This window comes from Coffea arabica, chromosome 11e, assembly GCF_036785885.1.
Source record: "Coffea arabica cultivar ET-39 chromosome 11e, Coffea Arabica ET-39 HiFi, whole genome shotgun sequence".
Taxonomy (NCBI): Eukaryota; Viridiplantae; Streptophyta; class Magnoliopsida; order Gentianales; family Rubiaceae; genus Coffea; species Coffea arabica.
In genome coordinates, this window is record NC_092331.1 from 52690202 (window position 1) to 52830732 (window position 140531).

At 36.1% G+C, this 140531-nt stretch overlaps 6 protein-coding genes and 2 non-coding genes across 11 annotated transcripts; 1 reads left to right on the forward strand and 7 right to left on the reverse strand.

Annotated features, from left to right (window-relative positions):
• Window positions 1–4473: 4473 nt before the first annotated feature.
• LOC113719694 (probable RNA-dependent RNA polymerase 1) lies at window positions 4474–98287 on the reverse strand. Of its 2 annotated transcripts, XM_072071673.1 has the most exons (6): window positions 95802–98287; window positions 92341–94202; window positions 90082–90232; window positions 88921–89084; window positions 5244–5284; window positions 4474–4697 (listed from the first exon to the last, which is right to left on the reverse strand). In XM_072071673.1, the coding sequence occupies exons 1-5, from the start codon at window positions 96309–96311 to the stop codon at window positions 5278–5280; spliced, it is 2694 nt and encodes an 897-aa protein (XP_071927774.1). In that variant the 5' UTR covers window positions 96312–98287; the 3' UTR covers window positions 4474–4697; window positions 5244–5277. The 2 variants fall into 2 exon arrangements, with proteins under 2 accessions (XP_071927774.1, XP_071927773.1); XM_072071672.1 differs by lacking the exons at window positions 4474–4697; window positions 5244–5284 and having other exon boundaries at window positions 87984–89084; window positions 95802–96377; window positions 97798–98281.
• Window positions 10220–13836, reverse strand: LOC113719546 (RNA-dependent RNA polymerase 1-like). The gene is made up of 2 exons (XM_072071674.1): window positions 13489–13836; window positions 10220–11875 (listed from the first exon to the last, which is right to left on the reverse strand). The coding sequence occupies exon 2, from the start codon at window positions 11808–11810 to the stop codon at window positions 11283–11285; it is 528 nt and encodes a 175-aa protein (XP_071927775.1). The 5' UTR covers window positions 11811–11875; window positions 13489–13836; the 3' UTR covers window positions 10220–11282.
• LOC113719747 (small nucleolar RNA R71) lies at window positions 32290–32396 on the forward strand. The gene has a single exon (XR_003455005.1). It is a non-coding gene; the product is annotated as a small nucleolar RNA R71 (small nucleolar RNA).
• On the reverse strand, window positions 35568–50437 carry LOC140021598 (probable RNA-dependent RNA polymerase 1). 3 transcript variants are annotated; one of them, XM_072072826.1, is made up of 5 exons: window positions 50278–50437; window positions 48712–49274; window positions 43752–45598; window positions 40938–41088; window positions 35568–36579 (listed from the first exon to the last, which is right to left on the reverse strand). In XM_072072826.1, exons 2-5 carry the CDS (start codon window positions 49219–49221, stop codon window positions 35713–35715), a joined length of 3375 nt encoding a protein of 1124 aa, XP_071928927.1. In that variant the 5' UTR covers window positions 49222–49274; window positions 50278–50437; the 3' UTR covers window positions 35568–35712. The 3 variants fall into 3 exon arrangements, with proteins under 3 accessions (XP_071928927.1, XP_071928928.1, XP_071928929.1); XM_072072827.1 differs by having other exon boundaries at window positions 48712–50437; XM_072072828.1 differs by lacking the exon at window positions 50278–50437 and having other exon boundaries at window positions 43752–45561; window positions 48712–48906.
• On the reverse strand, window positions 71055–81698 carry LOC140021599 (probable RNA-dependent RNA polymerase 1). Its single transcript, XM_072072829.1, has 5 exons — window positions 81657–81698; window positions 79523–81278; window positions 75581–77439; window positions 72686–72836; window positions 71055–72015 (listed from the first exon to the last, which is right to left on the reverse strand). The coding sequence occupies exons 2-5, from the start codon at window positions 80030–80032 to the stop codon at window positions 71140–71142; spliced, it is 3396 nt and encodes a 1131-aa protein (XP_071928930.1). The 5' UTR covers window positions 80033–81278; window positions 81657–81698; the 3' UTR covers window positions 71055–71139.
• Window positions 98288–102352: 4065 nt separating the features above from the next.
• Window positions 102353–105804, reverse strand: LOC113719574 (uncharacterized). Its single transcript, XM_027244799.2, has 7 exons — window positions 105117–105804; window positions 103880–103966; window positions 103761–103805; window positions 103574–103669; window positions 103328–103429; window positions 102844–102998; window positions 102353–102768 (listed from the first exon to the last, which is right to left on the reverse strand). The coding sequence occupies exons 1-7, from the start codon at window positions 105714–105716 to the stop codon at window positions 102684–102686; spliced, it is 1170 nt and encodes a 389-aa protein (XP_027100600.1). The 5' UTR covers window positions 105717–105804; the 3' UTR covers window positions 102353–102683.
• A 2406-nt stretch (window positions 105805–108210) lies between these two features.
• LOC113718486 (uncharacterized) lies at window positions 108211–111449 on the reverse strand. Its single transcript, XM_027243387.1, has 4 exons — window positions 111134–111449; window positions 109082–110866; window positions 108681–108980; window positions 108211–108497 (listed from the first exon to the last, which is right to left on the reverse strand). Exons 1-4 carry the CDS (start codon window positions 111447–111449, stop codon window positions 108211–108213), a joined length of 2688 nt encoding a protein of 895 aa, XP_027099188.1.
• A 7476-nt stretch (window positions 111450–118925) lies between these two features.
• LOC140026313 (small nucleolar RNA snoR103) lies at window positions 118926–119028 on the reverse strand. The gene has a single exon (XR_011830258.1). It is a non-coding gene; the product is annotated as a small nucleolar RNA snoR103 (small nucleolar RNA).
• Between the last annotated feature and the right edge of the window lie 21503 nt (window positions 119029–140531).

Here is a 140531-nt window from a genome sequence, read left to right on the forward strand (position 1 = left end):
TCAAACGCCAGTCCCCGGCAACGGCGCCAAAAATTGACAGGTGCCGAATCTGTGCAATAATAATAAATAAAACCTAACTACCACCTAAAACAGTCAATAATCAATTCGAGTACTGGAGCAGAAATTCTAGGTATGCAATGGGTTACTTGATTCACCCTGTTACCGAAGAGTTTGCTTAATCCGATATACCTGAATCAATTATTTAACTGAGTTCACTAACTAGTAGCCAGTGGTAAGCAGGGTTGTCTCCTCAGGGACTGGAGAGAAATTTATTCCTTTTCGAATCAAGACAAATGGGGGTTTTCACGATTAAATGCTAAAAATAAATTAATTGCAGAAAATAATTAATTTAAAGAAATAATTGGAGAAACTCTAGCCAATGGTACACTTCAGAAATGGTTCATGCACTGATCATCGATTCACAGATAATTCCAACATTTATTAATAGATTAGTTATAGTTGTCATGCACGCGATAAACAACCAACCCTTCCTTAATTTCTTGATAGTTAAGGTACGACCGTTAGCTGTTTCTCTAACCCAAAAATAATCATAAGTACGACCGTAGGATTTAATTTATAGATTGCATTAATAATTAGAAAGATCCAATCCTAACCAACAAACACGCTACGAGGGTTCGTTTAAATTAGATCATATGTTCCCCTGACATAAACCCAATTATGCCAGATGCTACTAAGATAGAGATAACGAATAATTACGGATTCAATTACCCCTATTTAGCAAAATAGTCTATATAAATAATTAATCATTGCGCACTAATCAATCATACATAAGAGTTATAACAATTAAAAACAGGAAGCATATAAATATCAATAAATGAAGAAAATAATTAAAAATAATTTAGATCTCACAATAATTATTGAACCAATTCGTCAATTGCCCCTCGACTAGAATTAGAGAATTAGCCCTCCATTAATGGAGAATAAGCCGTGCGTGGAGAATTGAGAAAAGTCGCCGTATCGGACCTTTTTACTTTTGGTCAAGAACAGTAGACAAGAACGAGAGATTTCGATTTCTCGCAATTGTCTCCAAAAGCCCAAACGTACAAAAGTCAGATTGTTCACTTCAATTGTCTTCAGCAAAAGTAAAAACCAAAGCCAAGATAAGTCAACAACGGCGGCTCTTGTTTTCTTCTCCTGATTGCTAAGCAAAAGACATACGAGAGAAAAGGTTTCTCAATTGTTTCATTCCTCAATTCGGTCAAGGCTAATGAATAGCTCATACGAATCCCAAAGTCAACCACGATGGCTTTTTCTTCTCTGAGGGGTTCTTTCTTCTTAAAGCTGCGGCCCCCCTCCTCTTTAAAAGCAAGCCGCAAAGAGAACCTAAGCCAGGCGGCAAAATTAATTTTCTTCCCCCTCGGAATTTGTTATTTTACAGATTAAAACGAGACTCCTAAAATGAAATAAAATGAGGCCTATTACAATTTTAATTTCTTCAGCTTCTCACACGGGCTCCACGTACGATAAATCTTCTAAATTCTGATTTTAAGTACTTTTCAGCATCAAATCCTGTAATTGACACCAAAATCATATATGAGTAGAATCTACCCAATTAATAAAAATATTTAGCCAAATAATCGTACATTAATACCCAAAATACCTCACTAAGATGCACCCTATCAATCTTAATGCACGTTACAGGAAGGGAATCTTGTTCTTCATTGCTTTGAAGCGCAAATAAATCCATGAAGACAGTTTCCTTATCGAAGCATATATTTGTTGTTCCTTACATGCGTACCGTGTCTGTTTCCTTATATTTAATCAAGAGACAATTAGTATGAACTCAACCTGTTGAAATAATCTGGTATCTTCATGAGCTTTTACTATTGAGTTCTTGTCCTTGACAATTTTGTAAAAGAAAGAAGGTTCTAGGATTCAATTTGAAGATAGTGGTGGAGTAACAATGAGATCACCATTACCTTCAGTATGAGAGATTCAACAGCTCGCCTTTTTTTTTTTTTTTTTTTTAAGAGAGGCTTGCTATTTTAGTTACCTCATTTAGAGAACCTAAAAAATGAGTATGAAGAAACAGGGCAGTATTTATTAGCTTTGGAAACATTTCATCAAACAATTAATTCCTCTATTTACTCTATTAACCAGTTATTAATCCTAGCTATCCATACTATTATAAAAGCGCAGATGGGTTTATACGCTTTTGGATCTATAAAAAAAAAAAAAAAAAAAGGTTGTATTGTTAAGGGTATGTATGCCAGGATATAATGAACGTGTTCTCAGTTGATTACTTTAATTGATTATAGAATCTGATTTTGGATAATCAATTTTTTGTTTTTGTGATATTTTCGGCTATTCTTATTATAGATTTTTTTAATGATTAAAAAAACTAAATTATATAATCACCTAAAGAATAGTTTTTGCTAATTTTAATTATTCTTTATAATCGATTTCTGTAATCAAAATTTGTAAAATCTAAATCAACCGTGAATAAAAGCCAATATCTTTTACTCAAACCCAACTTCCTAATTACAACCGGTGGTATGTTACTAAATTTATCATTGTAAATAGAGCATCTATCGCTTCATGAATTATTAAATTGACTTCTGCATCATACGGCTGCAACTGCAATTGTGGAAAAATAGTCATGGGCACAAAGGGATCACAAGACAACTTCTTCGGAACTAAAATTATGTTGGGAGTTTGGAAACTCTTAAAAACTGGGCACAATGTTGCAGCGAGAGTTATCTAAGAAAGGATTAGAGAGGCAACATTTTAATTTAGGGTGAAAAAATGATTCATAACCTCTTTCATTGCCTGTCCTCAAAAGTTTTAATGTTGTATTATGAAGGCTGCATTACAAGTCCATCAATTAGTGGTATGATTGTATAATGAAGATTGTATTACACATCCATCAATTGTTGTTATGATTACCATTTAATTTGCTAAATATACGAAATTAATGACTTGAATAGTGTAATTGGTATTTTCCTTGCATGCATTACTTTTTCTTTTTTTTTCATGGGATATTGGATACATGCACATTACTTGGTCATGCATTTTAAACTTTTTAATGTCATAATTAGGCTCAAATTAATTTCCTTGTTTAGACATAAAATTATGAGATTAAATAAAGTATGAACAAGATACAATCCAATTACAAGGACGCTTGAGATGCTCTAATTATGAATAAACACATTCAACATTTTGAAGTCTCAAGTATTTCTTTTGTCAACATAACTACAAAATGTAGAATTTTATCCCTTATTTACATCTAATTATCTTGAAGATCTTAACTTTGTGAACCAGTATGTAGAAGATGAATGGCAACAACATAAGTTATATTTATGAAGATTTCACATACTACAATGGTAAGAGGGAACAGTGTGCTGCAATGGTAGCATTGCAAATCTGTCACAAAGATGTTACCTGGGAGAATAATGCCTTTATCCAGTTGGACTGCTTGCAATCATGCTTCCAACCTTCAAATGACGGTTCCAGTTGATTCTGTGATAGAAAACAGATCCTGGAGTAATCGTTTACCATTTCCTCCAACAACAAATACCTTTTGCAAACTAGATCAACAGAGGGTCAAAAGCAAAGAAATTTCAGAGAAGGACATCTAACTCCAGCCATCAGAGAAGCAGAATATGAAACAAGGCAAGTTTCCCAGTTCAAGACTGGGATGTACTTGTCATATTCCCTAAATATATTCACATGACAACAAGGAAGTACACGCTCAACAACTTGATTAATTTACAGCAGTAGATATAAATCAGTATTGTAGTAGATCCAAATGAAAGCCACACCTAAGTAGAGTCTCTAGTACTAGTAGAGCTGCCGAGTCTTCTCATTACCAAAAGCATTAAAGCTAATTCACACTTTCTTGATGCCAAATTATTCATTCAATACAATCTCAGTCTATGATTAAACTGCACCTCCAGTGAAGATGGTTGCTGAGCCCTTCTTGTCCTTGCTTTTTTGATTTGAATCAGCCTATCATAGATACACCATGGGAAACTAATGTAGTGAGCCCGGTTCAGTCCCTCGTTGTAGCAACCCCAGTATCTAGGATGATAAGTGACATAATACCATGCTGATGCTTTTGCAAATGCATCATCAGAGTGACCTCCATTCCTGTTGAACCACGTCCTAGCTTCCTTCCTTAAAGACCTCACAGCCATTCCAACAGCTTCTGCATCTTTTCTCCGATCGAAAGACCTTGACATCTTCATGATACCACCACTCAATATTTCTGCTTCAGTTTTGATGCCATAGTAGTCCATCAAATTGCCCAACTTATAATCATACTCACTTTTGTAATCAAAAGCTTCATCAACGTAATCCTCAAACCCATCTACTTCCATGCCAATGTCATATGATTTTCTTGCCACTTCCCTTGTAAATGATCTAATAGAACTTGTGTGCGGTGCAATCTCTTTTACCTCTCTGAAAAGCTTTCCAATCACATGCTGTGAATCATATGTAGTCTTGTCAGACTTTTCCATGAAATCAGGGTATTCTTTGACACGTAGATGAGATGGTATCTCAGCAGGAACACCAGTCTTTGGAAAGTCAACTGCAATTGAGAACAGCTGTGCAAGCTCCAGACATGGTTTACTCCTTGCCTTTAATAGTTCCCGATCAGCAAAGACAGTATGGGCATTCGCAATGATTCCCAAACTGTCATTTACGATATAATTAGTAAAATACTCCTCAACTTCCTGCAGCAGAGAAGCAAAAATCATTGTTTATCTAAAACATATGTTGCATAAGAATATTTGCTGCAATGATGCTAAATATGCATGAGAATGCAATGAAGCATCATATTTTTCTAAAACAGCACTTTGCCCGTGGTGAACACTGTTCCATGGTTTAAGAAGATCGAGGAGAAAACACATAATAGTTCCTGCCATTGTACGTACAGATATTAGATTGAGGAATAATAAAGGTTTTAGCATCCTTCAATGCGGATTAGGAACTTTTCCGCTTGTCCCAGTCATTATTTGCTAGAAGAAGTATGCAGAGGATAAAGGACAAAATCAGACAAGGAACACAGTCCCCTTGCTAAATCATCAAAGGTCCTTAATTCCACTGGCAGTTTTACGGGTGCTAAGAAAGGATATTGATAGGCTCCAACCATTTACCATCAATGGAAAAATAGTATCACTTATTTTTGGTCATGCATAAACATAAAGAATCTCTGTAACAATCTAAAGAGATCAAGCTGAGGAGACTGAGTAGAAACAAATCTAATAGGACAAAATTACATGGCTGCAATAGGTCAAAGGTAGTAGTGTCTACTCATACGCCACATGAACGTAGACAAGCATTTATTCAGTAACTTGCACTGTCAAACAAATTAGATTGAAGGAAGAACACAGCACAGATTTGCAAATAACTGGGTATGAATAAAGCAAGATGATGAAGGCCAGCATAACTAAAGAAAGTACTGCCATGCTCCGTACTAAAAATTATATGTCATATATATAGATGTTAACCATGTTTGTACATCATAAAACAGCACCACTGGGAATTTGCTAGAATGGCAAGACTACACTGCTCTGATAATTAGCCATCACTCATTAGAAAGAGATCAAAGTAAGAGAAAGGAGACAGAAGGTTTGTCTCCTACTCATTAAGCTGTGGGTTCAATAGTCCCACCTTCCGTCCCCAGTAGAAATAGCTACTAAAATTAACATCTGCTAAAGCATTAGTACCTCAATTGTAACTTCATGATCCAACTGCACAGTAGGTGCTGGAGTGTAATCCATAGGTTCGTCTTGCCGAGGTGGAATCAGGTCAGGGTCCCAACAAACAAAGTAAATGTCTCCATCCAAGTCGCTTCCAGAACACTCATTTGTATGAGGCCTGTAATTGACATCAGAATCAGAAAGAAACATTCATAAACCATGATATCAAGCACACTAGATATATCCTACACAAAATTCCAATTAGGGCCTTCAAAAGCTTAAAACCAGACAGACACATCTTTTTCTTTTGGGAGGGTACTCCGAGTAGTGGGTTAAAGGTCCCATAACAAGCAAGAAGTCCCTTGTTTGTCCAAATTGAGCTTTACTAAGCACATTAGATGTCATAATGAACCCTTAAGTTCAATCATTTACTTTTACAAAAGATATCCTAATCCATGTTACAGGAGTGGTTTTCAAGAAATATTTTGTCAGCAAAATAAGCCTTAATAATGCCTGTCCTTCAGCTCCCAGATTTCCTGTACTTACAAGCTTTCTAAATGCAGATTATCAGTCTTCTAGTTTTTCTACATACAGCCTTGACAAAGAAGTTTATTAAGGTGTTGTATTCACCTTATTTTAAACAGCATAAACTCACCAACAGAAACCATACTAGCCAACTCTTCCGAACCCTGAACCAACTGAACTAATTCTTCCTCGTGTTCTTAAGAAACTATTTCTTCCTTGTTCTTAAAGGTTCATTTCCTAATCCATTCTAGACCCTGTTTTTTATATTGTTACCCAATAATTTTCCTAAACAGCTACAAATAGTTCCTATATCAAAATCATCTTGCATCCATTCTTTTCTTTCCCAAGAATCATCATTAAACAGCTATTTAAGATTAGCAACAAGTAAGACCCAAGAGATGCACTAATATATCAGGCAAAAAGTAATAATACAGATTCCTTTATTTGTTTGATAGCAAAATTTGAAAAGAGAACCTCAATAGTGAAGCCAGATTTTTTTTTCCGGCCCTGAAACTGAGATCTTAATGCTCATTTGTTTAGTAATCCTTTCTTTTTTTTAACTCTAATTAATAGATTAGGACTGTGCTAAAAATCTTAAGAGGAAAGTCCACAAGTCTAGGATGCACTAATAAACAGCTCAAGATCCAGTCCAAGCACAACATTTTAAGATGTTTTGTATCTCTTAAGGCCCTAACCCAAGAAGTCATTCAACTTCACTTGCAACAAGCCAAGTGATTCAGCATGAAATCTCTTAGGCCTCTCTTGAATGTAGAAGATTGTAATGAAGGAATAGACACCTTAGGTCAGGACATGAGACATGCAACAATTAAATGAATCAAATAATCCCTGACTGCTTTTAAGATAAGTATACCAATTAGCCAAGAAAAGCTATCTACATGCCCATATTTTACTTTGGTTCTGAGATGAATGAACCCTTTTACCATAAAATTGATAAGCAAACAATGTAATGGTGAGAATGGAACACAAATAAATATTCATTTGTTAAGGTTCTTCATTACAAATGCTCTCTTAGGGATGTATATATATAACTGCACAAAACAGTAAGGAAAAGGTGAGAAGTGAATTTTCTAAGAGTCACTTTTAAAAAGCTGTTGGCATCACATGTGAGGCTGGATTGCATGAACAATCTAATGAAGGCTCCACAGACCTACAAAAAATATCATAAAGAAAAATCTATTCCCTTGACAGAAATGATTTATTTATGGAATTTGAGACATTCCCCTATTCAAATCAAGATGTTGTAAAAGAACTAAGATAAGATTCAAATACCAATGCAAAACAACCAATGGTTTCTAATTGAACTCAAAACCAAAAAACAGGAAATGCTTGGTTGAAGAAACCAAATCAAGTTATACTGCTCCGGTAAAATTACCACTATACTTATCAAGGGGAAAAAAACTGTATGTGTTTCTGTTTTCCTAGTATTCACTTAATATCTAAAGAAAACTTTGTTTAGTAGCATAAATAGCCACATCTCAACAAAGAAGATACTAGTCCGCCATTAAACAATGTACACAATTTAAAAGAAGATGTGACCATAATATGAAGGCCATAATGTCAGATGTGAACGATAATTCAGGATCACCTGCGAGTTATACAAGCTTTAACAAAATCACATTGTTTACGCACTCAAAAGTTTCTAAGGAATGTAGTCATGCGACCAAATCACACGTAAGAACAGCTATCTGCTATTTGCTTTTTGTGTGGAAAATGTAAATTGCTCTTTCGTACCTGTAACTAGGCAAAGCAAGAGAAGATTCTCTTTTACTTTTTGTTGGGGTTAAAATCTTTGAAAATCACAAGAGCCAACCTATTTGACTTAAATGGTATTAAAGAACAGTAGAAGAATACCAATTAACAGTTATCACAGAAACAAAAGAAACTAATGGATCTTAGCCTACCTACATATTTCCTATTCATCTTCAAGTAGCTACTTTCAATTCTAGAAACTTAAACATTCTCTCTATGAGTTACACATAAACCATAAAAAAGATCTCGACATAATATTTACCTCTTTCCTTTCTGGGGGAAAACAACACAGTCCACCATATGATGTAATGCTGGCAGATCTACAGCTTTTAGAATACGAATGTCACCAGGGTGCAAGCATGGATTTTTTGCAACAACCACCGTCCCCTTAAGAATATTCTTGTGCTCATAGTACGATATAGAATCATCATAAAACTGCCTACACCCAGCACTAGAGAACTGAACAAACACCTGGCCATATTCCAAGGTTCTGGTTTCATCCAGACATCCTATCATTGATCTTCCATCTGGTATAAATATCCTGGTTTTAGTCCGCAAGTCCAGCAACTTTGATGCCCTGAAAGTTTGCAGCATCATTGAAAGAAATGGTTCAGAATCAGGCTTATAGCCACATTTCAGCATCTCCTTGAGAACATTTGTATTCTCTCCAGGAGCCATTAATTCTAAAGCTTCACGAGCCCTCAATGGGTCAGTTAGAATAGTGTCCAACTGGGCAACTGCTTCTCTTTGCTTCTTTTCGAAGACAACATCCTTGACCCCTAGGGTAGACAAAAGAGTGATTAATTGGCGATTGAGGAAACAAGGCTGATACTTACTCCATGCTAAAACATCCAACTTGGTGTTATCGGATTCATATTTCATCATGCTCTGTCTCAGCGACAACTTCTTCGATGAAGTGGGATCAACAGCCACAACACCTTTAAAACCACCATACCGAATTTGAAAGGCAGATGGAGTAAAACTCAGGCCACATTTCGTGGCAACTTGCCTTGCAAATTGAGCAGACATTTTCCCAATACCATCAGAAAAGACATACTTGGATGTGCCGAAGTAACCACCCCTTACTTCTATGTCAGAAATCATTTCAATCTCATGCCTACCAACATTTAAAGTTTCCGTGGAAGAACTGAAGGACTGACCAAGCCTGGCAGCATATTTCGCCACGTTTCTTATCCTACTAAAATCACCCATCCATGTTCTTATATCAGCAGCAGTAAGCCCGGGCCTTGAAGCAAACATCCACACTGAATTATCCCTTAATTGACTTGAAGAAAAAGCAAGAAACTCAAACTTCTTATCCCCAATTACTATGCCATTTTTCAACGTTGACAGTATTCTCTCATAAATTTCGGTTCTTCCATTCTCATTTGCACCAATACGAGGCGACAAGTCTGTAGAAAACATTTTGTTCCACTCTTCATCAATAAAGGAAACACGAAGAAAATTGTCTATGTCCTCTGAAAAGTTGCGCAATACACGATTAGATACATTGACCTCTGGACCACAGAAATATACTTTGCATGGTGTAACTTGAACCCTCCGTACATATACCAACCCATCATCTAAAGTAAGAGTAGGTGATTTAGGGAGTTGCCGAAGCTTGTCATACTTATCGTACTGCTCTTTGAGCCACTGCACAGGCTCATAGCAGCACTCTTTCAACATGTATAGATTCTCCAAGGCATGTTCTATGTATCTAATCTTTATTCTTCGTGGATCAACCAACCTAAAGAAATTAGCATCTAGTGATGGCCCTGGAAGACATCCAGTCTGTACTAAACAACAGACCTTGAACAAGATTCCATATGGCAAATATAGTCCTTGGGGAGGTTGCAGAATAGGAGCTAAAACCAAATTGTATGAATAGGGGGAACCAGTTTCTAGAAAACATTGGCTGTCACTTTCTTTGAACCAAGCAAAATAATCACCCAAATTTGGCAGTTGAATGCCATGAGGAAGCTCCAAACATATACCAGACGATTGCCCGATACAGGATGAAGTGAAATCTGTCGTCCTGACCCACTGGTCATCTGGAGTTTCCTTAAAGTAGCTAAAGGTGGATTCTTCAAGTTTTTTGAAAACCCGAGGAGCACCAAATAACTAAGCCATAAGTGTATATGTCAATATTCAAACTCACAAACAATAATTCCACATCAGAAAGGGAACAGAAATTCATTTGTAAAACAAAACAAAGAGTGGAGAAATGCATGCTGGTTATGTACCAAATAACTTTCATATTTTGGATAGGTTTCAAAGTTCAAATCATGGTTAATACTGAAGCAATAAGGGATGATCCAAAAGGCCTTCAAAAGAAGTACTGAAGACATAACAATAAGTTCATGTGATGGTGAGTAGGAAAAGAAATCTGACTAAGGTCTTTGCAGACTTTAAATTATGTTCCAGATGATCCCCACAAATGTTCAATTTATGGACAACTGTATATTGCGAGAGAGAGAGAGAGAGAGAAAGAGAGAGAATACGTTACTGTATTGAAATATAATAACAGCACAGCTATGTTTCTCTACCAATACTAGAAGTTTATTCATATGCACCGTATCATCTGAGAGTATTTATTAGAAATAAGGAATCACATGCACGTTGATTCCCCTATAAGAAAGCTTGCTCAGAGTCAAGCACAGAGTACCCAAATAAATAAATAAATAAAAGCAAGAAAAGAATGATATGGTGCATGTATGTTGGTAAGACAGTTTAAAAACAGCAGTTAAATCAAATTCAAATTTGCAATGGCTATTTTAAGAATAATGATCATGCATTTCATTTTTACATCTTTATTACTTTAGAAGCCCCATCATTGACCTATATTTTCCAAGCGACATTATACTTTATATGAATTGCAATTAGCAACCTAAAGACCACAATGTTCCAGGCTTAAATGGACAGGTGATAGATGCTTGTCAGTTGCTCACACAAAGTAAAAACAGAATCCAGTTATTGATAAATACAATGACAAAGCAAGTCAAAAAGATTTCAACTGACAAGCATTTTTATTTAATTAGCGAGTGATCAGAGGAAAGAACCATTGTACCATAATGGAAAAAGACCTAAAACAATACAAATTTGACAGGTGAGATTGACAACAAAAGGAAACTGGAACAGATTACAGCCCGGTGTTTAGAACTTATATGCAAGGCCAGCTAGCTTTGATGTCACAGATTAAAGCCAAACTACCATATTGAGGCAGAAGGAGAATGTGCTAGAGTTGTGCAGTGAAACATAGACCAAAAATTAAGAAATCAAAAGTGATCAAAGATGTATAACCAACAGAAAACATCATATCTTTCATTTGAACAACCAAACCTGTATGAGGAGAAACTTTGGTGCTAGACTACGTCGATGTAGTACAATCTGCCATATGTTTTCATAGGATAATTCAAGCTTGTAGTCACAAGAGCGAAACCGCAAAATAAAATACATTTTCCTCATTCCAATCCCAAACCTGACGGAGACATTTGGAACATTCCGTAGCACTGAAAACCTATTCTTTGACACCTGACATCCAAAGTGTAAAACTATTTGCTCCATGTTATGCTCGAAAGATCTAGCTCTCGGAACCAAATCCACGTCCATTTCCCAAGCCCTCAAATATGAAGAACCATAATTAAGGCGTTTCTTTGCCAAGGTCATAATGTATTCAGCACTTCTATCGCTTGTGAATTGGACTTTAGCATATGCTCTATTTCCTCCTTTGGACTGCTTAACCTCTAAAGCATATACTGTTCCCTGACCTGTAAAGCATTCCAAAAACTTGGTGACTGTTTCTGCAGGCACAACAGAAGGGAAACCAAACACCTGAATTGTCTTTCCCATGCAGATGAACTTCAGCACTAATTCAGTTAACAGATTTTTTATCAGAATGCAACAGCTATATTCTCCTGTAAATATCAGAAATTAAAAGAGTCAGACAACTATTCACGGGCTATTAATAAGATTGTTGTTTTACAGCCTCACACATACATATACTGATATATATTCCATTGAAAGAAATGCAGCCAGAGAATATGTAATTGCACAAGAAGGATAAGAGATATGCAGATCCAGAATCCATTTTGACATTACCATCTCAATTTTTGTCAATATGAGAAGCTAAGGCAGTTCATTTTGGCAATATGCAGGCGTCTATTTTAATTTTTTTCCTTTTACCATTGACCATCCAATTTGCTTCGTATCATGTTTGGATACCCAAGGATCCAATCCACTAAGAGATCATACCAGCATAATAGACCTAATAGAACCTCAAACTTTCTAAGATAAAGCTTCCTGCTTCTTCCCCTCCAAGTCTAAAAGCCAACAAAAGAAAGCCTGCAATAGAAGCATAAACCAAGGAAGAAAAGAGACCTTTTGACTCATCACCATGCAGATGCCGCAAATTTGCAAATCCACTACACATTAGAACTGTGAACGAGATAAAAATTCACAGATCATGCCATCATACTATATGTAATTAAGGATTTTCCAGTTAAGACTCAAGACAGGGATCAATACTAATCCAATATGATGAACAATAAATCATTTTTTTTTTTTACAAACAAAATATCTAAAATGACAGAGGAATGATAAAATAGTAAAAGCAGGATTAAATAACAGGTCTTGTTTGCTTTCTTCATTTTTGCCAGATTCTGAGCTACACATACAAATGACAAAACCGCTTAAAAGATCCATCTTTTCAGATATTGCCACTCCGATTAAATGTTTACAACATTTCAGACAAACTGCCAAAAGGGATTTCAGACCAAAAAATAAAAGAAAGACAGAAGGAAAGACAAGAATCCCAGAAAAACACTCGTAACAACATTTCCAAATTATGCGTTAAAAATCAAACCAAAAGAATTCCAACAAAGGATGGTAAAGTTTACAGTTACCACCAAATGTTATCAAATATGGCAAGTAAAATACATCCCTGACAAGAAATAGTTAGAAATCAAAGTCAAATACTTTGCTTATCCCACAAGAGCGCTCTCTCAATTTAATAGCAAAATAATACGAAATCTAATACTTCAAGAAGGGATCTAATGTCGACTGAAAACAAAAAAGACCAAAGTGCAACGCCTCTGATTGTATAATGCCCACCTCAGAGCGTTCTGATTTCTCTTTCCTTCACTTGTCTTGTAGCTACAAAATAATTCTACAGCCAGCAAACAAGATAAAAAAGGCAAAAAAAATTTTCCCCAAATTCAAGTGAAACTGCTAATCCCCATCAACCAAAACACTAGAAAGATTCCATCTTTTTAAGATATCACCACTTAAATAACACCATATCCCACCAACTGGGAAAAAAGACTTTCAGGGGGAAAATAACATCCCATAAAAAAACTGATTATTTCCCAAAAATGCATTAAACATCAAACAGAAATGATCCACAAAAGAAACACCTCAGAATATAGACTCAGAATAAGGGGAAAAAAAAGCCTTGATCAAAGTAAATGCAAGAGGGTTACTTTCTATCTGTAATTCTGCATACCAAAGGGAAAGAGAAGGAGAAACTCACAAATCCAGGAGAAGTGATCACACAAATTTGCACACACTGGTTGAAGGCTTAAAAGAAACTGATGGTTGCATTTGATGAAAGCTCTCTGTGTAGTGTTTGCACTATATAGACTGCTAATATGCAAGTGAGTGTTCTGTGTGGAAGAAAGACTTCACGAGCACGATGGAGTCAATTCCAAGTCAACCTTTTTCCACAAACAGGATAAAGAAATTGTCGCTTTCTGCAATGCTTCGATCAGCCATGGTACACCCTACTATGAAGGCACAACACACTCTACACTAGCGTTCCTGTTGTTTGTCTTGTGGTGGTAAGGAAGTTGAGTGGAGCAAGCAAAGAATCTTCTGTACGAGGAACTTTCCATCCCCTGTCTGTCCAACCAGTTATTATATCACTAATATCTCCCTGATGAATATTCCGTTTTAATTTTAAAAGTAGTTGTAAACTCTACAAAATTAGTGAGGTGCAGTGCGAATTTAAAAGAAGATTTGAACTTGTCAAATGCACAGAAATTTTAAAACTAATTTACTACTTTTTTTTACAATAAATTGAATAAAAGTATATAATAAAAGATCATTTGAAATCCTTGTAATAAGATGTGATTTTAGTGAGGTGCAGTAAAAACATGTAATTATTAATGATTAAAATGTGTAAGCTATTTTCGCAGTAATTAATCTTTGTAGAGTTGGAAGCAATTAATTTGAAAAAAATATTAATTTCCTATAAAAGGATAAGATATACACAATATATATTTGCAGTGGTCAAGTTGATTGTTTTTTTGTATAATTCAAAAGCATTATATTCTTACTTAAACTCTTTATGATAAGATAATTAGTAAAACTCTTTATTTATATAACTGGGTTGAGGTAAAAAATTTACTCCTTTAATTTTATCTTTTTTTATCTTTATAAAGTAGTCACGTATTGATGCTTATCCGTTTGTTATATTATTTACTAATATATAAGGCATAAAACCCCCATGAACTATTACATTAGTTGCACTTTATACCCTAAAGTGTTTTAATAGGTACTTTACATCTTTAGTCAACTATAGAATGATATGAAAATTAATTTCATCTAAGTAATTAATGAAATGACAAATTTATCCTACATTAAAAACTTAAGTGACAAAAGTAACATTTTGCTGGGAAAGATTACTACTTTAAATAGACTATTTCCACTTTTTCACCAAAAGAACGAATTGTAAACACATAAAAAATGCTTGTTCATTTTGAATGAAAATTGAGACTATTGGGGTCAAAATGGGAGCAAAATATGGAAATATTGAGAGACCACAGTTGCAATTTTTTAATCTCATAATTTTCTTTAATGCATCATAATTTCATCTAATCTGCAAAATTTCATTAAAATATTTACAAGAATAAAATGGGAGTAGAATCCAAAAATTTTCGTATGAATTTAGCACAATAATTGCAATAAAATTTCAATGCTGAAATGAAATTAAAACCCACATATTAGTAAACAAAATATTGGACTAGGAAATTTCAATAAAAAACCTAAATTATTTACTTTTCGTTGATAATAATCTTTTCTAACCTAAGCTAACTTGAAATATGTAGTAAAATAGGATTGCTAAGATTCTCGAATTGAATTTATTCCCTATCTTCTTTGTTTGCCTACTTCTTTTGTTTTAATTGTCATTCAAAGTGCTCACATATTTTATTGTTACATGTTTTCAATTAGAATTTTATCATGAAGTGAAAATTAATCCATTTAAAGGGACAATTTTTCTACGAAAAACTTATTTTTGTGACTTACAAGCTTTCGGTAGAGGATAAATTGGTCATTTCATCAATGACTTTGATGGAGTTAATTTTCTTATTATTTTCAGATGTAAAGTGCCTATTAAAATAGTTTAGATGCAAAATGCAACTAATGCAATAGTTCGAGGAGATTTTCTGTATTTAACCCTAATTTATAATATCTTGTGTACAAAAACATATTGCAGATGACAATATGTGTTATTTGTCATTGCAGCTAAGGGAAACATATTATTGATGTTAAAAATTTTACCTCAGGTAAAATAATTGTCCCTTATCCCCCAAGTAGCTTATCTTTTCTCAGTATACGTGACAGAAGCACAAGACTCGCAACAGTAGATGCTTGGGAAAAAAGGGACAATTGTTTGGACCTTACATTGTAGATTTAAGAAATGGATAGAGATGAAAAAGAATGAAATGTTACATATGGTCCCATCCTGTACTTTCAGTTAGTCAAATTAGAATATACTTTTAAGAAATCAAAAGTAGTTTCTTTACCTTTTTCCATACAAGTATTATTATTAAACTACTACTTTGTTTCTAAAAAAAAAAATTGAGAAAAAGAAAAAAAAAGTGCACTTTGATGATGTATGAAGGATACATCGGATCACCATAGACTGTCCAATCACGAATGCCCGTCAGAGTCATGCCTGACGACCTTTTATATTTTTGCCACGTTTCAGTTGTTAATTGGCCTGGGAAATTTAAAAGACATTTAAGTTACGCTTGGATTGAAAGATTTGATAAAATATTTAAAATATTCCCAAATCCCTCTAATTACTTAAAATTTTTATAAGGTATTTAAATTTGTAAATCACTAATCATTTCACATTTACAATATATTTAGATAATTGGCGAATTACAAATTCAAAAACTTAGTAAGTAATTCAGACAATTCGAGCGCCTTGAGAGGGTTTCAAATTTTTCATCAAATTTCTTAATTCAAATGAAGCCTTTTGACTATACTATAAATAATCGTTCGAGCTTCTTTCATTTTATTTAGCTTTCACATTCATTTCAGTTTCTCTTTGAATTTGGCTTGTTCCTAGATGACATTTTTGAATTTTGTGGCCTTTTAATTTAACAAATGGCCGGGTATTTTCAAAAGGAGCAGTATCAAATATCAAAGTCACCATGTTAAAGTGTAGTTTCTTTATGAAGTTGAGGAAATGTAGATGTCCATTATTCATCCTTTCAAAACACATTGATGCATTTATTCCTCTTTGAATGCATTTTTACACTGATCTATTCCAATGAAACATGGGTACATTTATATATTTTATGGGATTCATTATTTTATTCATGTTACTCTAAATTCATGAGCTTATATGCATGATTACATGCATAAATCTATTTTTATATTACCTATAAATAGAACTTGAGAGGCTCATATGTACATGGTAAAAAAAAAAAAACTAAGATTAAGTGAAACAAAAATAACACTACTAGTATTTAGCCCATGACTTAATACTTTTTTTTTTCGCTCTACTTCTACTCTCACAAAAGAAAAGAATTTGAGAGAACCGTTCCAACAAGGTTAAACCCTATGTAATGAATACTACAGGCTTACACACATATGGTCCCCTGCAACCAATTTAATTCCTTGATGCTTAGCAAACTAGCTAGCTACTTAGTATATGTTTTCCCTTGTACTTAAATGTTGTTCTTTTTGTGAGTGGTTCAGTTTGTTTGAATCTCTGGGTTTGTTTGGATAGAGATTTATTAGCTAAAATTTATTTGCTTACATCATCATTACAATTTCCAACGCACCTTTTTATTTTCCTAATTACCTTTTTATCTCACAGACATCACATCACAAAAAGTGCTACAGTAAAAATATCTCAAATAATTTACAATCCAAACAGAGCTCTATCTCCAATTACTTTTTAGAAATTTCAAACACTTCTTTGATCTATCTCAAGATGTATATCTATACTACATATATTTAGGGAGAGCATTGAGTATGGAGTAAAATCCTTTTGACACTTTGTGAATTTTTAACTTTACCCTTACAATTACTAAATTATATATTTGCCATATTATCATATGTTTTTTATATTCCCAATTAATGTAACCATAACTAATTTTCACTCATAACCACTCACAAACATTTGTAACCACCAAGTTAATTAAAATTTTATTAAAAAAAACGTTTAAAAAATCAAAGTTTATTTTTTTGTTAATGAAAATTTTATATCAAATAAAATTCTTCCATATAAAAAGTGATTGTTTCTAAATTGCATATACATCGGGTGTGTCCTTATCAATAGTATCAGTAAAGTTACCACAGTAAATTTGTTTGGGGAAAGACTCCCAAAACACCCATATGACCAGAGTGATGCACAATTAGCCTCTATTAACCACAATCGAGGATCAAAAATAGGATGGTCTCCAAGCTCACAATGTACAGGGTTTGACAATAAATTAGACCAAATTAAATATTTTTTTAATCAATTAGCGTGATATGTAAGTATGCTTTTTCACAATAATTAGTATAAGGTTTTGTTTTGGTCTTGAATCAAAAAAACGTGTTGAAAAATATTTTTATAATGCAAGTAAATAATTTTTTAACAAATTATTTCTATCCAAACACAAAGTCACCATGCCAAAATGTATTTTCAAGTGGATTTGTTTTGGCTGGTACAATTTTCTCTTTGTTTAATTTACTTGCTCTTATTTTCAATTAGATGGTGATAAAGGCAGTTTTGGGCCAGACATGTTACATACTTACGTCTCTAACATCATGATTTTGACAAAATTAAAATTTCGTTCTGCTTGTTTGTTTGGACCTGTTTTCAAATATTTTTGGAAAATTTCAAAACACATTTTTCACCAGCCATTTTAAGCTCAAGATGTTTACACCAAAAAAAGCAGCTACAATAAATTTGTTTTTGTGAAAACACCCCAAAAATCAACCACACAAGCAGAATGACTAAAGAAATTACCACATAAAATAAACAACATGATGTGATCAAATAGTTGGATTTATTAACACTGGGCGTGGTCTTCCCACAACAGCAAAATGTTGTTTTAAAAAATTTTATATGCTTTCTGTAAACATATTTTTTAATCACCTTTTTATCTCACATATATCAAATTAATACAATACGTTTTTTAACAAAAATTTCTAGAAATTCATAGCATGTTTTGAACCCTTGTCATAACACCCTTTCATGACACCCCTAAAGAGGCGAATTTCTCAGAATATTGCTGAAATTAAAAATCATCACAAAATTGGTGCTGTTCGAGGCAGGATTCTTAATTAGGGGTCGCCGCAACTCCGACGTGCGGTTTCAAGTAAAAATAATTTTAATTTTTATTTATTTTGAGTTGCTTCAGTTTTCCTTTTTTTTTTAATTCCTTCAAACCATTGCCGCAAATATGATTTGCGGCGAAGGTTTTTTAAAAAAAATTTTTTTGCATCGCCTCTCATGAGATGAGCGGCAATAAGTTTTTTTTTTTTTTTTTTTTTTTTGCATCCCCGCTAATGAGATGAGCGGCGATGCAAAATCTTGTGCTATATATTTCTGGTATATATTTCATTTGCCAAAGGCCAAACAAAAGAAAGTACAAATTCAGGAACAGGACTTCTAGTGACATCAAACAGTAGCAAGTTAAACGCAGGTCATGCTGTCCCGCACAATGATGTGAAAAAATAAATGTTATATCTTGTTAATCATAAATTTGACCAGCTTATGTACCAGATAATTATAGTTAAGTGAACAGATAAACAAGAAAGATTTGCACTATACATATGATATTTTTTTTTGTAAAGATTTTTCTATGATATATAAATGCATTGTTAGTTACTTTTATGACTGTATTTTCATTTTTTATATATCACATCAGAAAAAGTGTCACATTTATGACTGTATTTTCGTCTTTCATATATCATATTTGAGAAAAGTATTACATATTAATTTCAAAAAAGGGTTTCTGAATAATCTTTTATCCAAATTACAAAACTCATTTATCGGTATATAAAACAGTAGATTTTTCAAAAGATTTCCAAGTTATGATAAATTCTGCATTTAACAATGCAGATTTCTTTTCATATTTATTATTTTTTTTTTAATCATGAAGAATTTTTTGACTAAGTTAAATTTTCATATTAAAATTTTTTTTTTTTGCATCGCCGCTCATGAGATGAGTGGCGATACCTTTTTTCTCCTTTTTTTTTTTTTTTATAAAACGCAAGCGGCATGCTAAGGAGTAAACCCAGCCTCGTAGGCAATGCTTAGTTTTGAGATCATTTCCAGGTTCCACAAGTGAATAAGATGAAGGCTGCATTGCTGCAATAAGTAAGACATAGCCTGAGATCCTCATTTCATATAATTCATTCAACGTGGCAAATCGGATATAACATAAATCAGAATGGAAAAAGCACCACGTCTTCAACCATCATGAATATATGTACACCAGATTTCCCCCTTCTCGGATTGCACTGTGGAACAATTATTTGGAACAACTCATTTCCTTACAGGAATAGGAATTGTTCCATCTGCCACAAGATTTTGCATCGCCGCTTATCTCATGAGCGGCGATGCAAACAAAAAATAAAAAATTTATTGCCGCTCATGCGATGCAAATAAAAATTTTAAAAAAACCTTTGCCGCAAATCAAATGAGCGGTGATGGTTTGAAGGAATTAAAAAGAAAAAGGGAAACTGAAGCAAACCAAAATAAATGAAAATTAAAATTATTTTTACTTGAAACTGCACATCGGAGTTGCGGCGACCCCTAACTAAGAACCCTCCATCGAACAGCACCAATTTTGTGACGATTTTTAATTTTAACAATATTATGAGAAATTCGCCCCCTAAAGAAGAAGACGATAACTGGTTGATGCTGGTCATGGGACCAAATATCGACAGATAGAACGAAACTACTTTAGAAAAAAAGCGCTGCATAAAGATACAAAGACAAGAAAAAGAAATGCAGGAAACTGCCATGGCTTTGATGCTTTTTGACCATATCGTTTTCGGAGCAAGACTTTCACTCCAAGCAACTAAAAGAGATTGGTGATCGTTCAATAAATTTCTTTTCATCAGTCAATTATTCACCATCACTTTCCTGGCTATAATTGCTTTAATTGGCCTTCATGAAATTTGACCAAAAATTGTAGGCCCGTGAAAGCCATTTTTTTTCCAACAATAGTACTAGTCGCTGGGACACTTTTGGAGTCAAGAAGTCTTGGTCTCTTTGGTTTTAGTTAGTGCAATTATACAGTTACATTCATTTTGATTATTTCCAATTTACCAATGAAATTTAGGCCTTGTTTGGATAGTAATTTTTTTTAAAAAAAATTGCTACGTTTTCCGTGAATATATTTTCCAATCACCTTTTTACCTCACATATATCAAATCGTTACAGTAATTTTTCTACAAAAAATCCAAAAAAATGCAATTCAAACAAATGAAGAGAATCTACCAATCAAAATTAATAACTGTATCCCTCCATAAATCATACTACTACACAACAAGGTATGAGAATATATATATATATTACAAATTTGTTCAAAAGATGCAATCCAAATTTAGGACAAATTCTCAACTGATTTTGATTTCTGTAAATTTTTTAAAAGCCAAATTTTGGATCCAAAAGGAAAGTAGTATATTTGGATCTTTGAAAACCCAAAAACTGAAATTTAAAGAACAATTGATAACACCATATTTAGATTTTCTAAAATCAAAAACCAAAATCAAGTTCAAAAAATCAATTGAGAACCAAGAACGAGCACTTAGAAGAGCATCTCAAAAATCATATGGGATTTTCAGTGCTATTTTTCCAATGGCAACTCAATGCCACTTTTATGTTTATGCAAAATGTTCTTTTCATTTAACTTGCCATCTGTTATTTATTTAAGTTTTTTCTATCCTTATATGATAAGTGAATTGTCATTGAATTTAATATTGAATAATGGTACAGAAGATCCTAACAGCTTAAAGGTAAAATCGTACCTTATACAAAGAAAAAGAAGCACGGGAAAGCACCATAAATTTGACGCGTTTGTACCATTTTTCTAAGCTGAAACCTTTCACTCCAAGCAATTAAAAGAGATTGGATCGTACAATAAATCACTATTGACTTGTCAATTATTCATTACCACTTCCATGCCTTTTAATTGGCCGTCATCAGAAGAATACAACACTTGACTAAAAATGAAAGACATATTCTCCAGCTAAATCATTACCAGCCTCTGAACTTTTGGAACCAAGAAGTTTGCAGCTTGCTTAGAGAGATTATACATGATAATTCCCAGTTTGCCAATCCATAATCGAAATTTTCCTTAACTTCATTTTCTTACGAGGGTATTGACAGGTGCCGAACCTGTGCAATAATAATAAATAAATCCTAACTACCACCTGAAACAGTCAGTAATCAATTCGAGTACTGGAGCAGGGACTCTAGGTGTGCAATGGGTTACTTGATTCACCCTGTTCCCGAAGAGTTTGCTTAATCCGATATACCTGAATTAATTATTTAACTGAATTCCCTAACTAGTAGACAGTGATAAGTAGGGTCGTCTCCTCAGGGACTGGAGAGATATTTGTTTCTTTTCAAATCAAGATTAATGGGGGGGTTTTGGTATCAAAGGCCAACTAAACAAAATAAATGCAGAAAGTAATTGATTAAAAACAATAATTGGAGAAGCTCTAGCCAAGGGTACACTTTAGGAATGGTTCACGCAACTGATCATCGATTCACAGATAATTCCAACTTTTATTAATAGATTGGTTATAGCTGTCTCGCACGCGCTAAACAACCAACCCTTCCTTAATTTCTCGATAGCCAAGGTACGACCGTTAGCTATTTCTCTAACCCAAAATTAACCCTAGGTACGACCGTAGGATTTCATTTCTAGATTGCAGTAATAACTAGAAAGGCCCAATCCTAACCAATAAACACGCTACGAGGGTTTATTTAAGCTAGATCGTATGCTCCCCTGACATAAACCTAATTACGCCAGTTGCTACAAAGACAGAGATAGCGAACAATTACGGATTCAGTTACCTCTATTTAGCAAAATAGCCTATATGAATAATTAAATATTGCGCATCTATTCAATCACTCACACGAGCTATAGCGGTTAAAAGCAGGAAACATATGAATACTAATAAATGCAGGAAACAATTAAAAGCGGTTTAGATCTCACAGTAGTGGTGAACCCATTCGTCAGTTGTCCCCTTGACTAGATGGAGGATTTAGCCACGCCGCATAATTAAATCACCACCCGAATTAATAGATTGCAAAAGCATTGCGTTTTCTATTAAGAAGCAGGGAATAAAAGGTGTTTTTCCCGTTGGGGAATATTGTCGAACACCTGGCGTGTGTCAGAGGCCAGTCGGGAGAAAAGAAAAGAGAGACTAAAGACTAGGCTAAAAACTAAACTAAAACTAGAGATCCCCTTTTGCTTCCTGTACGTTCCCTCTTTTAAGAGACAAAAGAAAGATAGACTAAAGCTATCTAGGTGGTCCCCACACATGTGGACAAAACCTCCTCAAGTACTTCCTCTTCCAAGTCCACTTCCGTAGCTTTCTTTGGAGAGTCCACATGACTTATGGCTTTGCGGTCCCCACCAATCCAAAGGCCCAAGGATTGAAGTCCTTAGAAGTCTCCATATTCTTCATAAAGTCCCTCTTTTTTTTGGTAGTTTGCTGCTTCCTCCTGAAATTAAGTCCATATACCAAATATGAGCAGATAACAGCAATTAACACAATATTTATCAGGGATAAAAGGGGAAATTAATAATAAAATGACTAACAAATTACACCCTATCAATTCCCCCCACACCTGAATCATGCTTGCCCTCAAGCATAATTAACTCAGAAGTACAATCGAGATGCTAAGCAAATCACAGCAGTTCATACCAAGAATGGCATTTCAAGCTCCCCAATAACCTTATCAAAATCAGAATATACCAAATCAACAATTCTCGCTGTTTAAAGTGCACTCATTCGCTCCAAAGTGTATATGAAATGTATATAAGATGGCTCTCAAAACAACACAGTAGAATGACACCACCATACGCTTGCTCATATATCATATCTCCACCACTTACTCATGAATTTAAATGCAGCAATCAAGGGACTTGCAAGGTTGTAGTGGGGCTAGGGTGAAAAGGTAGGATTGAAAGGGGTCAAAAGGGTGCATAAGTGTAAAGAAAGTGCCCAAAAATTCATTACATAGATTCTTGCACCTTTGAAATTTAAAGGCATCTCAACCATCACACAAGTGGAGTGAATTAGCACTTGCCACAACCTTCGCCTTTTCTCCTTTTTCATGCATCTATTTCCCCTCTTTTTCTTTTTTTTTTTCTTTTTTTTTCTCTTCCCCTTTTTTTTCCCCTTTTTTTTTTTTTTTTTTTTAATAGTCCCAACCAGCACCCTAAAGGTCAACTTTACTTGCTGGTTTCCTGCACTCTTGTTTTTTTTCTTTTCACATCCCCTTTTTTTCTGTTTTCTCTTTTTTTTCTTGTTTTATTAACAGATAGGTACGATGCCCCTCTAGAAATACTCCAAAATTCTGTATAATGAAATCAAAGCACTTCTTCACACAAGGTTCGAAAAGAAAGTCTAAAGAGAGGTTTTTCGGCTAGGAGCTGGGGTTTCAAGCAAAGAATAGGATGTAAAGCTCAACTTGGCTCCCTAATGGTAATATAATCCAAGGGTGAGTTTTGAGAAAGTCCAAAACGGCTCATTCCTAGGTGCCCTATCATTTCAATGCATTAAATTCATTTAAATGTGATTTTGACATGCACAACCGAGCAAGTTCTAGAATGACAAACCATGTGCACTAACCACTCAAAGAAACGAAAAATTAGGCTCAAAAATCGCACGAGTGGTCAAATTTATGTCAAGTTCAGCATATTTATCAATCAATTCGTTATCGAGGAAAATATAACACCCCATGGCATGAACTTGCTACGTACACTCATATCTTAATTGCATTCATCACAGTTTAAAGAAAAGGGACTACTAAGGCAAGGGAAAAATTTAAACAGACAACTAAAAACACAACCACAGCATAATTAACCCTCCCCCACACCTAAACCTGACATTGCCCTCAATGTAAGCAAAGTAAGACCAAATTAGAGGTATTGGGGCAACAACACTTCCCTTAAAACGGAGGAGGGCAGAAATGAATCACGGCTGCGGAGGAAAAGGCGGGCGGAAGCCCACGTGATGGAGATACTGCGCTATATTCTGGGCCACCCCGCCCATTTGCCGCTCCATCCGATCCATACGAGTGTCCATGTGCTGCATCTGGAACCGGAGGGCTGCAAGCTGGCTATCGACGGAGGAAGATGGTGGAGGTGCCGAAGAAGATGGCCCGGGGGCATCCGTGGACGGACCACCAGCCTCAGTCGCAGTGGATTTGGAAGCTTTGCGCCTCGGAGGAACGGAGATTGGCCCCGGCGGAGCAAACTGGAAAGCGCCATTCACCTGTCGCACAAGACCCATTTTCTCCAAACAAACCAAATCAAGGGGCTCCATAATACAAGCACGATGTAAGTTATGATTATTCAAGTCCAAAACCCCAAGGTTTACAGCTAACTGAGTAATAAAGGAGCCTAAGATTAATGGCTTATTTTTCTTACTTAGCACAGTTCGGAGGTGGAGGGCGAACCAGCTACCCAAATTGACCCTAGTCCGAGTGACCATGCACCATACGAAAAAGAACTCGGGCTTAGTCAGAGTACCCGAGCTATCCTTCCTACCTGAGAAACTATAGGCCATGAATCTATGTAAATAGCGGTAGGCGGCACTCTTAAGATAAGAAGCCTTAGACTGACTGGGGTCATAGCATTGCTGGTCAACTGACAAGCCACTCCAATAATCAAGGTAATGAGAGAAAAATGGCTCTATATACTCGCACGCACTGTGCATATACTCCTCACTCTGGGAGTAAGGAATATCAATAAACCCAAGAGCCAAATTAAACTCAGTGATAGATTGGTTGAACTCTCTACCCATTAATCGATACCTCACAACCCCAGGAGTGGTAACGGAGAATTGCTCAGAAATATTAAATTCAAAGGTAGCATAGAATTCCCACGTGAGTTCAGTAAAAGCAGGTTGATTTATAGAAGCATAGCGGGCCCAACCTACATTAGTCAAGTGCTGTGCGACCTCATCCCTCAGGTTTAGCAAATCTAGTGTAGGGCCATGGAGGTATTTACAAGGAATTATCTTCCTTGTGCAAGCCGAAGCATACCGCTCCTTGTCGGCAGCCCGGGTGAAGGTTAAATGACCGCCAAAATGGGCCGGAGAGGAGATATGAATCTCCCTATTCCGTCCAAGGCGGGTACGAGGCCCTCCAGGCCCAGTCGATGGGGCAGGTCCCTCTAAGGGGACCGTAGGCTGAGGAGATGAAGTGGAAGGCTTATTCTTACTTTTGGTTTTCGGTTTAGTCATTGGGGATTGGAAAAGAGGGCAAAGTCAAGGTGAAGTCGGATAAAACGGAGCGGTAGTTAATGAACAAAGCAAAGGGTCCCCAAACACAGCTCCAAACACCAACAAGTGAACAAATAGCAACCAAATAGCCCAAGAATCAATTAAGTAGATAAACAATAAAAATTGCACCCAAAAACTAATTAAACACGGAAACTACGAAAACTTCCCCAAATTCTACCAAACAACCTCAAAAATTCCTTAATTAAACAACCGCAGCAAAATTTCCCCAAAAACTATTAAATAAACAACCAGAGTGAAAACTTTCCACCAATATCTCTGATTGAGCACCAAATTTCACAAATAGACCACAATCAACCACAGATATATCACAGCACCCCAAATAACACACAGTTTCTGTCCTCAGCTAACAAATCAAAAATCTGGCCTCAGCTAAGAAATTAAAATCTGACATCAGCTAAGAAAGCTAGTAATCTGGCCTCAGCTACTTAGGGACAGAAAATTAAAGAAAGAATTTACCAGGAGGGATAGCCGGTAGTTGCTAAGGTTGGAAACGAAACTAAAAATCTTTCCGATCTTGGGCTGAAAACCTTCGATGCGGATTTGTCGGTTGCACCCCTGGTCGCGCGCGCGGACTGCAGCCTGCGACTGGCGCTGCTGGTTGCGGCTGACGCTGAAGAGGCTGCGCGCGATGGTCGCCCGAGGCGGATGCTGTGCGCGTCTGGGCTGGAGCTCGCGCGCGCTTGGCTGCTGCTGCTGTGCGGAGTGGCGCACGACTGGTGCTGAGGTTGCAGAGGAAGCTGCGCGCAGAGGAGCTGCTGGGCTGCGCGCGCGGTCTGGGCTCTCGGCCTGCGGTCCGCGACTGCGGCTGGATCTCGCGCTGGGGGCGGCAGCGCTGGGCGGCGCCGCGCGCAGGGAGCGCGCTTGGGCTGCTGGGGTGGATCTGGTGTGGCGCGCAGGGAGCGTCGCGCGGAGGAGGTGCAGCGCAGAGAGGCTCGCGGCTGGGCTGGGCGGCGCGCAGAGGAGGCTGCGCGATCCGGCGGCGTGCGGTTGGGCTAGGCGGCGCAGAGGAGCGGCGGCGGACCAAGCAAGAAGAGGAAAAGAAGAAAAGAAAGAAAAGGAAGAAGAAAGAAAGAAAAAGGAAGAAAGGAAGAAGGGCTACGGAGGTTTTTTTTTCTTTTTTTTTTTTTGTTTAATAATAATAAGGGCAATTTCGTCTTTTCGCCCTTTTTTTTTTTTTTTTTTTTTTTTTTACGTGGCCACCTAGCGTGGGCACGTTCAACTGTCCTAGAGTCCGCAGAACCTGATCGAAAATTTCCTCCGTCAAGCGTGACCATCTGGCGTGGGCACGTCTAACTGCTATGTAGTCCGCAGATTCTGAACGAAAATGTCCTCCGTCAGGCGCGACCATCTGGCGTGGGCACGTCTAACTACTATGGAGTTTGCAGAATCTGATCGAAAATTTTCTTCGTCAGGCGCGACCACCTGGCGTGGGCACGTCTAACTACTATGGAGTTCGCAGAACCCGAGCGAAAATTTCCTCCGTCAGGCGTGACCATCTGGCGTGGGCACGTCTAACTGCTATGTAGTCCGCAGATTCTGAACGAAAATTTCATCCGTCAGGCGCGACCATCTGGCGTGGGCACGTCTAACTACTAATCTCCTGCCACAAAACATCAAACCATCAATTGACACTAACACCTAACTAAAATTTCAAAATTGCATGAAAACTAAAACAAATAGTCTTGGGTTGCCTCCCAAGTAGCGCCTTTCTTTACTGTCTTTGGCTAGACATGGCCAAAACCCCTAAGCATGATGAAGTGGATTTTGGAGGTGTTCAACTTCTACTTCTTCAACATAGAAACCCTCATAATAAGGCTTGAGACGATGGCCATTCACCACGAACTTTTTCTCGGTTTTTAAACTTTGGATCTCCACTGCACCATAATGAAACACATTAGAAACGACAAATGGACCAATCCAACGAGAACGCAACTTACCGGGAAAAAGTTTAAGCCTTGAGTGGTACAAGAGAACTTTTTGCCCCACTACAAAAGTTTTCCTAGAAACCTGCTGATCGTGAAAGATTTTACTCTTCTCCTTATAGATCGTGGCATTTTCATACGCCTCATTTCGTATTTCTTCTAACTCTTGTAGCTGCAATTTCCTTTGGGCCCCTGCTTCATCTAATCCCATATTACACTGCTTCACTGCCCAAAACGCCTTGTGTTCGAACTCCACGGGAAGATGGCAAGCCTTACCGAAAACAAGTCTATAAGGGGACATCCCAATTGGCGTCTTATACGCGGTTCTATAAGCCCATAGTGCGTCTTCTAGCTTCAAACTCCAATCCTTCCTGTCCGGACGCACCATCTTCTCCAAGATCGACTTGATTTCCCTGTTTGACACTTCGGCCTGACCGTTCGCCTGCGGGTGATACGGTGTGGATACCTTGTGCAGTACACCGTATTTTCGAAACAAGGCAGTGATAGTCTTGTTGCAGAAATGTGTCCCTCTATCACTAACCACAGCTCTTGGCATTCCAAAACGGGCAAAGATATTAGATTTTAAGAAATCTGCAACCACTCTAGAATCATTAGTATGGGTGGCTTTTGCCTCCACCCATTTAGACACATAATCCACAGCAAGTAAAATGTATAGGAAACCAAAAGATGAGGGAAAAGGACCCATAAAATCTATCCCCCAAACATCAAAAATTTCAGCAAACAACACGGGGGTTTGAAGCATTTGGTCCCTACGAAAAATATTCCCCACCCTTTGACACCTATCACAGGATTTACAGAATAAATAAGCATCTTTGAACAGAGTAGGCCAGTAAAAACCACTCTCCAACACCTTGCGAGCTGTTCGTTTGGGCCCAAAATGCCCTCCACATGCAAACGAATGACAGAAATTCAAAATGGAGTGAAATTCGCCTGCACTTACACACCTTCTGAGCACTTGATCCGAACACTGTCTCCAAAGGTACGGGTCGTCCCAAATGTAATACTTGGCGTCACTCTTCAACTTGTCCCTCTTAGCCTTTGGCCACCCTGCAGGCAATTGATTAGTCACTAGAAAGTTTACCAAATCGGCATACCAGGGAGTAGACGAGTCAAAGGCCAATAGTTGCTCCTCTGGGAACGCCTCCCTCAATGGCGGCTCCTCCTTATGAGCAAGTAAGCGGCTCAAGTGATCAGCAACTAAATTTTCTGCCCCACTCTTATCCTTAATTTCCAAATTGAACTCCTGAAGGAGCAGGATCCATCTGATGAGCCTTGGTTTAGCATCCTTCTTCGTCATCAAGTACCTCAAGGCTGCATGATCAGAGAAAACTGTTATTTTTGCACCTAACAAATAAGGTCTAAATTTTTCTAATGCAAAAACCACAGCTAGCAATTCTTTTTCGGTTGTAGAGTAGTTGAGTTGGGCTCCGTTTAACGCCTTCGATGCATAGTAAATTGCATGAGCAGCTCTGCCAATCCGTTGCCCCAGCACCGCTCCCACTGCATAATCACTCGCGTCACACATTATCTCAAATGGGAGATTCCAGTCTGGAGGTTGGATAACCGGTGGTGACGTCAACGAGTCCCTCAACCTGTCAAATGCCACCTTGCACTCTTCGGTGAAGTCGAATGCCACGTCCTTCTGCAATAGCTTGAACAGGGCCGATCCAATTTTCGAGAAATCTTTGATGAATCTCCTGTAGAAACCTGCATGACCCAAAAAGGAGCGCACCTCCCGCACACTTGCGGGGTAAGGCAGAGCAGAAATAATATCGACTTTTGCCTTGTCTACCTCTATACCTCTGGCCGACACTACATGCCCTAGAACAATACCATGATCCACCATGAAATGACATTTCTCCCAATTCAGAACCAAATTTGTCTCAATGCATCTTTTCAAAATTAAAGCTAAATTATCAAGGCATTCATCAAAGCTATCCCCATACACACTAAAATCATCCATAAACACCTCAATAATCTTTTCTACATACTCAGAGAATATACTTACCATACACCTCTGAAAAGTTGCTGGGGCGTTGCAGAGGCCGAAAGGCATCCTCCGATATGCAAATGTACCGAAGGGGCAGGTGAAGGTAGTTTTCTCCTGATCCTCCGGTGCTATTGCAATCTGAAAATAACCAGAGAAACCATCAAGAAAACAATAATAGACACGGCCAACTAACCTTTCTATCATCTGATCAATAAAAGGCAGAGGGAAGTGGTCCTTCTTCGTCACAGCATTCAGACGCCGATAGTCAATGCACTGGCGCCATCCTGTGGGTTTCCTCATCGGGACCATCTCACCCTCTTGGTTCTCTTCAACTGTTACTCCCGCCTTTTTCGGGACTACTTGCACCGGGCTCACCCAGGGGCTATCTGAGATGGCGAAGATGATCCCCACTTCTAAGAGTTTAAGTATCTCCTTCTTGACCACTTCCATCATTAGTGGGTTCAATCTCCGTTGCCCTTGTCTAACTGGCTTCGCATCATTCTCAAGCCGGATTCGATGCATGCATAAGGAGGGGCTAATTCCCTTGATATCTGCTACACTCCACCCAATCGCCTCATTATGATCCCGAAGAAGACGAATTAGTCTGTCTTCTTGCCCTGGTGACAGGTGTGCAGATATGATGACCGGCAGTGTCTCATTGTCCCCGAGAAAAGCATACTTCAAATGCTTTGGGAGAGGTTTGAGCTCCAACTCAGGCGCCTGCACAATAGAAGGCAACAATTTTGCCTGAGTTTCTGGTACAAAAACAGAAGTAAGCTCATACCTTGGGGAAATTGGTGGGAGCGAATGTAGTGCTCCAACAGCGTGGTACAGCTCATCATTTATTTCTACATCAGGAGTTGCTCCCAACTCAAGATGTTTGGCCAATGCCACTGCCAGTGCATCAACCCCATCCAATTCAAATATTTCCTGTACAAGGGGCTCAACAACACTTAAAGCATAAACAGAGTTAGTCTCATCTGGGTACTTCATCGCCTCAAAAATATTAAAATTTACAATTTCCCCATCAAACTCCATCGACAAGGTACCCTCATTTACATCTATTTTCGTCCTAGCAGTGCTTAAAAATGGCCTACCTAACAGAATAGGAGACGGATTTAGTGCCCTTTCATCCCCCATGTCTAGGACATAGAAATCTGCAGGAAAAACTAACTCATTGACCTGTACCAAAACATCTTCAACTAACCCTTCCGGGTAAGCATTGGTACGGTCTGCAAGTTGAATTATGATGCCTGTGCCTTTTAACGGGCCAAGATTTAGAGATGCATAAATTGTCTTAGGCATAACATTAATTGACGCCCCCAAATCCAACATTGCTTTCCTAATTGGAGTACCTCCTATCTTGCAGGGAATGGTAAACATACCTGGGTCTCCACATTTTGGTGGGAGCTTCCTCTGGAGTATAGCTGACACGTTTTCTCCCACCGCCACTCGTTCATCTCCCCTTAGCTTCCTCTTGTGGGTGCACAGGTCCTTCAGAAATTTGGCATATTTCGGTATTTGCTTGATTGCATCCAGTAGGGGGATGTTAATCTCTACTTTCCTGAATACATCCAAAAGTTCCTTTTCCTTCTCTACTTTCCTTGTCTTTTCCAACCTGCAAGGAAAAGGGGGTAAGTTAGAGCTAATAGTGAGTGGAGAGGTGGGGGTTACCTTAGGATCTTCACGAATACGTCCTTCCTCCTCAATTTCCTTTTCTATCTCCTCCTCGCTTTTGCTTTTTGGATTCTTCATTTTAGGTCCTTCCAGCTCCTTGCCACTCCTCAGCGTCATGGCACTTACATTCCTGGGATTTACCTCGGGTTGCGATGGCAGTTTCCCATAAACGTGAGATTCCAAGCGGTTGATGGCAGTTGCCAGTTGACTTATTCGAACATCTTGGTCCTTCTTGTCAGCCTTGGTGTCCTGCTGGAGCTGCTCGGTTTTCGCGGCCAAGGATCTGATCTCCTGCTGAAGCTGTGTAGTAGTTGCAACCAGGTTGTTAGTGGTCGTGGCCAGGTTGTTAGTAGTCGTGGCCAGGTTCTTGACTAGGTCCTCCAAGGAGCTTCCTGTATTGGAGGATGAGGTTTGAGGTTTTGGTTGCCAAGGCTGGTAGAATCCTGGTGGACGATTCGGGAATGAACCTTGTTGCCTGTTCCCATAACTGAGATTAGGATGGTCTCTCCAACCGGGGTTGTATGTGTTGGAATACGGGTCATACTGCCTGCGGGCCGCGGGCACGCCTCCGGCCATATTTACCTGTTCTGCCCCGTCCTCTTGCAGAATGGGGCACGAATCCGTGCAGTGTTCCATGCTAGTACAGATTCCACACACATTCGCTCGCGGTGTGTCTCTCATGGCCAATTGCCTGACGACCGACGTCAACTCTGACAGTTGCTGCTGGACGGATGACGTCTCTGCCTCATTGACTCTACGGGTAGGATTACTCTCACGGAAGCCGAACTGCTGAGAATTTTCTGCCATGGCTTCAATAAGGTCCCACGCTTCCCTCGGTGTCTTGTTCGCCAGGGCTCCTCCACTCGCAGCGTCAATAATACTCCTGTCAGTTGACTGGAGTCCTTCATAGAAATACTGAATCAGCAGTTGTTCACTAATTTGATGCTGTGGGCATCTCTTGCACAACCTGTTGAACCTTTCCCAATAGTCATACAAGGACTCCCCGGAATACTGCTTGATGCTGCAAATCTCCTTTCTCAAACTCGCAGCCCGGGATGCAGGGAAAAATTTTTCTAGGAATTTCTTCTTCAATTGTGCCCACGTGGTGATACTACCTGCAGGTAGGTAGTATAACCAATCCTTCGCTGCATCCTTGAGAGAGAATGGGAAAGCTCTAAGTCTTATTTGCTCCTCAGTGACCGCAGGAGGTTTCATGCTGGAGCAAACTACTTCGAACTCCTTGACATGTTTGTGGGGTTCCTCGCCAGAAAGGCCATGGAACGATGGTAGGAGTTGAATCAATCCCGATTTCAGCTCGAAGGAGGTATTCTCAGCCAGAGTTGGGAACGTGATGCACAAGGGCTGATGAGTCAGCTCCGGGGTAGCCAGCTCCCTCAATGTCTGGGTGTTGGCCATGCTAAAATCGTCTCTTACTGACTCGTTTTCAGAAAATAAGTGCCCTTGTTTTCGTCTCTTGGTCTCTTGCCGTCGCCTACGCGCTGCCTTCTCAACCTCAGGATCGTATACCAAGTCACCTGTGCGAAAAGAACGGGGCATAAACTAGCAAAAATACCAAGAAAAAGAAGAATAAAATAAAACAAAATAAAAACTGAATTCGAAAAGAAGCAAATAATTCAAACGCCAAGTCCCCGGCAACGGCGCCAAAAATTGACAGATGCCGAACCTGTGCAATAATAATAAATAAATCCTAACTACCACCTGAAACAGTCAGTAATCAATTCGAGTACTGGAGCAGGGACTCTAGGTGTGCAATGGGTTACTTGATTCACCCTGTTCCCGAAGAGTTTGCTTAATCCGATATACCTGAATTAATTATTTAACTGAATTCCCTAACTAGTAGACAGTGATAAGCAGGGTCGTCTCCTCAGGGACTGGAGAGATATTTGTTTCTTTTCAAATCAAGATTAATGGGGGGGGTTTTGGTATCAAAGGCCAACTAAACAAAATAAATGCAGAAAGTAATTGATTAAAAACAATAATTGGAGAAGCTCTAGCCAAGGGTACACTTTAGGAATGGTTCACGCAACTGATCATCGATTCACAGATAATTCCAACTTTTATTAATAGATTGGTTATAGCTGTCTCGCACGCGCTAAACAACCAACCCTTCCTTAATTTCTCGATAGCCAAGGTACGACCGTTAGCTATTTTTCTAACCCAAAATTAACCCTAGGTACGACCGTAGGATTTCATTTCTAGATTGCAGTAATAACTAGAAAGGCCCAATCCTAACCAATAAACACGCTACGAGGGTTTATTTAAGCTAGATCGTATGCTCCCCTGACATAAACCCAATTACGCCAGTTGCTACAAAGACAGAGATAGCGAATAATTACGGATTCAGTTACCTCTATTTAGCAAAATAGCCTATATGAATAATTAAATATTGCGCATCTATTCAATCACTCACACGAGCTATAGCGGTTAAAAGCAGGAAACATATGAATACTAATAAATGCAGGAAACAATTAAAAGCGGTTTAGATCTCACAGTAGTGGTGAACCCATTCGTCAGTTGTCCCCTTGACTAGATGGAGGATTTAGCCACGCCGCATAATTAAATCACCACCCGAATTAATAGATTGCAAAAGCATTGCGTTTTCTATTAAGAAGCAGGGAATAAAAGGTGTTTTTCCCGTTGGGGAATATTGTCGAACACCTGGCGTGTGTCAGAGGCCAGTCGGGAGAAAAGAAAAGAGAGACTAAAGACTAGGCTAAAAACTAAACTAAAACTAGAGATCCCCTTTTGCTTCCTGTACGTTCCCTCTTTTAAGAGACAAAAGAAAGATAGACTAAAGCTATCTAGGTGGTCGCCACACATGTGGACAAAACCTCCTCAAGTACTTCCTCTTCCAAGTCCACTTCCGTAGCTTTCTTTGGAGAGTCCACATGACTTATGGCTTTGCGGTCCCCACCAATCCAAAGGCCCAAGGATTGAAGTCCTTAGAAGTCTCCATATTCTTCATAAAGTCCCTCTTTTTTTTGGTAGTTTGCTGCTTCCTCCTGAAATTAAGTCCATATACCAAATATGAGCAGATAACAGCAATTAACACAATATTTATCAGGGATAAAAGGGGAAATTAATAATAAAATGACTAACAAATTACACCCTATCAGGTATATATTTTGATAACTCTAAACACAATTATGTTATTTTAAAGAAGAAGATATAATTATTTTATATATTGATGATAAATTTTATATATTGAGAATGAGTTTTATATATTGATGAGAAATGTCTTAAACATTATATATTTTTTTCAATCACATTTCATTTCATGTATGTATTTTTTAGACATTGGTAGTAGTTTTTGAGATTTTGTTGATTTCTATTACTTTGTTAGAGTAACTCATCTAAATAATATGAAGAAATACGGAACAAAATACTCAAATTGATCATGATCTAGTGAAGTTTAGAATTAGTAGCATAAGACCTTGTTTGATAACCCAATTCAACAATTAAATTAATAGATTTAGATCTTAATATGTTCAGATGCATTTAATAATAAAAAAAATTGAATATCTGAATTAATTAAGTAACACTGAATTTTCGAGGCAAAATTTATTTCCAAAAATAAGTGATAAACTATTTACTTATCACTGAATGTGATATATACTCAAATATATTTGATTTAATACTTAATAATTTAATAACTTAATGGATTCAAATTTCATATTTCAATTTTATCGAATGCACCCTAAGTCTAAAGGTCTCCAACATTGCTGTTGGCCTTGTCTTTATATTTTGCTAAATCTGATTATGGAAAGTGATTATAGAGAATCAGCAAAAACTGATTTTTAGATGAGCATGGATTTTAGTTTTTTTTGGGTTATAGTAAAATCTATAATTTAAATATAAAAATAAATGAGAACATCTCAAAAATGAATTATTTTTTATAATTACAATCTATAATCAACTGAGAACAAGCGCTAATGGGGCTGAAGCTAACTTTTGTGGAGCATAAGTGGATACATTTAATCTACCCATACGTTACCAAGTCAAAAAACGCTGACAGAAAGCAATGGCTGCTTTAACATTGAGAGAATGAACACATTTTTCGCTAGAAAATTTGGGAACACATTTCTCAATTATCTTTTTATTTTATATACGTCAAATCGCTATCGTATATTTTTCTACAAAAACTCCAAAAATAACAGTCCAAACAAGGCCAAAGTTATTAGAACACGAACCAGATTTTGAGCCTATGAATGTTAATTTGTGTTTAATCAAGAGATGATGTGATGTCCTGTTGAACAATCTGCTTTGTTCTTGCATTCTAGATTACAACTCACTGTATAAGCATACAAGGGTGCACTCTCAACTGAATCTGCATACATACTTAATGGCTTAAAAAATAAAATGCGGTTAGGAATAAGAGAATGGCAGCTGCAATAGCAGTAGTCAGAGTTGGAAAGAGGGCACGTGGCGCTGCAATGAGCTGAGACCTTCTTCTGCTTCCCTTTTTAATCTGAATCAGCTTATCATGGACACACCATGGGAAACTAATGTAGTGAGCTCGGTTCGGTCCCACGCTGTAGCGACCCCAGTAATCTGGATGATAAGTGACATGGTACCATGCTGATGCTTTTGCGTATGCATCATCAGAGTGACCACCATCCCCGCCGAACCAGGACCTAGCTTCCTTCATTAAGGACGTCACGGCCATTCCAACAGCTTCTGCATCATTTCTCCGGTCCAAAGATTTTGACACCCACATCATACCACTACCCAACATTTCTGCTTCAGTTTTTCGGCCGTAGTAGTCCATCAAATTACCCAATTTATAATCATAGTCGCTTTTGTAATCAAAAGCTTTATCAACATAATCCTCAAATCCATCCACTTCCATATCAGTATCATATGATTTTCTTGCCACTTCCCTCGTAAATGGTTCAATGGAGGTTGTGAATGGTGCCTTTTCTTTGACCTCTCGGAAAAGCTTTCCGATCACATTCTGCGACTCATACGTTTGCCTTTCAGACTTTTCCATGAAATCAGGATATTTTCTGGCACGTAGATGAGATGGTACCTCAGCAGGAACACCAGTCTTTGGATAGTCAACTGCAATCGAGTGGAGCTTCGCAAGCTCTAGACATCGATTACTCCTGGCCTTTTGTGGTTCCAGATCAGCAAAGGCAATATGAGAATTTGAAATGATTCCCAAACTGTCATTCATGATATAGTCGGCGAAATACTCCTCAACTTCCTGCAACAGAGAAGCATATGGAGAAATTTCTAAAATTATGATGAATTTTAAAAAAATTCTATAAATGGGGCATTTTGAGTGTGGGGTTCTGTCCAAGGGATCTTCGCATTCAGCAAATGCGAGCTCCCTCGACTCGCATTTGCTGAATGCGAAGTCTCTTGAATTTTCCTCCAACGAAATCCAAAAAACAAAAGAAAAAAGAAAACCAGACCTCGCATTTATGAAATGCGAGGTGAGTTACCTCGCATCTCTTAAATGCGAGGTCACTGTGCTCAGACCGCAGACCGCAGAATGCAATCTCATCTCAAAGCTCAGACCGCAGAATTCTGGCGTGATGCCAGGAATACCGGAGATGGCACGGGCGTGTTACTAGTGCTGCTTACACCTCCCATGTCCTTGGTCTTGTGGAGAAGGAATGTTCCAGACAGGATAGTCACAAAGCCACATACTTCAGAGACAATTTGCGATGCACAGCCACGAATTTGAAAGCCATTTGCGAAGGGAAAAGAAAATGTGCAGCGCAAAGGGTCAGAAAATTGGTTGGGGATGACTGCTGAGGCAGAAATGGCAGCTGGTTGGGGTGCAAATGGCGTCTGGTGGAAGCTCAACAATGGCGGACAACAACCGACGAGAAAGAAAGAGATTGAGGGATTTTGGGCAATTTCCTCTTGGAAGCTTGGACTGCTGTCTAGCTACGCAAAAGACGAGAGAGTGAGCTGGGTGTGCAAAGTTTCGTTCCAATTTCTGCCCCTCTGCTTATGGATTTGAATGGCGAATGTTTGACGTAAAGAACGGAGCTCTGTTTTTGGGTTTAGGTGAAAGAGACAGAGAAATGCGAGGTACTTTTTTTTTTAAAAAAAAATGTATCCTAGCTCGCATTTGCCGAATGCGAGCTAAGTAAGTTCGCATTCAACAAATGCGAACAACCTCATTTTAGAAACGCCTCCACCAATAGCCTTACTTGTAGAAACTCTTTTTTTTTTCATCATAATTCAAGAATTTACTCAAGCATATGTTGCATAAGAATATTTGCTCCAAAAACACTGTATATGCATGGGAATGCAATGAAGCATCTTATTTTTCTAACACAGGGCTATACCCCTGGTGAACACGGTTTCATAGTTAAGCAGATTGAGGAGAAAACAGAAGAGTTCCTAGAATTGTACAGATAGTGGATAGAGGAATAACAAAGGTCTTAGCATCCTTCAATGCGGATTAGGAACTCTTCCACTTGTCCAAATGCTTCTTTGCTGGACGATATTTGCAGAGTATAAAAGGACAAAAACAAATAACAAATAACATGGGGTTTGTTTGGATATGAGGTTATTTGAGATATTTCTTTGAGATAATTAATATAACACTTTTTGTGATGTGGTATATGTGAGATAAAAAGACAGTTGAAAAGTATGTACATCATGCGAGCAAAACAAAATTTTAATTTTAATTTTTTTTTGAAAATCTTGTAATCCAATGCTAAATTCATCAAAGGTTCTTAATTTATGTGGCAGTTTTATGGGTGCTAACAGACGATGTTAATGGGCTTCAACCATTTACCTTCAATGAAAAAACAATATCGTTTATTTTTAGTCATCCATAAAGATAGAGAATCTCTGTAACCATCTAAACTTGACTGAGCAGAAAGAAATCTATTAGGACAAAATTACATGACTGCGATAGGTCAAAGGCAGTAGTAGCGACTCTTAAACTGCATGAACGTAGAAAATCATTTATTCTGTAACTTATGCTGTCAAATAAATTAGTTCGAAGGAAGATCAGAATACAGAATTGCAGATGTCTTGGGAATGAATAAAGCAAGATGATGAACGCTAGCATAGCCGAAAGAAATACTACCATGCTTCATCCTGAAAACGAAAGTGTCATGAACCACAACTAGGCGTCAATCATGCTTGTACGTTACAAAACAGCACCACTAGAAATTTGCTAGAATGGCAAGACAACACCACTGCTCTGATAATTAGTCACCAGACAGAGATTAAAAGTAGAAAGTAGAAGGCAGGTTCCTTTCCTACTCATCAAGCTGTGGGTTCAATAATCTACCTCCCCTTCCCAATAGAAATAGCTATTAAAAAAATAAGTTCTTCTACAGCATTTTTTAAGGAAATTAAACCAAACTATTTTAATATTTAATTTCTTAATTCTTTTTGATGTCTTGTTTGTTTGGTTTCCATATTATATTAGGAAATTTCAAATCAATTTCCAAATAAGTTTCGCTTTACAGTTGTATTTGTTTTAGGAAATTTTAGAGTTTATAAATACTACCAATCTAGTAGATTATTATTTGGAGAGTTGAGTTGAGTCGAGTTAAGTCTTGAGAGTGAGTTTGAGGGAAAGCTTCGTAGTTGAAAGTTGTGAGTTGTCGTGAACGAAAAATTACGACTTGATATTTGTTATTATTGGATTTTGAGATAGTAAATTATTGAGTATTTATTTATGTATTTATTCTCCTTTCCCTACATATTTTTATATGTGTCAAAATTGCTTACACTATGTACGCATAATTTTTCGTGCTAACAAGTGGTACCAAAACTCTAGATTCAAGAGTTTGATCCTACGATGTCTGTGGTGCTTGGAGAGAGTGCAAAAGTTTTGATAGATAAACCTATACCATAAAAAGGTACAGGGGTTGTGATAGAATACTCATATATTGAAAAATTGGACCATGAGAATTGGTCTTGGAGTACTCATTTGTTGACTGAAATTAGGGGAAAGTGACCTTAACTGAACAAAGGTCTAAAAAAAGGGGGACTCTGTTGAGATTGTTGGTGTTGTGCAGTGATTAGGAAAAAAAGGCCCTATTAAATTTGTTGATTCTTGAAGGTTGTCAGATTGAAAGATTTGATTGGTCAATCAACCAAAGAGATCAGGAAAACTTGACAGAAAGGAGAGAAAAATTTATTTAGGTATATAACTTGTTAAGTAAGTATAAGTGTAATACTAATTATTAAACATAATTAGCGAATCAGTGCACAGTGATAATATATATAAAAAACATTATTAGTAATTATAATTTAGACATTGGTTTATCATTCATGTTTGGATTATTAAATATTTGAATGTGTAATTTTTAACTTGCAAGTATTAATATACTCTATATTTATATTACATATACAATATGTGAATTTATATTCTTTAATCACTAATCTTGTTTAAACGTAGACAATAAGCACTATGGTTAAGTAGTTTAAGCAAATGTATATGAATTGCATGTCAACATATTAATATTTTAGTATTCACCATTGAAAGCAATCAAATTATTTGCAAATCAAGCATTTAAACTATATAAAAAAATAAGAATAAATGTAAGTGTAATGCAATACATCATTAGTAAATTATAAGTGACCAAATGACTAAGTGTATACAACTATATAAGTGAGTCCCATTTAGTTATGTGGAAATTACTATCCAATACGGTTATAACTGATTTCATGACTATTTTCGAAATCAATTCGGTAATTGAATGAATTCGGTTATTCCAAATTTGAATTTGAAAGCGATTTGGAGTTTTTCAAGTAAAATAACCAAAAAAATTGAATTCAAATAATCAAATAACCGAATTTGTACCGAATGCATACCCCTAGTGATAATTTTGGTAAAAAAGCTATCTATGATTTTGTATTTTTGGACACTTACGTTGGTAGTAAATATGGTGACTTTGGTGATGAATGGGTTTATATCAATGAGTATTTTGATTAAGAAATTGCTGAGAAATAATTTATAAAATACAAAGTGCGTCCACTGCTATGAGTAAAGATGAAGTTGATAATTGAAAACAAGATTGAGTTGCACATCGTTTATTCGTTGACTGAAATTTTCATGAAAATCCAAGCTCAATATGGCATTGGATGTGATCATAATAAAGAGTTTGATTTAAGAGAGTCAATGAAGGAAATTAAACAAATCTATTTTAGTATCTAATTTCCTAATTAATCTTTTGGTATGTTGTTTGTTTACTTTCCATAATAGATTAGGAAATCTCAAATCAATTTCCAAATAAGTTTCACTTTATAGTTGTATTTGTTTTCGAAAGTTTTAAGGTTTATAAATACTACCAGTTTAGTGGATTATTATTTCAAGAGTTGAGTTGAGTCGACTTCAATTTTGAAAGTGAGTTTGAGGGAAAGTTTCATAGCTGAGAGTTGTGAGTTGTCGTGAGCGAAAGCCTAGGACTTGATATTTGTTATTGTTGGATTTTGAGTGAGTAAATTATTAAGTATTTATTTGTGCATTTATTCTCTTTCTCTTCCCACATATTTTTATATTTTTATATGTGTCAAATTGCTTACGCTACGTCCACGTAATTTTTCGTGCCAACAATTTTTGTATTAAAGTATTAGTACCTCAATTGTAACTTCATGATCCAGCTGCATTGGAGGTGCAGGAGTGTAATCCATAGGTGGGTGTTGCTGAGGTGGAATCAGGTCACGGTCCCAACAAACAAAGTAAACGTCTCCATCCAAATCGCTTCCAGAGCATTCATTTGGATGAGGCCTGTGATTGACATCAGAATCAGAAAGAAACATTGAGAAACCATGATGTCAATCACACTAGCTATACCCTACATAATGATTTCCATTAGTTGGTCTTCAGAAGCTTAAAACATAGGAGTCCCTTGTTTATCCAAATTGAGCTTTACTAAGCACATTAGATATCATAGTGAACCCTTAAATTCAATCATTTGCTTCTAGTAAAGATATCCTGACCCATGTTACCGGAGTGGTTTTCAGGAAATATTTTGTCAGCAAATCATATTCAGGAAATATTCAGCTCCCAGATTTGCTGCAGTTTCAAGCTTTCTAAATGCAGATTAGCAGTCTTCTATTTTTCCTACATACAGCCTTGATTAATATTCACCTTATTTTAAACAACATCTGCACTACGCCTTCCTCGTGCTCCTAAGAAAACTAGTAACAACTCACATGCTTTGCACGAGAATATATATTTTTCCAAAATATAAAATCTTGAATATATTAAATTTCTGTGTAAAATTTTGATTAGCATAGTATAACTAAGAAACTATATAATGAACAAAATTAAACAATTGATAGTTGTACAAAATGTTTATTGTGTAAAGTTGTTCGTATAATATTAACTAAGAAACCATATAATAAACAAAATTAAGCAATTGTTAGTTGTCAAAAGTGTTTATTATATACAAAGCAATTAAAAGTTTTTTGGACTCTAAATGGTTGTCATATCTAAACTAAGTCATTGCATATTTTACTTGGATTGTGACAAATTTTTTATGTTGTGTCAATTCAGTGTATACAAAAAAACTCGAGCAAAATACATACTAAACACATTCTGATTTGGATACAACAAATTTTTATCAATTTCAGTAGCTGTAAACCTTTTTTGTTATATATATTTTTTATAATTATCGATAATTTTTTGAAGTTTTCTTAGTCAACATCACATAAAATAGTGAATTTAATCATCAACACAACCTTTTGTTTTCTCATTAATTGTTTATAACCTTTTGTCTTCTTATCAATAGTAATTTTCTTCTAAACCAATATGTATTAAAAATACAGTTAACTTTAATTATCACGCATAAGAATATAATGATTGAAAATAATTTTAACACATACAATAATTGGAGATGAAGAAATGATTGGTGAATACAGTTATAAATCGGTAGTTCTTAATTTTAATTACCAATACTTTTGAGATGTAACTTATTGAAAATTTTCATTTTTCTTATTAGTGTTATGATTGAGATGCAATAACTCTAATTAAAATACATGAGAATAATTTAGGCATAACAAAAATTAAGATCAAAATATGCTTACATTCTTATACCCCCTATTGCCAAAACTCATCATAATTTTTATGCTCTTAATAAAATTTTCTTCCTTGTGTTCTTACAGGTTCATTTCACAATCCATTCTAGACCCTGTTTTGTATATTTTTACCCAATAGTTTTCTTAAACTGCTAGAAATAGCCACTATGTCAAAATCATCTTGCATCCGCTCTTTTCTTTCCCAAGAATCATCATTAAACAGCTATTTAAGATTAGCAATAACGAAGACCCAACAGTACACAAATATATCAGGTAAAGAGTAATAATACTGATTCCTTTCTATTTAATAGCAAAATTTGGAAATAGAACCTCAATAGTGAAGCCAGATTTTTTCTGGCCATGAAACTGATACCTTAATGCTCATTTGCTAAGTAAGAAATCCTTTGCTAAAAACCATAAAAGGAAAGTCCCTAAGTCTAGGATGTATGATCTTAAAGACCTAATAAGCAGTTCAAGATCCAGTCCAAGCACAACATTTTATTTAAGGCCTTAACCCAAGAATTCATTCCACTTCACTTGCAACAAGCCAGGTGATGCAAAAAGAAATCTCTTAGGTCTCCCTTGAATGTAAAAGATTGAAATGAAGGAACAGACATCACAGGTCAGGACATGAGGTATGAAACAATTAAATGAATCTAACGTTCCCTGACTGCGTTTAGATAACTCTACCAATTAGCCAAGAAAAGCTATCTGCAGGCATACCCATTTTTTGCTTTGGTTCTAAGATTCCCCAAAGGAATGAATCCCTTTTGCCAATGAATTGATAACCAAACAGTGTAATGGTAGGAATGAAACACAAATAAGCATTCATTTTGTTAAGAATCTTCGTTACAAATGCTCTCTTAGGGCTTACACATTGTTTATGCTCTCTAAAGTTTCTAAGGAATGTTTGTTTATGCTCTCGAAAGTTTCTAAGGAATGTAGTCAAGCAACCAAATCACACCCAAGACAGCTATCTGCTATTTGCTTTTCATGCGAGAAAATGTAAATTGCTCTTTCGTACCAGTAATTAACAGTTTGACTTAAATAAGAGAAGAATCTCTTTTTACTTCCAATCCTGTTTGACTTAAATATTATTAAAGAACAGTAGGAGAATAGCAATTAACAGTTCTCACAGAAACAAAAGAAACTAATGGATCTTAGAATCCCTGTTTACTTCCAATCCTGTTTGACTTAAATATTATTAAAGAACAGTAGGAGAATAGCAATTAACAGTTCTCACAGAAACAAAAGAAACTAATGGATCTTAGCCTACCTGTATATTTTCAATTCATCTTCAAGAAGCTAATCTCAATTCCAGAAACTTCAACATTCTCTGAATGAGTTAAACATAAACCATATAATATTTACCTGTTTCCTTTCTGGGGGAAGACAATACAGTTCACCATATGATGTAATGCTGGCACATCAACAGCTTTTAGAATACGAATGTCTCCAGGGTGCAAGCATGGATTTTTTGCAACCGCCACCTTCCCCTCAAGAATACTATTGTGCTTAAAATACGAGATAGAATCATCATAAAACTGCCCACGCCCAGCAGTAGAGAACTGAACAAACACCTGGCCATATTCCAAGGTTCTGGTTTCATCCAGACATCCCATCATTGATCTTCCATCTGGTATAAATATCCTTGTTTTAGTCCGCAAGTCCAGCAGTTTTGATGCCCTGAAAGTTTGCAGCATCATTGAAAGAAATGGTTCAGAATCAGGCTTATAGCCGCATTTCAGCATCTCCTTGAGAACTTTTGCAATCTCTCCAGGAGCCATTAATTTTAAAGTCTCATGTGCCTTCACTGGATCAGTTAGAATAGTGTCCAACTGGGCAACTGCTTCTCTCTGCTTCTTTTCAAATACAACATCCTCGACCCCCAGGGTAGACAAAAGAGTAATTATCTGGCGATTGAGGAAACAAGGCTGGTATTTACTAAACTGTAAAACATCCAACTTGGTGTTATTGGATTCATATTTCTTCATGCTCTGTCTCAGCGACAACTTCTTTGATGAAGTGGGATCAACAGCCACAACACCTTTAAAGCCACCATACCGAATTTGAAAAGCAGAAGGAGTGTAGCTTAGGCCATATTTCGTGGCAACTTGCCTTGCAAATTGAGCAGAGATTTTCCCAATGCCATCAGAGAAGACATACTCGACTGTAGAGCGGTAAGCATCTCTTACCTTTATGTCAGGAATCATTTCGATCTCATGTCTACCAACATTTAGTGTTTCCCTGGAAGAACCGAAAGATTGACCAAGCCTGGCAGCATATTTCGCCACATTTCTTATCTCACTAAAATCACCCATCCATCTTCTTATATCAGCAGCAGTAAGATCGGGTCTTGAAGCAAACATCCATACTGAATTTTCCATTAATTGACTTGAAGAATAGGCAAGGAATTGAAACTCTTTATCCCCAATAACTATGCCATTTTTCAGTGTTGACAGTATTCTCTCATAAATTTCCGTCCTTCCATTCTCATTTGCAGCTTTACGAGGTGACAAGTCTGATGGAAACATCTTATTCCGCTCTTCATCAGTAAAGGAAACTCGAAGAAAATTGTCAATGTACTCTGAAAAGTGGCGCAATACACGATTAGATACAATGACCTCTGGACCACAGAAATACACTTTGCATGGTGTAACTTGCACCCTCCGGACATATACCAATCCATCTGCCAAATAAAGAGTACGTGATTTGGGAGGTCGCCGGAGCTTGTCATACTTATCATACTGCTCCTTGAGCCACTGCACCGGCTCATAGCAGCACTCATTCAATGTGTGTAGCTTCTCTAGGGCATGTTCTATGTATTTGACATCTATTCTTTGTGGATCAACAAGCCTAAAGAAATTAGCATCTAGTGATGGCCCTGGAAGACATCCGGTCTGTACTAAACAACAGACCTGGAACAAGATTTCATATGGCAAATATAGTCCTTCGGGGGGACGCAGAATAGGAACTAAAACCAAATTGTCTGAATAGGGGAAGCCATTTTCCAGCGTAAATTGGCTGTCACTTTCTTTGTAATCACCTAAATTTGGTAGTTGAATGCCACGAGGAAGCTCCAAACATATGCCAGACGATTGTCCAATACAGGATGAAGTGAAATCTGTCGCCCTGACCCACTGGTCATATGGAGTTTCCTTAAAGTAGCGATAGGGGGATTCTTCAAGTTTTTTGAAAATCCGAGGAGCACCAGATAACTAAGTCAGAAGTGTGTATGTCAATATTCAAACTCATAAACAATAATTTCACATAAAAAAGGTAACAGAAACTCAATTGTAAAACAGAACAAAGAGTGGACAAATGCATGCTGGTTGTTTGCCATATGACTTTCGTATTTTGGATGGGTTTCAGAGTTCAAGTCATGGTTAACACTGGTAGCAAAAAGGTTGATCCAAAAGGCCTTCAAAAGAGGTACCGAAGACATAAAAATAAGTTCACGTGGCAGTGCGTAGGAAAAGAGATATGGCTCAGCAATGAATTATGTTCAACTGCAGTTGAGAAAGGAGAGAGAAGTTATAGTATTGAAATATAATAACAGCAGACCATGTTTTTTACTCACACAAGTGTTGCGATCCATTATTTCTCACACCTAATGTATCTATCTATCTATATGTATCTATCTATCTATCCATCTATAAATACATATTCTATCCCAAGTACCATGAGTATTGGTATTTTGGAGTGCAAGTATAAGCAATGTTGTAATCTTAGTTTTTGGTATTCCAATTATGCCCTTCTTAATTTGTGGTTAAAGTTTCACATGATTTTAATTGTGGATGGCTTAATGGTTGCTTATTAAGGTTATTATATTGCATCATACCATATTGATTTAGAAAGAAACATCTCCTTAAAGTAGTGAAGTGATTTGAAAAACATAATGATTTGAGAAACATTTCTTGGATGAAATTATAAGTTGTACACATCCAATTTTCATGTGACACCCAGAGGAATTTCAATATACAAAAATTTGGGACACATTTATAACTAAAATAGCAATATTAAACAGGAAAAAAGAAAATCTAAAATAGCACCATGCAAACCATTACTATCATTAATAGCAATCCCTCAAAACAAAAAAAAAATTGAAAACTATTCATAAAATGATATAAAGTGAATAGCAAAAGAATTAAAAAGCTGGAAATAAAATTCAAATAATACCAAAGACAATATCCATATCACTAATATATAGGGGAAGACAAAAATTTTTATTGGCAATAATATAGCAATGTTTCATTTATACAGGTTTGAGCAAATCAAATCCATCCATCAACCCATGCAGAAGCCATCTCCAATGATAAAATAAGAATTATAATAAGAGTAAAATTCAAATGAAGAATGATATCCAACTTATTTTCAATGGTGATCAAAATACTGTTATTTGTCTAATGATTACATATATTTATTGTATTGCAATATTAATGAATAATGGTTGCGGTTATGGAATGAAAAGCTTTAAAATAAAGTAAATTTCATTTATGGTGACAAATATAATTGGACAAATTTAGTGCATTCTAATAATTGACAATAATGGTAGTGGTTATGGATATTAAAAGTTGGCAACCGAAAAAATAAAACACTGCAATATACTAAAAATTGATATTAAAATTGTTAATTAGCCACAATTCTCATTCCAATTCCATGATCATCAAAAACACTGATATTGAAACCACAAATACTGTACTCATATGAAAAAAATAGACTTTCTTTGCATTGGATTGTGTTAAATATTATGAATAAAAGAAAAGAAAAATGAAAAAAATCCTACTATCATTATCCATTAAATTTCAATTGTCAGAATGCACAAGCCAAAAAAATCTTTACATGGTGGATAATTTATACTCCATTATTGACAAAATAGAAATAAAAAGAATACAAAGAATTCAAATTACATGCATGTTTATTTTTCTAACTTGATTATAATCTTCATTTATAAAAATTGTAACAATTGTGGTTTATATGTAATAAAATCATGAGTATACAATAATTTTGGTAAAACATGATATTATCAATACTTGATATGTTATAGAGTTCAAGCTACAAATCAAACAATGTTTGGTTCATGATTTCAAATTTAGTTTTAAGGGATATGTTAACTATATTGGAATGCCTCTGTCTCTTTCCATTTAATAAAACTAGGGAGGGAGTGCCCGCACATCGCACAGGTGTTTGGTATCTGTGGTTAAAGATGATTTTTTTATTGGACAAATAAGTACATTCTGGAAAGAAATAGTTATCAAATATGACAAAACTAATAATAGTACATTTTAATTGTAACACACACCTACACACTTTATTTTATCAATACTTTTACAATTTTACTATTCCCAAAAGATACCTACAAATGTCAATTGAAAATCAGCCAAGAGCAGACATAAGTTGTTTTAAACAAAGGAATATCATTCAACGGCTAGTCATAGCAATTTGTTAATTGCACGTGTTAATATGTTTTTGTGTTAATTGCACAACAAAAGTCACACTTCAATTAAATGTGTCTATAACACCATTTCAGTAATTATACCAATACATAAGTTTATATGAGTTGTATTCGATGCAAAAACGGTTGCAAAGTAATTTCACATTCCGGAAATATCCAGATATCTCCATAAATCAAAGTTGTAAATGTACCAAAATGAGGGCATTTCAGTAAATATACCTAAATACTTGCTGTCCTCCATTGTACCCAAAACTTTAAAAAACTACACAATATTCCACATTCCCAAAAAGGTCTTATCCATACCGTTGAAATTTAAACTCCCTTTGACCACAATTCATTTTTATATAGTATAAGGATTTTTAAAAATAACTAGCTGAAGAAAATAAATAACATGAAAATACAATATTATGATGTTGATGATCAAAATTTTACAAAAAAACTTTTACTATCTAAAGAATAATATGTTTTAGGATATTATAATCACATACAAAGCACAAAAACTATTACTAGTATGATAAAATATACTAACTTATTTTGCCATGAGATCATCCAGGTATAAAAAAAAAAAAGTGTTCTTCACCTAATACGGATAAATTGATTGATTGATGAATTGTTGGGTGAAATTTAAGACAACACAAATGTAACTTGGACAAAAAGGAACCTGGAAGATTTTCCTTACAACTAAGTGTTTAGAAATGAAATGCAAGGCCAACTATTATTGCTGTCACACATTTTTGACAGCCAAACTACCATGTCAAGGCAGAAGGATACTGTAGAAATATGCAGTGAAACGTAGGCCAAAAATTATGGAATCAAAAGGGATCAAAGATGTAGAACCAACAGGACACATCAAATCTTTTATTTGAACGACCAAACCTGTATGAGGAGAAATTCTGCTGCTTGACCACCTCGATGCAGTACAATCTGCCATATGTTTTCACGGGATAATTCAAGCTTGTAGTCAAGAGAGTGAAACTGCAAAATAAAATACATTTTCTTCATTCCAATTCCGAATTTAACTGAAACATTTGCCACATTCCATAGCACTGAAAACCTATTCTCTGACACCTGACACCCAAAGTTCAAAACTATTTGCTGCATGTGATGCTCATAGGTTATAGGCCACGGAAACCAATCAATGTCGTCTTCTGAAGCCCTCAAATATGAAGAACCATAATAAAGGCGTTCCTTTGGCAAAGCCATAATGCATTCAGCGCTCCTCTCATCTGTGAATTGGACCCTAGCATATGATCTAGGTCCTCCTCGTTTGGGCTGCTTAACCTCTAAAGCATATACTGTTCCCTGACCTGTGAATCCTTCCAAAAACTCGACTACTTCTGCAGCCACGACATCAAGGAAACCAAAAATATGAATTGTCTTTCCCATGCAGCTGAACTTCACTGCCAATTCTATTAACAGAACTTTGTATCAGAATGCTCCTGTAAAGGTCAGAGCATGAAAGAGTCAGACAACTATTGATTGGCTATTTATAAGATTGCTAATCGACAGACAGAGAAGATGTAACAGCAAGAAAAGGATAAGACAATACACACATCCAAAATACATTTTGACATTACCACCTCTATTTTTGTTAATCTGAGAGGCTAAGACATTTCATTTTGACAGAATTTTTCTTCTTTTTCATTCCACTGCCCCACTTTCTTTAAGTCATGCTTCGATCCCCAAGAATCCAATACAACTCAGAGACCAAACCAGCATAACGGACCTAATAGAACCTTAAAGTTCTAAGAAAATGCTTCCTGTTTAGTTCCCTCCAAATCTAAGAAATCGGAAAAAAGAAAGCCAGCAATAGAAGCATAAACAAAGGGAAAAAAGAGAATTTTTGTCTCCCTTACCAGCATGCAGATGCAACAAATTTGCAAATCCACTACATATTAAAACAGTGAACAAAATAACAAGTCACAGATCATGCCATCATATTATATATATCCAAGAACTTTCCAATCAAGACTCAAGACAGAGGCATGAAAGGGATCAAATACTAATACAATATGATAAACAATAAATTTTACTTTACTTGAGACCAAATCTCCAAAATGATAGAGAAACGACGAAGTAAAAACAGGATTACATAACATATATTCTCTTGTTTCTTCCTGTTCGCTGGATCCTAAGCTACACGTAACCATGAAAAAGCCTTTTTTTCTTTTTTCAGATAGAGCCACTCCAATAGCAACATTTCTGACCACCTGTCTACTGGGATTTCAGACCAAATAATAATAATAATAATAAGGCCAAAAGAAAAAGGAATCCCAGAGAAAACTCATAAAAAAATTTCCAAATTATGCACTAAAATCCAAACCAAACGAATTCCAACAAAGGATGATATAGTGTACATTGACCACTGGAAGTTATCGAACGTGGTAAATAACTAACATCCCTGGCAAGAAATAGGTAGAAATCAAAGTAAAAAAACTTTACTTATCTCAAGAGTGCTCTTGCTCTAGTGGCATATAAATGCGAAATCCAATATATTAAGAAAGCATCTCCTGTCAACCAAAAAACAATGGCAAGATCAAAATGCAACTCCTCTGATTCTGTAATGCCCACTTCGGAGTTTTCCCTTGTCTCGTTCTTTCTTCCTTCCCTTTCATTGTACCCAAAAAAAAAAAAAAAAAAAAAAAAAATTCATTCTGCAGCTTAGAAACAAGATTAAGAAGCATAAAATTTCTTCCAGAATTCAACTAAAACTACTAATTCCCATCAACAAAACCACTGAAAAGATAGGTATCACCACTTCTATAACAACATATGCCACCAACTGCCAAAAGGGACCTTCAGGGGGGGTTTTAAAGAAAAAGTATCCCAGAAAAACACTGATCATTCCAAATAATGCATTAAACATTAAGCAGAAATAATCCCACAACAAACACACCTTATCACAGAATAGAGACTTACAATACAAAAGAGCCTTCATCAAAATAAATCCAAGGGGGTCACTTTCTATCTTTATACAAAAGGGAAAGAGAAGGAAAGACTTACAAATCCAAGTGGAGGTATCACGCCCAGGTTGAAAGCTTGAAGCAAAGTCATGGTATCACAACATGAAGCTCTCTCTTTTAATAATATATAGACTTTAAATATCCTTAGCGTGTGTTGTGCATGAGAGAGAAACTGTGACAAAGAATGATGGAGTCAATCCCAAGTTAATCATTCCCCACAAGCAAAATAAAGAATGTCACTTTCTCCTCTTTATTTTGATTGGCTAATTTCAAGGGACTCACTCTACACTAGCAATACCGTTGTTTGTCTAGTTCTACTGAAGTTGAGTAGGGTAAGCTACAAATTTTTTTGTTTGTCTAGTTCTACTGAAGTTGAGTAGGGTAAAAAATTTTCTTTCTTTTTTAAACAGGGGAAGGTGAGATTTAAGAAGAAATAAATGAAAAAGGATTAGAAACAAACCTCTCAATCTTGCAACCTTAACCTAAGTAAGGTACAGGTGTTATAGGTGTTCAATTTTTCTTATTATTGGAATACAAGGTTTTTTTTGGGGTTTTTGTGGGGGGGGGGGGGGGTCCTTTCTATAGCACCAACAACCATTTTAGTGTAACTTGATTTTATACAAAGGAAAATTAGGCGGAGTTATAGCCCATTTCTAATTAAAATTATTTAAGTGATGATTTTTTTGTAATATCCCAATTTATCGATATATCCAAATTCCCATATATGAGCAGAAAATTTTTACTTCCTCTTCCTTAAATAATTCCCTTTAATTATTTTCACCTGATTTTGCGTTCTAATTTTAGATAATTAATTTTTTTATATTCTTATTCGCTTTTGCATCTACAATTTAGATCTCATAAAAGCTAAAATGTAAAATCTACCTATATCACTATAATTACTTTTGATAATTTGTTTTTGCAAATTTTAGGGCAAATCAAAACAGACCTTGTATATGGTTGATGTACTAATAAGCTAAGATAGGTTTAGAGGATATCAAAGTATTGTACCTTGTGCATCACAAAATTTAATTCTTTATCATAAAAGTTAATTCCTTCTGTAATTAGGTTTATATCTCTTTTTTATTAAAAAAAAAAAAAGGGATCCAAAGTAGAATATGTATCAATTTTTTTCCTAGTATGGGATTGATGAGTATTAAGAAACGGGAGGGAATTAGGGATAAGATATGTATCAATAAACTTCTATATACTTGCATGAGTTTTTTAATCAGCAATTTTTTTATATTTGTAATATTTATACTAAAGTAGAACACTAGAACTGCATAACATAATTGTCCCTACTCTCTAAGTAGGTTCGCTTTTTCATTAGGCGTAATAGTAGCATAAGAATTGATGCTTGAGGTTAAAATGATTAATTGTTTGGACTTCACTTTTAGACTGAAATGAAAAGAATTCAGTCAAATACCCATACTTTTGTTTTAAGAAGTTATTATAGACAAAATTTGAGAAAAACCTGTTTACTAAAAACTAGTAAAAATCGAGGCTTCCAAACAAACCCTATCTTCCATATGGGTCGCGTCCCATTCTTTAGTTAAACGCTTCGTACTTTACTAGTTTCTTTACTTTTTTCCGTTCAAGGATATCATTAAACTACTTTGTTTGGATAGGATGTTATTTGAAATATTTATTTGAAATAATTACTATAGCACTTTTTATTAAGTGATGTATGTGAAATAAAAAAATAGTTGAAAAATTGTGTATATGATACAAGTAAAATAAAATTTGAGATTTTTATTTGAAAGTCTTGCAATCCAAACAAAAAGATTTTTATTTGTTTCTCCAAGAATTTATGAAGAAAGAAAATGTGTACTTTGATGATGTATGAAGCTTACGTCGGATCCCAATAGATTATCCAATCATGAGTGCGCCACGTTTCGGCTTTTAATTGGCCTGCGAAATTTGAAGGAAATTTTGGTTCTTTTCGTGTCCAAGGATGAGGGCTACAAAACCTTGAGGGTTTCTAATTTCTTATTTCTTGTTTCTTTTTCGTTCTAGGTTAGAAACCTATAAATAGTTTCAAGAAGCAACTAATAAAGCAACTAAGAAAGCATGACATACCAATACTATAGACTCAGATGTGAGAATAGTTTTAAAAAAAAAAAAGGAATTGGACCATTTTTAACTTTAGGAATGTTTGCATAGAAGATTACTTAGAAAATTTTTTGAAATAATCATTATATCACTTTTTGTAATGTGATGTATATGAGATCTTTTTTATAATACGATGTATGCGATATAAAAAGATGGTTATAAAGATAAAAAGATGATTAACAAACGTGTTTGGCATGCAAATGTTAGGATCCAAACGCGGAATAAACAACTATTGAAATATCAAGTGCACAATAATTTAATGAGGAACAAGCCACAAACATGAAAGATAAATGGCACACAATATTTAACGTGGTTCGACTCCATCATTGAGCCTACGTCCACGGAGAGAAACCTGTTCTTTATTATGAGAGGAAAACCCTATACAAGAATATAACTTAAATTCAATCTCAACCCTTGTATACAATCTCTCATCTCTCAAGAACCCTCTCTCACACCCCATGTATAAGGTTACATGATGCCCCTTGTGTCTCCTTATGTTTCTCTTTGTGTAGTATGCCAACCCATCTATTTATAGAGAACATTACTGCCAAAAAATCAAATAACAATTGGAAACCAATACTATTTCCAAAACTCATATAGAGTAGAAAATAGTATCTAATTCTAGCTAAATAGGGCTTTACTTGACTACTATTTCAAGTAACTAAATTCAATTAGGAAACTAGTTACTTCCCACACCAAATAGGAATCTTGATTAAAAAAAATTAAGCCAATTTCCTAACAAATCTCCACCTTGGCGAATATTGCTTTTAGCAAACACAACAAACCATCCAAAAACTCCATTTACCTTTTCCCACCAAGTACCTTGGTGCCTAACTACATACCCGAATCAATACAGTCCTGACACCAAATTGATTCAATTGGCAAATGAACATGTGTAGTTACCCCGAGTCCAACCTCCAGTTGATTCGTGAGAAGGTGCCTCAATTCACCATTTCCCTCTGCAGGATTTCTTCTCACCACTACTTGCAATCTGGGATCCCCTTCTATGAGCTCTAACCCTAACCATTGAGGCAATCAAGTGGTAAAGTCACCAAACTTCTTTCCATCCTCAGGACTGTCACGCCATGTGTAGTTTTCAAGACTCCACCTAAAACAAAAAACTCGTAACTGTCAGAGTCTTCTGGCACATGAAAATTAGATTTCTTTGTTTTTTTGAGACACGTGCCACACCACCCAAAGAACATAACCAAAATCTAAAATCCACCGGGATGAAGTATCAACCGTTGGAGGTGTGAGAAAGTCTCCACCGATTCACGTCCAAAATTAACATTGGACTCCACCTTTTCCTTGACCCTTGAATCACCTGCCTAGATTCATCGTCAAGCATCTCCATACTTTTCGACTTTTCATCCTTCACCATCAATGCTTTTTGTCAAGCCATTGAAACAAGAATACCACCCATTAAATTATTCAATTGATGACAGCTACCAATCCACTTGATCTCAATAGTTAACTAGGATCCAACTACGAACCTTGAGTAGCCCAGTCTCACAACCAAGCTCTAATACCACTTGTTAGGATCCAAACGCGGAATAAACAACTATTGAAATATCAAGTGCACAACAATTTAATGAGGAACAAGCCACAAGCATGAAAGATAAACGACACACAATATTTAACGTGATTCGACTCTATCATTGAACCTACGTCCATGGAGAGAAACCTGTTCTTTATTATGAGAGGAAAACCCTATACAAGAATACAATTTGAACCCAAACCCAACCTTTGTATACCATCTCTCATCTCTCAAGAATCCTCTCTCACACCCCATGTATAAGGCTACATGATGCCCCTTGTGTCTCCTTGTGTTTCTCTTTGTGTAGTATGCCAACCTACCTATTTATAGAAAACATTACTGCCAAAAAACCAAATAACAATTGGAAACCAATACTATTTCCTAAACTCATGTAGAGTAGAAAATAGTATCTAATTCTAACTAAATAGGGTTTTACTTGACTACTACTTCAAGTAACTAAATCCAATTAGAAAACTAGTTACTTCCCACACCAAATAGAAATCTTGACTAAAAGAAATTAAGTCAATTTTCTAACAGCAAATAAATAATTTTTTACACACGAAGAAATCCAAATTATTGTCATTGCATAGAATCGTGTGTTATATAGAATAGTATTTTCCTAAAAATAGATGGTCCCTCTATTTTATAGATTATTTTCTTTTGACACTTGTTGCAAATTGATATATTCTATAGAATTTTTTTGCCAAATGAAGACTATGTATAGAATTTTTAACAGAAATTTGAGAAAGGCCAAATTAAATCAACGGCTTAATATTTTTATAAACACGCACCACAACTTACTTTTATCCTGGGTTTGTTAGGACATAGAATAAGAGATGGGCTATTAAAGTTAAACTTTGTCTACAAAAATTCAAAATTTCAATGTAAAGTTTCCTAAATTCAGCAGTTTGGTGACACCTCTATTTTTTTTTTTTTGGCATACTTATCTTGTGCTTTAAGGCACAAAATAGAAAAAGCCCATTATCTAATTCACGTGATGTGGATAGAATTTGTGCATGTATCAAATTTATGATCATATAAATGCATAGGATATATGTTACTCATCCTATTTTTATCCCTCTTCCAAAAGATACAGCGCCATGCAAATGCATGCATGGCTTAAATCTAGTCTTACCTTATTATCGCAAATTTAGGCTATGGGATTTTAGGATTAAAAAGATTACGCGAGAAATAAATCTAATTAGCTTTTCATGTTGTTTTTTGGACAACTTAACATGAAGAAAGTCGATAAAGGGTCATCCGTATGCTCACCAAAATCTTATTCTCTCCTGGTAATGTAGCAGTTTTTTTTTATGTACCAAATAAAAAGTTGGCAATTTACATTTCTTTATGACTGTAGTACTACTTTGCTGAAAACAGCATATGTATGATACAAGGCTTCTTTTATTTTGTGCAAAAGTTTATGCTGATAATAACTGATTGATGCTGGATAGCCATTATTTGGCCAAAAATTATTTGTTTGTATTACAAACACAATTTTCAATATGCTTTTTTATCTTCCTAATCATTTTTTGTTATTTTACATACATCACATCACAAAAAGTATTACAATAATTATTTTAAATAATATTTCAAATAATCTCCTATCCAAACACTAACCAAACAACTTTAGTTTGATCAATCAATCCTTGCATATTCCACCCAAAAAGAAAGCCTTGCATAAAGGGACAAAGAAAAGATAGGCAGGAAGCTGCCATGAGCTTGATGCTTTTGTACCATTGCTTTGAGCTCAAAACTTGCACTCCAAGCAACTAAAAGAGACTTGATCGTACAATAAATCAATAAAATCACTATTCATCTGTCAATTATTCACCATCGATTCCCTGGCTATAAGAATCTGTAATTGCTTTAGTTGGCCTTCATTACATCAGAACTCAAAAGAAGAAAAAACTTTGACACAAAATTGTAGGCCCATGAATGCCATTTTTTTTTTTCCAACAATAGCACTAGTCGCCAAAAGCAGTCAATCGTGATCATCGGACAACTTTGGAGTCAAAAAGTCTTGGTCTTCGTTAGAAGGTTCATTTTGATCACTTCCAATTTGCCAATGCAATTTGATTCATTAGAAAGGCATCTGCCAATCCAAATTAATAATAGCATCCCTCCATGAATCAACATTTTATTTTTAATTCGTCTTCCAACAAAAGGTATATACTAGTTTTTGATAACTCTAAATAAGATTATTTTAATTTGAATAAGACATTAATTGTTTTTCATTTTGAGTGGAGGTGTTATTAATATATAGTGCTGATAGATGTCTTAGTGACACTACTAATTTTTCATATGCGTTTTATTTATATTTCTAGATGTCGATGCCAACTTTCGAAATTGTACTAAATTTTATTACTAGATAAAATAATTCATCTCAACAGTATGAACATAATGGGAACACAATCATCGAATTGATCATGATTTGCATCAGTTAAGAATACAACATTTTGTTTGATGATAAATTGTTCGAAATTTTTTTTTGGAATAATTAGTCTAGTAGTTCTCGTGATATGATTATATGTGAGATAAAATCAGATAGTTTGAAAGATAAAAGGATAATTGGAATGTATTTGTAAAGCAAATAGAACTTTTTTTTCCCTATAAATCACATATCCAAACACATGTTGACGAGCACGGGGTATGCGTATAACAATTAAACTCAATCCGCGGTCAATTTTTATATTTATAAATTTCTAAATACCCCACATGCGATTTTTTGTAAGTATATAAATCGTGAGCGAGTATAGGATATTAATGGTTGATCCCTCAAAGAAGACAAACGACTAATGGCACTACTAAAGTTTCTCTATTATTTAGACTATCAAGAAATTAAAATAAATAAATTAAGCTATAAATGGATAGATAAATGCAAATAAAAGCTCCTCGGGTAATAGGATTCCTACCTATTCATGCTAGTGCAACTCCCTAACCAAATGAGTACCAAAATCTCAGCTAAGTTATCGCATAATTTCCTAATACACGTGATACCAGCTTTCGCCGGTGTACTGACTATACCTATAGTTAATTTATATCTACTTTCGTGGTTATGAATTCAACTACAAGTTCATTAGTTTCTATGAAATTACAAGGAACAAAGCCACAAAAGTGTACCTCAACTTTTGTGAGTGTACTCCTTAAGTTTAATACTTCTATGAACTAGCGTCAAATTTCAATTCTCATTGCAAATCTAACACTTTTGAATAATCATAATCAATGGCGAGTTAATCATGATTATAAGAGCAAAAGTACTAAGTAACTCAATTAAGATAATAGCATCAATTAGCTAAGAAATCAACACTAAACAATCATAGAAAATTCAACCAAATACCTAAGCTGTATGCTTTAAAATAACATTACAAACACAAAATCCAAATCTTGCGTTAACAAATTTGGAGTTCAATACAAAGATAAAGATATGGAAAGAAGAGAAAACCCTTATCACTAGAACTTCTTGAACCTCTCATTCTTCATCTCCCTTGGCCTTATTGTTGAGTCAATACAAGAATGGATAGCCACAATTAGTCTATACTACACTATCCTGCACTAAAACAGGATAAAAAAAGAGAATTTGCATTTATTAAGGGCCTGTGTCTTGCCCCGAAGGGGCAAGACACAACCCTTTGGTTGTTTTTCTTCTTTCTCCAAATTCTCTCTTCTCTCAAGTTAAATTGAACTCTTCTCCTCAAACTAGAAGAACTATGTAGTATATATTCTTGGTCTTCAAGAGCTAATCTCTCTCCTCAATAATATGTTTCTTTGTTGTTAAAAGTCAACAAAAGAAACTCTTAGATCCTCCAAAAGTTGGTACAAGTTGTCCTTTTGTATCTTGCCCGAGATAAAGAAAGAAGCAAGAAACATGCAAGTTGGCAACTTGCAGCTGCCAGGAATGCCTTGGATGAATCCCTGGAGGGATTCTCCCAAGGATTGTGTAGAGCATCTACAAAATGATTTCATTGGCTCCAAATCATGGGAGAAACTTGATAAGTATACATTTTACATACTTTAAGTACGTTTTATTAATTAGTTTTAGTGTGTTTTATTTACTTTTATAGTTAATTAACTAAGTTTCTAGTGAAAATATGCATTTTGTGGTTTAAGTGTGAAAATTGTATTCTATGGATAATAATGGTGAAAACTTCACATTTTTATAGGTTTAATAATTCAATCATCAAATTGAGTGAATTAAGAAGATAATTGGATGATTATTGATGATTTGAAGTGATAAAAAGAAAACATGAAGTGCAAAACATTCAAAGAATGAAATGCAAGTTTTCCAGCTTTGACACCTTGTGATATTTCGATTATATCTTGAGTTACAAGTATTGGATTGAGATGATTATTGAACCATTTGGAAGTAAGAGAAAGATCTATATTTGGTATGAAGACATCGAATTCCAGTTCAATCATTTTCATATTCAAAAAGTCGAAATACAGAAGTGCAACTCTGTTGTCGAAAGCTAAAACAGAGATTCGACTAGTTGAGGGTATTTTGGTTATTTTGCAGTACACAGATTTGGAGATTCTTAAGGCATTGAAAGATAACTCAAAGGGCTAGAACTTTCATGTTTTGTACAAGAGTTAGTTCGGCCTCCATCATCAAGAAAATAGCAGTTTAAATGGTGCTAAATTCACAGAAGTTAAAACGCGCAACCCATGAATATGTGGCTTGAACTCATGTATTCCAAGCTCGCGTATTCCTCAATTCCGGTTGCAACTTGCTCTGCAACTTGTGTTTTGTTCACACACAAGCTTTTTGACCTATTTTCCTACAAGAATATCGGTGAAAATAGCCCAAGGTAGCTGCAAAAGAAGCTTTATAACTCAAATCTAGCTTGTTTGTGGGCTCAAGAGGAATCTTAAGATGATTTAACACTTTGTCTTTTGCATGGAATTCCTCTATAAATAGTAGCCTTGTAGGACATTTTAACAACTTTGGAAGGCTAGAGAAACCCCACAAAAAATGTAGTCTTCACCAGTTTTTCTAAGTTCATTAGTTTATGTAGGTTAGTATAGTTTGTATCATGCTAAGCAAGGATGATGATTGAGGTTTGAAAATGGAGAAGATGTTGCACACATGTGACAAGAGATTCCATCTCTTTAACTCTTTAACTCTTGTAATTGAATCTTATGTTTAGTTATAATACAAGTATGGTCTTTTCTTTTTTGTTTTTCATGTTTAGTTAAAATTTATACCTAGAGTTATGGATGAACTTTCTATGTCTTGTTAGTGATGTTTACTTGATTATTTGATGATATTATTTTGAGCAAGTTATTTATCACTTTTGCTTTTCTAATCATGATTAACCGGCTATTAGTTGTGACTATCTAAAAGTGTTAAATTTGCAATGAGAATTAAAATTTAGCACTAGTTCAAGAAAGTGATAAACCAAGGGAGTTCACTCACAAGAGTAGATGTGCACCTATGAGGCTTTAGTGACTTGTTTCGTGTAATTTCATAGAAGAAATGAACTTGTAGTTAATTCATAACCACGAGAGTAGGTATGGTTTAGCTATAAATATAGTTGATTCACTACAATAGTAGGTTTCACATACATTAGGAAATTACACCATAACTAATCAAGATAATAGCATTCACTTAACTAGTAATCTCATTAGCGAGAGTGGTAAGGAATTCCATACCTCTAGGAGCTTTCTAGTGTTAATTTTATTACTTGTACTTCATGCTTATAGTCAAAATAATAAAGAAGTTCGAAAATCACTGGTAATTGAAAATCTCCCCTGTGGGTTCGATCCTTAATACTCTATACTCGTTTATGACTTGTATATTTGCAGAAAACTTGCGTGTGGGATATTTAGAATGTTATAAATATAAAATTTGACTGTGGATGAGTAATTGTATATGTATACATTGCGCTTGTCAAGTTTTCGGCATCATTGCTTGGGAGATTTGACAATATCGGTGCTAAGAATAACTTTATTAATTTAGACAATTTTTCTTATTTTTGTTATTTTTGTTGTGTCTTATGTGTTATATGTTATTTTTAGTATTTTGTTGAGTCATTTTTTGTTTTTTGTTTTAGTTTGTGTCTTTTAAGTTATCTTTCTGACTAATCTTGCTTTTGAGTTTGTTTCAAAGTAATTTTAGGTAATGAGGAGGGTAGGTTAATATTGAGGACAATGCATGAGAGAAGGAAGTTCGGCAATGTATGGTTATTACATGCAAAACTCCATGAATAGAGATAAACAATAAATTACCGAAGGTATGTCATTTGAAGATGGTGTGAGGAGCTTAAAGGCTAAACTTGATGTTATAACATTACAAGTTCAATTGGACACCATTATGCATGAAATTGAGCAAAAGAGGAATATTAATGCTTTTAATTCTTATCATATGATTTGTGGCTTGTGTGGAGGATATCATGCTACTCATATATGTAGACAAGCACAAAATGTGAATTATTATGATGAATTTGGGCATTTCAATCCTTGTCTTGATCAAAATAGTCTTACTTGGGGCAAATCTTATGCTTATGATTGGAACAATTAATGTACATATAATGTTTCTCCCTGTTTATCCACTCGAATGTGTTCAATATGAATCAAAATCATCTTGGAAATTGGCAATAGAAAGATTAGCTAATGCATATTTACCTTGGCAACTAGGAAGTAAACCATTATCTAATAATTCTAAACCATCTTGGGAGTTAACTTTAGAAAGGCTAGCTAATGCCACTTCCGACCGTTTTGCTAGGATTGAGGAAAAATTAGATGAATTAGCTTCTCACTTTATTAGAATACAAGACCAATTGCATGCATTATGTGAAGTTATTTCTTCTAATGATATGCACATGACCCTAGCATAAATAGTGAGCATGTTACAAGTGAAAGTGGATTATATTTTGATCAAAATGATGAATCTAATTTGAGTTTCAATGAGAAAATATCCATTTCACATGATAATACTTTTGGTGTTAACTTTGAATCTCAAGAGGCAAGCATTAATGACTCATTTTTAATCCCTCTTGAGGAGTGTGTTGAAAGTAAGGTTTTAAATGTATTATTGTCCAAGAAGGTCATGTGAACATTCCTTTGGTGAGTAATCAAGTGACATGCATTCAAGATAATATCTATGAAACACTTAAAATAAGTAAGCCACTTCCACCTCTCACATTATTAGAACACATGGCTTATGCTATAAAGCCACCATTTAATGATCCACCACGACCTAAAATGGTGGATTATTCTTTAACAACGCCTCCTTGAAAAATGAAGTGAAATAGTCAATCTAATGACTATAAAGAAGCGTTTGTTGGGAGGCAACCCAATATTTTGGTATTTTATTTCAATTTAGTGTGATTTTAGGGTTTTGTTATGTATAGATGTTATTTTGTTTTGTTGTTTGTTAGGTATTGAAAATGGAAGCAAAAGTGACCAAACGAGGTGAAAAAGGCAAAACTTGATCAAGGAACTCAATCCTTTGATTTGAGTAAAAGTTATTTTCAATTTGTTAAAGAGGGTCAAAATGCTTGTTTTGATCATTTTACATGTGCGCGCATTGATTATTTTGGCAAAAGAATGATATAAGATGCATTTTGAATACTTGGGGTAAAAGTTACATTTTTTGAAAAGTGCAAAATTTCTATAGAAAAACTGCAGAATTGAAGAAAATGCAACCGAATTCGCAATCTTGAGGTCGCGTATTCAATTCTGCAGTGACAAAGTAGAATATGCTTGTATCAGAAATACGCGACCTTAAGTCACGTATTCTATGGTCACGTATTGTATTTTGCAGTGACAACACAGAAAACGCGACTCTAATGCCAAGTCGCGTATTCTCTACCCGCGTTTTCTGCAGTTCAAATCACGTAAAGAGAAAACGTGGCTGCCCTGTTTCCTTTCATTCCTTCTTCCTCACCTCACGTTTTCTCACCCACACTCACACATACTTCACAAATCATCAATTTTACACCATTTCCTTGCAAGAAACTATCTAACAAACATCATTTGACCTTCATAGAGCCATTTTAACCGATTAGAATTTAAAACAAAAAAAAAATCTCAAGAATCGATTGTAGGCTAGGGTTCATATTTTCTAATTTTTTCAATTAAAGGTCAATTAAGGTGATTTTCATAGGTTTTTTTGCCTCATTTGCATCACTAAATATCATTCTACTAGATTGACGTAAATTTCTTGAACTTAACGTGGTATTTTACATTCATCATTTGCATATCTTTTGAAGTTAATGATACACTTTGAATGGTGAATTTGTGATGTTAGTTGTTGAAGTATATAAGTTCTATTATACTTATTTAACATATTTAAGCATGTTTAGATGTCAAATATGGGAATGTGATGATCCATGCAATGTCCACTTTATGCATATTCCTATGTTATGATCAATGTGGTACTTGGTCTTGGAATGTTGTTAAGCATAATTGGACAATTCAAATAGTCAAAGTATGACTTGTTTATGATGTTTACATGTATACATGCACTATCATGACATTTTGAAAAATATGCATTTGAACTTGATGTTATAATTACCTAAAGAAGGAGACATGTTTATACTTTATATTCTAGGTAAAGAGGGTAATAATTGTGCTAAATGCTTAAAGAATTTGGGAAATATGGTGTGCCGATGTGAGAAATTTTGGCAAAGAGTTATTTGCAAAATACTCTTTATGCCTTTGTCACTTTATGCATCCTTGACCCTTACCTAGTTTATTTGTTATTTTGCATTTTAGAGTGTATTGCTAATGGATTCCAATGGAACTCATGAAGTTTTGAAGAAACACGGACAATGGATTGTGAAGCTTCAATATTATGCACTTCGATCGCAACAATGAGGGAGTATAACTTTCTTTATCTTGATTTCTCTTTTTACATATTGAGGACAATGCGCATGTTAAGTGTGGGAGAGGGAAACCTTGAACCTATAAGGACAATGATTTGAACCTATTGGCATTGTTGTGATTGACTTGTAATTGAAATGATTTGGACTTGTCTTGAAAATGTTATTGTGCTTTAAATTGTTTGAAACTGGTTTTGTTGGCAGGGAATTTAGTCCATTTATAAGAGGAAACTCTGCCAAAAATTTTTTAAAATCTTGTCCAATATTGCAAATTTGCCCCAAAAAATTTCAAATTTTTTCAAATTTATTCAAAGAGTAACAAGTTCCACACCATTAGTAACTCAAATTCCTTCTACTTTCAAGATAAATATATGTGGATTGAAAATTTCATTTTTCATTTAACTTGGAAATGACTATTATGTGATTATTATTTGTGCATTTATAGAAAAGCATATCTTAAAAAGTGGAGAAAATTATGCCTGCATTTTGCAAATTTGATGAAATTTCTTCTCTTTACTTGATTTTACATAGTTAAGTGATAAATGTGGTCAATAATTGCTATACTCTCCTCATGATTATTCTTTTGAGGGAATGTTTATTATTTTTACTTTGAAAAAAAAGTAAAAGAAAAAAGATAAAAAGATAAAAAAAGAAAGAAAAAAGAGAATAAGAGCTATTCTACTCCAATGGTTCTTGTACTTAATAACAGGGAGTCTTCATCTATAAATGTCGACTTTCGCATAAAACGGTACTTGAATTAAGAGTATGCAATGCAACTTGAGGATGTGAAGTGTTAAGTAACTGGTGATCTTCATCTAAAAATGTCGATCTTCACATAAAAAAGTACTTTCACAATTTAAGTAATATTTATATATGTGATATGAATAAATCCCACTTTAAGTTGAATAAGTAAATGATCATGGGTTTAGGAAGCATTTTATTGACTATACGAGTTGCTTGCTTGTGAAATTGGATAAGGATGAGAAATTGAGTTGAATTAGTTTAAATTATGGTATAATTAACTTTCTTTTATTTGATGTTATGAGTACTTGAGTATAATTGAATGATTGCATAATAGTTCTGTACCTTGTTTTGAGAAAATGAAGTTGAATTATGCATATATGTTTATTTTCAAAAGCTTGGATAATTGTTGGTTTATATTTCTTATTGTTTGAGCACAAGCAATGGTTCAAGTGTGGGGGAACTTGATAAGTATATATTTTACGTGTTTTAAATGTGTTTTGTTAATTAATTTTGGTGTTTTTGACGTGCGTGGGGTATACATATAACAATTAGCTCATTCTACAGTCAAGTTTTATATTTGTAATATTCTAAATACCCCACACGCGATTTTTCACAAGTATACGAGTCGTTTATTGAGTATAGGGGTATTAAGTGTCGATCCCATAGGGAAGATTTCAATTACCGGTGATTTTCAAATTTCTTTATTATCTAGACTACTACAAACATAAAAGTAATGAAAATAACACTAGAAAACTTCTAGAGGTATGGAATTCCTTACTATTCTTGCAAATGAAGTTACCGGTTAAATGAATGCCATTATCTTGGTTAGTTATAGCGTAACTTCCTAATGTATATGAAATCTACTCTCGTAGTGAATCAACTATACTTGTAGCTAAATCATACCTACTCTCGTGGTTATGAAATTAACTACAAGCTCATTTCTTCTATGAAATTACATGAAACAAGTCATTTAAGCCACAAAGGTGCACCTCTACTCTTGTGAGTGTACTCCCTAGGTTTATTACTTCTTTGAGCTAGTGTTAAATTTCAATTTTCATTGCAAACTTAATACCTTTAGATAATCACAACAAATGGCTGGTTAATCATGATTAGAAAAATAAAAGTGATAAATAACTTGCACAAAATAATATCATCAAAGAACCAAGTAAATATCACAAACAAGATATAGAAAGTTCATCCATACTCTAGGCACAAACTTGAGAAACACATATTGAAACACAAATCCAAAACTTGCATATTAACCATACTTAAGAATCCAATACAAAAGATAAAGAGTTGGAGAAGGGATAACCCTTGTCACATGAGCTTCAACCCCTCCTTCTTTATCTCCATCTTCAGCGTAATCTAGCCAATATACAAGAGTGGATAAAAACTATACTACTTTATACTAAACTACTAAACTAATGAACTAAGAAAAACTAGTGAAGACTACATTTTTGGTGGAGTTTCTTTAGCCTTCTAAAGTTGTGAAAATATTCTCCAAGGCCTCTATTTATAGAGGAATTCCAGCTCAAGGTGAGTTGTTAAAGTTGATGTAAATTGCTCCTTGAAATACCAAAAGATGTTTCTTGAATTCTCTATACTTGCTTGCTCAGTTCCAGCCGGATTTCTTGCAGATAAATTGGTCAAAAAACTTGTGTGAACAAAGCACAAGTTGCAGAGCCAATTGTAGAGCTACAATTGGGGATCCGAGGGTAAGATCCGAGGTTGGATCACTCAAAATTTCCCTCAGATCTCATTTTTCTTCATTTTTATCTTCATTGTACATTAGGATCCGAGGCCTGTAACATGGGGATCCGAGCTTGGATCCTCCTCTCGGATGTAGCCTTTGAATACAGAAGTTTATCCGAGGTCGGGTTTAGCACAGAGCCTAACTCGGATTTACTTGCTCTATTTTTGGTCCAATTTTAACTGATATTTTCCTGATGATAGAGGCTGAACTAGCTCTTGTGTAAAACATGCAAGTTGTAGCTATTTCAGTTGGCTTTCCAATTCATCAAGAATCATTCAATTTGGAGCTCTGTGAACTGAGAAATGACTAAAATACCCTCGACTAGTCAGTGCTCTGTTTCAGCTTTAGACAACAGAGTTGTACTTTTGTATTTTGACTTTTGGACTATGAAAATGACTGAATTGGATTTTGATGCCTTCAGATCAAATGTAGATCTATCTCTTAGTTTCAAAATAGTTTAAGAATCATCTCAATCTGATACTTGTAGCTCAAGATATAGTCAAAATATCACAAGGTATCAAAGCTGTGAAACTTGCTTCCTTTTATTCTTGATTGCATTTCTTCTCTTGCATTTCATATTCTTGTTTTATAACTTTAGACCATCATCAACATCCAAATATCTTCTCAAGTCACTCCATTTGATGATTGAATCATTAAACTACAAAATCATAAAGTTTTTACCGTAAAAATCCATATAAATACAATTTTTATCACTTAAACCACAAAATACATATTTTCACTAGAAACTTAGTTAATTAGCTATAAAGCTAATTAAAACACAACCAAACTATCAAACTAACTAATAAAACATAGTAAAAAACACTTAAAATATGCACATATCATGTTTTATTTACTTTTATAACTAATTAACTAAATTTCTAGTGAAAATATACATTTTGTGGTTTAAGTGTGAAAAATTGCATTTCTATGGATTTTAATGGTGAAAACTTTATGTTTTTGTATGTTTAATTATTCAATCATCAAATGGAGTGAATTTGAGAAGATAATTGGATGATTATTGATGATTTGAAGTGATAAAAAGAAAACATGAAATGCAAAACATTCAAAAGATGAAATGCAAGTTTTCCAACTTTGACACCTTATGGTATTTCGACTGTATCTTGAGCTACAAGCATTGAATTGAGATGATTATTAAACTTTGGAAGCTAAAAGATAGATCTATATTGGGTATGAAGACATCGAAGTCTAGTTCAGTTGTTTTCATAGTCAAAAAGTCGAAATGTAGAAGTGCAACTCTGTTATCGAAAACTGAAATAGAGCTTTGACCAGTCGAGAATATTTTGATCATTTCTCGATACACAGAGCTCCAAATTGGATGATTCTTGAGGAATTGGAAAACTAACTCAAAGGGTTACAACTTTCATGTTTGCAAAAGAGTTAGTTTGGTCTTCATCATTAAGAAAATAGGAGTTGAAATGGTGCCAAATTCACGAAAATGAAAACTCGACCCTTGAATACGTGGCTTGAACTCGTATATTCCAAGCTCAGGTATTCCTCAATTTTGGCTGCAACTTACTCTCAACTTATGTTTTGTTCACACAAGCTTTTTGACCTATTTTCCTGCAAGAATATTGATGGAAATAGCCCAAAGCAGCTGCAAAAGAAGTTTTACAACTCAAATCTAGCTTGTTTGTGGGCTCAAGAGGAATCTTAATATGATTTAACACTTTGTCTTTTGCATAGAGTTCCTATATAAATAGTAGCCTTGGAGGACATTTTAACAACTTTGGAAGGCTATAGAAACTCCACAAAAATATAGTCTTCACTAATTTTTCTTATTTCATTAGTTTAGGTAGGTTAGTATAGTTTTATCCTATCTTGTATCATGCTAAGCAAGGATGATGATTGAGGTTTGAAGATGGAGAAGATATTGCTCACATGTGACATTAGATGATTGATGATATTTTAAAGTGATAAAATGAGAATATGAAGTGCAAGAGGGGAAATACAACTTAGTATACAAGAAGGGAGTTTTTCAGCCTTGACACCTTGTGGTATTTTGGTGATATCTTGAGTTACAAGCATTAGGTTGAGATGATTCGTATACCATTTTAAAGTTAAGAGATAGACCTACATTTGGTATGAGATATCAAAGTTCATTTTAGTCATTTCATTATCAAAAAGTCGAAATATAGAAGTACAATTTTGTTGTCGAAAACTGAAACAGAGTTTTGACTAGCAGAGGGTATTTTGGTCATTGCTCAGCCCATAGAGCTCCAAAATGGATGATTTTTATGCATTGAAAAGTTAACTCAAAGCGCTACAACTTTTATGTTTTGTACAAGAGTTAGTTCAACCTCTATCATCAAGAAAATATCAGGGGACATCGGTACATATAGAGCAATGATGAATACTGACCAAAATTGAGCAAACCTGCAAAAAGGCAAAACGAGGGGGTACAATACGCGACCTTAGGTTGCATTTTTGAGGTTGCATATTGTTCAATTTCGGCTGCAACTTATTTTGTAACTTGTGCTTTATTCACACAAATTTTTTGACCCATTTTTCTGCAAGAATTTTGATGGAAACAGACTAGGATAGCTGCCAAAGAAACTTTACAACTCAAATCTAACTTGTTCATGAGTTCAAGGAGAATCTTAACATGATTTAACACTTTGCCTTTTGCTTGAATTCCTCTATAAATAGAGGCCTTTGGAGAGCATTTTTGATAACTTTGGAAGGCTAGAGAAACTCCACAAAAATGTAGTCTTTACTAGAATTTTCTTGGTTTATTAGTTAGGGTGGATTAGTATGGTTATTTTAGTTTATCCTTCTTGTATTTGTAATTAGATTTGGATGAAAATTTGAGGGGCAAAACTGGAGAGTTGAATCACATGTGACAATGATGACTTCTCTCCTATCACTTTTTCTTTTGTATTTGATTTCATGTTTAGCTATAATATAAGTTTGGATCTTGTTCTTCATGTTTAGTTAAAGTTTATGCCTAGAGTATGGATGAACTTGCTATGTCTTGTTAGTGATACTTGGTTATTTGATGATATTATTTTGAGTAAGTTATTTATCACTTTTGCTTTTCTAATCATGATTAATCACCCATTAATTATGATAATCTGAAGGTGTTAAGTTTGCAATGAGAATTGGAATTTAACACTAGTTCAAGGAAGTGATAAACCTAGGTAATACACTCATAAGAGTAGAGGTGCACTTTTGTGATTTTGGTGGCTTATTTCATGTAATTTCATAGAAGAAATGAGTTTGTAACTAATTTTATAACTACAAGAGTAGGTATGGTTTTGCTGTAAGTATAGTTGATTCACTACGAGAGTGGATTTCACATACATTAGGAAATTATGGCATAACTAGTATACTTGTGAAAAATTACTTGTGGATATTTAGAAATTTATAAATGTAAAACCTGACTGTAGATGAGCTAATTGTTATATGTATATATTCCGTATATGTCTTTTTTGTAACTTGATTTTCTTTGTCCAGCCTTTTCAAGAAATACAAGAATATGTGTAATGTTAGTCATCAGGATTCTGTACCTGATTTTTAGCATGTTCACTTAATGCAATTCATTTGTAAGAAAGTATAGTGCACATCATTTATTTTTTTTTCTTTTCTAGAAATATAGATGGATTGAAGTTCTTTATGGCTGCCGAGTTGGATAGTTTGCATGGAAATTTAGTTGAAAGTTCTGAATATGATAAAGGAGAGCAATCATGTGTGTCTGCATTTTGGAGATCACAGTTTCTTAACAATGTATTGAGAATACATTGCAAACGCTATCTTTGAATACTAAGATAAGGTAGCAACGGACAAACTCAAGTTGTTGGGTAGAGAAAGGACAACATTTTGTGTAGAAAAAAAGGTTCTGCAGGCGCACTTTTTTTTTTTAAAAAAAAAATCTCCCCTGCCGAGTAGAGTAAGCCCCGTAGGAGACAAATTTTTGAAAAAAAAAAAGAAAAAGGCTTTATGGTTGCTTTATAAAAGAATCACCTATACCGGGCTGATGTAGCCCGACAGGGACAACATTTGAAAAAAAAAATTTGTCAGACTTTTTTTTTGCAGTGTTTAACTTAAAAAAAGAATACTTCTCCCTGCCATGTTGATTAAGCACGGTAGGCAGAGTTCTGGATATCCTCTCTATCAAATCAACAATTGATCGATTTTTTATTTTTTCAATGATAATCTAAGAAATTAGCCATGAAAGCACCATAAATTTGACAACATTTTTCTAAGCTGAAACCTTTCACTCCAAGCGATTAAAAGAGATTGGATCGTATAATAAATCAATATTGACTTGTCAATTATTCATTATCACTTCCTTGCCCTTTAATTGGCCATCATCAGAAGAATATAACCCTTTACTTGACTAAAAATGAGTGACGTTTTCTCCAGCTAAATCGTTACTAGTCTCTGAGCTTTTGGAATCAAGAACTCTGCAGCTTTAGTTAGAGCGATTATACATGATAATTCCCAGTTGGCCAATCCATAATCGAAATTTTCTTTAACTTCATTTTCTAATAGTGTTATACATTTTGATATATCTAAACATAATTATGTTATTTTAAAGAAGAATATATATATAAATATTTTATATATTGATGATAAATTTGATATATTGAGAATGAGTTTTATATATTGCTGATAAATGTCTTCAGCGTTATATAATTTTTTTCCATCGCATTTTAATTTTATGTATGTATTTTCGAAACGTTGGTAGCCATTTCTGAGATTGTGTTGATTTCTATTAATTTGTTAGAGTAACTCATCTAAATAATATGAAGAAATTCGGAAGAAAATACTGAAGTTGATCATGATCTAGAAAAGTTGAGAATTAGTAGTAATAAAAGTCTAAAAGGTCTCTAGAATTGCTATTTGCCTTGTCTTCAGATTTTGCTAAATCTAATTATGGAAAATGATTATAGAGAATCAGCAAAAACTAATTTTTAGATGAGTATGGATTTTTGTGTTTTTTTTTTTTTTGTTATAGTAAAATCTAAAATTTGAATACAAAAGTAAATGAGAACCTCTCAAAAATGAATTATTTTATAATCACAATCTATACTCAACTAAAATAATAAACTGAAAACAAGCGCTAATAGGGCTGAAGCTAACTTTTGTGGAGCATAAGTGGATACATTTAATCTACCCATACATTACCAAGTCAAAAACCGATGGCAACCACCGACAGAAAGCAAGGGGTAACTTTATTTTTTTATCTCACATACATCAAATCGTTACAATACATTTTTCTACAAAAGTTAAAAAAAAAAAAAAAAACAATCTAAACAAGGCCAAAGTTATTAGAATACAAATCAGATTTTAGATTATAACTCACTGTATAGGCATACAAGGGTGCACTCTCAACTGAATCCGCATATATACTTATTGGCTTGAAAAATAAAATGCGGTTAGGCGCAAGAGAATGGCAGCTGCAATAGCACTAGTGACAATTGGGGAGAGGGAACGTGGTGCTGCAATGAGCTGAGACCTTCCGCTGCTCCCCTTTTTAATCTGAATCAGCTTGTCATGGACACACCATGGGAAACTAATGTAGTGAGCCCGGTTCAGTCCCGCGTTGCAGCGACCCCAGTAATCAGGATGATAAGTGACATGGTACCATGCTGATGCTTTTGCGTATGCATCATCAGAGCGACCAACATTCCTGTCGAACCAGGACCTAGCTTCCTTCATTAAGGATGTCACGGCCATTCCAACAGCTTCTGCATCATTTCTCCGGTCCAAAGATTTTGACACCCACATCATACCACTACTCAATATTTCTGCTTCAGTTTTTTTGCTATAGTAGTCCATCAAATTACCCAATTTATAATCATACTCACTTTTGTAAACAAGAGCTTCATCAACATAATCCTCAACTCCATCTACTTCCATATCAGCATCAAATGATCTTCTTGCCACTTCCCTCGTAAATGATTCAATAGAGCTTGTGAATGGTGCCTTTGGTGCCTTTTCTTTGACCTCTCGGAAAAGCTTTCCAATCACATTCTGCGACTCATACGTTTGCCTGTCAGGCTTTTCCATGAAATCAGGAAATTTTCTGACACGTAGATGAGATGGTATCTCAGCGGGAACTCCAGTCTTTGGGTAGTCAACTGCAATCGAGTGGAGCCTCGCAAGCTTTAGACATGGTTTACTCCTGGCCTTTTGTGGTTCCAGATCAGCAAAGACAGTATGGGCATGTGAAATGGTTCCCAAAGTGTCATTCATGATATAGTCGGCGAAATACTCTTCAACTTCCTGCAACAGAGAAGCGCAAGGTCTTAGCATCCTAAATTCATCAAATGTTCTTAATTTATCTGGCAGTTTTATGGGTACTAAGAGAGGATATCAATAGGCTCCAACCATTTACTGTCAATGAAAAACAGCAACACTTTATTCTTTGTCTTGTCTAAAGATGGATAATCTCTATAACCATCTCAAATTGACCAAGCTAAGGAGGCTGAACAGAAAGAAATTTATTAGGACATAATTACACCACTGCTATAGGTTAAAGGTAGAAAACTAGTATATTCTGTAACTTATGAACGTAGAAAACCATATATTCTGTAACTTATGCTGTCAAATAAATTAGTTCGAAGGAAGATCAGAATACAAAATTGCTGATGTCTCGGGAATGAATAAAGCAAGATGATGAACGCTAGCATAGCCGAAAGAAATACTCCAATGCTTCATACTGAAAACGAAAGTGTCAAGAACCACAACTAGGCGTCAATCATGTTTGTACTTTGTACTACACCACTGCTCTGATAATTAGTCACTAGACAGAGATTCAAAGTAGAAAGTAGAAGGCAGGTTCCTTTCCTACTCATCAAGCTGTGGATTCAATAATCCACCTCCCCTTCCCAATAGAAATAGCTATTAAAAAATTAAGTTCTGCTACAGCATTTTTGTATTAAAGTATTAGTACCTCAATTATAACTTCATGATCCAACTGCATTGGAGGTACAGGAGTGTAATCCATAGGTTCGTCCGGCCGAGGTGGAATCAGGTCAGCATCCCAACCAACAAAGTAAATGTCTCCATCCAAATCGCTTCCAGAGCATTCATTTGGATGAGGCCTGTAATAATTGACATCAGAATCAGAAAGAAACATTGAGAAACCATGATATCAATCACACTAGCTATATCCTACATAATAATTTCAATTAGTTGGTCTTCAGAAGCTTAAAACATAGGAGTCCCTTGTTTATCCAAATTGAGCTTTACTAAGCACATTAGATATCATAGTGAACCCTTAAATTCAATCATTTGCTTCTAGTAAAGATATCCTGACCCATGTTACCGGAGTGGTTTTCAGGAAATATTTTGCCAGCATAATAAGCCGTAATCATAACCGTGCTTCAGCTCCCAGATTTGCTGCAGTTTCAAGCTTTCTAAATGCAGATTAGCAGTTCTCGAGTTTTTCTACATACAGCCTTGATAAAGAAGCTTATTAAACTGTCGTATTCACCTTATTTTAAACAACACAAACTCACGAACAGAAGCCATTCTAGCAAACTCTTCCAAATCCTGAATCATCTGCACTAGTTCTTCCTCGTGCTCTTAAGAAAACTAGTAACAACTCACATGCTTTGCATGTGAATATATATTTTCGCAAGATATAGAACCATAATATATTAAATTTCTGTGTAAAACTTTGATTGCTGGCATAATATAAACTAGGAAACTATATAATCAACAAAATTAATCACTTGGTAGTTGTACAAAATGTTTATTGTGTACAAAATAATTAAAAGTTTATTGTGCATTCTACCATTATAAAAACTTTGAACATAGAAGATTATCATATTTAAGTTAAGTTCTTGGTATAATATTGACTAAGAAACTATATAATAAATAAAATCAAGCAATTGCTAGTTGTAAAAAATGTTTATTATATACAAAGCAAATAAAAGTTTATTGAACCCTAGAAGATTATCATATCTAAACTAAGTTATTCTATATTTTACTTGGATTGTGTCAAATTTTTAATATTGTGCCAAATCAGTTTATGCAACAAAATCTAAGCAAAATACATACTAAAACATTCTGATTTGGATGCAACAAATTTTTATCAATTTCATTAGTTGTAAACCTTTCTTGCTATATTTTTTATAATTAACGATATATTTTTTTGAAGTTTTCCTAGTCAATATTGCATAATGTACTGAATTTAATCATCAATTTAATCTTTTGTTTTCTCATTAATTGTTTATAACCTTTTGTTTTCTTATTAATCGTGATTTTCTTCTAAACCAATATGTATAAAAAATACAATTAACTTTAATTATCACGCATAAGAATGTAATAATCGGAAATAATTTTAACACATACAATAATTGGAGATAAAGAAAATAATTAGCGAATATAGTTGTAAATGGGCATTTAATAATTTTAATTACCAACATTTTTGAGATGTAACTTATTGAAACTTTTCATTTTTCTTATGAGTGTCATGATTGAGATGCAATAACTCTAATTAAAAGACATGAGGGTAATTTAGACATAACAAAAACTAAGATCAAAATATACTTACATTCTTACACTCCCTATTGCCAAAACTCATTATAATTTTTATGTGCTTTAAGAAATTTTTTCTTCCTTGTGTCCTTACAGGTTCATTTCACAATCCATTCTAGACCCTGTTTTGTGTATTAGTTTTCTTAAACTGCTAGAAATAGCTACTGTGTAAAAATTATCTCGCATCCGCTCTTTTCTTTCCCAAGAATCATCATTAAACAACTATTGAAGATTAGCAATAACGAAGACCCAAGAGTACACAAATATATCAGGTAAAAAGTAATAATACTGATTCCTTGATTTGTTTAATAGCAAAATTTTGAAAGAGAACCCTCAATAGTGAAGCCAGATTTTTTCTGGCCATGAAACTGATACCTTAATAATCATTCGCTGAATACGAAATCCTTTCTTTTTTTTTAACCTTAATTAATAGATTAGTACTTTGCTAAAAACCTTAAGAGGAAAGACTGGAAAGTTCCCTAAGTCTAGGATGTATGATCTTAAAGACCTAATAAGCAGCTCAAGATCCAGTCCAAGCACAGCATTTTATTTAAGACCTTTAGCCAAGAATTCATTCAACTTCACTTGCAACAAGCCAGGTGATGCAAAAAGAAATCTCTTAGGTCTTCCTTGAATGTAAAAGATTGTAACGAAGGAAAAGACATCTTAGGTCAGGACATGAGATATGAAACAATAAAATGAATCAAACATTTCCTGACTGCATTTAGATAACTCTGCCAATTAGCCAAGGAAAGCTATCTGCATGCGTGCCCATTTAGATAACTCTACCAAAGAATCCCTTTTGCCAATAAATCGATAACCAAATTGTGTAATGGTGGGAATGGAACACAAATAAACATTCATTTTGTTAATATTCTTCGTTACCAATGCTCTCTTAGGGCTTACACATTGTTTATGCTCTCGAAAGTTTCTAAGGAATGCTTGTTTTTGCTCTCGAAAGTTTCTAAGGAATGTAGTCAAGCGACCAAATCACACCCAAGACAGCCATCTGCTATTTGCATTTCATGCAAGAAAATGTAAACTGCTCTTTCGTACCAGTAACTAGGCAAAATAAGAGAAGAATCTCTTTTTACTTCAACTCCTGTTTGACTTAAATGTTATTAAAGAACAGTAGAAGAATATCAATTAACAGTTCTCACAGAAACAAAAGAAACTAATGGATCTTAGGCTACCTGTATATTTCCAATTCATCTTCAAGAATCTAATCTCAATTCCAGAAACTTCAACATTCTCTGTATGAGTTACACATAAACCATATAAAAGATCTCAAAACAATATTTACCTCTTTCCTTTCTGGGGGAAGACAATACAGTCCACCATATGATGTAATTCTGGCACATCAACAGCTTTTAGAATACGGATGTCACCAGGGTGCAAGCACGGATTTTTTGCAACCGCCACCTTCTCCTCAAGAATATTATTGTGCTTAGAATACGGGATAGAATCATCATAAAACTGCCCACGCCCAGCACCAGAGAACTGAACAAACACTTGGCCATATTCCAAGGTTCTGGTTTCATCCAGACATCCCATCATTAATCTTCCATTCGGTATAAATATCCTTGTTTTAGTCCGCAAGTCCAGCAGTTTCGATGCCCGGAAAGCTTGCAGCATCATTGAAAGAAATGGTTCAGAATCAGGCTTATAGCCACATTTCAGCATCTCCTTGAGAACATTTGCGATCTGTCCAGGAGCCATTAATTTTAAAGCCTCATGTGCCTTCGCTGGATCAGTTAGAATAGTGTCCAACTGGGCAACTGCTTCTCTCTGCTTCTTTTCAAATACAACATCCTCGACCCCCAGGGTAGACAAAAGAGTAATTATCTGGCGATTGAGGAAACAAGGCTGGTATTTACTAAACTGTAAAACATCCAACTTGGTGTTATTGGATTCATATTTCTTCATGCTCTGTCTCAGCGACAACTTCTTTGATGAAGTGGGATCAACAGCCACAACACCTTTAAAGCCACCATACCGAATTTGAAAAGCAGACGGAGTGGAGCTTAGGCCATATTTCGTGGCAACTTGCCTTGCAAATTGAGCAGAGATTTTCCCAATGCCATCAGAGAAGACATACTCGACTGTAGAGCGGTAAGCATCTCTTACCTTTATGTCAGGAATCGTTTCAATCTCATGTTTACCAACATTTAGTGTTTCCCTGGAAGAACCGAAAGATTGACCAAGCCTGGCAGCATGTTTCGCCACATTTCTTATCTCACTAAAATCACCCATCCATCTTCTTATATCAGCAGCAGTAAGATCGGGTCTCGAAGCAAACATCCATACTGAATTTTCCTTTAATTGACTTGAAGAATAGGCAAGGAATTGAAACTCTTTATCCCCAATAACTATGCCATTTTTTAGTGTTGACAGTATTCTCTCGTAAATTTCCGTCCTTCCATTCTCATTTGCACCTTTACGAGGTGACAAGTCTGATGGAAACATCTTATTCCGCTCTTCATCAGTAAACGAAACAATAAGAAAATTGTCAATGTACTCTGAAAAGTGGCGCAATACACGATTAGATACAATGACCTCTGGACCACAGAAATACACCTTGCATGGTGTAACTTGCACTCTCCGGACATCTACCAATCTATCTGCCAAAGTACGAGTACGTGATTTGGGGAGTCGCCGGAGCTTGTCATACTTATCATACTGCTCCTTGAGCCACTGCACCGGCTCATAGCAGCACTCTTTCAATGTGTGTAGCTTCTCTAGGGCATGTTCTATGTATTTGACATCTATTCTTTGTGGATCAACAAGCCTGAAGAAATTAGCATCTAGTGATGGCCCTGGAAGACATCCGGTCTGTACTAAACAACAGACCTGGAACAAGATTTCATATGGCACATATAGTCCTTGGGGGGGACGCAGAATAGGAACTAAAACCAAATTGTCTGAATAGGGGAAACCATTTTCCAGCATAAATTGGCTGTCACTTTCTTTGTACCAAGGAAAATAATCACCTAAATTCGGCAGTTGAATACCGGGAGGAAGCTTCAAGCATATGCCAGACGATTGCCCAATGCAAGATGAAGTGAAATCTGTCGTCCTGACCCACTGGTCATATGGAGTTTCCTTAAAGTAGCGATAGGGGGATTCTTCAAGTTTTTTGGAAATCCGAGGAGCACCAGATAACTAAGTCATAAGTGTGCATGTCAATATTCAAACTCATAAACAATAATTTCACATCAATATGGTAACAGAAACTCATTTGTAAAACAAAACAAAGAGTGGAAAAAATGCATGCTGGTTATTTGCCATATGACTTTCGTATTTTGGATGCGTTTCAGAGTTCAAATCATGGTTAATACTGGCAGCAAAAAGGGTTGATCCAAAAGGCCTTCAAAAGAGGTACTGAAGACATAAAAATATGTTCACGTGACAGTGAGAAAGAAAAGAAATATGGCTAAGCTGTTTGCAGGCTTAAATGAATTATGTTCCAGATGATCCCTGCAAATGATCAACTGCAGTTTGAGAGAGGAGAGAGAAAAAAAGTTACAGCATTGAAATATAATAACAGCAGAACCATTTTTTTTTTCTCACACAAGTGTTGCAACCCATTATTTCTCACACCTAATGCATCTATCTATCCATATGTATCTATCTATCCAATTTAGAAAGAGACGATTTTTCATGTGGCACCTAATGGAGTTTCAATATACAAAAAGTTGTGACACATTTATAACTAAAATATCAATATTAAACTGAAAAAAAAAAAAGAAAATCTAAAATTGCACTGTATAAACCATTATTATCATTAATAGAAACCCCTCAAAACAAATAAAACTGAAAAAAATTGAAAACTATTCATAAAATGATATAAAGTGAATAACAAATGAATTAAAAAGTTGGAAATACAATTCAAACAATACCAAAGATAACATCCAATCACTAATATCCAGAGGAAGACAAACATTTTTATTGGCAACAATATAGTAATACTTTATTTATATTGGTTTGAGCAAACCAAATCCATCCATCAACCCATGTAGAAGCCATCGCCAATGACAAAAAACAATTATAATAAGAGTAACCTTAAAATGAAGAATGATATACAAATTATTTTTAATGGTATTCAAAATACTATTATTTTTCTAATGATTACATATATTTATTGTATTAGTGAATAATGTTTGCGGTTATGGAATGAAAAGCTTTGAAATAAAGTAAATTTCATTTATGGTAACAAATGTAATTAAACAAATTTAGTGCATTTTGATAATTGACAATAATGGTAGCAGTTATGGATATTAAAAGCTGGCAACTGAAAATATAAGACACTGCAATATACCAAGTTTTGATATTAAAATTGTTAATTAGTCACAATTTTCGTTCCAATTCAATGATCATCAAAAAACACTGATATTGAAACCAAAAATACTGTGCTCATATGAAAAAAGTAGACTTTCTTTGCATTGGATTGTGCTAAAAGTTATGAATAAAAGAAAATAAAAATGGAAAAAATTCAAATATCTTTATTTACGGAATTTCAATTGTCAGAATGTACAAGCCAAAAAAAGCTTTATATAGTGGATCATTTATACTCCATTATTGACAAAAATAGCAATAAAAAGAATACAAAGAATTCAAGTTACATGTATGTTTATTTTTCTGGTTTAATTATATTCTTCGTTTATAAAAAAATGTAATGATTGTGGTTTATATGTAATAAAATCATGAATATACAATAATTTTGGTAAAACATGATATTAACAATATTTGATATGTTATAGAGTTCAAGGTATAAATCAAACAATGTTTGGTTCATGATTCCAAATTTAATTTTAAAGGACATGTTAACTGCATTGGAATGTTTCTATCTCTTTCCATTTGATAAAATTTTTAAAAGTAACTGGCTAAAGAAAATAAATAACATAAAAATACAATATTATGAGATCATGGAGGTATAAAAAAGGTGTTCTTCACCTAATACAGATAAATTGACTGATGGTTGAGTTGTTGGGTGAAATTTAAGACAACACAAATGTAACTTGGACAAAAAGGAACCTGGAAGAGATTACAACTAAGTGTTTAGAAATGTAATGCAAGGCCAACTATTATTGCTGTCACACATTTTTGACAGCCAAACTACCATGTCAAGGCAGAAGGATACTCTAGAGATATGCAGTGAAACGTAGGCCAAAAATTATGGAATCAAAAGGGATCAAAGATGCAGAACCAACAGGACACATCAAATCTTTTATTTGAACGACCAAACCTGTATGAGGAGAAACTCTGCTGCTTGACCACGTCGATGCAGTACAAACTGCCATATGTTTTCACGGGATAATTCAAGCTTGTAGTCATCAGAGTGAAACTGCAAAATAAAATACATTCTCTTCATTCCAATTCCGAATCTAACTGAAACATTTGCCACATTCCATAGCACTGAAAACCTATTCTCTGACACCGGACACCCAAAGTTCAAAACTATTTGCTCCATGTGATGCTCATAGGTTATAGGCGACGCAAACCAATCTTTGTCGTCTTCTGAAGCCCTCAAATATGAAGAACCATAATAAAGGCGTTCCTTTGGCAATGCCATAATGCATTCAGCGCTCCTCTCATCTGTGAATTGGACCCTAGCATTTGATCTAGGTCCTCCTCGTTTGGGCTGCTTAACCTCTAAAGCATATACTGTTCCCTGACCTGTGAATCCTTCCAAAAACTCGACTACTTCTGCAGCCAAGACATCAAGGAAACCAAATATATGAATTGTCTTTCCCATGCAGCTGAACTTCACTGCCAATTCTATTAACAGAATTTTGTATCAGAATGCTCCTGTAAAGGTCAGAGCATGAAAGAGTCAGACAACTATTGATTGGTTATTTATAAGATTGCTAATCGACAGACAGAGGAGATGTAATAGCACGAAAAGGACAAGAAAATACACACATCCAAGGTACATTTTGACATTACCGCCTCTATTTTAGTTAATCTGAGAGGCTAAGACAGTTCATTTTGACAGAATTTTTCTTCTTTTTCATTCCACTGCCCTACTTTCTTTAAGTCATGCTTGGATCCCCTAGAATCCAATACAACTCAGAGACCATACCAGCATAACGGACCTAATAGAACCTTAAAGTTCTAAGAAAATGCTTCCCGTTTCTTTCCCTCCGAATCTAAGAAACCGGGGAAAAAAAAGGCTGCAATAGAAGCATAAACAAAGGGGAAAAAGAGAATTTTTTACTTCCTTACCAGCATGCAGATGCAGCAAATTTGCAAATCCACTACATATTAAAACTTGCAAATCCACTACATATTAAAACAGTGAACAAAATAACAAGTCACAGATCACGTCATCATATTATATGTAACAAAGAACTTTTTAGTCAAGACTCAAGACAGAGGCATGAAGGGATCAAATACTAATCCAATATGATAAACAATAAATCTTATTTTACTTGAGACCAAATCTCCAAAATGTTAGAGAAACGATGAACTAAAAACAGGATTATATAACATATATTCTCTTGTGTCTTCATTTTCGCCGGATCCTAAGCTACATGTAACCTTGGAAAAACGTTTTTTTCTTTTTTCAGATAGAGCCATTCCAATAGCAACATTTCTGACCAACTGTCTAGTGGGATTTCAAACTAAATAATAATAATAATAATAATGGCACAAGAAAAAGGAATCCTAGAGAAAACTCATTAAAAAATTTCCAAATTATGCACTAAAACCCAAACCAAACGAATTGCAACAAAGGATGATATAGTGTACATGGACCACCAGAAGTTATCGAACGTGGTAAATAACTAACATCCCTGGCAAGAAATAGGTAGAAATCAAAGTCAAAATACTTTGCTTATCTCAAGAGTGCTCTTGCTCTAATAGCATATAAATGCGAAATCCAATATATTAAGAAAGCATCTCCTGTCAACCAAAAAACAATGGCAAGATCAAAATGCAACTCCTCTGATTCTGTAATGCCCACTTCGGAGTGTTCCCTTGTCTCTTTCTTTCTTCCTTCCCTTGCATTGTACCCAAAAAAAAAAATCATTCTACAGCTTATAAACAAGATTAAAAAGCAGAAAATTTCTTCCAGAATTCAACTAAAACTACTAATTCCCATCAATAAAACCGCAGAAAAGATAGGTATCACCACTTCTATAACAACATATGCCACCAACTGCCAAAAGGGACCTTCACGGGGGTTCTAAAGAAAAAGTATCCCAGAAGAACACTGATCATTCCAAATAATGCATTAAACATTAAGCAGAAATAATCCCACAAAAAACACACCTTATCAGAGAATACAGACTTACAATACAAAAGAGCCTTCATCAAAATAAATCCAAGAGGGTCACTTTCTATCTCTATACGAAAGGGGAAGAGAAGGAAAGACTCACAAATCCAAGAGGAGGTATCACGCCCAGGTTGAAGGCCTGAAGCAAAGTGATGGTATCACAAGATGAAGCTCTCTGTTAATAATATATAGACTTTAAATATCCTTAGCGTGTGTTGTGCATGAGAGAGAAACTGTGACAAAGAATGATGGAGTCAATCCCAAGTTAATCATTCTCCACAAACAAAATAAAGAATGTCACTTTCTCCACTTTATTTTGATTGGCTAATTTCAAGGGACTCACTCTACACTAGGAATACCGTTGTTTAGGGTAAGCTACAAATTTTTTAATTTTTTTCTTTTTTAAACAGGGAAAGGTGAGATTTAAGAAGTAATAAATAAAAAAGAATTAGAAACAGACCCCTCAATCTTGCAACCTTAACCTAAGTAAGGTATAGGTGTTATAGGTGTTCAATTTTTACTTATTATTGGAATACAATGTTTATTTATTATAGGGTAAATTACATTTTACCCCCTTGTGGTTTACCCTTTTTTTACATAACCCCCCTATGGTTTCAAAAGCTATACATAACCCCCTCATGGTTTGGATTAAAGTGTCAAAGTAACGGAAATAGTCACTCGTAACGGAACTTCTAAAAATGTCGAAATTACCCTTATAAATACATGACACATTAACCCCCTATGATTTTTATATTTTACCATATAACCCCCTTATGGTTTAATACTTTACCATATAACTCCCTTATGATTTTCAAAATATACACATAACCCCCCTTGGTTAATACATAAATTTCAACCTTACATAAGGGTATTTTTGACATTTTAGGTGACACCGTTACGAGTGACCATTTCCGTTACTTTGACACTTTAATCCAAACCATGAGGGGGTTATGTATAGCTTTTGAAACCACAGGGGGGTTATGTGAAAAAACGCTAAACCACAGGGGGGTAAAGTGGAATTTGCCCTTTATTATATTTTTTTTTTGGTTTTGAGGGGAGGGGGGGTTCTTTCTATAGCAGCAACAACCATTTTAGTGTAACTTGATTTTATACAAAGGAAAATTAGGTGGAGTTATAGCCCATTTCTAATTAAAATTATTTTAGTGATGATTTTTTTTGTAATATCCCAATTTATCGATATATTCAAATTCCCGTATACGAGCAGAAAATTTTTACTTCCTCTTCCTCAAATAATTCCCTTTAATTATTTTCACTTGATTTTGTGTTCTAATTTTAGATAATTAATTTTTTTATATTCCTATTCGCTTTTGCATCTACAATTTAGATCTCATAAAAGCTAAAATATAAAATCTACCTAAATCTCTATAATCACTTTTGATAATTTGTTTTTTGTAAATTTTAGGGCAAATCAAAACAGACCTTGTATATGGTTGATGTACTAATAAGCTAAGATAGGTTTAGAGGATATCAAAGTATTGTACCTTGTGCATCACAAAATTTAATTCTTTATCATAAAAGTTAATTCCTTCTGTAATTAGGTCTATTTCTCTTTTTTTTTTTTTAAAAAAAAAAAAGGGATCCAAAGTAGAATATGTATCAATTTTTTTCCTAGCATGGGATTGATGAGTTTTAAGAAACGGGGAGGGAATTAGGGGTAAGATATGTATCAATAAACTTCTATATACTTGTTAATCAGTAATTTTTTTTATATTTGTAATATTTATACTAAAGTAGAACACTAGAACTGCATAACATAATTGTCCCTGCTCTCCAAGTAGGTTCTCTTTTTCATTAGACGTAATAGTAGCATAAGAATTGCGGTTAAAATGATTAATTGTTTGGACTTCACTTTTGGACTGAAATGAAAAACAATTCAGTCAAATACCCATACTTTTGTTTTAAGAAGTTATTATAGACAAAATTTGAGAAAAACCTGTTTACTAAAAACTAGTAAAAATCGAGGCTTCCAAACAGACCCTATATTCCATGTGGGTCCCGTCCCATTCTTTAGTTAAACGCTTGGTACTTTATTACGCTCGTTAAGAAAGGAAAAGTAGTTTCTTTACTTTTTTCCGTACAAGGATGATATCATTAAACTACTTTGTTTCTCCAAGAATTTATGAAAAAAGAAAAAGTGTACTTTAATGATGTATGAAGCTTACGTCGGATCCCGACAGATTATCCAATCACGAGTGCACCTCAGAGTCATGTATGGAGTAACTTTTTGCATTGCCACGTTTCGGCTTTTAATTGGCCTACGAAATTTGAAGGAACTTTTGGTTCTTTTCCGGTCCAAGGATGATATCCAAGGGTTACAAAACCTTGAGGGTTTCTTCTAATTTCTTATTTTTTTTTGTTTCTTTTTCATTTTAAGTTAGAAACCTATAAACAGTTACAAGAAGCAACTAATAAAGCAACTAAGAAAGCATGACATACCAATACTATAGATTCAGATGTGAGAATAGTTTAAAAAAAAAGGAATTGGACCATTTTTAACTTTAGAAGTGTTTTTATAGAAGATTATTTAGAAATTTTTTTGAAATAATCATTGTATCAGTTTTCATAATGTGATGTATATGAGATTTTTTCTATGATATGATGTATGCGATATAAAAAGGTGGTTATAAAAATAAAAAAGTGATTAACACGTGTCTGAAATACAATTAAATAAATAATTTTTTACACACAAAGAAATCTAAATTATTTTCATTGCATAGGGTCATGTGTTATATAGAATAGTATTTTCCTAAAACTAGATGGTCCCTCTATTATATAGATTATTTTCTTTTGACACTTGTTGCAAATTGATATATTTTATAGAATTTTTTGCCAAATGAAGACTATGTATAGAATTTTTAACTGAAATTTGAGGGATGCCAAATTAAATCAACGGCTTAATCTTTTTATAAACAATCATCCTACCTTACTTTTATCCACGGTTTGTTAGGACACAGAGTAAGAGATGAGCTATTAAAATTAAACTTTGTCTACAAAAATTCAAAAATTTCTATGCAAAGTTTCCTAAATTCAGCAGTTTGGTGACACCTCTATTTTTTTTTTTTTTTTTTTTTTTTTGCATACTTACCCTATGCTTTAAGGCACAAAATAGAAAAAGCCCATTATCTAATTCATGCGACGTGGATAGAATTTGTGCATATATCAAATTAATGATCATGTAAGTGCATAGGATGTATGTCACTCATACATATCCTAGTTTATCCCTCTTCCAAAAAGATACAGCGCCATGCAAATGCATGCACCGGTTAAATCTAGTCTTAACTTATTTTTGCGAAAAAAAAAAAGATTACACGAGAAATAAATCTAATTAGCTTTTTCAGGCTGTGTTTTTGGAGAACTTAACATGAAGAAGGTCAAAAAAGGGTCATCAGTATGCTCACCAATATATTATTTCTCTTCTGGGAATGTAGCAGTTACATTTTATGTACCAAATATAAAGTTGGCAATTTACGTTTCTTTATGGCTGTAGTACTACTTTGTTTAAAACAGCATATGTATGATTCAAGGCTTCTTTTATTTTGTACCCGGCACTCGACAAGAGGTGGGATGTCTATTTAGTTGTGTGAAGGATAGTATTTTCTCTTCTTAAGGGAGGTAAAGTCAATATTCTAAAAGTAAAGTATGAAAAAATTCATTTGAGAAAGGGAGGTAAAGTCAATATTCTAAAAGTAAAGTATGAAAAATTTCATTTGAAAAGAGGACGTTTTGAACAATCTTCCCAGAAAGAACATAAGAAACACTTACGTGTTTGTACCGTTATTCCAAGCTGAAACCTCTCACCCCAGTAATCAAAAGAGATTGGATCGTACAATAAATCACTATTCACCTCTCAATTCTTATTCATTATCACTTCCATGCCTTTTAATTGGCCATCATCACAAGAAGATAAAGCTTGTGTAAAAATTGTATGTGCACACGTATTTGTCTGGATATGAGTTTATTTGGATGATTTATTTAAGATAATTACTGTAACATTTTTTGTGATGTGATATATGTGAGATAAAAAGATGATTGGGAAGATAAAAAGATGATTGAAATTTGTGAAATAAATTATTTGATCTCAATCCAAACACATATGAAGTTTTGTTTTTATATATTGATGATAAATGTCTTATATTACTAGTCTCCGAACTTTAGGAGTCAAGAGTTTGCGGCTTGTTAGCGAGATTATACACGATAATTCCCAATTAAAGAAGACACACATTTTTTTCTCCTTTTTGAGATGAGTTTTGTTTTATATATTGATGATAAATGTCTTAAACGTTACATAATTTCGAGACGTTGGTAGCAGTTTTTGAGATTGTGTTGATTTCTGTTACTTTGATAGAGTAACAGCCAAATAATATGAAGAAATCCCGAACATGCAATATACTCGAATTGAGTATGATTTAGATAAGTTGACAATTACTAGTAAAAGGTCTATATCATTGCTGCAACATAGTCGGACTGAAGCTAACTTTGGTGGAGCTCAAGTGGATTCATTTAATCTACTTGTGTACATTACTAGTCCCAAAAAAAAAATTTAAGTTACCTTAAAAAATCCCCTGTTAAAAAAAATTAGGAAAAAGTTACCTTATGTGGATAACTTAAAGATGAATACAAGGAATTGAAAGATACTTCCAGTTCCAGTTCATGACTCAGATTTAAGTACTCATCAGTGTAATACCAATGTAATATTAGCATAAGCAATAAAAAGAAACAGGGAAGTCTTATTGGCTTTTGAAACATTTCATCAACAATTAATTCATCTCGTTACTCAATTAATCAGTTATTAAATGTGATAAAATGGGAGAATGTAAGCATATATTTTCTAGTAAGTATTGTTTCATTAAAATGTAACTCCTCTCTTGTATTCTAGATTACAATTAATGGTACAAGCATGCAAGCAGTGGTGGAGTTAGGATCTAAAGTCAAGAGGGACAATTGTCTATTATTGGACAATATAAGGATTGGATTGAGAACCAACTATATTGATGGTAGTTGGAGTTGGTCAACTTCAAAACAACTATCTTGGTACTATTAGTAACTACAAAATGCAAAAAATACCTCATTTCTTACATAATATGATGTATTATATTATTAATTGATAGTTAGCAAGAAGTGACTAATCTTAAGAAATCTTAGTGTGGCCAATAAATTTGTCAAACTATCCAAAGTTACTTAGTGAAATTCTCAAATATGTATTTCCTTGAAAAGCAAAAGTTAGAATTAGCATTTTCACTCATTTTATTAGTTAGTTGAATAACTAATATTAGTGTTTTACAAAATTATATGCATAATTAGTGAATATTTTATTGCAGCGTGTTCAATATCCAAAATAAGATACACAATTACAAATCATACAAGGGTGAGTTGATAAATTAACCAAATAAAAGAGTAATGGTACAAGGTAATTCAAATTTAGTAACAACAGAAATAATCTAAGAAATATTTTGTCATGCAGAAATATTCCAAGTGTATTTTTCTTTGTTCTTCTTTTCCCATAATTAGCTCTTTTCTCTCTTAAACACATTAAACATAATTGGTTATCCCTTCCATATTACTCTCAATCTAATATAGTTTTATTGGACTTTTTATACATGTATTATCTTCTTTCATATGTTTTTGAATTTTGCTTCACTTGTTTCTTATTATGCATGGGATTTTGATTAATTTAAATTTCGGTAAGTACCCCTTATTATTTTGTTTGTGGGGGTGCAGTACACAAGTTTTGTAGTTTGAGGGAGCGAAAACTATTAAACTATAACTAAGTTAAAATACAATTGATAATAGTTTTAAGATATAAAAGAGGATTTTAAAATTTTGAGTAGGGGGCAATTGCCCCACCTAAAATGCATATAACTCTGCCAATGCATACAAGGATGCACTTTCAATTGAATCAGCATATATACTCAATCGCTCAAGGAATCAAATGCAGTTACGAGCCAACAAAAATTGGTTTAGTTGATAATGACAAATCACTTTCTTATAAAAGATCGTGTGTTTAAATTCTATTATTAAATTGAGTACTGTGTTAGTTAGCATTTTGTAAGAACCTGTGGAAAGATATTCTAGCCACTAGTAGTGATCAGAGTCGAATTCGCCCAAACTTTTATTTCTACAAGAAAAAAAAATTCAAATGCTGCTAGGCATAAGAGAATGGCAGCTGCAATAGCAGTAGTGAGACTTAGATGGAGGCAACATGGTGCTGCAATGTTAGCATTGCAAATCTGAATGGTATATTAAACGGGAAATTGGCCAATTCATCCAGTTGGACTGACCGTTGCAATTTTGGTTCCAAACCTTCAAACCGCAGTTCAGATTGACTCTTTATAGAGAACAAAACCTGGAGTAATCCTTTATCATTTCCTCGAACAACAAAATAACATATACAAACTAAATTAACTAAGGGTAAAAAGCGGCAATGGTAACACCATCCAGCTTAGATATGAATGATACAGCACGCAAACAGGACTTACTTGTTACACTTCCTAAATATATAAGTTTGTCACATGACAATAAATATGTGCACGCTCAAGAACTCGATTAATTTACAGCAATAGATATGATCAGTAATGTAGTAGATGCAAATGAGAGTAACGCCTGCAGCATAGTCTGAAATATAGCTGCTAAGTCTTCTCATTACCAAGGGCATGACAGCTAATTCGCAAATTCTTGATGCCAAATTATTCACTCAAAGGAATCTCAGTCCATGACTAAACTGCAGCTCCAGTAAAGAAATTTGCTGAGACCTTCTTATGCTTGCTTTTTTTATCTGAATCAGCTTATCATAGACACACCATGGGAAACTAATGTAGTGAGCCCGGTTCAGTCCCTTGTTGTAGCAACCCCAGTATTTCGGATGATAAGTGACATGGTACCATGCTGATGCTTTTGCACATGCATCACCAAAGTGATCACCATTCGTGTTGAACCAGGTCTTAGCTTCCTTCCTTAAGGATGTCATTGCCCTTCCAACAGCTTCTGCATCATTTCTCCGGTCAAAAGATCTTGACATTTTCATGATACCACCACTCAATATTTCTGCTTCAGTTTCTATGCCATAGTAGTCCATCAAATTACCCAATTTATAATCATACTCGCTCTTGTAATCAAAAGCTTCAGCAATATAATCCTCAAATCCATCTACTTCCATGTCACTATCATATGATTTTCTAGCCACTTGTTTTGTAAATGACTTAATAGAGCTTGTGAGTGGTGCCTTTCCTTTTACCTCTCGAAAAAGCTTTCCAATGACACGCTGAGAATCATACATTGGCTTGTCAGACTTTTCCATGAAATCAGGAAATTCTTTGACACGTAGATGAGATGGTATCTCAGCAGGAACACCAGTCTTTGGAAAGTCAACTGCAATTGAGTGGAGCTCCGCAAGCTCCAGACACGGTTCACTCCTGGCCTTTAGTGGTTCCCGATCAGCAAAGACAGTATGCGCATTTGCAATGATTCCTAAACTGTTATTCACGATATAGTCAGTGAAATACTCCTCAACTTCCTGCAACAGAGAAACAAAAGTTATTGTTTATTTAAAACATGCGTTGCAAAAGACTATTTGCTCCATTAACGCTAAATATGCATGAGAGTGCAATCAAGCATCTTATTTTTCTAAGACAGAGGGCTATACCCCTGGTGAACACTCTTCATGGTTAAGAAGATTGAGAAGAAAACAGAAAAGAGTTCCTACAATTGTATAGATAGTGGAAAAAGGAATCATAAAGGTTTTAGCATCCTTCAATGCGGATTAGCAACTTTTCCACTTGTCCAAATCCTTATTTGCTGGACGAAATATGCAGATTATAAAAGAACAAAAAAAAAAACAAATAATATAGTTCCCTTGCTAAATCATCAAAGGTTCTTAATTTATCTGTCAGTTTTATGGGAGCTAAGAGGGGATATTAATAGGCTCCAACCATATACAGTGTCACTTACTTTTGGTCATCCATAAAGATAAAGAATCTCTGTAACCATCTCAATTGACCAAGCTAAGGAGACTGAATGGAAACAAATCTATTAGGACAAAATTACACAACCGCAGTAGGTCAAGGGTACTAGTAGCCTACTTTAAACAGCATGAATGCAGACAACCATTTATTCTGTAACTTACGCTGTCAAATGAATTAATTAGAAGGAAGATCAGAATACAGAATTGCAGATGTCTTGGAAATGAATAAAGCAGGATGATGAACGCTAGCATAACTGAAAGAACTACTACCATGCTCCATTATGAAAACGAAAGTGTCATAAATCATAAACTAGATGTCAACCTTGTTTGTACATCATAAAACACTAGGAATTTGCTAGAATGGCAAGACTACACCACTGCTCTGATAATTAGTCACTAGAAAGAGATTATAAGTAAGAGAAAGGAGAAGGCAGGTTCCTTTCCTGCTCACCAAGCTGTGGGTTCAATAATCCACCTCCCCTTCCCAATCGAAATGGCTATTAAAAAAAAAAATTTCTGCTACAGCATTTTTGTATTAAAGAGTTGGTACCTCAATTGTAACTTTATGATCCAACTGCATTGTAGGTGCTGGAGTGTAATCCATGGGGCGGTCTTGCCGAGGTGGAATCAGGTCAGGGTCCCAACAAACAAAGTAAGTGTCTCCATCCAAATCGCTTCCAGAACATTCATTTGGATGAGGCCTATAATTGACATTAGAATCAGAAAGAAACATTCAGAAAGCACGATACCAGGCACATTAGATATATCCTATATAACATTCCAATTATTTCACCTTCAGAAGATTTAACAGAGAAGAAGTCCCTTTTGTCCAAAAATTGAGCTTTAGTAAGCACATTAGATATCATTGTGAACCCTTAAATTCAATCATTTGCTTTTATTAAAGATATACTAATCCATGTTATAGGAGTGGTTTCAAGAAAATATTTGGTCAGCAAATAAGCCTTAATCATACCTGCCCTTCAGCTCCCAGATCACCTGCAGTTTTGAGTTTTCTAGGTGCAGATTAATAGTCTTCTAGTTTTTCTCCGTACAGCCTTAGTAAAAAAAAGTTTATTAAACTGTTGTATTCAACTTATTTTCAATAACATAAAGTCATGAACAGAAACTATTCTAGCAAACTCTTTCAAACCCTGAACCAACTGAACTATTTCTTCCTTGTCTTCTTAAGAGTTCATTTCCTAATCCATTCTGGACCCTGTTCTGTGCATTGGTACCCAATAGTTTCCCTAAACTGTTATATGGATAGCTCCTATATCCAAACCATACCATCTTGCATCCATTCTTTCCTTTCCTAAGAATCATCATGAAACAGCTATCTAAGACAAGCAATAAGGAAGACCCAAGAGATGCAGAAATATATCAGTCAAAAAGTAATTATAGTGATTCCATTATTTGTTTCATAGCAAAATTTGGAAATAGTTGTCCAAAAAAAATTTGTGGACAAATAACCTCAACAATGAAGCCAGATCTTTTTGGGCCTAGAAACTGAGATCGTAATGCTCACTTGTGAAGCAAGAAATCCCTTTTTTAACCATGATAGATTAGGACTGTGCTAAAATGTTGAGAGGAAAGTCCATCAGTCTAGGATGCATGATCTCAAAGTCCTAATAAACAGCTCAAGATCCAGTCCAAGCCTAAAACAAGAAAGTTATCTTTTCAGGCCCTAACCCAACTAGAAGTCATTCAACTTAACTTGCAACAAGGCAGGCTATGCAGAGGGAGTGTTAAATGTATACAAAAGCTGTACTAAATACTAAGGGAAAGATGAGAAGTGAAAATTATAAGAATCACTTCCAAAAAGCTGTGGGCATCTCACGTGAGGCTGGATTGCATGACCAATCTCAAGAAGGCTCCACAGATCTGCAGGAAATTTTGTAAACAAAAATCTATTGCTTTGACAGAAATGCTCTGTTTATGGGCTTTCAGACATTCCCCTATTCAAATCAAGACATTAGAATCTTGTAACACAACTAAGATAAGATTCAAAAACCAGTGTAAAACAACCAATGGTTTCTAATTGAACTCAAAACTAAGACACAAGAAATATTTGATTCAAGAAACCAAATTAAGTAATAATGGACCGGTAAAATCACTGCAGTACTTACAAAAAACAGAAGAAAAGGGGAGAAAAATGTGTTGCTAGTTTCCAAGTATTTGTTAGTATCTAAAATAAACTTTGTTTTGTAGGTAAACAGCCACATCTCAACAATGAAGACGCTAGTCAACCATCAAACAATCTATCGAGTTTAAAGAAAATATGAGCATATTCTGAAGGCCATAATGTCAGCTATGAAAGATAATTGAGGGTCACGTGTGAGTTCAGAGATTTAACAAAATCATGTTGTATGTGCTCTCAAAAGTTTCTAAAGATGTAGTCAAGCAACCAAATCACACCCAAAAATAGCTCTCTGCTAATTGCTTTTCATGCGGGAAAATGTAAGTTGTTCTTTCATGCCAATAACTAGACATAATAAGAGAAGAAACTTTCTTTCTTTTTTTCCCCTTTTTTGTTGGGGTTACAATCTTTGAAAATAATTAGAGCTAAATCTGTTTGTCTTAAATGGTATAAAAGAACAGCAGAAGAATATCAATCAACAGATATCACAAAAACAGAGGAAACTTAAATTTGATGTCTTTCAAGATCAGCAAATATATTGCTGGATCTTAACCTTTTTATGCATTTCCAATATTGTCACCTTCAAGCAGCTAATTTTAATTCCAGAAACTCGAATATTCTCTGTAAGAGTTGCAACATAAACCATACAAAAGATCTCAAAAAGGTATTTACCTCTTTCCTTTCTGGGGGAAGACAACACAGTCCATCATATGATGTAATGCTGGCAGATTAACAGCTTTTAGAATACGAACGTCACCAGGGTGCAAGCATGGATTTTTTGCAACCACCACCTTTTCCTCAAGAATGACATTTTGTTCAGAATACTGGTTAGAATCATCATAAAATTGCCCATGCCCAGCACTAGATAACTGAACAAACACCTGGCCATATTCCAAGGTTCTGGTTTCGTCCAGACATCCTATCATTGATCTTCCATTCGGTATGAATATCCTTGTTTTAGTCCGCAATTCCAGCAACTTTGATGTACGGAAAGTCTGCAGCATCATTGAAAGAAATGGTTCAGAATTAGGCTTATAGCCACATTTCAGCATCTCCTTGAGTACATTCATATTCTCTCCAGAAGCCATTAAATCTAAAGCCTCATGTGCCCTTAATGGATCAGTTAGAATAGTGTCCAACCGGGAAACCGCTTCACATTGCTTCTTTTCAAAGACAATATCCTTGACCCCCAGGGTAGACAGAAGAGTGATGATATGGCGATTGAGGAAACAAGGCTGATATTTACTCCATGCTAAAACATCCAACTTGGTGTTATTGGATTCATATTTCTTCATGCTCTGTCTCAGTGACAACTTCTTTGATGAAGTGGGATCAACAGCCACAACATCTTTAAAGCCACCATACCGAATTTGAAAAGCAGATGGAGTAGAAGTTATGAAGCCACATTTCCTAGCAACTTGCCTTGCAAATTGAGCAGAGATTTTCCCAATGCCATCAGAAAAGACATACTGGGATGCACCGAAGTAACCACCTCTTACCTCTATGTCAGGAATCATTTCAATCTCATGCGTACCAACATTTAGTGTTTCCGTGGAGGAGCTGAAAGATTGACCAAGCCTGGCAGCATATTTCGCCACATTTCTTATCCTACTAAAATCACCCATCCATGTTCTTATATCAGCAGCAGTAAGCCCAGGCCTTGAAGCAAACATCCACACTGAATTATCCCTTAATTGACTTGAAGAAAAGGCAAGAAATTCAAACTTCTTATCCCCAATAACTATGCCATTTTTTAATGTTGACAGTATTCTCTCGTAAATTTTGGTTCTTTGATTCACATTTGCAGCAATACGAGGCGACAAGTCTGTGGCAAACATTTTGTTCCCCTCTTCATCAATAAAAGAAACACGAAGGAAATTGTCAATGTCCTCTGAAAAGTGGCGCAATACACGATTAGATACATTGACCTCTGGACCACAGAAATACACTTTGCATGGTGTAACTTGTACCCTCCGGACATATACCAACCCACCTTCCAAAGTAAGAGTAGGTGATATCGGAAGTTGCAGAAGCTTGTCATACTTATCATACTGCTCCTTGAGCCACTGCACCGGCTCATAGCAGCAATCGTTCAATATGTACAGATTCTCTAGGGCATGTTCTATGTACCTGATATCTCTTCTTTGAGGATCAACCAATCTAAAGAAATTAGCATCTAGTGATGGCCCTGGAAGACATCCATTCTGTACTAAACAACAGACCTTGAACAAGATTCCATATGGCAAATATAGTCCTCGGGGAGGATGCAGAATAGGAGCTAAAACCAAATTGTATGAATAAGGGGAACCAGTTTCCAACGTAAATTGGCTGTCACTTTCTTTGTACCAAGGAAAATAGTCCCTGAGATTTGGCAGTTTAATACCACGAGGAAGCTTTAAACATATGCCAGATGATTGCCCAATACAGGATGAAGTGAAATCTGTCGTCCTGAGCCACCGGTCATCTGGAGTTTCCTGAAAGTAGCTAAAGGTAGACTCTTCAAGTTTTTGAAAAACCCGAGGAGCACCAAGTAACTAAGTCATGAAGAAAAGAATATGTGTGTCAATATTGAGCCCATTAACAATAATTACACATTAGGAAGGTAACAGAAACTCATTTATAAAATAAAACCATGAAAGGAGAAATGCATGCTTGTTGTTTACCATATAAATTTTGTATTTTCTTTGGGTTTCAAGGTTCAAGTCATGGTTAATACCAGTGGCAATAAGGGATGATCCTAAAGGTCTTCAAAAGAAAGTACTAAAAAACATAAAATTTAGTTATCTTAACACAGTGAGTAGGAAAAGAAATATGGCTAAGCTGTTTACAGGCTTTAAATGAATTATGTTCCAGATGGTCCCCGCAAGTGATCAACTGCATGTTTTGTGTGTGTGTGTGTGAGAGGGAGGGAGGGAGGGAGGGATGGAGAGAGAGAGAGAGAGAGAGGATAAGTTACAGTATTGAAATACAATAAAAGCACAACCATGTTTTTGTCTTGTACAACTTATGCACGTATGCACATATTATAATGCAGCTAACTCATACTGTTATTGGTTCAAAGAGAAGAGATGCATGTTTAACAAGAGCAGCAAAATCAAAGACTTTGAAATCACAATGCTGAATACATGCACGTGAAATGGCTGTTTTAAGCATAATGATCATTCATTTGATTTTCTCTTCTTCATCACATCAGAAGCCCTTTCATTGAACTATATTTTCCACAAAAAGATATAGTTTATATAAATTACACCTAGCAAGTTAAACGCGACAATGTTTCAGGCTTAAATAAACAGATGATACATGCCTGCTTTGTTGCTCATACAAAGTAAAGACAGAATCAAGTTACTGATAAGTACAATGACAAAGCAAGTAAAAAAGATTTCTAAGTTGCTTCAGATGCTGACAAGCATTTACATTTAATTAGCGAGTGGTCAAAGGAATTATTGTACCATAATGGAAAAGGACCTACTTCTAATGGAAGCCTACTATTCATCTGTGGCTCCAAATAGACAAAATGTCTAAAATATAAATGACAACCTAGTGAAATAGTGGTTTTAGCAACAAAGCATGTTTCAAAAATTTCGAACATTCATGTGTTAAAAGAATTAGAAAAACGAACATTCTACCTTAAACTAAGTAGCTCTGACAAAGGCTACCATGGCCCCTAAGGGTATAGTCTCACCTGTAAGTAAATTCCTTACATTTGCAACACAACACAGTACAGCTTTCAACTGCCACATACCACTGTGCTGCAGTTCCATTATTTCTCACTCCTAATATGATAAACTATAGTGACTTGCTTTGCCATGAAATCATCCAGGTATAAAAAAGTGTTCTTCACCTAATACAGATGAATAGATTGATGGATGAATTGTTTGGTGAAATTTAAAGCAACACAAATGTAACTTAGACAAAAAAGAATCTGGAAGAGATTACAGCTCAGTGTTTAGAAATGAAATGCAAAACCAACTATAATTGCTGTCACATATTTTTGAAAGCCAAACTACCATGTCAAGGCAGAAGGAGACTCTAGAGATATGCAGTGAAATGTAGGCCAAAAATTAAGGAATCAAAAGTGATCAAAGGTTTAGAACCAACAGGAAACATCAAATCTTTCATTTGAACAACCAAACCTGTATGAGGAGAAACTTTGCTGCTTGACCACGTCGATGCAGTACAATCTGCCATAAGTTTTCATCGGATAATTCCAGCTTGTAGTCACAAGAGCGAAAATGCAAAATAAAATACATTTTCCTCATTCCGATTCCAAATCTGACTGAAACATTTGGCACATTACATAGCACTGAAAGCCTATTCTCTGACACCTGACATCCAAAATTCAGAACTATTTGCTCCATGTGATGTTCATAGGTCCTAGGCCTCGGAACCAAATCACTGTCCATTTCCCAAGCCCTCAAATATGAAGAACCATAATTAAGGCATTGCTCTGCCAAGGCAATAATGTATTCAGCACTTCTGTCATTTATGAATTGGACCCTAGCATAAGCTCTAGGTCCTCCTTTGGACTGCTTAACCTCTAAAGCATATACTGTCCCCTGACCTGTGAATCGTTCTAAAAACTCGGTGACTATTTCTGCAGCCAGAACATAAGGGAAACCGAAAACCTGAATTGTCTTTCCCATGCAGCTAACCTTCAATGCCAATTCTATTAACACAATTTTGTTTCAGAATGCAACTACTGTATACTCCTGTAAATGTCAGAGGTTGAAAGAGTAAGACAACTATTGATTGGCTATTAATAAGATCGCTAATCAACAGACAGAGAAAAAGTGTAAGACAATATACACATCCAAAATACATGTTGAAATTATTTAGTCAATCTGAGATGCTAAGACAGTTCATTTTGGCAATATGCAGGGGCATGTTCCCAATTCTTCTTCTTTTTCATTCCACTGCCCCATCTTTAAGTCAAGCTTGGATCCCCAAGAATCTAATACAACTCAGAGACCATACCAGCATAATACACCTAATAGAAACTTAAAGTTATAAGAAAATGCTTCCTGTTTCTTCCCTCCAAATCTAAGAAACCACAAAAGAGAGACTGCAATAGAAGCATAAACAAAGAAAAGAGAATTGTTTACTCACTTACCACCATGCAGATGCAGCAAATTTGCCAATCCACTACATGTTAGAATTTTGAACAAAATAACAGGTCACATGTCATCATATTATGTGTAACCAAGAAATTTCCAATCAAGACTCAAGACTGAGACATGAAAGGGATGAAAATATTAATCCAATATGATAAACAATAAATCTTACTTTTCTTAAGATCAATATATCTAAAATGACAGAGAAACGATGTAGCAGTAAAAACAGGATTACATAACATGTTTTGTTTTGTTTCTTCACTGTCGCAAGGTTCTAAGCTACATGTAACCACGAAAAACCTTTTTTCAGATATAGCCACTGCAATAGCAACATTTGTAACCAACTGCCAACAGGGATTTCCGGCCAAAAAATGAGGAAAAAAAAAGGACAAAAGAAAAAGGAATCCCAAGAAAAACTCATATAAAACATTTCCAAATTATGCATTAAAATTTAAAGCAAACGAATTCCGACAGTGGACGGTGTAGTCTACTACCACCAAAAGTTATCGAATGTGGTAAATAGCTAATCCCTGGCAAGAAATAGGTAGAAATCAAAGCCAAATACTTTGCTTATCTCGAGAGTGCTCTCCTGATTTAACAGCATATAAATGCGAAATCCAATATATTAAGAATGCATCTCCTGTCAACAGAAAACAATGGAAAGATCAAAATGCAACTCCTCTGATTCTGTAATGCCTGCTTCAGAGTGTTCTCTTGTCGCTTTCTTCCTTCATTTGCTTTGTACCCCCAAAAAAAAAAATCATTCTACAGCTAACAAACAAATTAAAAAGCATAAATTTTTCTCAGAACTAAACTAAAACTACTAATTCCCATCAACAAAACCACTAAAAAGATACTATCTTTTCAGGCATCACTACTTCAATAACAGCATATTCCACCAACTGCCAAAAGGAATTTCCAGGGGGTTGAAAAAAAAAAGAAGTATACCAGAAAAACACTGATCATTTCCAAATAATGCATTAAACATTAAACAGAAATAATCCAACAAAAAACACACCTTCTCAGAGAACAGAGACTACAACACAAAAGAGCCTTAATCAAAGTACATCCAAGAGGGTCACTTTCTATCTGTATACAAAAGGAAGTTATCACACAAATTTGCACACACTGATTGAAGGCTTTAAGCAAAGTGCTTGTTGCATTTGATGAAGCTATGTGTTTGCACTATGTACACTGTAAATACGTCTAGTGTGTGCTGTGTGTGAGAGAAAGACTATGATAGATAATGATAGATAATGATAGAGTCAATCCCGAGTCAATCTGTCTAGTTTTTCCACAGACAGAACAAAGGATGTCACGTTCTCCACTTCATTTTGATTGGCTATGGTCCTGCCTACTTTCAACTTTCAAGGGACACACACTCGACACTAGTAGTACGCGAGCAATACACTCTGTTGTTCGACATAGTGCCAGTGAAGTGAAGTTGAGTAGACTAAGCAAAGGATCTTCCATTTCAGTTACCGTACCATTCCCTTGTTCATTGGTAGTGGTATCATATTACATCGTCACATACAGGTCCTGAGTTTTTTGCCAAGTTTATCTCTTATAAAATTTTTTAAAAATTTTAACTACAATAATTTTAAAAAAACATAAGTGGCTCATTTGAAAATTTAAAAACTTATCAACTTCTCCAAATCGCCACTTTTCCTTCTACGATAGCAGCAGTACAGAGAGTCAACTGAAAATCCAAATCAAGGCAAGACCCAAATTTCACTTTCTTAATCCTCTCAAATCTTGCATATTCATGGAAGAATTTAGCACTGTTGTCATCCCATATCAAAGAACTCCATGAAAGTTTTTTTTTTTTTCAAATGAGGTAAAGTTACTTCCTCTTTCTCTTTATTTTGATAAAATAGTGAAAAATGCTATAGTCTTGTTTGGGTATGGTACTCATGATTCTAATCTACTTACATCTTATTACATTATTTAGTGATTTAAACTCTTGAAATAATATGAGAATTGATATATCTTATTCTATATTCAACGGAGAATTTAGTCTCATCTATACAATACTCAAAAAGGATTATAGAATTCCCTAACATCAATTTCTTACGAATCTTGTTGAAAATCATCCGGCACGAATTGACGAACCAAATAAGATTAGACATTGCATAAGGCTTCCAAACTGGTGGCTGATTTTGCATAATTGCTAAAATAGGCCCTATATCTCGTTGATATACTAATAGGCTAAGATAGGTTCAAAGGATAGCAAAGTATTGTACTTTGTGCATACTTTTCGCAATTAGGTTTATAAATCTAAAAATGAAAAAAAAAAATCCAAAGTAGGGTATGTATCAATAACCTTGTATATACTCGCATGAGTTTTTAATCATTATACTAAAGTAGAACTGCATAAGATTAATTGTTGCTATTCCCCAAGTAGGTTCTCTTTTCCATTATACGTAAGATTAGCATAAGAATTGATAATCGGGATCTTCCAAAAAAAAAAAATTTTAATGCTTGGGGTAAAAATAAATAATTGTTTGGACTTCATTCCAGATTTAAGAAGAAGATATATATATATATATATAAAACAAAAATCTATGTCAGATATAAGTCCCATCCCATATTAGTTAAAGGATAATTTCAGAAACCTCCCTTGAGGTTCTCGACAATTTTGCCTATCCAGATTTCAGCCTATCAAAGTTCAGTCTCATGTTTGCCATTTGCAGGAAGAGTAAATGATACAGGTGTTTTCCTTTTTGTCCTAATTATTGGTCAGAGACGATCTTTGAATGCCTTAGAAGACCAAGCCCTACCACAAATAAATTTTGCATAGCCGGCCACTCGAGTGTTTGAGAGGGTTTGGTTATCTCATCGAGTATGAAATTGCAATTAGTTTTTTATTTTTAAATTGCATCAGATTTTAACTAGTTTATGCTCTTATTGAAGCTCTGAACTCGAGTTGAGGTTAAATAGCTTTAATTTTGTATCAAAAGTTTTAAATTTTATGTTTCTTGGGTTGATTTCGAGGTAAATAACTCGAATTTTATTAACTAGAAAATTAAGTCTGAACAATTTCATATCAAGTCAATCTCAATTCGAGTATCAAAATCTTGTATGTAGTAGATTGAATTATTGTTTAAAACAAAACAGACTTTCAATAATATATGGGCCTGGATGAGTAGAGCTGAAGACTCTCAATTTTCTTGCCCTCCATAAATATATATAAGCGCAAAACATTACACTTGAGTGTCTTCTTCAGCGAGCGACAGCAAGTAACACTCTATAAATGGCCAAAACTTGGATAGACCCGATTTTCAAAGACCCAATGGTTGAAATTGTGGTATAATCTAGGCTATTGAATTTTGAAAAATCAGGTCTATCCAAGTCAAGTGTAAATCAACAAATATCTAATAAGGGACAAGCAGCAAATAAGTGCTCACAGGCAGTGGTAGAGCCAGAAAAAATTTTTAGTGGGGGTAAAAGCAATTCTAAAATTTTTTACCTACTTTTTTTTTGTTTTTTAAGGAAAAAAAATATTCACCAACAAGTACAAATGATGCATATATTTCATGAAAAACATCAAAAGACAAACTCAAAATTATTAATGTACTAATAATTTTATTTCAAAAACAAACTAAACCATTTACAATTGTTCATGAAGAGTTTTTATATTTTGATAACGGTTTACAACCTTTTCATTTTGAATTTCACGAAGTATATTTTTCTCAATATAAGTAACTAAATAATTATTCATCCAAGTGTCTTTCATTCTATTTTGTAATCGATTCTTTACTATATTCATCATTGAAAAAACCCTTTCTATGGTAACTGTAACAACAGGTAAAATCAAAGACAACTTTAAAAGCATATAGGCCAATAGATACACAAAACTCCAAGAGACATACTTGAAATTATATCAAATTTTTATAGGTATTATAGAAATTTAAGTGGGGTAATGGAGCCCTATAAACAAATAGATACACAAGACTCCAGGGGGATACAATTGAAATTACATCAAATTTTTATAAGTATCATAAGGGGACAGTGCGGCCCGTGCCCCAGCCCCCAGTGTAAATCCTAACAAATCTTCACCTTGACAATAGTTTGAACTATCTACATATCTAATTTAGCAATAAGTTTCAAAAAAAAAAAAAGAAATAAAAAATAGAGGGGCTATCTATTTTTGAAGCTTTCTAATTATCCACAAAATCATCAATTTTCAAAACCCTAAATACCTATAGTAGGATTTTGACTTAGAGAGGGCGAATAGACAATCAATAAACAATAAAAAAAATCTTAAAAGAAAACAAATCACACAAACTGAAAGTTTAACCGATGATAACCAACAGATAAATATTTTTAATAACAAAAGACACCATATAAAGTCAAATATCAAATTAGACTCTCCACTACTTTATTTCCTATCAACACGAGGCATGCAAAATTAGACGACTCAATCGAAGGAGTTTCTTCAGAATGATATGCCTCTTCTTTGTCAGGAGATGGTTTTCACTTGAAAAAAGAATCAACTGTAAATATTTCAAATAAGTTTGACTACAAAAGATAAAATTAACTCATGGGCTAAATCATACAAAAATTAACTAAATTCTATAAATCACATTAAGGCTATGCAAATTAAGACTAAAATTCTAAGATACAAATTAGAATAAGAATAATTGACAAATTAGTAATCATATAAAAATTCTAAATGACAAACTTAAAATAAGAATAAGTTCCAAAGAATTAATGATTATGAATTAAAATATAGTTGAAGGAATTGTAAAGGGGAAAAAAATTAGACTCGCCTTTCGGAAGAGTAAATGAAATGTTTGAGATGAGTTTTATGCATTAACGCTTTAATCTCTAAGCTTTACAGGTTTTAAACGTGTGTCTACTTTTACCACAATTAGTTTTTGGTGCAGCATTTAAACCTAGAAATGTGAATTTGAAAGCAAATAGGCTGCATTTTTAATCATAAATGTTTCACCAAAAGCTGTTCATTTTTAATCAAAAAGAAAGGTGACGTGTCCTCGTAGCATAATAAGGCATTTGTTAATGATAATCAGTAAAATTTTCTATAAAAAAAAAAAAAACAAATTAAATTAGTCTTGCTGATTATATGACTTAATTGATTTGATTAAATTGTCTTTTCTGGCATTTGGCTCGAAACTGAACATAGTTTAGGTCATAGCTAAGGTACCAAGAATGATGTATGCAAATATAAATTAATAAGTGAAGAGTAAACCATAAAGCAATACGTAACAAGAAGGTAACAGATAAGGAATTAGTAAAAGTTTTTTTTTTTTTTTTTTTTTTTTTAATAGGTGATTGGATTCCTCTAGTACCTGTGATTAAGAATCGACCTTATTCTACAAGTTTCATGACACAATGAACTAAAGACAGATATCAGCAATTGCTGCAGAGAGGGAGAAGATATTTGAAAAACGTAAAAGACATCAGTCGGGGAGATCTCCAGCTCAATTTTCAAACTCTTTACCTTCCCCTTGTAAAAGCTTGGAGTCACCCTAGTACCAACAAGAAACTAGCAATATGTTCGCGGAGCATCATTAGTCAGTGTTTAGGCATCAGGTGGAAAGCCCAAGTCATTTCCTCAGTAAGTGCAAATCTGCAGCTTACAAATGCAGACCAGCTTAATAAACTTCACGCCATGACAAAAGTAAAGAATGGAAAACAGGTTTGAACACTAGCATTTCAACACCAAATATATTGGTACAAAATTTTCTACTGAAAACCACGGAATGAACTAACAAGGCTACCAAAACTCAGAGATTTCAACTGGTAGTGCTACAAAACTCGGAACTTTTACTCTCTTTTATCTCCTCTTTGAGGAAAGACGCGAGGGTCTTCAAAGTTCAAGCACCAAATCCAACGTTTAGATATGATTCGAAATAAATCTCACTCACAGAAACATCTCTTTTACTTCAGTAGCATCTCGGCAATCTGAACAGCATTTAGAGCTGCACCCTTGCGTATTTGATCACCGCAGACAAAGATATCCAACCTGTTGCAACGCCAGGCATTTAGCTCTTAAACGAATTGGAAGTTAAAGATAATGTTTCTGCGTTTGATTTATTACCCATAGTCTCCATCTTGAGAGACATCACGTCGAATTCTCCCCACTGCAACAGCATCTCTGTTTGAAACTTCTAGTGGAGTTGGGAAGTGATTGCCTGCACGGTCATCAATAACCACTACTCCTGGAGCATTCTCAAGTATATCCCTCGCAGTATCCTGGACAACAACATATTTTAGAACCTAAAGTCTATCCCAATGTTGGAAAAGAAAATTTAAGGATCTTATGAAAAACAAAGGCAATGATAAAGTTATATTCTTTACTAAGTTTCTCTGCCACAATACTCATAATGCTTTGGGTCTGAACCATAAACAGTAGGATGGGGTTTACAAACTTCTCGAAGGTATCTTAGTTTGTATCTAAATAACTTCAGCCTCAAATTCATACAATTTAACTCCAATCACACGTTCCACACCTAGAAGGAACGCGGCAAACAGAAATTCCATCCCAAGTAATATCATGAATGATATAGCACCAAAAGTATTACCTCGTGTAATGGCTTCTCAAACTGAAGATTTACACTCTCAGCATGTGCTCGCATAACTGGAACTCGAATGCAAGTTGCAGTGACTTTTACATTCGCGTCATTCTAGACAGGAACAGAGAAAAGGTTGTTAGTTTGAGTCAATAGATTCGTCTGTTAAAGTATCTAACTAAAATGTGTAATCAGATGCGCGTCTAATTCATCAAATATGGTAGAAAAATCTAGCGGAGATGGAATAAAAATGCTAACCCATATTTTCTTCGTTTCTTTTACTAGTTTCATTTCCTCCTCATTGTAGCCATTTGGGAGAACAGGTGCGTTATGTGAGAAAAGATTGAACGCATACTGCATATGGAGAACTTAACCGCATAAAAATTCAAAAAATAGATAAAAGCTAAATCCATGACAGTTTGTATTGTGTCACTGATTGACAAACCTGTCGCTTAAAGATTTTACAGGTTGGTTCCTTCCTATCAAGTACCTATACCACAAAAAAAAGGTGTTAATCTGTTGCATAAAAAGCTGAAAGGAAGCAGATGTTGATAGGCTGAAAACCTCACGAGTTTGCAGTTCAAGCTCTTCCATTGCAGCAGCACCAGCACCACTAGCTGCCTGATATGTACTAACAACCATGCGTTTAACCTGGAAATTGAAACACCAAACGAGATCAGTTAGGGGAAGGGGCGGCAGTAATGTCAAACTTCAACAAATTTGTGGAAACTAGTTGACTTGATCTAGATAAAGCAAGACATTAGAACATAGCATTCCGAACCAACATTCAAATATATATTTCCACCTTTCTCCATGTAATTAAAGCTGTCCATTACAGTGACATTACCAATAACAATAAGAAACTTGACAAGTTTCCTCCTTTCCCATGTACCATTTTGACTTTTCATTTCATTATCTTCTCGTTATTCTTCTTTCTCATTTGAACTGCCAAGCTGACCTTCACTTCAAAGATGGCAGGAATTCCATTGGCGACCAATTTCCAGTGCTAAGATAAAAAATTCATCCAAAAACTTATGGTCTACACACCACACTATTTACCGTCCACAAGCAACATAAAGCGTACCTTTATTAATCAGCTTAACACGGCTTACCAACCATTCATCAAAAAATGAATATCTACGACTAATTACTATGCTTTGAAGCCATTAGTACCAAAGAGAAAACCTTGCAAAAGCTACTTATTCCAAAACATAAGGTAGTTAAAAAACCACAGGGAACTAATCTGTCCAATGACACTAGGCATTACTCATCAATCTAAATACACCAGGCATCGCTCATGTATGCCAAGACCAAGATTCTCTTGAATCCTTGCCAAAAATAAATCAAACTCTCATAATTAAGGTAGCCTAAAATCTGTAAAGATACCTCAACAATTCAACAAAATTTCTATAAAACATATATGACGACATTACCCTGACCCATGCATCAATAAATCTCAAACCATCCTCCAATTTCAACAGAAAGCCACTATTACCAGGGTGACAGCTTGAATAAACTGATGAAAATCATTCACCCCAATCACCAAAAATCTCCATTTTTTCTCACAATCACGTAAAAAACCAGGCATACAAAAATGGGTTACACATAGGCGCCTAAATCACGATTTCTTCTTTATAATCAGACTCTCTTGAAAACTCCAAATATAGAAAAATTGCAAAGTAATGATCCTAACATACACCACATTTTCAACTACTTCCATTAAAAATTTCATCTTTTGACTTCCCATCTTCTAATAAAGAAAAAGCAAACAATATAACCAATTTATACCAAATTCACTCGCCTTGGCATGGCGATGCAGCGGAGTAGCTGCCATTAAACATATGATGGTCGAACAATTCGGGTTCGCAATCAATGCGCCTTTACCACTCCCAATCTTGATATGCTCCATAGCCTCCGGATTAACCTCTGGGACAACAAGGGGAACCCCATCATCCATCCTGAAAGCAGAGCTATTATCCACCACAATACTCCCATCTTGCACCGCCAACGGCCCGAATTTCTTGCTTATCGAACCACCAGCGCTGAAAAGCGCAATATCAATACCCTTGAAGCTTTCTTCATTCAGTTCTTCAACAATATAGGCCTTATCTTCATAAATTATTTCTTTCCCAGCTGAGCGTTTGCTGGCCAGGAGCTTAAGGGATCGGTAGGGGAAGTTCCGGTCGGACAATACGGAGAGGAATTCTTGGCCGACGGCTCCGGTGACGCCGACGATGGCGATTGAGGGGGCATTTTCCGTGAGTGACATTTTAATTGGGGAAAATGAGGTGCGTAGTTTGAAAGATTGTGGGGTTGGGGTGGGTTTTTTATGGAAAATGGTGGTGGTGGTGGTTGTGGACGGGTAATGGTGGTGGTGGAGGGAGAGGGAGGAGGGATTCATTTTGACGGCGGAGACGGTGAAGCTGGTGCTGGGAGTGGCGACTGAAGACGTTTAGGGTATCGGCGGCAAATCAACCTACTTAACTAAATTTATTGTACCTGAATATCTTAAATTTTTGTATATAAGTATAAATAGGTTATTTAATAATACCTAATTTAATAAAATAAATATTATTAGATAACCCATCAAATCCAATTAACTCATTTAAAATTCTTTTTTTCCAAATCTCTTCTCTTCCCCTACTCATTTTGTTTTTCAAAATTTTTATTTTGTCATAATATTAACTACTTTTGTTTCATTATTATTATTAGTATTTGTTGGTTTAACTTATTATTTTATTTTCTCTTAATTTGTTAACTTACTCATTTTTCAGTATTATCAATTTATGACAAGTTTTAACCTCTTTTTTTATCTTTCTAAAATGAAAATTTAAATTTATTTATGAAAAATATATTAGGGGTTCAAAATTTTTGGATAGAATTTTTATATTAACTTTTGTAGTACTTAGTTCAAATTTTTATATTCTTATTATTAAATAATATATAATTTTGTGATATAGAGTATCAATGGGGAAAAAAATTGGTAATTAGGCTTATTAAACATTATAAGTAAATATTTAAAACTAATGATGAGTATAAAGAGCGGTATAAATTGATAACTTAGTTTGCAAAAATAAATTTAAATGAGTTTACAAAAAGTTAAAAGAAATGGGTTATAAATGAGTAATTAGGTTACCCAATTCATTTTTTTACTTACCCATTTAATTAAATGGGTATAAATGAGTTGACTCACTTATACCCATTATCCATTTTATCCAACCCAAACCCGTCCAAATCATCCATTTTGACACCTCTAATTTAGGGCGTATGGTGGGAAAGTTGAAAAATGAGGGAAAAAGGGAATTTTTTGGGATTTTTGGAGAAAAACTAGTCAAAAGAAGTGACAAGAGGGGGTTGAAGAATTGGAATTTTCTATAAGTGTATTTTGGTTTTTTTTTTAGGGTTTAGCAAGAGTGCAATTAATCTTGAAAAAGTATAAGGGCGTTTAATTAGTAATATAACTATGTATATTAATATAATAAGTTAAGTATAATTTAGGACACTCGTTAAAAAAAATCTTTTTTATTTTATCTAATGCATAAGTAGATTCAATGTCATTTTTTTGAGTTAAATTAAACATTTTTGGCCATATTATTTGCAATCCGAAACGTAAATTTTATTTGACAAATTACCATTTTAATATGAGTGCACATTTAATTTCTCTATCCATCCCATACTTGCTAGGAATTTTTTAAAAATAAAGATAGCCTAAAACTAAAAAAATCCCTTCAATTTTCACATGTCTTCAATTTTTCATGTGCTGTAGCATGTAGTTTTTTTTTTTTTTTTTTTTGACAAATCTCCTATTTCAAAAGTGTTGTATCATGCACTTAAGTGGTAAGAAAGAAATTGTTTTAGTCACATAATTATCGTGCATGTGCCTATCATTTGATATTTCTCTTCATGCATTGCTGTACTCTGATTTATAGTATGATGGTTACTCTTGATTTTTTCCCCCTTCTCATGTATTTGGATAGGAGATTATTTTTAAAAAATTTTAGAATAAAACTATAGTACTTTTTTTTGTAATATGATATGTGTGAAATAAAAATATTAATCAAAAATATAAAAATTAATGAAAAAATATGTTTATGATGCGACTGCCAAAAACCTGGTCCGAGCTGAGCTGTACCGAGCTGAGCTGATCGGGGACAGTTGGGAACGATGTCTGATGAATGAGCTATGAACCCTGCGAAGGAAGTGGAACAGCGGGACTAAAGTCCCCGGGATAACTCCGATGATTAAATTAGTAAAGTTTTCTGAGCAGAGTAATGAGCACGAGTGTTGTTTTTCACGTACCTTGTGTAGTCCTTTAGTGCTATATTTATAGGCTTGACCGGGTAGTAGTTTCCTTATTGGAGTCAAAGTCCCTTAGGGTTTGAAATCTTATTAGGGTTTGGCATGACGGCCCCTAATAGTTCGGAGGCGGCGGCCCACGAGGCCCACTATAGGGAGAGGCGGCTGTTACGGCCGAGTTGGCCCGCTTATGCCGATCTGCAGCGAGCAACACACAAGGCCTATATTGCCGACCTGATGCGTGCGGCCTGCCGAGCTGACACGTGTCATGCGTGTATTTGCCCCACTACACTAGCCCCCCTGGGTCTAGAGTTACTGAGAGGTCGCGTGAGTCTAGACCAGATTTCGAAGCACCAGGTCGGCAAGGCGAGGAACCCACGATCCCACGATCACACACCTTGTCCGGATAACCGCCATGTCTACTGGTCAACCGTCGTTTCAATTGTCACGTCCTTTATAATGGCGATTGTTAGTCCAAACGTTTCCCCAGGTAGCAGTTACCAGGCAATAATTTCAAAATTTCAATTCGGGACTCTTCATCTCCCGCCCAGGTAGCCTATAAATAGACCCCACCAGACGTCACTTTCAAGCTTTCTTTCTCATTCTTCCTTCTCCCCAATCTTCACCAGCTCGCTCCGCATTCTGTGAGGTCGTTCGAGAGTAGGATCTCCCTTTCTAGCATACTTCAGTTCTTCTCCTTCATCCACCAGTAAGTCCTCTTTTCTTTTTATGTCGTCTTCTTCCACACACTCAGACCTCACCAGCTCAGCACCTAGGCGTAGAATTGTCCGACCTGCACCTATAGAGATACTCTCGTCTAGTTCTTCTTCTTCCAGCTCGTCCGGGTCTGAATACCTTCCCCCTCCAGTTCTAGTCATGGCCCAGTCTTTATTTCAAAGATTGAATACATTTATAATTCTCAGAGATCGAACTAATAAAAATGAAAAGCAGACCTGTCCAGCTGAACATTGTCAGCTCGGGCAGGATATCTAAAGAAGAAGCCTTAAATTTGAGTTGTGCCAGGTGCGCGGGACTTCGCCTCCATCCAGGCGAGCTAGCTTACAGTAACCTGCTCGGTTAGCTTCCTTTACCACATAGGGACCTTCCCAGTTTGGATCTAACTTGCCTGTGCCCACAGCTCGGCTTACGGAGTTTTTGCGTAACACCAAGTCCCCTGACTTGAAAGAAAGATGTCTTACCATGGCATTGTAGTAACGTGCGATCTGACCCTTATATTTAGCCATTCTTATAGCCGCCTCTTCCCTTCGATACTCGAGCATATCCAAGTCAAACCGCATTTCTTCCTCATTGCCCTGAGCCACAAAGTGTTGCACCCTACCCGAGGGTACTCCAATTTCTGTTGGGATCACTGTTTCGACCCCGTATGTCAGGACGAATGGGGTCTCTTGGGTGGCCGTCCGAGGTGTCGTCCGATAAGCCCATATATAGTGGGCAGCTCGTCCAACCAACCAGTTTGCGCAGACTCTATTCTTGTTCTTAAGCCGTGCAAGATGGTCCTGTTAACATTCTCGACCTGCCCATTGGCTTGGGGGTGCCCTACTGAGGTGAAGTGCTGCTGGATGCCCAACTCAGCGCACCACTCCTGAAGCGAATGATCCGCGAACTGTCGGCCATTATCCGAAACGAGAACCCTTGGTATGTCAAATCGGCAGACTACGTTCCTCCAAAGGAACTTATGTATCGACCTGCTGCTGATTGTACTGAGCGGCTCAACTTCTATCCACTTGGTGAAGTAATCAATTGCCACCACCAAGTGTTCATAACCACCTGGAGCTCGGGGGAAAAGTCCTAACAAGTCAATTCCCCACTGGAAGAACGGCCACGGGCTATGAAGAAGAATCATTTCCTGAGTTGGGGCATGATGAACTGGGGCGTGCAACTGGCATGATTTACATCTGGCTACCAGTTCGGCTGAGTCCCTGAAGATGGTGGGCCAATAGTATCCAGCCAGCATTCCCTTCTTAGCCAATACTCTTGGACCGACATGGTTGCCGCAGAGGCCTTCATGTAGCTCGCGCAGGACATAGCCCCCTTCCTCAGGCGTTACACACTTCAACCAGAGCTGCAAGTAAGATTTCCTGTACAGGACTCCATGTGTGAGCACGTACCTCTGTGATTTTAGGAGAATCTTGCGAGCCTCTATTCTGCTCGGCGGAAGCTCACCCTGAGCCAAATATCGAACAATAGGATCCATCCACGAGCTCACCACATGTATGACCGCAGCACTCACCTGTTCATACGCCCGACTTCTGACGACCTCCATCACTATCTCTCGACCCAAGATGCCAACCGAGGTGGAGGCCAGTTTGGACAGGGCATCAGCTCTCTTGTTCTGACTCCGCGGAATTTGCTCAAGCGCGAACTGCTCGAACAGGCCCTTCAACTCACGCGTCTTGGCCACGTATTTTCTCAGCGTCCCCTCTTTGACCTCATAGCTCCCCCAAACCTGGTTCACTATCAGCTGCGAGTCGCTATAGACTTTTATCGATCTGACTCCTAACTTGCGGGCAATTTCCATCCCTGCAATCAGAGCTTCATATTCTGATTCGTTGTTAGAAGTTCTAAAATCGAACCTTAGTGCGTAGGGCAGTTCTTCCCCAGTAGGACTGATTAGGAGGAGCCCGACTCCGCATCCTTCCTTGCTTGACGCACCATCCACGTACAATGTCCAAGGAGGATCCATCTGTTCTTCAGCCTTTGTAGCCTTCTTGGTCTCGGCAGCCTCTCCGGCCAGCCCAACCTCAGCTGCCTTCCCGACCTGACTGGCCTCGACAGCCTCTTTGACCTGCTCGGTCTCAACTACTTCTCCGACCTGTTCGACCTCTGCTACCTGACTGGCCTGAGCGACCCCAGCAGCGTCTTCAGCCGCTAGGACCTCGACTGCTTCTCGGATCAGCACGGCCTTGGTAGTTTTTTGGGCCTGTAGGGCTTCGGCTGCTCGCCTGGGGTGTGCGTCCTTGATGATTCCTTCATCCTTTCCACCTTTATTTGTCTCTTCAGCCTGTTCGGCCTCTGCTTCGGTCGACCCAAAGGAGACGCCATCCGCTATGAAGTCCACCAAGGCTTGGGCTTTGATAGCTGTCCTTGGCTGGTATCCCAGATCGTATTCTGACAGCTCCACAGCCCACTTCACCATCCGTCCTGAAGCCTCGGGCTTGGAAAGGATCTCTTTCAAGGGTTGGTCCGTCACCACCACAACAGGATGAGTTTGGAAGTATGTCCTGAGCTTCTGAGCTGCATGTACCAACATTAGAACATATCGCTCTATTGACGAGTACCTTACCTCGGCCCCCTACAGGGCGCGGCTGACATAATATAAAGGTTTTTGAACCTTGCTCTCTTCTCGCACCAGCACCGTGCTAATGGCCCCCTCTCCCGCAGCTAAATAGAGGAACAAGGTCTCCCCCAACTCGGGAGAAGTTAGGGCTGGCAACCGAGTGAGGTACGCCTTCAGTTCAGCGAACGCCTTCTGGCACTCTGGACCCCACACAAACTACCGACCTCCTTTCAAGGCCTTGAAGAAAGGCGACCCCCGAACTGCCGATCTGGACAGGAACCTGTTCAAGGCTGCCATCCTCCCTATCAGACGTTGCACCTCCTTAATATTCCGAGGTGGAGCCATGTCCAGGATGGCCTTGATCTTGTCCGGATTGGCTCTCACCCCTTCTTTAGAAATCATGTAACCCAAGAATTTTCCCGACCGGACCCCAAAAGTATACTTCTTTGGGTTTAGCCGCATTCCTGAGCTCCGCAGAACCTCGAAGATTTCCCTCAGGTCAGAGATGAACTGCTCCTGGGTTTGACTTTTTACTAACATATCGTCCACATATACCTCCAGGTTTCGGCCGATCTGATTTTTGAACAATTTGTTTACCAACCTCTGATAGGTCGCGCCCGCGTTCTTTAGCCCGAATGGCATGGTGACGTAACAATAAGTGCCGTCCTCGGTAATAAACGAGGTCTTCTCCTGATCCTCCTCGTCCAAGGCTATCTGATGGTACCCCTTGAAAGCGTCCAAGAAACAAAAGATCTCGTAGCCAGCTGTTGAGTCCACGAGCTGGTCAATCCGTGGAAGGGGGTAGCAATCTGTGACGCCCCGAAAAGTATGAGTATGAGAACCCGAAAATTTTCTAATTTTCTAGGGTTTATTTTATTTAATCGCCCGCCTTTTCTACATTTTCTTTATTAGAAAAATTCCCCAGATAAAGTTTATGAGTAAAAATAGTTTTAAAATGATTTTTCTAGTATCGGTTAGTTTTTGAGAAATTAAAAGCGTATTTTGGACGTGGGACCCGCAAGTGCGGTAAATGCATTATATTTTTGACAACTTGTTGGATTTTTGTATTAAGTGATATTATTTTACAAAGTGTTAAGGTATTTGTATTGGAGAGACAAAAGGATAGAGTTGCATTAATGAGTGTGACAAGTGTCACAATATGATTGGTTGGACTTTATGGTTTACTATTCTATTTTTTGACCTTTTGACCACTTGTTTAAATATCTTAAAAATTGAACAAAACTTACCATTTATTGCTCCTTGATGGCCGAACCTCTCATCCAAGAAGAAAGAAAAACTCTTCCAAGTTTAAGCTTCCAACAAGCTCAAATCTCCCAACTCAAGTGCTTAAACTAGAATCTACTCCATAAAATTCCTTCCTTTGGTGCTCTTGAGTGCTTAGTGAAGTTTTTTTTGGAGAGCTAAGGTGTCCACACTCCCTATCTCTCTTGATTACTTGGTAAGTGATGCTTGAACCTCTACTACACCTAATGATGGTTATCTTATGCTTAGAAGTGGCTTGAGTGTTGGAATATATGATTTATTTCTTGGTTTGGCTTGATTTGGTGAAGTTTTCCATTTTATGAGGAATTTTCTGGTTTCATATGATTTTGATGTTGTGGACTAGTATGATGGTTGGTAATAAGGGGCTTTGGCTCTAGTAGGTGTGAATTGTTGTGAAATGCAATCAATTTTGAATTTGGAAGAATTTCTGGAAAATTAGGGTTCTTGGTTGAACATTCTGTCCGAAATTTTAGGTCATAGATAGAGGCCGAATTGGACTTTTCTCAAAACATGAAAGTTGTAGGTATTGATGAGTATGAAGTGCCTGAAAAATTTCAGGGCATTTGGAGTAGTATAGAGTGAGTTATGCCGTTTTTACTGTTGCTGTTCTGGGTGAACAGAATGTGCGGAACTGCGATAGTAATTGCCTATTTTGACTGGATTTGATTTGGATTTTGAAGTTGGTGTCTTCTGATGAAATGTATCTTGATGTCTTATCTTTCATGTGCCTTTGGAATCAATGCATTTGGACCTGTGTGGACTGAATTGGACTGATTACAGTTTTGTGTGATTTGGGAACCTGCAATTACGATTCTGGTTTGGTATTTGGCATATATGACTTAGTTGTGCTGGGATTTGGACTGAGTGGCCTTCTACATTGTTGTAGCCCTGGTTTTTAGCTTCGAAACGGTGGGTCTTGCACCTTCATCCGACCATCGTAGTGCTTTTGGCACCATTACCGCAAAAGGACGTTAAAACTATTTTCTGGTTTTGAGCAATTGTGGTTAATTGCTATGTGATTGTGTTTGATTGTAGGATGGAAAGGATGAATTTATGGGGAAATGCTGTCCGATTTTTAATAGCGTTGGTTACCTTAAGTTTCATGTGAAAGGCTTGGAATTGAATGATGGAATTGGCTATATTGGACGAGGATTGTGAGCCGTGGAGGTGAGTGACCCTAAACTATTTCCAAAGTACTTGTGAAATGTTTCTTGCATTAATTATTCGATTGCATATCATGCGTGCTTGCATGTGAATTCATGACATGATTTGGCTTCAATGAGTTCTGGGAAAGTCTTGTGCTGGACACCAACGTCTCCACTCTGTTTGTGGTTCATGTTCATGGTTATCTGGAGCTCAAAAAGGGGTTTCCTCTCTCTGTTCGTGTGTTATGATCTATTTGAGCGTTGGGTGTTCTAGTGCAATGATTTCACTGGCTCACGAGAGCACTAAACGGACATTTGATCTCTGAATCATGACATCATCGAAATCATCGAAATGCAACATTGTGAAATATATTTGCTTAATGATTTTGCTGGTTACTCGCTGAGCTTCTAGCTCACCCCAAAAATATTTTATTCCCCTCCACAGGGCTCAAGGCGAAGGAAGGACTTATAGTACTTGTGCACGTGATTGGATGGCCTATGTTTTGTACAGTTTTGATTTGGAATCATTTTATGTATAGTTGGGATTAGTTTCCGCTGCAATTGTGATATTTGTGGACCATTTGTGACATGCAATTGTTCACGTGACTGGATGACATATATCTTGTATAGTTTGGATTTGGAAATCATTTTATGTATAGTTGAGAATTATTTCCGCTTCGCTTTTGACATGTAATTATTGGAGAATTTGATGTAATATTTGAGATTTATCTCGTAATTTATTTGAGGACTTTAGTGAACGACTGAGTCCCGGCGAGAGCTGGGCAGGCGGCCCGCCGAACCCTCTGGTTCGCCTTAGGGGGAGGTGGGGCTGTCACAGTTGGTATCAGAGCTTAGGCTTCAGATCTCTGTAGTGTATCCTAGGCTTGAAGTTTAGGATGCCGGACTGTGGGTTTGATTTGACTCTTGAGATATTTTTGCGGGATGTCTTGACTTGATTGGTACAAGATGGAATGTCGAGGACGACATTCTTTTAAGGAGGGGAGATTGTGACGCCCCGAAAAGTATGAGTATGAGAACCCGAAAATTTTCTAATTTTCTAGGGTTTATTTTATTTAATCGCCCGCCTTTTCTACATTTTCTTTATTAGAAAAATTCCCCAGATAAAGTTTATGAGTAAAAATAGTTTTAAAATGATTTTTCTAGTATCGGTTAGTTTTTGAGAAATTAAAAGCGTATTTTGGACGTGGGACCCGCAAGTGCGGTAAATGCATTATATTTTTGACAACTTGTTGGATTTTTGTATTAAGTGATATTATTTTACAAAGTGTTAAGGTATTTGTATTGGAGAGACAAAAGGATAGAGTTGCATTAATGAGTGTGACAAGTGTCACAATATGATTGGTTGGACTTTATGGTTTACTATTCTATTTTTTGACCTTTTGACCACTTGTTTAAATATCTTAAAAATTGAACAAAACTTACCATTTATTGCTCCTTGATGGCCGAACCTCTCATCCAAGAAGAAAGAAAAACTCTTCCAAGTTTAAGCTTCCAACAAGCTCAAATCTCCCAACTCAAGTGCTTAAACTAGAATCTACTCCATAAAATTCCTTCCTTTGGTGCTCTTGAGTGCTTAGTGAAGTTTTTTTTGGAGAGCTAAGGTGTCCACACTCCCTATCTCTCTTGATTACTTGGTAAGTGATGCTTGAACCTCTACTACACCTAATGATGGTTATCTTATGCTTAGAAGTGGCTTGAGTGTTGGAATATATGATTTATTTCTTGGTTTGGCTTGATTTGGTGAAGTTTTCCATTTTATGAGGAATTTTCTGGTTTCATATGATTTTGATGTTGTGGACTAGTATGATGGTTGGTAATAAGGGGCTTTGGCTCTAGTAGGTGTGAATTGTTGTGAAATGCAATCAATTTTGAATTTGGAAGAATTTCTGGAAAATTAGGGTTCTTGGTTGAACATTCTGTCCGAAATTTTAGGTCATAGATAGAGGCCGAATTGGACTTTTCTCAAAACATGAAAGTTGTAGGTATTGATGAGTATGAAGTGCCTGAAAAATTTCAGGGCATTTGGAGTAGTATAGAGTGAGTTATGCCGTTTTTACTGTTGCTGTTCTGGGTGAACAGAATGTGCGGAACTGCGATAGTAATTGCCTATTTTGACTGGATTTGGTTTGGATTTTGAAGTTGGTGTCTTCTGATGAAATGTATCTTGATGTCTTATCTTTCATGTGCCTTTGGAATCAATGCATTTGGACCTGTGTGGACTGAATTGGACTGATTACAGTTTTGTGTGATTTGGGAACCTGCAATTACGATTCTGGTTTGGTATTTGGCATATATGACTTAGTTGTGCTGGGATTTGGACTGAGTGGCCTTCTACATTGTTGTAGCCCTGGTTTTTAGCTTCGAAACGGTGGGTCTTGCACCTTCATCCGACCATCGTAGTGCTTTTGGCACCATTACCGCAAAAGGACGTCAAAACTATTTTCTGGTTTTGAGCAATTGTGGTTAATTGCTATGTGATTGTGTTTGATTGTAGGATGGAAAGGATGAATTTATGGGGAAATGCTGTCCGATTTTTAATAGCGTTGGTTACCTTAAGTTTCATGTGAAAGGCTTGGACTTGAATGATGGAATTGGCTATATTGGACGAGGATTGTGAGCCGTGGAGGTGAGTGACCCTAAACTATTTCCAAAGTACTTGTGAAATGTTTCTTGCATTAATTATTCGATTGCATATCATGCGTGCTTGCATGTGAATTCATGACATGATTTGGCTTCAATGAGTTCTGGGAAAGTCTTGTGCTGGACACCAACGTCTCCACTCTGTTTGTGGTTCATGTTCATGGTTATCTGGAGCTCAAAAAGGGGCTTCCTCTCTCTGTTCGTGTGTTATGATCTATTTGAGCGTTGGGTGTTCTAGTGCAATGATTTCACTGGCTCACGAGAGCACTAAACGGACATTTGATCTCTGAATCATGACATCATCGAAATCATCGAAATGCAACATTGTGAAATATATTTGCTTAATGATTTTGCTGGTTACTCGCTGAGCTTCTAGCTCACCCCAAAAATATTTTATTCCCCTCCACAGGGCTCAAGGCGAAGGAAGGACTTATAGTACTTGTGCACGTGATTGGATGGCCTATGTTTTGTACAGTTTTGATTTGGAATCATTTTATGTATAGTTGGGATTAGTTTCCGCTGCAATTGTGACATGTAATTATTGGAGACTTGGATGTATATTTGTGGACCATTTGTGACATGCAATTGTTCACGTGACTGGATGACATATATCTTGTATAGTTTGGATTTGGAAATCATTTTATGTATAGTTGAGAATTATTTCCGCTTCGCTTTTGACATGTAATTATTGGAGAATTTGATGTAATATTTGAGATTTATCTCGTAATTTATTTGAGGACTTTAGTGAACGACTGAGTCCCGGCGAGAGCTGGGCAGGCGGCCCGCCGAACCCTCTGGTTCGCCTTAGGGGGAGGTGGGGCTGTCACACAATCCTTTGGGCAAGCTTTATTTAAGTCAGTGAAATCCACACACATCCTCCAAGTTTTCTCCTCCTTCTTGACCAGCACCGGATTGGCTAGCCAGGTCGTAGTAGACTTCCTTAACGATCCTAGCCTCCAGCAACTTACCCACCTCGCTTTTGACGACCTCCTTCCTTTCAGGAGCAAAGTTCCTCTTCTTCTGCTTCACAGGTCCGACGTTGGGGTCCACATGTAGCTTGTGGACCGCCAGATCGGTGGGGATTCCCGGCATGTCATCCGCACTCCAAGCAAAAATCTCAGCATATTCCTCCAAGAGAGATTCTAAAGAACTCCTAGTCAGCTCGCCTAGGTAGGCACCGACCTTCACCGTGCGCTCAGGTCGGTCGGGCTGGATGGGCAGCTCGACCAACCCCTCGTCTGTCTCCAATCTCTCCCCTTTCTCCATGGGCTCCCAGGGCTCCAAACAAACTGTCTGAGCTACCAATTTCTCCTTGCCCTTGAGGGTGGCAATATAACACGCCCTCGCCACCTCCGGATCTCCCAGCACCTCAGCCACCCCCGCAGGAGTAGGGAACTTCATACTAAGGTGCAAGGTGGAGCAAATAGCTCGGAGGGCATTCAGTGTTGGCTGTCCCAGAATCATATTGTACGACGACGGCTCCTTGACTACCGCAAAGTTTACCGGGACCGTTCGGCACTTCGGAGACACCCCCACCGTAACCATGAGAGTGATCATTCCTTCCGACCTCACGGGAGGACCTGCAAAACCGATCAACGGAGTTCGAACTGGTATAAGCTGTCTGTCCTCCAGCTGTAGCTCCTTAAAGGTCTTGTAATACAGCACGTCTATGGGACTTCCGTTGTCTATATATACTTTCTTCACCTTGTAATTACAGGTGATGATTTCTATCACTATGGCTTCATGGTTATTAGAGGCCAAAGGGACTGCGTCTTCAGGTCCATAAATAATTTCCTCGTATATCTTCAATCGCTTGGCCGAGCTCTCCCCCGTGGGAGGGGGGCGATTATGACGCCGAGCTGTATGACTATCCCCGCCAGCAGGTCCTCCGGCAATAGTGTTAATCACGCCCGTCAGATTCTGTGTTTCTCGCTCGGGAGTTCGGACACGAGACCCCTGAGGTCGGTCCCGGGGGTAGCTCGGACGTTCCGACCTGGGGCTTCCTCGTTGCTGGTCAGCTCGTTCATCTCGTATGAACTGCCCAAGGTGACCTCGCTTGATCAGTTTTTCAATGTCTTTCTTGAGGTGACGGCAATCCTCTGTATCGTACCCCACATCTCGATGATAAGCGCAATACAGACCTTGGTCCCGTCTGCTTTTGTCCCCAGCCAAAGGCCGAGAAGGTCGGGAGAGCCCCTCCTGTACACAAGATGTATTTAATGTAAAACCTATTTCGCCATTGTCAACACTTTGAAATATTTCAAACTCCAACCGAATATTTATTACTGAAAATAAAACAAAGGAACAATGTGGTAAGAATACTTCTCCCAACTGCAGCAGCTGGTCCCTGGTATATTGAATATGTTCCCTACCCCAAAGAGAGTGTCTCCAGTATACAATAGAAAATTAAGAACAGATTGGAAAAATCAGCTAGAGCAAAAATAACCCAATGGAACAAGTAAGAATATGGACCTAACAAACAAGGGTGACGATTGAGTATTGAGTATTACATGATTATGCAATTAACAAAATGGTTGCTAAGTCCATTACAACCTAAAAACTAGGGCATTAAGTTGGTTTAACATTTCGACCGGAAAAAAATAAACATCACATATCATTATATATTCAACCAATGGTGCAGAAGTTCCATGCAACTGCCCCATTTTAAAATAGAAAATAATTCAAATGCATGCAGAGTCCTTTGCAAACTATCCTTGGATGCAAAAGTAAAAAAGTGAGATCACAGCTGTTCACCACCAAGTCGTAACGAAATCAAGTGCATACAGAGTGGCAGGTGGCGATTAGATAGACAGCACGGCGATCTCAATATTCATCATTATAAGGAAAACGAAAACCACAATTTTGAGGAGGCCAGGCCTCAAAAGGAGCATCATTTTTTACTCCTTAAAACAATCTACTGGAGCTTTCATGTATGTAGGGCAATTTATGGGCTACAAGATACTCGTTAAACACCCACCTGAAGCCTACTCATGTTATCTCCATATTTACAGCAGATACACATCTTAAATGCACTACCAAGAATTAGGAACATTTTAATCAGTTCCCTCACAGGCTCGGCAAGGGTAACTACATACAATGATATATCAATAGCAATACACGCTGTTGAGAAACAAAAGCTGTGTGGTTTTATCCAGCAAAGAAAGCAGAGGAATTACAGAGGGGCATACCATAATTAGCACCCCAAGAATGTTTTCAGAAAAGAATCGAGTACCCAAACCAAATTGTCTGAGGAGAAAACACTGATTTTGAGGAATGAAAAAAATAAGTTGAGAACAGCGGGATGACTTGATTGTTTCCAAAATTTATTAAACATGTCTTATTGAAGCAAACAGAACACAATTTGCATGAAGCTCTTGATAGGAAACAAACGATGAATTTTCAATCAAAATCACAATAACAAGAAGACGGAACTAAATAAGAGCAACCTACGTTGTAAAAATTTGAAGAATTGGTCGCGCTAATAGAGGAGCTATCTTTTTCCTCTGGTATTATTAGCAATACTCATTCAAAGGACTTGAAGAAATAGTGCAAGTTGCTTTTGATTAGCAAATAGTCAGAAGGAGAGAGAGAGGGTACCCTTGGGGTATGGCTTGGAGACGGGCCTTGCGCTTTTTGGCAGCCAAAGCTTCATAGTCATGCTCCAGGCGCTGGAATTGTTCGTAAGGCTGGAGCCCAGATGCGTCCTCTTTGGTAAAAGCCAGAGGATCCATGTCATCACTGAACCTGAATTTATACCCTTCTTCCTCTTCATCCTCATCATCATCATCATCTTCTTCTCCTTCAATATTAGCCATAGTGTTAGCAGTAGTGCCTTCTCCTTCATCATCGATTTCATGTTCTTCTTCCAATTGTGATTCCAATTCCATAGGATGCTCATCTGCATGGAACTCACTGCTGCTACCTACAACCCCAGCACCCTCGTCCTTCTCCATTCTGCTCTCCACCCAAGCGCTAATTGAACTCTGCAAAGGAAAAGCCAAAAGCCTTAGGGTCCGTTTGGTTGGACTGAAAATATCTTTCATATCGAAGTCATTTTCCTGGAAAATCACTTCCTTCTCCATAATATTCTGGTGTTTGGTTACTTAGTGAAAATATTTTCCAAATTCCTTTTTTTCATAATTTTCTGGTATTTGGTTTGTCAGTGAAAATATTTTCTAACTTCCTTTTTGAGTATTTGTTGATATGTTGCAATATTTCCTATTCTCAAAACATTCCTCTCATTACAAGTTGTTTTTAGTTTCTATCCATTATAATCATATTATCATTTTTAGTACGAATCAATTGAACTTGTAAATAATCACAATGAATTAGCTCATAATTTTAATCGTATAATGATTCATTATTCAACAGTTATTCTTTTAAGCTAAGAATCTCAGTGCTAATGAACTCCTATAACTACCAGAAAGCAGCTTAAAATTTCAATAAATAAAGATATTTCAACCAAATGTTTTAGCCAAATGGAAACTGCAGGTCATATTATCCAAAAGAAACGTATATCAGAATATTAAAAAAAATGACATAAACCACCAACAGATCAGTGCACAGGCTAAGTATCAACAAAAAGACACCCTGCAGCACTGCAAAGGGATGAAATAAGTCAAAAAGTAAAACAAAAGACACAACACTCAAGATTTTAACAACACAATAGCACACAACAGAAATCAGATAAGCATCAACAATCTATCTCACATCATAGCTCTCCCTTTTTCTCCCTAGTTCCTTCACTCCCCCTCAACATCCCTCTAATGTAGTCATCATCTCTAAACTTGCTCTCTCAAATAAATTCATGGCAATAAACGATGCTTGCTGCGATCACATGGTAGAGAAATTGTATCATTTGTCTTCTGCTTGAGACCTGATCAAGTACTCCTTGACTCTTTTTCCAAAAAAAGAAGACATTAATGGAGCAACAGACACGTGTCCAGAGAGCAATGGATCCAAATTCAAATCAGATTTGTCAACCTGAAAGTATGTGCAACTTCATACAACCTGTAGAACCTAGCTATAAGTTGACCAACAGAATTACTACTCGCGCAATGAAGTGTAACAAACACACAAGAGTTTTCCTAAGAAAATAAAGCAATTATATGTATTATCACTGAGACTACATCAACGAGTAATTCATTTATTAATCACAGCAGGAAAAGGATTTAATATAGTAAGCTATATGACAATTGTCATAGACTATTATGAGTTCATAAATACATGCTTATAACAGGAGTTTCATTCCTTACAGTTGCAATATTAACCTCCAATTGCACCTTCAACCCCGTTTACGTGCATGCTAAGAAGATCAACAATAATAGCATCAAAATCACTGGGCTAAGACTTGTCAAGCAATTCGGCACATAGCTTGAAGCTAGCACAGATTAAAAAAAAAAAGACAGAGAAAAATAATTGAATACTACCAGTAAGAGAATCACTCCACTTTGAATTATAATGAAAGGAATGGCAAATGAATATATTTTGGAAGCACACGTGATGTTGGAGGTTATATCAAAAAGCTACAAATTTTTGTTAGGATGATTTTCATGATTACATGACCATATAAATGTATTTTCACAAAAATTGATTCCGTCCCTACCCTTGACTTGATCTTTAATTCGTGAAACAGAGTTAAGGCTTCTGGGATCCCTTCTGATGAGAAAGTGAAGTTTGCATATGCAATCAACATAAGAAAGCTAGTCAAACCACCACTACCAGCAGGATACTGGGGAATTCTGACCAAGGCTGAAGACCATGTCGATCAACCGATATATAAAACAGTAGAATTGATCAACAAGAGCAAATACAATGTATCTGATGAATATGTTCGATCATTTATCGATTTTCAGGAGCTAAATTATCATGAAGGGACCACAGTAGGAGCAAAGGTGAGTGGAATTTCTGATTGGAGACACTTAGGCCATCCACAGTGGACTTTGGTTGGGGAGGTCCTGTTACAATTTTTCCTCTGTCAAGAAACCTACTTGGAAGCGTTGAGCCCCGTTTCTTTTTGCCCTATTCTTCAGCAAATGAAGGGGAAAAGGATGGTTGTAAACTTTCTGTGTGTTTGCAAGAACATGCTGTTTCAGGTTTCAAAGAAGACATGAATAAGTTGAAGAATTTAGAGCCTGGATTCCTTTGAATGAAGGGTTTCTTGTTATCTTTGTCTATGTTCCCGTCAAATTGAAGAGGTTTCAACTTGGTGAAATTGGCAAACCTTATAAGGGTCTTTGGACAAATGACCTTTTGCCTCAACATTTTCATTTGGTCCCGCAAATAAATGGGGAGTTGAAGGCGAACAATTTTTAGTGTATGTCTAGTTATAAAATCAAAGTCAACTGGCTAAATACTCTCTCTGCAATTAACATTAGATCAACATAATGCAAATTTTACAAGTAAAAGCTACTCGCATGTATGGCTACGGGACTGAAATCCTGATATCATACCAATTAAGAAACGTGTTGATGACACAGGATTTGGGTCAGTAAAGTATTGAGAGAAGCAATCAAACAACCAGAAAGACAGTCAAAATTGCAAGTTCAAGTTCCCAATAGGTAAAAGCCACAGAAATTAGTAATCAGATTCCAAGAATCATAAAACCCCCAAAACTCAGCAGCCAAATTTGTGACGACCCCACCTCCCCCTAAGGTGTACCAAAGGGTTTGGCGGACCGCCTGCCCAACTCTCGCCAGGACTCACTCACAACCTCGCGCGAATCACGTACATACGCATCCATGAACCATAAATAACATCCACGATTCAAGCTTATAATATACATGGATAGGAAATAGGGTACAAAGTCTCGATATACTCAAACTAGTTCAAAGCGTATACAATCCAAGTACAAAACAAGTCATTCGAGGAATATCGCGAGTACAAGTCAAAATTCAAAATAAAATCAAGAACAACTAGACTACGCTAGTCTTTACATATCTCACCCTCGCTCGTACCCCTGAAAGGAAAACAAATGGAGTGGAATGAGCTAAAAGCCCAGTGAGGTTCCAAATAGCAAATTGACCATTATTTATAAGTACAAGTTTTCGATATAGCAAAGTAATGAGCATGAAGAGTTCATAAATGTGAGCAATAACACGTCAAGTAGCAATCTTAAAATGAGCGAGTGTAAAAGTTTTTCAGAAGAAACAATAATCCAATAAGCAATAGTCGTTCCAAAGTATAAGGATACGGAGGACTCTCAAGAGCCAAATTCCCATTGCAACCAGGAGCTTGATCACGTAATAGTTGACACTCCGTCAACTTTCAAGTAAATAACCGCTCCAATAGAACACCACTTACACTACTCTCCGTCCACCATTCACACCCCCTACTGGGCCCAAAATCCTCAATAAACACGGGTGATAATACTCGAGTATACCTGGGACTGGTCCAGGGATTCACCCTACGACGTTGCGTCCAACAAGAGATTAGGGACTAGTCGAGCAGTTCATCCAACGACGTTGCGTCCAACAAGAGATTAGGGACTAGTCGAGGAATTCATCCAACGACGTTGCGTCCAACAAGAGATTACCAGGTCAGGGTAAGAGTCCTTTCCACCCTTAAGGTGTAGTACACTCCCCTGCCTAGTGATTAACACGTGCAAGCAGGTATTCATGAAAACATTTCAAGCAAGTCACCACTAGAACGGCTAGTGTGATAAAGTACACACCTGCCCTAGCAATTCACGCATTTGACATGTAATCATATTGGTCACGTATCAAGTATAAGTATCAAGTTCAATTCGGTATTTGAAAGCACTCACCAAAAGATATAGTGCCTTTACAGGTCACTTTCAGGTTATACTCCGGGTTCGGAGTCCAAATCTGCGATAAAATTGAGTTTGAGAACTTTGAAACATGACTACGATTCGAAACTTAGACGTTTCGTTCAATAAAAATCAAGAAATTGGAATTCACTTGGAGAGTAGTCGTGAAACACTTGCTCGCTTTTTAAACAATAAAACTTTGTAACATTTATACTTGAAAATGCCATGCGAGTCGAAAGTACAAGGAAAACATACTTCGAGCAATCATTATTTCATTTTTCAAGGGTACAAGTTCGGCCAAATCCTTACTTATATACCTCGGAACAAGAAGACTCAAGTACCCTAGATGGTTCAAGTGATATTCATATCAACTCTACCCAAGTCGCAAGGGTATTTTTATAGTCCACGAGCGTAAATTTGGGCAGCATGCCCATTGTGTTTACCAAATTTCCAGCCATTTAGGCTTCAATCCTTACTCAATCCAACCCAACATCATCCATATCATAATCTCAGTTCATTAGCCATTCCATAGGCTCAAAATAACATAAGAACAAAATTTAAGCTAATATCAAGTACGAAAAGACAACTTAACCCAAGACAGATTTGACGGATTTTGCGAAATTAACATATCCGAGGCTACGTTTATCGGATTGATATGCAGCTTATACCATTTCTAAGCTAAGACGAGGGCCTACAACTTTCATGAAGAGCACTTAGTCTAATTTTCAATGTAACCTGATCAAATTCTCAATTCACATAACCTGGTTTCAAGTATTCGGCTAATCAACCGCACTGCACTTAAATGACCATATCTCAGTCTACCGAGGTCCGTTTAAGGCGTTCTTGGTGGAGTTACAAAGCTAAGACAGGTAACTAAAACTTTCATGTTTTGGGAAAAGACTAAAACTGAACGGATTACAGTGAATAAACACCATCAAATTGACTAAACTATCCACGCGGCATTCTGGAAAATAACCTAAAACAGCAAGGGTATTTTCATCTTTTCACAAGCTACGTTGCTCCGATTGAGCTGAAATTTTATAGGCACCTATAAAATACCATTCTCTACAACTTTCATGTTTTGACATAAGGCCAATTCGGCCTCTAACATGGAGCTACAAAACCGGACAGAAAAGAGGGGAAAAATTTTCCAGATTCTGGGAATTTTTTTGTAATCAACGGAACTTTCTCAATTTTCTTGTTCTAATCACTACCAAAACACCTTATACAACCTTAATTGCAATATACAAGCATCATACAACAAATTGGGCAGAAATTCCTCAAGCCCTAGTTCATCATATAAAAGGGGAAAACTTCCAAATTCATCACACCCACTTGCATAATCATGAAATCAAGCCAAAACTTAAGCTAAAACACATCTTAAAGCAAGATTCAAAGCAACAAAGATCATGATCAAATGTTGGTACCTCCAAAGTAAGGCTTGGTAGAGTGATCCTTCACCCCCTTTGATATTTCTTGGTTCCTCAAGCTTCCCAACTCACACTTAGTACTTTAATCGGTTTAGAATTGGATTTGTTACTTGGGTTGAAGCAAATCAAGAAGGAAATGGAGTGTTTCCCTTAGTGTTTTTCTTCTCTCTCTCTCTCGGCTCCTTAGCAGAAAAATGAAGGAAAAATGGAGCTTAGTTGTCTTATAAGGAAGTAAGAGGATTAGAGCTAATTGTGACCACAATTTTGGTCAACACTTGGCCTAATCTTGTCCACAAAATTTTTCTCTTTCTTTCCTTGCATTTGAGCCACAATTTTGGTCAAGATATAATCATGAGGGGGAAGATATTTTGCTCAATTAGTAATGAGCTTGTATGGTAAGAAAGTGGTGGTCAAGTGGTGCGTTCAAACCGTAGTGCGCGGGACCCGCCGGTTCTCGCCGTTTTTCTTAAAAACACATGTATTAGGGTTTTTACTTCCTATTCACTAACCTTATCTCATTGCTCCTAATCACATATTATTTCTCACTTAAAAGTCACTTTTAATCACCAAATTGATCCTTGGTCAGTACCGAAAATTCATCCGGAGAAAAATCGCGAAAACCATAATTTGCCCCAATCTTGAAAACGAAGAGTGAAACCCTACTTTCTAAGCTCATTTGCACTTATTATGGAATAATTGGATAGTAGGGCTTTAATAAATAATAATTGCCAAATAAAAGGGAATTTTTAAGAAAACGTGAGGAATTTTCCAATTCCAGTGATTAAACATTAGGGTTTCTAGTCTTTTAAAACAAAATTAGGTTTTAAATCAAACCCAAAGAAATACACTTTAATATTTTCTTCACAAACAACCTCCTAATATTTGGGATGTTACAATCTCCCCTCCTTAAATGAATTTCGCCCTCGAAATTCCAACGGGTACTAAGAGTCCTTCAAAGTCAGTCAGGTACTAGAAATCACTCCAATCCCTTCTATATGACCTTATCATTTAGTAAAGAGCTAAGAAATAACCAAATAGAACATGCAAAAAGGGCTCAATTCACATAAATAGTCCTGAGTTGAAAGTAAAGTCTCAGATATTCGAAAAATTTAGAACATGGCTTAGCCTCAAGTCGAAAATTTCTCAAGTTGAAAATTTTACCCCTGGCGGTGCTTGGAAACACAACAGGCAAAGTCTCACCAGAGAGTTTTAGTTCAACCGCTACAGAGGAGTAGTAGCTGGTCTACAGCCACACAAATACGAATAAGTTCAAAAGCAAGGTCAAAGCAGGGTTCAAACATATAAGTTCAAAAGTAGATTCAATTACTTCAAGCTCAAGAAACACAGGTACGAATAAGAACTCAGTCGACTAGCCTATACCCAGCAATTCACATTCTCAAACAGTCACCGAATTCAATTCCACATATAGGTCATATTACTCATGTCCATTACATGTACGTAAGAGCACACTCGCCAAAACAAGTTCAAGTCCCAAATGAGCTCATTGTAGTCTGTCTCAGACAGTTCAAGTATTGCAAACCCCTTTGATCAGTCCAATAACAAGGTTAAATATTAGAATCATCCACGCTTTAACCTTTTCCATCAAAACTCATCTCAAGTGCAATCAAGATACAGACCCTTATTCTAACGCTCTTCACTATGTGATACCCAAGTACAAGAATCCACAATAGGACAATTCACAACTCGAGTCGGCCGGTCCCAAGAGTAAATTATCCATATTAGATATTTCTACCTGGCATAACTAACTAAGGTCTCCAACAACAGACAATTGTTCCATACTTAACAAGTCAATCCCCACAGTCGGAGAACCCTCTCCCGGCACGAGTTCAATAGGAGCTCTGATACCATCTGTGACGACCCCACCTCCCCCTAAGGTGTACCAAAGGGTTTGGCGGACCGCCTGCCCAGCTCTCGCCAGGACTCACTCACAACCTCGCGCGAATCATGTACATACGCATCCATGAACCATAAATAACATCCACGATTCAAGCTTATAATATACATGGATAGGAAATAGGGTACAAAGTCTCGATATACTCAAACTAGTTCAAAGCGTATACAATCCAAGTACAAAACAAGCCATTCGAGGAATAGCGCGAGTACTGTGAGGACTCGCAAATTCCTTGTATTTTTCCTCAAAAATACCCTTTTATTTGAAAATTAGTATTTATCAAAGGCCACTACCCAAATATTTCACATTAAGTGTAGATAAACCTAAAAAATAGGGTTTTACGCTTCGGTTTCAAGTTTGCAGCAAAATTAGGGTTTTCGCGATTTTTCGCCGGATGAATTTTCGGTACAGAGTAAGGATTAAATTTGAGGATTAAAAGTGACTTTTAAGTGAGAAATAATATGTGATTGGTAGCAATGATATAAGGTTAGTGAATGGGAAGTAAAAACCCTAGTACGTGAGTTTTTAAGAAAAACGGCGCGAACCGGCAGGTCCCGCGCACTACCGATTGAACGCACCATTTGACCACCATTTTTTCTCACCAAACAAATTTATTGAACTTGAGCAAAATATCTTCTCTCTTGGCAGCAAGCTTTACCGAAATTGTGGCTCATATGCAAGGGAAAGAAAGAGAAAAATTTTGTGGTCAAGATTAGGCCAAGTGTTGGTCAAAAATTGTGGTCACAATTAGCTCTAATCTTCTTGTCTTCCTATAAGATAACTAAGCTCCATCTTCCCTCATTTTTCTTGGTAAGTGCTGAGCTAAGGGAGAGAGAAAAGGAGAGCAAGATAAACAAAATTTCCTTCTTGATTTGCTTCAACCCAAGTAAGAAATTCAATTCTAAACCGATTAAAGTACTACGTGTGAGTTGGGAAGCTTGAAGAACCAAGAAATATCAAAGGGGGTGAAGGATCACTCTACCAAGCCTTGCTTTTGAGGTACCAACATTTGATCATGATCTTTGTTGCTTTGAATCTTGCTTTAAGATGTGTTTTAGCTTAAGTTTTGGCTTGATTTCATGATTATGCAAGTGGGTGTGATGAATTTGGAAGTTTTCCCCAATTTATATGATGAACTAGGGCTTGATGAATTTCTGCCCAATTTGTTGTATGAAGTATATATGTTGAAATTAAGGTTATAAGAGAGGCTTTGGTAGTGATTAGACCAAGAAATTAAAGAAAGTTCCATTGTTTACAAAAAATTCCAGAATCTGGAAAATTTTTCCCAACATTCTATCCGAATTTGAATCCCTATGTTAGAGGCCGAATTGGCCTTAGGTAAAAGAAGGAAAGTTGTAGATAATGGTATTTTATAGGTGCCTACAAAATTTCAGCTCAATCGGAGCAACGTAAGACGTGAAAAGTCCAAAATACCCTTACTATTTTAAGTATTTCCCAAGCAGTCCGTGTGATCAGTTAAGTCCAGTTTATCACGTTTTTCGACTAGGATCCATTCTGATTTAGCTTTTTGCCAAAACATAAAAGTTGTAGTATTCTGAATTAGCTTTCAAATGCCTCTAAGAACACCTGATTCGGACTTGTGTACTCTGAGATATGTCCATTACAGTGTTCTGCGTTTAAACAGCCGACGAATTGGTTTCTGGTTTAGTAATTTGAGAATTTGACTAAGTTACATTAGGAACTGGACTAAGTGACCTTCATGAATGTTGTAGCTCTGTGTCTTAGTTTCGAAACGGCATAGGTTTTGTCTCAATCCGATAAGCATAGCTTTGGATATGTTATTTCCGCATTCGTACGTCAAATCTGTCTTGTGCTAAGTTGAATTTCTGCACTTGTGATTGTTGTAATTCTTATTCTTATGATATTGTGAGCCTATGGAACGGCTCTTGACTTGAATTGCTTATGTGTGATGTTGGGTTATGGTTGAGAAAAAATAATGAAGCCAAAATGGCTGGAAAATTAGGTAAACACAAAGGGCGTGCTGCCCAAATTTTCGCTCGAGGGCTAGGTTTCTATTTGAACTTGTATACTTTTGTTTGGCCAATACCATGACCGGTTTTCCATTTTAAAACATGATTTTTCATCCTGGGGTTCAAACAACCCTCTTCTTATTTGAAAGTCATCTTTCCACGTTTTACTCCTAATTAGTCAGGTTTCTTTGTTTCCCTTAAATGTTTTGCTCGATAAACTGTAATATGTTCTCTTGTTCAACCTTAGGTTTCATTGGTGACTAAGGGTAATATCCGGAAGGATATTTTGCACGTTATTTTGCATATCTAGGTGAGTGTTCCTTATTTGACTTTATGGCTTGTTGTTATCATTTGCTAATGTGTTAATTGCTTTTAATGATTTCTAAAACGAGCTTTCTAGGCGAGTGTGTACTTTATCGCACTCGACCAAAATAACTGTGCAATTTTCAAGGATTTAATGATTGAAATGTTACTTGCGCATGAATGTAAGCCTTTTGGGCTGAACTGGCCATTGCCCCTTGTTACCGATCGTTTCGAGCCAGAAGCGGACTCGGTCGGGCGATTAGGGACTTGGGTGAACGTTCGGTATACTCGAGTATTACCCTGTAGGTTGGTGGAGACTGGCCAACGGCCAGGACGGGAGTGAATGAATGAATGAATGAACGAACGAACGAACGAGGGTTTATTGATAAACGAAAAATGCATTTTCAAATGATTGGAGGAATAAGGGGAAATGTCAGGAGATCGAATGAACGAAATAACGAATTGCTCCTTGTGAGCCGTATCCTTTTAATGAATGTGTTACTATCGCTTTCCATTGTAAATGTTTCTTGAATTATTGATACTCCATGTTTAATGTATTGGATTGATTATCTGATTATGTGTTCGGAACCTCACTGGGCTTTTAGCTCATTCCTTTAGTTTTGTTTTCCTTACAGGGAAAGGTGAGCGAGGACGTGAGCTTGAGATAGACTAGCCAATCTAGTTTTGTTTCTTTTGTTTCTTTTGTAGTGGTTCTCGCCTAGTGCTTGGCACGAGCTGGACGGTTGAAGGATTGAGAACCCTTGTATATTTGATGTTTATATTCTCTTTTGGGTTGGCAATGTATATAAGTTCCGCTTTAAGTTTGGATCAATGCCCTATTTATTCTAGTGATTTATTTCAATTTTTAATTGAGGACTGTAGCGAACGACTGAGTCCCGGCGAGAGCTGGGCAGGCGGCCCGCCGAACCCTCTGGTACGCCTTAGGGGGAGGTGGGGTCGTTACAAGTACAAGTCAAAATTCAAAAGAAAATCAAGAACAACTAGACTACGCTAGTCTTTACACATCTCACCCTCGCTCGTACCCCTGAAAGGAAAACAAATGGAGTGGAATGAGCTAAAAGCCCAGTGAGGTTCCAAATAGCAAATTGACCATTATTTATAAGTACAAGTTTTCGATATAGCAAAGTAACGAGCATGAAGAGTTCATAAATGTGAGCAATAACACGTCAAGTAGCAATCTTAAAATGAGCGAGTGTAAAAGTTTTTCAGAAGAAACAATAATCCAATAAGCAATAGTCGTTCCAAAGTATAAGGATACGGAGGACTCTCAAGAGCCAAATTCCCATTGCAACCAGGAGCTTGATCACGTAATAGTTGACACTCCGTCAACTTTCAAGTAAATAACCAATCCAGTAGAACACCACTTACACTACTCTCCGTCCACCATTCACACCCCCTACTGGGCCCAAAATCCTCAATAAACACGGGTGATAATACTCGAGTATACCTGGGACTGGTCCAGGGATTCACCCTACGACGTTGCGTCCAACAAGAGATTAGGGACTAGTCGAGCAGTTCATCCAACGACGTTGCGTCCAACAAGAGATTAGGGACTAGTCGAGGAATTCATCCAACGACGTTGCGTCCAACAAGAGATTACCAGGTCAGGGTAAGAGTCCTTTCCACCCTTAAGGTGTAGTACACTCCCCTGCCTAGTGATTAACACGTGCAAGCAGGTATTCATGAAAACATTTCAAGCAAGTCACCACTAGAACGGCTAGTGTGATAAAGTACACACCTGCCCTAGCAATTCACGCATTTGACATGTAATCATATTGGTCACGTATCAAGTATAAGTATCAAGTTCAATTCGGTATTTGAAAGCACTCACCAAAAGATATAGTGCCTTTACAGGTCACTTTCAGGTTATACTCCGGGTTCGGAGTCCAAATCTGCGATAAAATTGAGTTTGAGAACTTTGAAACATGACTACGATTCGAAACTTAGACGTTTCGTTCAATAAAAATCAAGAAATTGGAATTCACTTGGAGAGTAGTCGTGAAACACTTGCTCGCTTTTTAAACAATAAAACTTTGTAACATTTATACTTGAAAATGCCATGCGAGTCGAAAGTACAAGGAAAACATACTTCGAGCAATCATTATTTCATTTTTCAAGGGTACAAGTTCGGCCAAATCCTTACTTATATACCTCGGAACAAGAAGACTCAAGTACCCTAGATGGTTCAAGTGATATTCATATCAACTCTACCCAAGTCGCAAGGGTATTTTTATAGTCCACGAGCGTAAATTTGGGCAGCATGCCCATTGTGTTTACCAAATTTCCAGCCATTTAGGCTTCAATCCTTACTCAATCCAACCCAACATCATCCATATCATAATCTCAGTTCATTAGCCATTCCATAGGCTCAAAATAACATAAGAACAAAATTTAAGCTAATATCAAGTACGAAAAGACAACTTAACCCAAGACAGATTTGACGGGTTTTGCGAAATTAACATATCCGAGGCTACGTTTATCGGATTGATATGCAGCTTATACCATTTCGAAGCTAAGACGAGGGCCTACAACTTTCATGAAGAGCACTTAGTCTAATTTTCAATGTAACCTGATCAAATTCTCAATTCACATAACCTGGTTTCAAGTATTCGGCTAATCAACCGCACTGCACTTAAATGACCATATCTCAGTCTACCGAGGTCCGTTTAAGGCGTTCTTGGTGGCGTTACAAAGCTAAGACAGGGAACTAAAACTTTCATGTTTTGGGAAAAGACTAAAACTGAACGGATTACAGTGAATAAACACCATCAAATTGACTAAACTATCCACGCGGCATTCTGGAAAATAACCTAAAACAGCAAGGGTATTTTCATCTTTTCACAAGCTACGTTGCTCCGATTGAGCTGAAATTTTATAGGCACTTATAAAATACCATTCTCTACAACTTTCATGTTTTGACATAAGGCCAATTCGGCCTCTAACATGGAGCTACAAAACCGGACAGAAAAGAGGGGAAAAATTTTCCAGATTCTGGGAATTTTTTTGTAATCAACGGAACTTTCTCAATTTTCTTGTTCTAATCACTACCAAAACACCTTATACAACCTTAATTGCAATATACAAGCATCATACAACAAATTGGGCAGAAATTCCTCAAGCCCTAGTTCATCATATAAAAGGGGAAAACTTCCAAATTCATCACACCCACTTGCATAATCATGAAATCAAGCCAAAACTTAAGCTAAAACACATCTTAAAGCAAGATTCAAAGCAACAAAGATCATGATCAAATGTTGGTACCTCCAAAGCAAGGCTTGGTAGAGTGATCCTTCACCCCCTTTGATATTTCTTGGTTCCTCAAGCTTCCCAACTCACACTTAGTACTTTAATCGGTTTAGAATTGGATTTGTTACTTGGGTTGAAGCAAATCAAGAAGGAAATGGAGTGTTTCCCTTAGTGTTTTTCTTCTCTCTCTCTCTCGGCTCCTTAGCAGAAAAATGAAGGAAAAATGGAGCTTAGTTGTCTTATAAGGAAGTAAGAGGATTAGAGCTAATTGTGACCACAATTTTGGTCAACACTTGGCCTAATCTTGTCCACAAAATTTTTCTCTTTCTTTCCTTGCATTTGAGCCACAATTTTGGTCAAGATATAATCATGAGGGGGAAGATATTTTGCTCAATTAGTAATGAGCTTGTATGGTAAGAAAGTGGTGGTCAAGTGGTGCGTTCAAACCGTAGTGCGCGGGACCCGCCGGTTCTCGCCGTTTTTCTTAAAAACACATGTACTAGGGTTTTTACTTCCTATTCACTAACCTTATCTCATTGCTCCTAATCACATATTATATCTCACTTAAAAGTCACTTTTAATCACCAAATTGATCCTTGGTCAGTACCGAAAATTCATCCGGCGAAAAATCGCGAAAACCATAATTTGCCCCAATCTTGAAAACGAAGAGTGAAACCCTACTTTCTAGGCTCATTTGCACTTATTATGGAATAATTGGATAGTAGGGCTTTAATAAATAATAATTGCCAAATAAAAGGGAATTTTTAAGAAAACGTGAGGAATTTTCCAATTCCAGTGATTAAACATTAGGGTTTCTAGTCTTTTAAAACAAAATTAGGTTTTAAATCAAACCCAAAGAAATACACTTTAATATTTTCTTCACAAACAACCTCCTAATATTTGGGATGTTACAATCTCCTCTCCTTAAATGAATTTCGCCCTCGAAATTCCAACGGGTACTAAGAGTCCTTCAAAGTCAGTCAGGTACTAGAAATCACTCCAATCCCTTCTATATGACCTTATCATTTAGTAAAGAGCTAAGAAATAACCAAATAGAACATGCAAAAAGGGCTCAATTCACATAAATAGCCCTGAGTTGAAAGTAAAGTCTCAGATATTCGAAAAATTTAGAACATGGCTTAGCCTCAAGTCGAAAATTTCTCAAGTTGAAAATTTTACCCCTGGCGGTGCTTGGAAACACAACTGGCAAAGCCTCACCAGAGAGTTTTAGTTCAACCGCTACAGAGGAGTAGTAGCTGGTCTACAGCCACACAAATACGAATAAGTTCAAAAGCAAGGTCAAAGCAGGGTTCAAACATATAAGTTCAAAAGTAGATTCAATTACTTCAAGCTCAAGAAACACATGTACGAATAAGAACTCAGTCGACTAGCCTATACCCAGCAATTCACATTCTCAAACAGTCACCGAATTCAATTCCACATATAGGTCATATTACTCATGTCCATTACATGTACGTAAGAGCACACTCGCCAAAACAAGTTCAAGTCCCAAATGAGCTCATTGTAGTCTGTCTCAGACAGTTCAAGTATTGCAAACCCCTTTGATCAGTCCAATGACAAGGTTAAATATTAGAATCATCCACGCTTTAACCTTTTCCATCAAAACTCACCTCAAGTGCAATCAAGATACAGACCCTTATTCTAACGCTCTTCACTATGTGATACCCAAGTACAAGAATCCACAATAGGACAATTCACAACTCGAGTCGGCCGGTCCCAAGAGTAAATCATCCATATTAGATATTCCTACCTGGCATAACTAACTAAGGTCTCCAACAATAGACAATTGTTCCACACTTAACAAGTCAATCCCCACAGTCCGAGAACCCTCTCCCGGCACGAGTTCAATAGGAGCTCTGATACCATCTGTGACGACCCCACCTCCCCCTAAGGTGTACCAAAGGGTTTGGCGGACCGCCTGCCCAGCTCTCGCCAGGACTCACTCGCAACCTCGCGCGAATCATGTACATACGCATCCATGAACCATAAATAACATCCACGATTCAAGCTTATAATATACATGGATAGGAAATAGGGTACAAAGTCTCGATATACTCAAACTAGTTCAAAGCGTATACAATCCAAGTACAAAACAAGCCATTCGAGGAATAGCGCGAGTACAAGTCAAAATTCAAAATAAAATCAAGAACAACTAGACTACGCTAGTCTTTACACATCTCACCCTCGCTCGTACCCCTGAAAGGAAAACAAATGGAGTGGAATGAGCTAAAAGCCCAGTGAGGTTCCAAATAGCAAATTGACCATTATTTATAAGTACAAGTTTTCGATATAGCAAAGTAACGAGCATGAAGAGTTCATAAATGTGAGCAATAACACGTCAAGTAGCAATCTTAAAATGAGCGAGTGTAAAAGTTTTTCAGAAGAAACAATAATCCAATAAGCAATAGTCGTTCCAAAGTATAAGGATACGGAGGACTCTCAAGAGCCAAATTCCCATTGCAACTAGGAGCTTGATCACGTAATAGTTGACACTCCGTCAACTTTCAAGTAAATAACCAATCCAGTAGAACACCACTTACACTACTCTCCGTCCACCATTCACACCCCCTACTGGGCCCAAAATCCTCAATAAACACGGGTGATAATACTCGAGTATACCTGGGACTGGTCAAGGGATTCACCCAACGACGTTGCGTCCAACAAGAGATTAGGGACTAGTCGAGGAGTTCATCCAACGACGTTGCGTCCAACAAGAGATTAGGGACTAGTCGAGGAATTCATCCAACGACGTTGCGTCCAACAAGAGATTACCAGGTCAGGGTAAGAGTCCTTTCCACCCTTAAGGTGTAGTACACTCCCCTGCCTAGTGATTAACACGTGCAAGCAAGTATTCATGAAAACATTTCAAGCAAGTCACCACTCGAACTGCTAGTGTGATAAAGTACACACCTGCCCTAGCAATTCACGCATTTGACATGTAATCATATTGGTCACGTATCAAGTATAAGTATCAAGTTCAATTCGGTATTTGAAAGCACTCACCAAAAGATATAGTGCCTTTACTGGTCACTTTCAGGTTATACTCCGGGTTCGGAGTCCAAATCTGCGATAAAACTCAGTTTGAGAACTTTGAAACATGACTAAGATTCGAAACTTAGACGTTTCGTTCAATAAAAATCAAGAAATTGGAATTCACTTGGAGAGTAGTCGTGAAACACTTGCTCGCTTTTTAAACAATAAAACTTTGTAACATTTATACTTGAAAATGCCATGCGAGTCGAAAGTACAAGGAAAACATACTTCGAGCAATCATTATTTCATTTTTCAAGGGTACAAGTTCGGCCAAATCCTTACTTATATACCTCGGAACAAGAAGACTCAAGTACCCTAGATGGTTCAAGTGATATTCATATCAACTCTACCCAAGTCGCAAGGGTATTTTTATAGTCCACGAGCGTAAATTTGGGCAGCATGCCCATTGTGTTTACCAAATTTCCAGCCATTTAGGCTTCAATCCTTACTCAATCCAACCCAACATCATCCATATCATAATCTCAGTTCATTAGCCATTCCATAGGCTCAAAATAACATAAGAACAAAATTTAAGCTAATATCAAGTACGAAAAGACAACTTAACCCAAGACAGATTTGACGGGTTTTGCGAAATTAACATATCCGAGGCTACGTTTATCGGATTGATATGCAGCTTATACCATTTCGAAGCTAAGACGAGGGCCTACAACTTTCATGAAGAGCACTTAGTCTAATTTTCAATGTAACCTGATCAAATTCTCAATTCACATAACCTGGTTTCAAGTATTCGGCTAATCAACCGCACTGCACTTAAATGACCATATCTCAGTCTACCGAGGTCCGTTTAAGGCGTTCTTGGTGGCGTTACAAAGCTAAGACAGGGAACTAAAACTTTCATGTTTTGGGAAAAGACTAAAACGGAACGGATTACAGTGAATAAACACAATCAAATTGACTAAACTGTCCACGCGGCATTCTGGAAAATAACCTAAAACAGCAAGGGTATTTTCATCTTTTCACAAGCTACGTTGCTCCGATTGAGCTGAAATTTCATAGGCACCTATAAAATACCATTCTCTACAACTTTCATGTTTTGACATAAGGCCAATTCGGCCTCTAACATGGAGCTACAAAACCGGACAGAAAAGAGGGGAAAAATTTTCCAGATTCTGGAAATTTTTTTGTAATCAATGGAACTTTCTCAATTTTCTTGTTCTAATCACTACCAAAACACCTTATACAACCTTAATTGCAATATACAAGCATCATACAACAAATTGGGCAGAAATTCCTCAAGCCCTAGTTCATCATATAAAAGGGAAAAACTTCCAAATTCATCACACCCACTTGCATAATCATGAAATCAAGCCAAAACTTAAGCTAAAACACATCTTAAAGCAAGATTCAAAGCAACAAAGATCATGATCAAATGTTGGTACCTCCAAAGCAAGGCTTGGTAGAGTGATCCTTCACCCCCTTTGATATTTCTTGGTTCCTCAAGCTTCCCAACTCACACTTAGTACTTTAATCGGTTTAGAATTGGATTTGTTACTTGGGTTGAAGCAAATCAAGAAGGAAATGGAGTGTTTCCCTTAGTGTTTTTCTTCTCTCTCTCTCTCGGCTCCTTAGCAGAAAAATGAAGGAAAAATGGAGCTTAGTTGTCTTATAAGGAAGTAAGAGGATTAGAGCTAATTGTGACCACAATTTTGGTCAACACTTGGCCTAATCTTGTCCACAAAATTTTTCTCTTTCTTTCCTTGCATTTGAGCCACAATTTTGGTCAAGATATAATCATGAGGGGGAAGATATTTTGCTCAATTAGTAATGAGCTTGTATGGTAAGAAAGTGGTGGTCAAGTGGTGCGTTCAAACCGTAGTGCGCGGGACCCGCCGGTTCTCGCCGTTTTTCTTAAAAACACACGTACTAGGGTTTTTACTTCCTATTCACTAACCTTATCTCATTGCTCCTAATCACATATTATTTCTCATTTAAAAGTCACTTTTAATCACCAAATTGATCCTTAGTCAGTACCGAAAATTCATCCGGCGAAAAATCGCGAAAACCCTAATTTGCCCCAATCTTGAAAACGAAGAGTGAAACCCTACTTTCTAGGCTCATTTGCACTTATTATGGAATAATTGGATAGTAGGGCTTTAATAAATAATAATTGCCAAATAAAAGGGAATTTTTAAGAAAACGTGAGGAATTTTCCAATTCCAGTGATTAAACATTAGGGTTTCTAGTCTTTTAAAACAAAATTAGGTTTTAAATCAAACCCAAAGAAATACACTTTAATATTTTCTTCACAAACAACCTCCTAATATTTGGGATGTTACAAAATTAATTCATTAGCATCAATCAAATCAAATGTAACCCTAATCAGGTAAGAACAAACTAAAACAATAGCAACCCACAAAAATTCATTCAAATCCAACTTCAAGAATCTACACCAGTAACTCTAGACAATTTTTCAAAGGAAAAGGGAGGGAAAAAAACTAATAAGAGACTATCATACCTCTGGAAATACTTAAGGAGTCTTCACCCTTGTTGGAGATGTTGTTGCGGGAACGGGGATGAGATGTCGCTGGAGATGGTTTGCCGAATAAGGGATTGGTTTGCCTATGAGATGTCGCTGGAGATCGTCTTTTATCGCTGCCGCAGAAGGGATCGTCTTTTATCGATGGTTTTCCGTTGAAGGCTGTGAAAGAAGTCTGATTTTACTAAAGGAATCGGTGTAACTTATTTTTCATCAGAAATCATTTTCCCAAATTAAATTGCGTCCAAACAGTGGAATGTTTGGAAAAAATGTTTTCCGTCCAATTAAACGGACCTTACTCCTGTATATTCGAGCCGGAATTGATTAAAAGCTATTATCACTTTACTTTACCGTACCATTAAATCAATTTAACGAGTTAAAGACCTTTAATCATGTATATTTTCCCGCAACTGGAGCTAGGATTGATTAAAGGTTATTATCATTTTATTTCTCTTTAATGTTTGGTACCACTATCAATTTCTCTCTTAACATTATTATCTTTTAGTCGTTTTACTCCAAAATTAACGATCAAACTTAACGAAATTTGTTAATTGAAGTGAAAGACATATTTAGCTCTTAAAATTACTATCTCTTTACTCTCATAAACTATAGTCTCGTTATCAATTTACCCCCTGGAGTTATGTATTAGGCAATTTACCTCGCCATTAAACCAACTTAGCGAGTTAAAGAACTTTAGAAAAACAATAAAAAAATTTAGAGTGACTCTTCTCCTTTTATTATCAAGAAAAAAGTCAAAGTGTTAATCTCTTTTTTCTTGACAATCTTATTAATATTAAAAAAATAGAAAGATGGGGAGAGGGAGGGTGAGGGGGGAGAGAGAGAGAGAGAGAGAGAGAAGAACTCAATTCTTTTTTAAAAAAATAAAAATAAGAAAGAATTAAATACTTTTATTATTTTAAAATTATTTCACTTTTCTATTTACCATCAAATTCCAATCATAATCCCAACAATCTTAAAATAATACGATAATGTTAGACTCTATTTTGTTTTCTTTCCTTCCAAAATCTAATTTTCTGTCTCCTTCTTTCCTATCTCCTTTTCTTTTTCTAGTATTAATAAGTGTGAAAATAATTTTTGAGAAAAAGATCTCTTAAAGTGAAAAATAAGGAAGAATAATCATTCCAACTTTTTATTTTTAATTACATATAAAAAAGAAAAATATATTTAAAATTTTTTACCAAACTAGTTAAATTATCGATGAGATAAAATATTTAGAAAATAATGTTAGGAATTAAAGCGATTGTATCACTATAATTTCAAGAGAAAAAGTGATAATAACAATGTGATAATGCTATAGAATAAAGGGGTATTTCTGTCCAAAAATTCTTAACATGTTGAGATGAATTATTTATGGGGATGAAGTGGCTAAAAGATAACGTTAAGAAGTAAATTGACAGTAGTTATATAGTTTAAGGGGGTAAAGTGATAATAACCCATGATTAAATAGTCTAATGGCTATTTACTTAAGCCCAACCGTTAAATCCATCCCACCCAAGCTCACCCAACCCAACATCACTGTCATTTGTCATATGTTTTCACTTTTATTTCATCCATAGAATTAGGGTAAATTTCCCAAACCTCCCCTAAAGCTTTACACAATTACAGGTAGCTCTCCTCAAATTTAAAAAATTATATTTATCTCCCTTACTTTTACTTTTTAGGTAACAAAACCTCAAATGAGATAAGCAAAAAAAATGGTGTGAATATCCTAAACCATCCTCCTGGATTATTTTTTAAGTTCAAAATTACCTCTACCATCTCCATTCCTTTATCACTACCGGTCACTCCACACTACCATCTCTCTAGCTCCTCTTCCACTAGAAAAAAAAAAAAAAAAAGACTGCAATATATGTTGAACATTAAGCCCATGTTCCATCCACTAAGCCTCCTATAAGTTCTCTCTCTCCCTCCAATAGTCAATCTATCAAGACATCAGGCTACCTATTTGATTCAATGTTGCCAAATTGTAAGGAAACATACTAGCGTTGTTTCTTTCTGGAACTCCTTCATGTTTTTATACTTTTTAACGAAATATAACAATCTAACTTAAGACTCCTAATGGTTTCTTTTTTCTCAACTTTTTCGGCAGAAGTGGTGTTCGTTCATTGAAATGATCTACATGTGTACTGCAAACTGTTAATGTAACAGTTGTTTGGTCTCAATGCTACTTGTTGTAGGTAATTTAGCTAGAGGAAAAAATGAATGAAACTTTCAAGGTCCAGGCTACTCATTTGCTACTTGGAGAGTGGATTGTGGAGTAGTCACAAAGAAAACAACAAAAATAATAGT

Excerpts from the sequence above, each read along its gene's own strand:
- LOC113719546 (XM_072071674.1), bottom strand. The coding sequence starts at position 11,810 with ATGGGAAAGACAATTCAGGTGTTTGGTTTCCCTTCTGTTGTGCCTGCA.
- LOC140021598 (XM_072072826.1), bottom strand. The coding sequence starts at position 49,221 with ATGGGAAAGACAATTCATATTTTTGGTTTCCTTGATGTCGTGGCTGCA. Across the intron at positions 45,599-48,711 it reads CAGAATTTCTCCTCATACAG|TTATCTGGTGCTCCTCGGAT; the intron begins GTTTGGTCGTTC and ends CTTCTGACTTAG. Across the intron at positions 36,580-40,937 it reads ATCATGAAGTTACAATTGAG|GAAGTTGAGGAGTATTTCGC; the intron begins GTACTAATACTT and ends TCTCTGTTGCAG.
- LOC140021599 (XM_072072829.1), bottom strand. The coding sequence starts at position 80,032 with ATGGGAAAGACAATTCATATATTTGGTTTCCTTGATGTCTTGGCTGCA. Across the intron at positions 77,440-79,522 it reads CAGAGTTTCTCCTCATACAG|TTATCTGGTGCTCCTCGGAT; the intron begins GTTTGGTCGTTC and ends CTTATGACTTAG. Across the intron at positions 72,837-75,580 it reads TTCCCCCAGAAAGGAAAGAG|GCCTCATCCAAATGAATGCT; the intron begins GTAAATATTGTT and ends CAATTATTACAG.
- LOC113719694 (XM_072071672.1), bottom strand. The coding sequence starts at position 96,311 with ATGGGAAAGACAATTCAGGTTTTCGGTTTCCCTTATGTTCTGGCTGCA. Across the intron at positions 94,203-95,801 it reads CAAAGTTTCTCCTCATACAG|TTACTTGGTGCTCCTCGGGT; the intron begins GTTTGGTTGTTC and ends TTCATGACTTAG. Across the intron at positions 89,085-90,081 it reads ATCATAAAGTTACAATTGAG|GAAGTTGAGGAGTATTTCAC; the intron begins GTACCAACTCTT and ends TCTCTGTTGCAG.
- LOC113719574 (XM_027244799.2), bottom strand. The coding sequence starts at position 105,716 with ATGAATCCCTCCTCCCTCTCCCTCCACCACCACCATTACCCGTCCACA. Across the intron at positions 103,967-105,116 it reads CGCTGCATCGCCATGCCAAG|GTTAAACGCATGGTTGTTAG; the intron begins GCGAGTGAATTT and ends TTCAATTTCCAG. Across the intron at positions 103,670-103,760 it reads GTAAAATCTTTAAGCGACAG|TATGCGTTCAATCTTTTCTC; the intron begins GTTTGTCAATCA and ends CTCCATATGCAG.
- LOC113718486 (XM_027243387.1), bottom strand. The coding sequence starts at position 111,449 with ATGTTAGTAAAAAGTCAAACCCAGGAGCAGTTCATCTCTGACCTGAGG. Across the intron at positions 110,867-111,133 it reads CTTCAAGGCCTTGAAAGGAG|CTCAGAAGCTCAGGACATAC; the intron begins GTCGGTAGTTTG and ends TGGTACATGCAG. Across the intron at positions 108,498-108,680 it reads AAAGGAAGCTAACCGAGCAG|ACTGGGCCATGACTAGAACT; the intron begins GTTACTGTAAGC and ends TTTGAAATAAAG.